The following is a 142,977-nucleotide window of genomic DNA, read 5'->3' as shown; positions in this document are numbered from 1 at the left end:
CCACAGTGGGTAGCTCCTGAGTTTTCCAATTCTTGGCAATTAATATTCTTGCTGCTGTTGTTGCGTACAAAAAGAATGTTCTGTCCTCTTTTAACACACTCTGGCCGACAATACCCAGGAGAAAGGCCTCTGATTTCTTAGTAAAGGTGTATTTAAACACCTTTTTTAATTCATTATATATCTTCTCCCAAAAGGCCTTCACTCTAGGGCAGGTCCACCAGAGATGAAAAAATGTTCCTTCATTTTCCTTACATTTCCAACATTTGCTATCAGACGAATGGTATATTTTAGCCAGTTTAACAGGGGTCATGTACCATCTATACATCATTTTCATCACATTTTCCTTCAACGCATTACATGCAGTGAAGTTCAGCCCAGAGGTCCACAACCTTTCCCAATCTTCAAACATAATATTATACCCAATATCCTGCGCCCATTTTATCATTGTTGATTTTACCATTTCGTCATGTGTGTTCCATTTCAGCAGCAAGTTATACATTCTTGAGAGTACCTTAGTCTTAGGTTCTAACAGTTCAGTTTCTAACTTTGACTTTTCCACTTGGAATCCTAGCTTTTTGTCATTTTTAAACACTTCTTTAATCTGAGCATAGTGTAACCAGTCTCGCACTTTGTCTCTCATCTTTTCTAAACTCTGCAATTTCCAGTTGTCACCATCCTTTTCTATTATCTCCCAATATTTTGGCCAGTTGGCCTCCATATTGGCTCTTTTCCGAGCCTTAGCCTCCAGGGGTGACAGCCACCTCGGAGTTTTATTCTCCAGTAAGTCTTTATATTTTGTCCAGACATTAAAAACTGATTTTCTGACAATATGGTTCTTGAAGGCCTTATTTATCTTAGCTTTATCATACCATAAATATGCATGCCATCCAAACGCATTATTAAAACCTTCCAAATCCAAGACATCCGTATCTTCAAGAAGTAACCAATCTTTTAACCAGCAGAAAGCTGCAGCTTCATAATACAACTTTAAATCTGGCAGGGCAAAGCCCCCTCTTTCTTTCGCATCTGTTAATATTTTAAATTTGATTCTGGGCTTTTTGCCCTGCCAGACAAATTTAGAAATATCTTTCTGCCACTTCCGGAAGCACTCTGTCTTGTCTACAATCTGCAATGTCTGAAACAGAAATAACATTTTTGGCAATACATTCATCTTGATGGCAGCTATTCGGCCTAACAAAGAAAGTTTTAATCTTGACCAACTATCCAAGTCTCTCTTAATCTCTGACCAACATTTTTCATAATTATCTTTAAATAAACTCAGATTTTTTGCTGTTATGTTTACCCCTAGGTATTTAACTTTTTTAACCACATTTAGTTCTGTCTCTTTCTGAAGCTGTTCCAACTCAATATCTGTCATGTTTTTCCCCAAAACTTTAGTTTTTTGCTTATTTAACTTAAATCCTGCCACTCGACCGAAGTTTTGAATCAGTTGTAGTACTCTTTTCAAACTAGACTCCGGCTCCTGTAATGTCAGAACTAGGTCATCTGCAAAAGCTTTAAGTTTATATTGTTTCGCTCCGACCTGAATCCCTTCCACCAACCGGTCCCCCCTAATCATATTCAGGAGCACTTCCAGAACCGAAATAAACAGTAATGGGGAAATCGGGCAGCCTTGTCGTGTACCTTTTTCAATTTTAAACTCTTCTGTAACCACATTGTTAACTATCAGTTTAGCCTTTTGTTCTGAATATATTGCCTCAATCCCGTTCTCAAACCCCCGTCCCACTCCCATTTCTTTTAAATTCCCCTTCATAAATTTCCAAGAAATGTTGTCAAAGGCTTTCTCCGCGTCTATAAAAATTAAAACTGCTTTAGTGTTTATGTTTGTTTGTAAAAGTTCCAATATGTCTATGATGTTCCTTGTGTTAGTAAACATATGTCTGCCCGGGAGAAAGCCTGCCTGGTCTTTATGGATTATCTCACTTAAAACTTTCTTAAATCTTCGTGCCAAAACATCTGCAAATATTTTGTAATCCACATTTAAAAGGGAGATGGGACGGTAATTCTTGAGTTGTGTCTTTTCAGTTTCTGACTTTGGAATCAATGTGATAAATGCTTCTTTCCACGATTCAGGCGCCTTCTTCCCCTCCATTATTTCATTACTGACCTCCAACAAAGGTTGTATCAAATAATCCTTCAATATCTTATAGTAGTTAGAGGTCAGTCCATCTGGCCCTGGTGATTTGCCCTGTTTCAGACTCAGGATGGCCTGTTCAATCTCTTGTCGTGTTATTTTGCCATTTAAAATTGTTCTATTTTCTTCTGACAGCTTTGCTAATCCATTTCTCTCCAAAAATTGTGTAATCTCTATTTCATCTTGTGGCCCTTGAGTATATAACTTTTTAAAATACCTCTGGAAGCACTTTCTAATCTCTCCCGGGTTCTGAATGTTCCTTCCTTCAACCTCTAAGTTTGTTACTGTATTTAATCTTTGTCTCCTTTTCAACTGCCAGAACGAAAAGTTATTGAAGCCAAATTGGCTCCAGTTGTAAAACTGCAACAAAGTCTAATGCCTGTCTACACTGCACATCCATATATATTGTTGTGAGGGTTATTTTAAGTTTTTTATGGGGGTATACTGTATGCCCGAGCCCCTTCTAATTCCTTAATCCAGAAAGGATTCAGTTGTTGGAATAGCCAGGCCAGCTTCTTAGTGAGTTAATGGCCCCTAAGTATGAGATGTCATGGTAACAAAGGTTTTGCGCCAGGGGGCAAAGGGCACATTTCCCTCAACTGGCTGGTATTGAGAAAGACAGAAGTCAGAGTTGATTGTCTATGAATGAGGCTAGAAGCAGGCAGAAGCCAGAGAGTGAGGGACACACTGTGACAAGGGGAAAAGCAAGAGCTTATGGGGTTTTTATGCCGCAAACCCCTCCATCCTAGGCTCAGATTGTATATATGTGTAAATAAACCATATATCATAAAGACACCCGAGTCCCCCATTCTGAGGAAACCACACTATGGTATCTCATACTGCTTAGAGGTTGGGATGGTGTGCAACAATATTACTTATTGTGAGGAAGTGTTAAAGTTTAGTAGTCCAACAATCCTGTTGATAATTAAAAAATAAACAAATCAGCATTGGAAATCAGTCCATTCCTCTTCTGGTGGCTCAGCACTGCAGAGCTGAGGGAATAATGAGAAATCCAAAGGCAATGGGTGCCACTCACACTGTCTTCTGCATGGCAGGTACCTCTTATTCTTGCACAAGAAAAATCAAACTGCATCCAAATAATCTTTTCCACACGTGCAAATTTGTTCCAGATAGTTAATAGTGCACACTGCTTGTGCAAGGCTTGAACATCTGCACACAGACCTGGGTGAGTAATATTTTACTTCTTCCATTTCTGCTTGTGTTTATAGCCCAAAGATAAGAAGCTTTTTGTAGTTTTAAGTAGTCACCCAGCTAGCCTGGCAAACCAATCCATTTGTAACATTGATGTGTTTTTAAAAAATGGCAGATTGACACTCGTAACTCTTTGGCACAGAAATACATTTAGAACTCTAATAAATTGCATGCAGCACATCCAAGTGCAAGGAGGTTTTTATTTTACTTTATATTTATCTTAGCATCTCAGTCTTATTGAGCTCTCTCAGGCAAGTTTCAACTCATTAGCAAAACTCATTTCTGTGAGGAACGCTTATATAACTTTAAAATAAATACACTAACACAAGAGTGTTTGATTAATCTGCTCTTCATTAATTTGTATGGAAATGAGCAGTGTCAAACCCAGCTGCATTTTCTAGAATTGAGAGTTCTGACAACATTTAATTATCCACTGACAAATGCTCCTTATTTGTTTACATTGAGTCTACTCCCGGCTAAACACGATAATTGCCGTAGATATACACAGTCCTCTGGAAATGGGCAATTTGAATAAAAGAACATGTCAGGCTAAGGCCAAGAGAAATAGTCATTGGGTGGTTATTAAAAGTTTGAACGACTTCACAGTGGATAAGGACGGAAACCATTTTTGGATGACTACTTCTCACAGTGGAGATTTGAAATGTCAGGAATAGATCTTCCAGAACCAATGAGAACTTTCATAGTGAAACTGAAGATGGTAAAGCTCTCCTGGTTTCTAACATCATTAAAAAACCTGAGACTGGCGATACATACTGAATAATTCACACTCGCTGTTGAACATGCACTGAGTATTTAAAAACAACAAACAAACAAGTGTCTGTTTTTAATGCTAAATTGTCCCTTTGATTTCTTTTTGAAAGAGAGAGAAAAAACTTTTGAGTTACAACTATGAATGGTCAGAGATGAGGTTTTTTTTTATTATGAACCAATGTGTTTAAAGTTATCTCTGAGGCTGGAATTTATGTGAATCTTTTGAATTGCTCTCTAACTAAAAGGTAGCTCCACTGCCATGTATGCAGGGAGCAAATTTGCCCCATTCTCCTATTTGCCCACCCTTACCAGAAAGGATTTAAAATGGAAATGGTATTAAAGGGTATTAATGATATAGCATGTGTACTCAATGCTTAAAAGATCTGTAATAACAGCTGGGGTAGCAAAGAAAACCACAAACCTAAAAATGTGGAGGTTTAGGAGTGCTTAGGCTGGTTCACCTGCTTTTTGGGAGAAAAACGATGACAAACCTAGACTGCATCTTAAAAAGCAGAGACATCACCTTGCCAACAAAGGTCCGTATAGTTAAAGCTATGGTTTTCCATAGTGATGTATGGAAGTGAAAGCTGGACTATAAAAGAAGGCTGATTGCAGAAGAATTGATGCTTTTGAATTATGGTGCTGGAGGAGACTCTTGAGAGTCCCATGGACTGCAAGAAGATCAAACCTCTCCATTCTTAAGGAAATCAGCCCTGAGTGCTCACTGGAAGGACAGATCCTGAAGCTGAGGCTCCAATACTTTGGCCACCTCATGAGAAGAGAAGACTCCCTGGAAAAGACCCTGATGTTGGGAAAGACTGAGGGCACAAGGGAAGGGGATGACAGAGGAAGAGATGGTTGGACAGTGTTCTCAAAGCTACTAAAATGTGTTTAACCAAACTATGGGAGGCAGTGAATTCAAGCACTCTCCTCTCCTGTGGTTTCCAGCAAGCAGTATTCAGAATTATTGCTGCCTCAAACTGTGAAGGCAGAGCATAGCCGTCATGACTAGTGGTCATTGATAGCATGTGCTTAATTTCCCCCAATGCAATCAATGGGATTTAACAGGGCCCAACTATGGGCTTAAGCGTGTTCCTATTTTTTCATCTGTGAGTTCTCATGAGCTGAATGTCGAAGCAGGTGTGTATGTATGTGTGCACTCACATTCCCATTTTCTGCTCTTTTAGTTGCTACGAGACCAGACTGTGCGGGTAGCTCCTCAAGACAGCATGACATTGCCTTTATGTGACGGTGACAATTTAAGAGAGTGACAGAAGCATTTGATCAAATTTACATACTTCTTTACACAAAGTACGATTCCAGCAGGCCGGCATTCAAACAGGTCGTCTTGTGTATCCCCCCGCCACTCGATTTACCTCAGAAGCATTGCACAGAGGAAGTGTTTCCATAGCAATGTCCTGTGGATGTTTGCACTTAGCTCCATTTGCTTCCCATTTTTCAATGCTAGCAATGCGGCAAAATCAGGACTTGAAAATGGCAGAGATCAAGTCTTGACACGTGATGTTATTAAGGTCATGTAATAAATTGCAGGAAAACTCAAATGAAATCACCTTAAGCCCTTGGGAGCATAGAAATACAATGCCATAAAAATGAATGGATTTTACTTAGCCAGCCATCTTTTGCATAGATGAGTGATTGGTTAATCCCAGATATATGAAGAGTAATTAACAGCCCAGTCTGTTAACAGCCATAAATAAGCGACTCACCAACTAGCCACTAGCATAGCTGTCAACGTTTCCCCTTTTTAAAGGGAAATTCCCTTATTCAGAATAGGATTCCTCGCAAGAAAAGGGAAAAGTTGACAGCTATGGCCAACAGTAACCCAGCAGTAAAAGTGGTTTTGGTATTACTGATTTAGGGGTGTCAGGCTGCGTGTCCTCCTGACTGTAGCAGAAATGGTGTAAGGAAATACATACGGTAAGTGCTGTATCTCCAACCTTGTTAAAAGTTGCCAAGAATGATACACATATGAAGGGTAAACTAAAACTCCCAGGATTCTTGGGGAGGGGGAAGCCATGTGCTTTAAATGCTTGATGTGAATGCAGCCTATGTGTTTCTTTTCTGTTTGTTACGTAGATATTCAAGGCCTCAGCACATCTGTCAAGGAAATCTAGCAACCCTAGATTATTCAGGCTGTGCTATCTGGCTCAGAATTCTCAATGATATACACCAGTTTATCTACTTAATATAGAGCGGGGCATGTCCTATGTTTATTTGATGAATAGAAATCAATAGATGTGTGTTAAGAAGAAGGTCCATAGTCCTCTCCTGGATCTCTTTAGTAGAGTAATGAGGGAGGCTGGCTGTTTGAAGATCCAGCCTAAAGGGAAAATTATACCCAAGGTGAATTCTGAAACAACTGTGTCAAACAGAAACTGATCCTTCAATGATCCTTATCTGCAAACTATGGGATATTTGTTCCATTGAACGTCACAAGGATAAAATCAGTCTAAAGTCTCAAGTTAGCAATCAGCAATGGCGTAAAGCCAATAAACCTGGGAAAACGTTTTATTGCTCCTAAAAAGTCAACAGAACTTTTGCGGCTACATATGCAGCAAAATCCTTTTACGTGAATGTTGTTAGAGGTTTTAAAGTCTACCTAATGTACAGTTTAGCTGTTTTCAGTATGGGCACCACTACTTACTCTCAGGTCCCTCCTTGTAAATTTTATACCAGCAACGTATCAAGGAAATTCAAATTCTACTATAGACGTGTGACAGCTGATTCATATATTTGAAAAGGGCAAACGGTACATACTTCATGGAATTCAGAATCTTTATGGGGCATCAGCTTAAGTTCATTAAACAGTTCTGTTTACTGATCTTCAGCAGTGGGTTCCCACAGAAAAAGCTGTCAGCTATTTTGAATGGCAGTGGCTTTGGCTAAACCTTGTCAATAAGAAAAATGCTTTGCTTTAACTAAGGGCTTCCGATGTTTTGTCATGTTCATGTGTCATTCACAGTGCTTTTCTTCTAGAAAAAAAGATGTCGGTGCTGCAAGCTCTTGAGTACCCTCAGAAAAAACCCACTGCTCAATCACATTTGCTCTACAACATGGGTTTGTTGGTTTTATTCTCATGTTATGGCATAGGATGTGGCACAAAAGTTTGAATTACAACAAGCATGTGGATGGTTCTAGTACCAAAGACTAAAATACATAAAGGGCATTCATGTATGCAGGAATTGTAAGTGAGCCTGTCAAAAACAAGGCAGATTTCAAATGTCTGCCAGATATTTGGATCAGGATTAAGAAACGAGGGAACCCGCTTAATAGCATTGAAAAATAAATAAATTTCAGCCTCTTAAATGCACAGAGCCTAGGGCTTGCCAATCAGAAGGTTGGCGGTTCGAATCCCCGCAACAGGGTGAGCTCCCGTTGCTCGGTCCAAGCTCCTGTCCACCTAGCAGTTCAAAAGCACATCAAGTGCAAGTAGATAAATAGGTACCGCTCTGGCGGGAAGGTAAATGGCGTTTCCGTGTGCTGCTCTGGTTCACCAGAAGCTGCTTAGTCATGCTGGCCACATGACCCATAAGCTGTATGCCGGCTCCCTCAGCCAGTAAAGCGAGATGAGCGCCGCAATCCCAGAGTCGTCCGCAACTGGACCTAATGGTCAGAGGTACCTTTACCTTTACCTTTTATGTGGTTGTCGTATGTTGCCAGGCAGGACTGGATATTACCGTGTTTATTTAACAGTATTTGGGGAGTGGGCTGAATGCCAACTGAAACAAAGAATCATCTGCACCCACTTGAGAGCACAACACCACAGTCACACAGTCTGGAAAAGGTTTCCTTCTGGAAACCCCATTTACTTTGAAGAGCCTTATTGTGACAGAGGAATGAAATGCGAGAGCAGGGCTGGGGAACCCGTGACCCTCCAAAAGATAAACTACAACTCCCAGCATCCCTCATCCCATGAGTTCCAGCCCATGAACCTCAACAAGAATATAGCTCATGGAATTCTCGAATTCACTCTCTTTACCAGTACTGAATTACTCCTTAGGTCAATTCTTTAGCCACTTGTCTGCGTTTATCAGAACACCCAGAGAGGTAGATATACAATTCACAGCACACTCATGCACATCTCTGTAAACTCTATTAAATGTAATGAAGGGCAGGAGTGTAGCCTTTATAGCAGTACTACTGGAGTACCATGTTTTGATTTGACCAAGTACTTCCTTGTCACTGCTAAAGGATGGGAATTAAAGCCATATTAAAGCCATATTAGAGATTCTGTCAATAGTCTGGTTCTTTTGTTTTTTCCATAATGCTAAATATAGAAATGCTACCCTAATTAAAACGTTAATTGCATTTATTAGTTCCGAATAAACTTTCATTTTAAAGAGGGAGCTTTTTCTCTCTTTAATTATAAGGAAGAACAAAGAGGAATCTCTGCCTGTTTGTGCTCAATACGTGTAACCACAAGGCCGACTCATACCTTACATAAAGCACATGACTGGGAAAGGACAAATTTAAACTTAATGTGGCTTAGCTTGGTTGCACACTGAGATTTTTTTACTACAATGTTCATTTCAGGCATTTTCTTTTAAAGAGCTGGGTCATCTTCAGTCTTTTAATTTCAAACACAGTGTTGTATCCTATTTACGGTAAGTTTTCTTAAACCATTGATTTGTAAACAATGGCTTTAAATCCTGCTTGTAGAATATGAGAGCATGGACAGGAGATCTTCCAGACTGCCAGCAGTTGGTGCTAAGAACGCATATATTTTTAACTATGAAGTACGAAACAAGTGAAAATGGAATAAAAGGCAAAATAAACCAAAAAACCCAAGGATTAGGTGCAATAGAGGCTCCTGCACAAGGGCTACAGAGACACAGCTCCCTCAGTGAGGATGTCAAGCAATTTTTCACAGCCCTCCAATCCCAGCCCCACCACACAAACTCTTTCCAATCCCACACATATTTCACTTCTTTGAATTTAGGGAGGCTAATGGAGGCATTTCTGTCCATCTCCCGTTCTCTGGCCAATCAGTTCTCTGCACTGCTTAGCCAATGCTAAAAGTATAGCTATGGCAAAGATTCACCACAAAATATAAACATAATATAACACATGCTAATCTCTTCATCGTACTGTGCAGACATAGAAAAAGTTCTTTTTGAGGAGATCTGTTGATAATTTTGCACAGTGGGGGAAAGCCCTTGCTCACCAAAAGAAGGAATGTATATTTAGGTTCCATTAATTCATGCTTGGTTAATCTGTGGGCAGCGGCCAAGAGAGCAACTGGTGTTAACCAGCCTGGTGGTGCATTGGCTGTAGCGCTGCTAACTTGTTAATCTGACCTTAAAAATAGATCTTGCATGATAAGTGAAGTTAACTATATCTGACCGGGCTAGTTTTTGCTGTTCATCTCGGCCTCTCTGTTTTTAGTAGAGGACAGCACAGGAGGCTGCAAACAGCCACAGTTTGATCAAGTGCCCATGGACTGATTCGCCATGAATCACAGTGTTGCAGACTCATTGATTTATTGTGGAGAATGTTGTGAAGTGGCCAGTAAGAGTGTGGCTCCCACTAAATCAGCAGAGCTGGTACCAAACATTTTGCCGCCTGAGGAGGAGGAGGAGGAGGAGATGGTGAAGTCAACTTCATGTATAGAAGCTGATTCAACTACCAGTTCAATCTTGTTTTGATGCTGAAGATGGACTTGTGTTCTTCATGAGGACAGCTTGGCTGGGGTGGGTGCAGGATAGGCTATTCCCCAACACCTCCTTGTTGCTCGCTGTCCTCTCCAGCACCTGAACCAATGAATTCAAAGCTGAGCCAATGAATTCAAATTACAAGAAAGTAGATTCCAGCTATATATCAGGAGGAACTTTCTGATGGGAAGAGTTTTTTTACAGTAGAACAGACTACCTCGGAAGGCGGTGGACTCTCCTTCACTGTAGGTTTTTAAACAGAGGTTGGATGGCCATCTGACAGGGATTCTTCAGCTGTGATTCCTGCATTGCAGGGGCTTGGACTATATGACCCATGGAGTCCTTTCTAACTGTATAATTCTATTATTCCATCTCCCTCACTCTGCCCAATAGTAAACCAACCTGTATAACGTGCTGAAAATATCAGCCATGCTCTGTAGGCCATCAGTTGTTTGATAATGCCTCTGCTTTTGCAGTCTTACCCCCCAAAAAACCTTGAGTTGAGTGAACCTTTGATGGGCTTTGTCTACACACGGCCAGTGGGCTATGTTGATCAAAAGTTGTGAACATGTGCATTCAACGGAGGATGTGTCATTGTATTTTAGACAGCTCATTCCTGAAATTTGCTGAGTCGAGTTAACTAGCTGTGTGGCTTTGCATATGGAAGATGTTGCTGTCTGCAAAACTGCGGAGCTTCACGCAGCTCAGCACATTGCGAGGAGGAACTGTCTCAGATATCATGACATTTCCGCAGTTTAGTGCAGGCTTGCAAAATTTCTGAAAATCCCAGCTAAAACTGGTGCTGGATAATATTCACATATGATCGCTACTCCACCAGAGATGTCCAGTGTCTTTTTATAGTCCGCAGATGGAGGCTGCCAACCCACACTATAAATGGCAGCCCTGGATGGCTGCCTGTTCACATTTGCAGAAATGCAGGTTTAGGACGAAAATGCATGTGATGTGGATCACATAGTTTGCCCTTGAATGCAGGATTTCTCTTGCAGAAATAGCCAGTATTTGGGGGAGGGCTAGTTCAAATTCAGATGAGCATGGGGCTAGGGGGCTTTAACCCTTTGTGCCCTACTGCAGTCCCATTCAGGATCAGTACTCCCTGCTCCCCAATGCTCTCAATTTTCACGGGAGGTGAAAGCATAGGAGTGAATGGGAGCTTTCACCCTAAGACCAGATGCCTCAGGACCAGTTGCTTGGGTTCCTGGCTGGTTCTCACAGCCACCACCTCCAGGGACACAGGAACAGAGGAGTCAGCCAGCAAGACACAGGAACTTCAAGGTACTTGTCTAATATCTATAGCATGGGTAGATGAACTAAGACCCATGGGCCAGATGCGGCCCAATCGCGTTCTCAATCTGGCCTGCAGACGGTCCGGGAATCAGTGTGTTTTTACATGAGTAGAATGTGTGCTTTTATTTAAAATGCACCTCTGGGTTATTTGTGGGACCTGCCTGGTGTTTTTACATGAGTAGAATGTGTGCTTTTATTTAAAATGCATCTCTGGGTTATTTGTGGGGCATAGGAATTCATTCACCCCCCCCCCAAAAAAAATATAGTCTGCCCCCGCCACCACAAGGTCTGAGGGACAGTGGACCGGCCCCCTGCTGAAAAAGTTTGCTGACCCCAGATCTATAGGCAAGGTGTCCCACAGAATAGGTGCTACCACACTAAAAGAACTGTTTCTTGCAAGTATGAAAGAAGTATTATGTGGCCCTTGTAGAAGTGCCAGTTGCACAGAATGAAGTGGTCCACTGGGCACATATGGAGTAAGGCTACACTTCAAGTAAACTAAACCATTAAGGGCTTTATATACTAAAGTAATGCCTTGAATTTGACCCGGTAACAATATGACAGGGAGCATGCACTTGTGCACAGATTCTCAGGCTAAATGTGAAAGATGCTACCATACCTTGCAGTAGTTCCTGGCTGGATTGGGGCGAGTGTGTGAGTGTGCATGCATAGGATCTGGTGCCCTGCATGAAATATTCCCATTAGCCATTGACAATACTGTAGCAATAAAATACACCACAGCGCAGTTAAATTTGTGATGCGATGGATGGTAGGGCCATTAGAAACAGCACTGCAGGAATAATATAGCAATCCAGATATAATAGGCAATAAAGATAAACTTCCCATGAGTATGAATACTGAATCTTTGGGACTGCACCAGTAGCCAGATAACACTTTGCCACTGTGCTAGAGCATTGACGGAACTTTCTCGTCACCTTCTGTTTGTTTAAACTTGCTACTTACATTTTCCATTCCAAGAATGTTGTAAAGGTCGCTCTTTTCCATTAGCACACAGGGCTGTGTCTTGATCCTTGCTCTCAAAGGATCCAGTTCTGCCACTACATGTGTACCTGTGACCTCTTCATTTCTTTCTTTCTCTCTCTTTAAAAAAACAACGTAAGTTTCTCTATATTTGGGGACATTTATCTGCTGCAGGAAAGACACAAAGTCATGAACTCCAGCATAGCTAAGGAAATGAAATCAGATTAAACATTCAACGGTTTCAGATTCGGAACAGGGGCGCCACCAGGATTGTGGGTGCCCACCGCCATAACGCGGCTGTGCACATGCACACTTCTGCACATAGTGTGTGTGATGTTGTGTTGTGTTTTGGGAGGGGGGAGATGGTTCTTCTTCCTCCTTCTCTCCACAGCCAGTGAGGCACCCTTTTCCATGGGGAGGGGCTCAGACTGGGCTTGGCCCCCCCAAAAAGGGTGACTTGCTGGCTGGCTGCAGAGGATGGTGCTGAACTGCCTCAGCGGAGACAGTGCCACAGAAGCTGGCTGGCTGCATCTCTCTGGCTTTGCTCGTTGACTTTGTGGTTGCCTGGCCCCACAATTATATTATTGTGGGTGCCAAGCACCCACGGCCAAGCACCCAGGAGTTGACTCCTGTGATTGGGAAACAAAATAAATCGAGCCTTTGCAACGCTTAGAGTGCAATCCTAATACCCCATGTTGATGGCTACCCAAGGTTTAGGATGGCTTGTAGTTGTCAAATTAAGTTAAAGTGTCTCTCACATCATGGATCATTTGCCTCCCGGAAGCGGTTCCAGTGGGTCTCAGTATGGCTAGGATAATGAGCAGAGCCGACTGCTGGACTTAGAACCTGCTCATTATCCCTGTCATACTGAGACCATCGGAAATGACATCTGTGGGGCAGCTGATCCAGGATGCGACACACACTTTATATAACTGATACCTGATTGACATTTTATGCACAAAGTGGCCTTTTCACTGAACCACAGGAAAAGTATAGGAAAGTTACATTGATAGAAATATATTTCCAGTTTATATCCATGTCTGTCACAGGCCAGGAGTTGGCTTCAGCTGCTGAGCAGCAGCCTGAAGGAACAGAAGGCGAGGTAACTCCACCTGCTGCTGATCAGCCTTCCTGCTCCTGATGAGAACCAACTGGCTCCAGCTTTCTTAAGCAGGGTTTCCAGTCTCAGTCAGTAGCTGGAAGCAACATTTGTTGTTCCTGGCCAGACTTTGCTGCTTCTTGCAACCATGGACACTTGGCGTTCTTGACCCCCGGATCATCTGACTATGTGAATTGAGACTTTAGGACTGGACTGAACCTTGTATATGAACTCTGCCTCCAGGCAAGTACCCCTCCTGAGACTCGACTGGTTCACTGGCTTCTCCCTCCACTGAGCTCTACTGCGGCTGGCAGCATAGGGCTACGACAATGACCCTGTGACCTACTATGGTTCCCTGTGAAAGGTATCAGCAAATATTCTGCACAGAAGATGCTTTGCTTTTTCTGCTCAGTTCCTGTTCACTCTGACTTGGTCTCTCTGAAATGGCCCACACTCACATCAACTTGCCCTCTTTTCATTGGATACTGGGACTGCACACCCACCATTGCTTCTGTTTTGAACAAAGGCAATTCTGATTTTAAACGCAGTATAAGGAGTCTCTATAGGAGTATATTGTATTTTAAAATGGGGTTTCAGAGTTTTTAGGGGGGGTTGAATGTCTTGTGTAGATTTTTCAATTTCATGGTTCTGTATGGGACATTGACAATAAAGATATCGTATTGTATTGTATCGAAGAGGTGCGAAGAGCTTTTCTCTGTGAGCTAGCATGGTAGTGGCTGATGTAGCTGCTCTCCACCATTGATGAGAGGGCAGATGAGGAGGTCATGTCTGTACCATTTCGTAGCTCTGCCCCCTTTCCCCATGCATTATCTACACCAGGGATCACAAATGCCTCTTCCTCCAGCTTTTGTTATAGTCCAACTTCCATCAGCCCTAGCTGATAGTCAATGGGTAGGGATGCTAGTCAGAAACTTGGTCTACGTGGACCGGCAGCAACTGTCCAATGGGATCTTTCCAGCCACATCTGGGGACTGAACCTTCTGCATAGAAACAGGAATGCAGCCAATGTTGGGAGCCTTTGGCCCAAAAGATGTTGCTGAAATACAACACCCACCAGCCTCAGCAAGCATGGCCAATGGCCAAAGATGATGGGAGCTGTAGTTCAGCAACACCTGGAGGACCAAAAGTTTCCTCACCTGAAGTATGGGAATACTTGCCCACCTAGACTAGCATTGCCAACACTGACTGGCAGCAGCTTTCCAGGCATTTCAGGCAGAAGTCTTTTCTAGCTTTACCTAGACATGCTTGGGAGTGCACCTGGGACCTTTGGCTTGCAAGGCAGTTGCTCTACCACTGAGATGGGGCCTTATCATTTCCAGCCAAGGTAGCCAATGCTCATAGATGATGGGAATTATAGTCCAGCAACTTATGGGGACTGAAAGTTTGGGAAGACAGCTTTAGAATGAGCTTACCCATAGAAAAAGACCCTAGTTTCTAGAAAAGGATTAAAACTGATACGTTAAATAGTGAAAAGTAAAGACTGAAAATGGTATATTACAGCTCTTGCCAGAAACCAGTGGCATACCATACATTTAAAGGACATGCCCCCCCCACAAAAAAAAGAATAATGGGAAATGGTTACTTATGGTGCTGGGAATTGTAGCTCTGTGGGGTAAACTGCAGTTCCCAGGATTGGGGGGGGGTGATCCATGTGCTTTAAATGTATGGGGTAGTATTCAACTCACAGACGTATTTCCACTTGTGCAATGGGTCTTTCTCCATCTCCTCCCCCCATGCTTGCCCCTTCCCCCCAGATCTGCTCCAGAAGGTTGGGGGAACCCCTAGAACACATTTTAGGCATGCACAGGGGGGAGAATGCCCCATTGTGCAAGCAGAAAACTTTGAGCTGCTGGACAATTCATGTACCACTATGCTGGATACAACCCAAAGAGGGCAAGCAGCCTTCAAGTCAAGTTCATAGTAGTAACACTCGGCATGGCAGCAGATAGCCACACTTCTCACAGCACACAGGGTTGTGGGACTTCACTTTCACACACACTGTCAGTGTCTTTGGTTTATGGATGGTGGGGAGGCGGTTGCAGTGGCAACCAGGAATAGCCATGTGCTTGAGTTCCCTCGTGTTTTAAAATGCAGGGACACAGAAGCTATGTTCTTGCAAATCTCAGCTGCTGAACCACGGGTGAAGCCATTTGATGACTTTAATAGCTGCACCTTGAAGCTGTCACACAAGTTTCCATCACTGCAAGCAACCCAGTTTGCTGGGAAGTAGCACTTTGAGTCTAAAGAGACTTTTATGATCGCTGGCAGCACTTAAGATATTGTGCTGAGTAAGTTGTAAGTTCAGCCGTGTTATGAGATGAACCTATTCACCCATGCAGACTGTTTGCCTTCATTATTGGTTTTTCCATATTATGCTTTACTGAGACTTTAGTCAGGCAATTCCACTCCTAAGTCACACAGGGTTGACCTGTAATAAAGGAATTTGGGGTGAGATAAACCACTTTCCCCTCCCCATTACATTTGGAGGGCTTGGAATATCTATTAAAATACAGTCTTGCTTTATAACAGTGCTTGAATGTGTGCTTTCCCAACCAATAATTATGTCCAACCTGATTCACACAGTGCAGGGATTGTCTAGGACTGTATCACACTGGTAAGAGTACCACATATATTCTTTGTTTGTAGCAATTTTTAAAAAGTGTATGGGTGAGAGCCAATAGTAGCCATACTTAAATTAAACCTGTTGAAATAAATTGACATTGGTCTATTGATTTCAGTGGGTTTACTCTGAGAATAAGTCCAAGACTCTGGCCAGGTATTGTCTTAGGGTAAACCCACAGTGAGAACCCAGTTCATAAATCTCACAGCGAACCCCCCATACCAATACAGTGGTACCTCGGGTTAAGAACTTAATTTGTTCTGGAGGTCTGTTCTTAACCTGAAACTGTTCTTAACCTGAGGCACCACTTTAGCTAATGGGGCCTCCCGCTTCTGCCGCACGATTTCTGTTCTCATCCTGAAGCAAAGTTCTTAACCCGAGATACTATTTCTGGGTTAGCGGAGTCTGTAACCTGAAGCATCTGTAACCTGAAGCGTCTGTAACCCAAGGTACCACTGTATGTACATAATATGGTCTTCCAAGGAGCTTAGGGTAGTATACAGGAAGTCCCTTCACTACATTTCACCATCACAACAACCCTGTAAGAAAGAACAGTGTTTGTTCTGTAGCCTGGTGTTATGAAAAAATCAATGGTACAGATGCACATGTTGGAATATAGCAAAAGTGGAAGTGTAAGCTCTGGTTATCCTCTATTTGCAGCCTTGGCTCACTTAGTTGCGTCTTAGTGGAAAGGGTGCAGGGAGAGAGCCTTGCATAATACGATGCATTTAAAAAGAGGAGCAGGATTCAGACAGCGATGTCAACATACAACTGATAGGCAGTTCTGCACCATCAGCTTTCTTTTTGACACTGACCATATTCCGTTAATACAACTGCAGAGTGCAATTAACTGCGCTCCATTCAAACTCCCTGCTCCCTGCTGATGCTCGTAGCCATGCTTTGTAATAAAAGATTCATTTCTCCAAATCCCTGGAAGGCAATTGGGTTATTCAGTCACCAAGGATACTCTTCCTGGCCTTGTGCTTGCAGTTCCATGTTCAGGCAGGCTGCTTTCTTTAGACTAATGCTGGTTATGCAGCATTTCTAGCTGGTTCATTCCTGGCTCTTCCTGTTGGCTGTATAAAACCTCAACAAAATTGGACCATATCTACTCAGTTTTTTGTTCTTAACAGCCAGATGCCTTCGGGATTCCCCACCCCAAATCTCAGTTTGACTCCAGGAGAGGGGTGAGGAAACTGTCTCCTCCCCAGGTGTTGCTGTACCATAATCCCTGACCATTGGACATGCTGGCTGGAGCCAGTGGTGTGTGTGGGAGAGGCCACGGGGGCAGTTGCACCAGGTGCAAAATTCTTAGGGGGTGCAAAATTTCAACACCTGGTGCTGCCTCAATACAGCTGCTCACTTCCATAGCTGGGCTCCGTTGAAGATGGCTTCGCCATGTGAACTAGGACACGACCTCTCCAGACAATGGAATGACTTGTCTTTTCTTATCTCTGCAACTGTGACCACCTGGGTGACACGGACACCGTTAGGCAGTTGAATGTGCATGTGTACTCTGTCCGTTTCTGTCCCTCTCACTCACCCCCTCTGTGTGGCCCCAGGTGCTGGCAATGTATGCTATACCACTGGCTGGATCCAATGAGAGCTGGTGTCCAACAACATTGGGGGGGGGGGGAGTAGGTTTCCTACCCCAGTCTAGGATTCGGATCACCACCATTTTCCCCCCAGCTGTTCATGTGCTGATCAATGAAGTTAGTGAACTAGGGAACTCAATGAAGTTAGCAGAAAGCGTTTATTGCTTGGAACATCTTGTGGATTTTCCTGATAGTAAGGTACCAGGCGAATGCTAAGCACATCTGGCTGTCCTCTGCCTCACCATCTGATAAGTGTCAACATGTCACCACTAAAAACCACTATAATTACTATATATATGGTAGGAGGTAGTAAGGTAAAGATAAAAAAGGTAAAGGACCCCTGGACGGTTAAGTCCAGTTAAAGGCGACTATGGGATTGCGGCGCTCATCTCGCTTTTAGGCCAAGGCAGCCAGCTTTTGCCCACAGACAGCTTTCTGGGTCTTGTGGCCAGCATGACTAAACCGCTTCTGGTGCAATGGGACACCGTGATGGAAGCCAGAGTGCACAGAAGCGCCATTTACCTTTCTGCCGCAGTGGTACCTATTTATCTACTTGCACTGGTGTGCTTTCAAACTACTAGGTTGGCAGGAGCTGGGACAGAGCAACGGGAGCTCACCCCATCATGGGGATTCGAACTGTCAACCTTCTGATTGGCAAGCCAAGAGGCTCAGTGGTTTTGACCACAACGCCACCCACGTCTCTTCCTAGGAGGTAGTAGAGAGTGGGAAATCTGAGGTGGAAAGAACTAATGACCCCTTTTCCTTTTAATGCATTTCTTACAGAGCTGCAAAAAGTCCATTTTTAAAAGTTGATTTATTGCACTTTAATTGCACATGCCTAAAGTTTCAGCATGCATTTGAAACCCTTCCACAAAATACTGACAGCCTGGAGATGCCCTTATACATTTTGTTGTTGTGCATTTTTATTTTTGTGGTGTCAGCTTTAAAGAGAAAGGCATGGTATACATTTGAGAGGAAAGCAAGTGTATCACTTTTTATCTCTGAAGCCATGTTGCTAGTACAATTTGAATTCAGTTTGCCCTGCTCATGCATCACTAGGAGAGGTAAGAGACATACTCTAGTTGCTTAGCAATCACAGGACACACTCCCTATTCACTCAGAAACTTTATTGGAAGTCTGTTCAAAAAACCCTCTACCATCATTTATTCTTTGTGCACAAGAAACTGCAAAAACCACAAAGAAAACAGCAAAAAGCACTCTTTTCCTTGTATCAATGCCACTGCAAAATTACCGGTACTTTGGACAGTTAAAACTGTGATAGAAAAAATGTATTTTATTATGAGTTTGTATTTAGTTAATTAAAAAGCATTTGTAAACTGCTTCGGTGCTTAGAATTTCTCAGCAGCGTGCATGAAAGCACAAACATAAAAACGGTAAAACAGTATCAGAAAAAGAGATAAAAAAACCCAAATCTAATAACAGGATCCAGTCTTACAGATCAAGGAAAGCCTGGAGGAAAAGATAAGTATTGTAATTAAGGCTGCAGTCCAATGATCCCTGGGCTGTAGGATTCTCAGGATTGCACTTTCCAAGGCTGCATACACACTATACCTTTAAATCACATCCCTGCCTCCCAAGCATCCTGGGAACATCAGTTTGGTAAGGGCGCTGGGAATTGTAGCTCTATGAAGTGTAAACTACGGTTCCCAAAATTCTTGGGGGGGTGTGTGTGTGTGTGCTTTAAATGTATGGCATGGGTGAAGTCCAATAGAGAGGCGCCCAGCCTTGGAGAGGCACAACCAGCTTCATACACTTCCTCTGTGAAGCTGAGTTGGTGCCCCTCCAACGCTATTGGGTTCTGATGTTGAGAGGGCAAAACAAAGCATGATGAATGATGGGAGAGAGGTTCTGAATCTGGCAGTTTCTTCCCCCTCCCATCAGCTACACAAACACCCCAAGATGCATCCCCTCACTTTCTGTCTTGCTAGTGTGAGCCTTCTGTTCTCTCCCCCACCACACTCTGCTCATAGATCACTCTGTAAGCGATTGTTAACCAAAGAATTAATGACAGAGGATAAATTTAGATGGAAACAGCTAATGCAGAGGATCCAAGTACAACTTTCTTAAGCATTCAGCCTTGAATTGGAAGCTATGTTGTACAACACAGTTATAGTTAAAGACTTTTTCAGAAGGGGACAATCTTTTACCAAGTCAGGTCATCCCGATATTATTCATTGCCTTTTTGAACTTCTTCTCTTACCTGAAAAGTAACGAGATTCATTCTAGAAACCGGTTTTCAAACTCAGCTCCAGTACTACAGATGTTTTATGTACACACTCAGCTTCAATAACATGAAGCCCACATGGAAATCCACCAGGTATTCAAAGAAAAGATAGGCTTTGATTAAAATTTAGGACTTTTCTCTTCATAACCTGATTTCTAGAGGTATGACAGATGTCACACAGCTCAGCTGTATAGTTGTTTACTCAGACATAAGTCTCGCTGTGCTCAGTGGGACTTACTCCCTAGTAAGTGGTTTGTTTGTTTGTTTTTTAGGACTGCAGCCTAAGTAACTTCTGAAATGTTTTCTATAGTCATTTGTATGCTATGAGTGGTACCCAACTAATTTATCCAACTAAGTCATATTCAGAGAAGACCCACTGAAACCAGTGGATTTACCTTAGTCAGGACTAACTTAAATCTATTGATTTCAGTGGGATTACTCTGAATATGATTTAGATGGATATCATCCTAGATTGTAACTTTCCAAATTTTGTAGGACTAACTCCCATCACCCCTTTCCATTTGCCATGATGACAGAGTTTGATGGGGGTGAGTCCAGCATCTAGAGAGTCAGAGGTTCTCCATCGCTGATCTATAGATAAGGTGAATCAAGGTCTTTTCATTTTCCTTAAAAGAAGGTCTGTATTGCCTTCATTGTTTTTGAGGTTGTGCTGTTGCCTTAAAATGATTATACTGCAGAGGCTTACACTTGCCTTTCACAGTGGAAAAAAGCAATTAGAACTAGCCCTGTTTGCTAAAGCAGGCAAGGTGCCAGGTATCTCAAAAAAGGTTAGAATTCAGTTTGCTAACAAACAAAGCAGCTTAAGTTATGACTTTCAACCTCCAATGATGTCATTTTGCAGAAAAGATAATGGCATATATAAATTTTGTAGATGCTCTAGAGACTCAGTTAATCTGCAGTTCTATACTTAGGGATAAGTCCCACTCAACGTGAGGATTTCTGATTAACAGGGTTGCACTATTAAGTGAGAAATAGTTGCCAGCACCCATTGACAATGAAGTTACAAACTTTATTGTGTTGTACAACGAAGGACTTTCTTCTGTGCCTGCTGATCCTACTACCCATCATTTTTTATAGGACGACACCTGAAGTTCTACTATTTTCAGACATAATAGCTGTGGAACATGTTTTGTGCCTTCAGTTGCATCCATACTATACATTTGATGATAAAACTACAGTTCCCAAAGAAGCATAGGAACTGTAGTTTACCCCTCACAGAGCTATAGTCCCAGCACCCTTAAACTACAGTTGTGGGATTCTTTGGTGGAAGTCATGTGCTTTTAAATGCATGGTGTTGATGTAAAATTCATTGTGTTCTTTGGTATAAGATTGGGTTTCTTTGTGATAGCATCATACACTATTGATTTCACATATGTGCAGATACTACCACAGCATCTTCCAGTATGTACCAAAAAGCAAACTACAGTCATACCTCAGGTTAAATGGACTTCAGGTTGAGCGTTTTCAGGTTACGCTCCATGGCGACCCGGAAGTAACGGAACGCATGCATGCGCGGAAGCGGTGAATCGCGACCCGCAGACGCAGGTTGCTTTCACTTCAGGATGCGAACGGGGCTCTGGAATGGATCCCGTTCGCATCCAGAGGTACCACTGTACTCTCATTTAGCCCTATAATGCCAACTCCCAAGAGACTGCAATCTACTTTCAGAATTAAAAACTGGCAGTGATCTACCAGCTCAAAGTTGTTGACCTTTTTTGGGGAAGGAAAGCCCCATTTTTGGGGGGTTCAGCTCAAACCCCCATTTTTAGGGGTTAAAGAAAAAGCGTTGGGGGGAGTTCCATTTTAAAGGCAAGGGACAAAGGGGTAAAGTTACTCACAAAAAGATCAATATGGATGAAAACAGCAGCACAGAGAAAGCTCCGCCTTCCCTTCCAGAGATCAAACAACATTGAAGGGCAGGGTGAGGGGGCGGGGCAGGAGTCAGTTTTACCGACGCTAAGGAAAGGGAGCCAGAGATCGACCGTGATCTACCAAAACCTCACGGGGATCTGATCTACCAGTAGATTACGATCGACCTGTTGAACATCCCTTACTTATAGGAACCTGCAGAGTGGTACAGTTTGCACTGAGTAATCTGCACCATCTCCTTTGTTGTGGTTCTAGTCCAAATTGGACCCATCCTGTGGTTGCTTTTAGCCACATACTCACAAAAGTTGGGCGATGCATTCATATATCTTTGGTGTCATATATAGCTTGCCCCTTAAGAATACTGCATTTGTTTCTTTAGAGCTGGGGCACTTGATTTGGACCCTTGGCACACTTGCAAACTGGAGAAACTGTTGTGAGCACCTGTCCCCCGACCAATTGTATTGGCTATACCAGAATTGGCCTAATTTCAAATGGGAGAGGGGACTCTGTGGGTACCAGGGGAGTTTTCACCATACACATCTGCATTTACAGGCCCTCATTCTGGCGACCGCTGCCTTGGAATGACAGAAGCTGGGAGTGAGGCATGAGGAAGATTTACTATATGTATTTTCTCATTTATATCTGTTTAGCAATCTTTCCAATGTTTGACCTCTACAAGCAGGGTTAACTTGCACTATATATGGAATGCACTTCAAAATTCATTAAGCATGAAAAAGATGTGGACCACAGCTTAGGTACAGAAGTGATTATTTTTCTAAGTGACTGTTTTTTATGCCTTCGTAAAAAAATAAGTAAGCTGGTGTCAGCCCAGCCCTAGTGAACTTGTTCACCTCTTTTTCTGGTTATACAAGGAACATGATTTCATTACACAGTAGAAAAGGCATAATGGCAATGTAAGACTTGCAATTTCCATTCTTAACCATTCTGGGGTAGATTTAAAGAGGAGGCCTGGAAAGATAAAGCGAAAAGAAGGTGTTGGAAGGTGAGGCAGGAGGGCAATAAAAGGTAGCATGAGAGCAGTGATAGGATGGTCCCGATTTTCCTTTACATTTAACAAGACAGTGATTCAACTCTGCCTCATTATAGGAACCTTTATTATCTCCCTGCCACAACAGTTTCGTTCCAGCACATTGTATGCAGGCAATGTGTCAGTTAATTGAGGATTTTTTGTTGTTGAATAATCTGCCTATTAAACCAAACGCAACTCTAGTTGCATTCCAAATTGCAACCAAAGCATATGTAAAATGGGATGCTTTCCTTCATTTCTTCAACCTTAAGAAAAAACCAAGCAACCCAGAATCAGCTAGAATGATCGCAGTTATTACCCATGACAGATAAAATACTCAGTTCAGTATAACTATTATTAGGAGTAATAGATTTGAAGTGACCCAGCTTTTCCTGTGTTACAAATCAGAGTTCAAGGGAAGACAACGCATTCACTGTTGTCATTTCAGAGCAGTGTGCCGCCAGTAGTTGTACCAATGTCAACAACAAGTAAGATGACAGTAGAAACTGGTTCAGTGCTGATTTTCCACTAGGACATGCTGCTAGAAGATGAAATTCTGCACTGTACTGGGAAATTCAATACACTTGGCTGATATAAAAGGTCACCTCACTGGAAGGGGCCTGTTTCATACAAAAATGATGGAAATGCCAACTCTGTCATTCTTTCTCACCTTCCAGTACCTTCTTTCACCCCTCTAACTTTTTGCTGTCTTTTAGGCACACTGATTGGTCCCAGAAAGCCTGCTGCCAAACTCAATTCCATTCTTGCATTGCCAGTGTCCTTCTCTTGGGCACTTGGAGCAGATGATTGTTATATTACCCTTCCTCCCCGCTCCTCTGTGAGACTTAACATACTTTTAAGCCAGTAAACATGTGGCGAGACATCCTTAAGCCAGCTATGGACTCAAACCCTTACCCACCAGCCTTTTCCTTATGGTTTTATTATCACATGCCTGAAAGTGGCCAGGAGAATTTCCTGTGCTGAGGGAACTTTGCAATTAATAGAAATATCCATTCCTTAGCACAGTGCAGTACCAGCATGAAATCTTAAAGGTTTCTGAGACATTGCTTTAGGCTTACAGTGAAGGAGATGGTGGAGAGCGTTGTGTTGATGTCAAACAAAATTACTTGCAGATTCTTTGTGACTGCAGCCAACAGTGAAGCTTCAGCTACTGCTTTTAACAATGTGCTATGTGCTTTATGGTACACAGAAGTACCAGCCTTGAGTTCTCCTTCAGAAATTAGACTTGAGGGTGCATACATGAGATCATGTGGAAGACAGAAGTGCCTGGAGTGCCTGGCGTGCTCTGGTCCATGGGGTCACGAAGAGTCAGACACAACTAAACAATAACAACAACACATGAGATCATGAACCTGGTTTTACATCAAGGGTCTCCAATATGACACCCATGGGCATTGCAGTGCCCTTGAGGCCTTACCTGGTGCCTGTTAAGTATCTGAGCCATGGCACATCTCCTTGGTCATGAAGTGGTGAGAGTCATTCACCTTTTATCTTTGAACAGTATATAGAGTCTGCAGGAGGAAGTTGAAAGAGTGACCTTCTTCTCTACACTCTCTTTCAGTTTTAGATTCTCAGATTACTGGATCTAATTTTCACCCAGATTCCCTGTAAAAATGAAGTATGTGTGCCCCTTTTCTCTTTCTGACTCAGGATGGGGGGGGAGTGTGACTCAAATGTACCCACAAGCCTTGCGGGGGGGGGGGAGGCAAACTCTGTTCTACATATACAACCAGTAACACCAGTTATAATCCCTTAACTGTTATCAATATTCATAGAAGAGTAGCAAGAAATCAAATCCACCTTTCATTGCTTTAATTATGAGTACCCCAAAGTGGTTTAAATGTGTTAAAAGGTAGTTAATATGCGCTCAGCTGTTTCAAGTAGGCACCCTAATTTTATACAGGCATTAGTCAGAACTGCTAAATATAATGGGAAATAAAAAAGCTCTGAGATGCAGGCATGCGATGCACAAAGCTCTGAGACAGAATTCAACAATCACTTATCAATTGTGCAGATGGGTTTCTCCACTATGTCAACATCCTAGCCACAAAACCCATCAAGGTGTTTTCCAAAACAAACTGCCCCTTTGAATTAATACTGCCTTCCCATATTCTCCAGAGCCCTTTTCATTAGCCAGTGCATGACAACTTCTAATTTCATCCATTTTTGTGATATCAGATGTTTGAAGGAAAACGGTGAGCAGCTATTATTATTATTATTATTATTATTATTATTTGCAACAGTTTGAACAGTTGGCTAAATCTACCAGAGAGATGAAAAAAATAGAGATTCTGCTTCACATGCTATCGGAAGTTGTCTAACAGGGTAACCTTCCTTTGAAAGGACTAATGGATATGTAAGTCATAAAAGATTTTTGAGGAGACAAAAAGCATGCACACCAGCGAAGACTGAACATGCCCACCAGTGAAGATGGTAGGCAAGAACACAATGTTTCTTTAGCTCACCTAATTATCAAGGTTTGGTGCGGCTAAAGGTTTGGTGCGGATAAACTTTTCATTCACCTTCATAACAGCTCTGCACTGTGGGCCACTGTTACTCCAGATTCACAGGTAAGTAGTTGAGGCGGACAGTTGGTCTCCCTAAGAATTTACAGAGTCCGCAAGTGTACATGATTTGGATGCCTTCAAAAGATGCCTTTGCAGAGAGGAAGTCTATCAACGGCTATTGGCAATAGCGGCTATACAGAACCTTCAAGTTCAGTGGCAGTATACCACAGGATTCCTCTTCCTGGGGTGCAGAATAGGAAGCCTGTTTTTCTATTATGCTGGTGGGCATCTCACTAGTTAACACAGCAAACAGGATGCTGGTCCAGATCAGAGGTAGCCAACACGGTGCCCTTCAGATACTAACCACAAGCCCCATCATCCTTGACCGGTGGCTGTGCTGGCTAAGATTGATGGAGTCAGAGTCCAACGACACCGGACAACACTGCATTGGCTACCCTGGTCTAGCTGGACCTTTGGCCTAGACCAGAACTGGTAAGCAAAGAGGAAGGAAAAAACTGAATTGGGCCATCCTTATCACTTTCCACCCAACACCTCCATGATGTCACCGGTGTAATTATTAACACTTTTGGGTCCCTAGTGGTGTGGGGGGGGAGGGGCAGGCTGCCTCCTCTCCTTTTGTGAACGGGGAAGAGCAACCGAGGTGGAACAATGCGAGGAGATAGCAGGGGGGAGGGAGCGCTCCGGAGGCGTGGCTCGGCGAGTGGAGCACTGGATAAATAGAGCGCGCTCAGCGGAGATCGCCCAGGAGTGACTAGCCCGGGCGGAGAGTCAGCACCGCGGACAGCGACATCTCCAGCAGCTGCAGCAGCACCGCCACCGCCAGTCGCCGCCTTTTCTCCTTCCTCCACCCAAAGGTGCACGCCATGGCCGCGGAGACTTACCTACAAGGCGTGGAGATCTCAGCAAGCCAGTTTTTCGAGATCTGGCGTCATTACGACGCTGATGGTGACTACAACCCCCCACCCCTTCTTCTCAACCCGTCCCACCTTGTCACCCAAGAGCGGGTGGAGAGGGGCTCCGAGGGCTCAGCTGGGCAGGGGAGACAGAGGCCCCCGGGGGGAAGAGGACTTTCCTCGCCACTCCTCTGCCGCGCGCAGGAAAACTTTGCCTCGCGCGCGTGCCAGAACTTTTGCCTGCGAGCTGCAACGACCGGGAAGCGTTTGCGAAGACTTAGCTGCACCGTTCGTCTCTCTCTCTCTCTGTCTCCCTCTCTCTCTATGTCTGTCTGTCTCTGGGTGCCTGGGGAGCGGACCCTCTTGGGAGCAGGGTTCCTCGTTTTCCTCTCTGGAGGCACCTCAAAAGTTCAAGCGCACCCACTCAATAAAGAATGCATAGCCTTAGAAGTTACCTGGCGATGTTGCTTTCCTTGGGGACAGAGAGAGATGAAAGTTCTGTAAACACGTTGAAAGGCACCGCTGTTTTTCAACGCGCAAATGCCCCCCTCCCCCCACCTTTTCCAGCTGGTAAGGGAGAGTGAGCTAAACCTCCGCAGCTGTAACGAGCGTTGCTCTCCCTTTTCTTTGTGTTGCAGGCAATGGGTACATGGATGGAAAGGAGCTGCAGTGTTTTATCCAGGAATTGCAGCAGGCGCGAAAGAAAGCAGGCTTGGTAGGTTAAGATTTCTTTCCCCCATTGCTTTATCTCATCTTCATTAAAGTAGAGGAACTATCCTCAGGTGAACTCCAGCAACGAGGCGGCACCCGTTCTGGGTGCATACCTCTGGTGTAAAGTGCAGGTGAATATGACCTAGCGATTATCAAAGGAAAAGTGACTTTGGGAAATCTGGGGGAGACAGAAACTAGATAAGAAAGTTTCTTGGGTCCTTCTACAAGAGCAAACCAGGTGATACTGGAGTTCTTAAAGTGATGTACAAAAATGTGCAAGGAAACGATTGTTCTGTTGCTTCCTCAGTTTTCCCCACCCCAGTGGTTAAGAAGAAATTCAAAATTAGCTGGATGCATTGTTAATATGTTGGCTGAAATACATTTCTGCCCCTTGGTGGCCAATAAACAGATCTGCAGATTAGTTGTAACTAGAACTAACTAGATATTAGATAATAGTTTGGTTTTAGGATAGTGGAATATTAGCACAAAACAGGGTTATCTGACTGTTGCAGGTGATGAACATGTTTACTGGGGAAAATGGGGGTGATTAAAATGGTAATCATTGATGTGTTATTTGGCGTTAAAGGTAGGAGATGTTTGGGAATTTTAAGCAAAAAGTTTTAAAATAATGCAAAACATATTAACTGCTATCCCTGTTTGAAATAAGAAACTATCTCCTATCAGAAAAGGAAATGGGAAAATAGGCTTGCTAGTTAATGAATATATCATTCAGAGAAATAAGAAAAATGAAGTATTGAGAGTCAGGCTTAAGATTATGTGCCAAATACAATGAAAATCCAATTAAGAGAGCTCAGCTCTGAAAGATAGTCAGTGTCCCTTGAAATAAAGCTGAAGTTATCCAGTGATATCTGACCAAGTCACACTTGGAATAGACTGACTGAAATCAATGAATTTGAGATCATTGAATTCAACTGATCAGTGTACTTCAAATTTGACTGATGTTGTATATTACCAAGGATGTGTATTTGTAAAATATTTACACAGTTCCTGTAAGATTATTCCAACATTAAAATACATTTGAGCTGTCCTTTAATGATTGCGAGTTGACTGCATAAGTGAAAGTTTGAGTCTATCTACAAGTTTACAATTTATGTGCGTACAGTTGAGGCTGCCTACAAAAATTGTAATCAAGCGTTATAAAATACATATTTATTATTGCTATCAAGGACCTGAAGATGTGATACAAAAATGGATTTGTAATAACTTCAATTATTTTTCAAATGAAGTGATGGCTGGTCCCTATCATATACTTTTTTATTTTTGAGGTTTCTGCACTGTTTTCACTTTTGGCTTTGCAATATGTGTCATAAGAGAAAAATAGATTCATAATTTATTTTTAGAAGCAATCACTATTAAATCTACTCTCTGTTTAATAAGTTCTTCATTCAACTGAAAAGATTGCATTTTTTATAAGGCATTCATCCCATTTTCCCCCAGGTTTGAAAATGGTGTCAGACTCCTATTAACAAATTCAAGTGCTCTCAAAGTGATATATAAAATCTCTGTAGGCACTTTCTTGTGTGCCACCCACAGTGTTATATTTCCCTTTTTATGCCTGCTTTGAAAGTGCTCAGGTGTTCTTGCCCAGTTTTCCATTGACATTGCTTCTGGACAAGACTATTTCTGGAATTTTCTGAAAAGAACAGCACCAAAAGTTCAGTTCTCTCATTGGATCATTCTTAGCTTCTTGATCCTTGAAGCTTTTCTCTTTTTCTGGACTAATGCATGTCAGACTATCAGTGGTTTCACATCTAAGCTGATTCTTGGATTTGAAAGGCTTGTTTTGCAGATATTTCTTTAGTTCACACATCTTGTTTCACTGGATACTATTTCAAGCAGCTTTTGAGTTTCGTGTCCCTTCTCAAAAGTGATGTGTGGCAAAATTAATGTATGTTCTAAGCAATTTTTGTGGTTTTACCATTCTTTTCGTACACACGCAACAAAAACTTCGATTTTGCTTGCATTTCAGAAAGCTATTGTTCCTTTCCCTTAACAACAGTACTTTATGCATTTTTTACAACTTAAATTTAAATCTTTTCACCTTGCATATCTTGTCTATATTTCCAGGTTTTTTTGTTTTGTTTAAAAAAGACTGCTTAATTTTCTTTCCTCCCAATATTCATGACTTGTAGTATATTTGTCTTAATTATGTTTTGGCATAGACTTGGTGGGTAGGATTAATGGGTGAAAATGAATACTCCCCTGTAGGATATGCAGCGTATATTCTGTAGGTCTGCCAAAGTCCCCCGCCCCCGCCCTGCCCCGTGGAGAACTTCTTTTCTTCTGCAATTCTTAACCCCTAATAAATTAAAGAAAATAAGGTTTCTACAATCCTATGTATGTTTGCTTATGAGTAAGTCTCACAGAGTTTGGTGAGTCTTAAGTATTTATATCAGTCATAGGACTGGACTGTATGCATAGTAAAGGAAGATGTTTCAGAAGCTCCAAAAATCTATATAGTTAATCTTCCATGCTTCAAATTTACCTCATCAATAAATTCTGAAAATGCATTGCTTTGGGAATTGTTTCTGGGCACAAAGACATCTGGGGAAGATTTGTCTTAAGATCTGCTTTCAGTTGTGCTTTATGCCTGACTGACAAGTGCCCAGTACAATGAAGTGTGAACACAGCTGCTTAGTAACAACTTGATGCTTAACCATTAACTAGCTGTAGCTTGGATATAATGTTCATTATGCTTCTCTTAAGCCCTGCTTGGGCATTCAAAGAATGTATGGAGGAATAAAGCATGGAGTATCGGGGTGGCAGATCCTCAGGGACTCCTCTTTAACCTCTCAACATTGAACAGGAAGGCCTGAAGGGAGGGATCTTCATGCATTCAACTGAACTCCCTTAGAATCCTCCCTGAAATCGTGGTTCTGATTGCTTAGAGTCCCTGATCTGGGAGACGATTCCACGCATGTTCAAATGTACACATGAAGAATCTTTCCTTCAGACATTTGGCCTCACTATGTGGATGTAAGGGAGGAGATGGAGATGGAGATGTTGGAGCTGACCCAATGGCCTTTCTGGGCTTTAATGCCTCTGCGGTATAGGTGCCTGAACTCCATGTGGAACACTCCATTCCTCCCAAATAATACAAAGAGTGGTAGAGGTCCCCTTGCTGAGTTACCCACCTTGCTGTACTTGCTTGACTTTTCAGTACAATGCATGCAAGGATACAAACACACCTTTCTTATGGGGGTGGGACACACACATTAAAAACTCAAACTGCTCACCACAGAATTGGGAAATAGACCATAGCGAAGTGTGCATTGTTCAGGGATCTATTATTCATGGCGAATAAGATCTAAGAAAATATTTCAGCGGCGCCTGTAGATGCCTTCCATAGTTGTGCTAATTTTATACCTGCCAGTAGCAATCTTTTTCACTTCAGTATCTTTGAGAATACAGTGTTATTTGTTTTCACTGCACATTTGAAATAACTAGTGTGGATTTCTGGGAGGAAAATGGAAGTGAATTCAGTGGTGCAGGGCACCTAGCAGCCTGACCCTATGCAAGTTTCTCAAGAGGAAGTGCCCCTGATTTCAGTGAGACTGACTTCCAAAAAAAGCATCCTTAGGCTCTGAGTCCAAAGGCTGCAGTCTCATGCACAGTTGCTTGGGAAGAGGTCCCTGTGAATTTAGTGGGACTCACTTTTGAGTCCATACACAGGCTCAGACTATACAGACATTGGCACCCAGCTGACAATGAACCACTGTCTCATATATGTGATTCATCTTAGATATGTGATTCATCTCACAGCCAGGTAGTGGAACTGTGGAAGGGAGGTTTTTGTTTATTAAACTGAAGAAAACACTGATGATGATTATTAACAAACTCCTTTTGAATGAAATCTGCAGTGATGATGAGAGACAGTGTATGCTACTGTGAGTGTCCACAATTTGATCAATGTTAACAGTGACAAGTGATTGTGGACAAGCCCAGACAAATTTCATAAACGTCAAAAGACTCAGAGATACATCTGTCAGAGTTGACAGTCGGTTCCATGTGATTGTCAACATTCACTGCTATATGTTCATAAAATGGCATTCTACATACATTTATTACATTTGTCTGAGATGGTCAGAATTCATGCATGAATGTAAAACCAGGTCAAATTTTGGACATTGACTGTAACATAAAATGAATTATACTGAGGTTGTTTTATGAATTAAGAAACTTAATGCTCTAGAAGCTTAATAGTTTTTATATATTTACTTGCTTGAAAATAGTTTTAACTATCTCTGTGTTAGCAGGGTGGAGAGAGAGAGAGCAATTGCATGTTTAAATTGGGCTGAATTTTTGTGAGGTTGAATTTTTGTAAGGAAAAACAGCTGTTCTAAGGCAAGTGAAACTGTGAGTGGAAAACCTCTACCTTTTCCTCTTTTGCACACTTTATCCAGCCTGTTTGTGTCCTTTGTGTTCTTCGTCAGCTAGTGCTGATTTTTGTTTTTACTGGAAAAGTCCTCTTCATTGCATGATTCTAGTTAATCGGATATACTGTCAAGAACATGATGGCATCTTGGGGCTATGTAGCCAATCAGATTTTACTGTGTGACAATATCACTGAGTGCAAATGGAACCTTCCTACTGCCCACACTCTCAATGGGGAAGGAAGGAGGGACTCTGCTCCCATTGCCCATCTGGGGTAGAATGAAGGATAGAGCTGCATATTCAGATAAGGATGTATCCTATACTGACTGCATCATTTCCAATGGAATATTCTTTTGGATGTGAATCCAAATGCACATGTCGGTCCATATCCTGTCCCAACGAGTCAAGTAGGAAGGACTGAAGGAGTGCTCACCTGGTTGGCTCAGCAACATGGGTGTGGCCCGTTTTTCGCAGCTTTTGCAAAGTGATGCAAATATCACTAAGAAAGGGGGAGAGACTTTAAATGGTGGGAAAGCACAATAGTCAATGTTTTTGCATTCATTGCTGGATAATATATATATATATATATATATATATATATATATATATATATATATATATATTAATTATATGCCACTGTGTATAACTTTACATTTAACAACATTCTGGAAAATCTGAAAGAAGAAATTCTGCAGCTTAGTGTTTAATTTTGGAGCAGTTAAAGCCCTTAAGGCACATGGTTTTAGGCTCAGGATATTACTAGACGTGGCAGAACCATCAGGGTAGGTTCTTAATTAATTATATGACTCCTTAGTTTTAAGAAACTGCATAGGGTACAACCTACTGGGAAGCTCCTTTAGCATCATTCATTTCTGTGGAAATTGTGCAGGAGACATTCCTGCAATGGATTGTGTCTTTGGCTTTCTTTTAAGTAATAATCATTGTATTGCACATTTATAGGACCTGACCCCAGAAATGAAAAAATTTGTGGACCAGTTTGCAAGTTCTGATGGAAAGATAGGAATTGTAGAGGTAAGCTAACTGGTTTACTTACTGCCATTTAATGAATTTGTTTATTCATGTTGGTCATAGCTCTGCAGTGATATAAGCATGTCTGCAAATATTTGTATTACTTGCTTTTGATGTTTCTTGGAAAATGGTTTTCTTCATTTTATTATCTTTTATTATGAAATTTATGAACTTATCATCATTTTAATACGAAAACATTTCAGTGTTTTCATTCTGAAGTTATCCATGTAAACAACAACAACCCAATTCTTGATGGCATTTAATCTTGAGACTGTTTTGCATAACAACAACAACAACATAAATGCAAAATCAAGCATAAACAAAATCATCAGAGAAAACAGGTTAGAAATATCAAAGCAGAGACAAAAAGGGGGCATCTCTTTTTAAGAAATTCAAATTGCCAAAAATGTTTAGCTGCTTGAATAATATTTTGTTTAGGCTGACATTTTCTAAAACTGCTTTTCAATGGAAACCTCACAGCAAAAACCTTTCTGGTCTGGACTTAATTTGAGTAAACAATGATATGAAGAATGATTTTGTTTCATTTTTGGAGTTTGCTGTATATTGTTCAGTGAGGCCTAAACATGCTTAGGTATGGTTAAATCATGCCCAGTGTGTTGGATATGGTTTTGTATAGCAGCTTCAGCCATTGACTGGTTATATAATGCCCTTTTTAAATGTTCATTGAAACTGAAGTATAGAAAACAGTAGATCTTGCTTTGCAAACCAGCTTAGCTTGATCTTGAAACTTACTCCTGTTGTTTAAAATAATTGTAAAAATACAATCTTCATTTGAGAAAGATGTCAGTCATTGTCATAATAGGCAAGAAATGAGAGTTCTTGTTTCTAATTCTTCTCCAATAACTTATCACTGGACACTAGTAAAACCATACAAGGTTGATTCTCGAACGATGTGATTATCGATGTGATTATCTCACTTGTGAATGCTCTCAATAGCCATTGCTGTCAGTAAGAAAGGTTAATAGGGACCAAGTATCTGATTGCTGATGTAAATCTGAATATTAGAATAGCCATTCATTGAGAACTAAGATGTAGACTGTAAATAAATGTGGACTTTTGTCCAAGCAGATGTGCATAGAATGAAGCTTCACAAGAGTTGTGCATGTGAAGTCCTATAAATACATTCATAGAGTGATGTATTTATTTTTATTGATTCAACAGTGAATTATGAATCCAAAAGTTCAAGGCAGATTCAATAGCTTATAGTACAGATATTTAAAAAGACAGCTCTAGTTGCAAAGCCTCGTCCTTTGAAAAAGGACGAAGGGAACTGGAGAGTCAAAGGGAAGATATCCTATGAAAGATGGAGGCAATGAATCTTCAGGCAACAAGAACTACCCCCTCAGAACTACTAAAAACAATGTCAGAAGAAGATTAATTTAAAGAAAACCATACAGCAGGATAAAAGCAGTAAATAGCATTAAGAATCACTTTTTTAGGAGTAAAACCAATTGAACTCACTGGGACTTACCTCAGTGGGACTCACCTCTGAGAAAAGATAATGATGTAGAATTATGTAATCTTTAGTACAACCATAATTCTTGATTAGTAAATAGAAAATGAGACTGGCATAATTTATTTCCTAGCATAAATCACTTAAATGCAGTTTTAGGAGGGTTATTTTTGGTGTGGGTTGTAGTTTGTTTTGTTTTGTTTTAATTTAAAGGAGCATTTAAGAATGCAGGCTAGCTCACCCCTTGCTTTCTGTGATTTTTTTCCTCCTCCAAGGTGGCCCAAGATACCTTCTGTTTCCAAAATATGTTTTCTTGTGAGACAATATTTAAGCTTGTTAAAAGGCAAGCTGAATAGTTTAAGGCATTTTCAGCACTGCTGCTGCTGCTCAAGTTAAAGGAAATTCTGGGAGCATCTTCAGGAGCCTGCATTAGTGTGGTTCCTCCCTGAGCTTTTATCCATTGCCCTCGGGCTAATGTGTAGAATTTGACAAGCCACTTGTTCTTCTAAAAGGCTCCCCCTCCCAGCACTCCAGCTTATTTGTTCAAGTCACTGCCTGCACCAAGATGAGGTTTCAAAAGCCCATCCTTTAACATTATCAGCCTGCAATCATTCCATGTTTGAATGATTCAATAGCTTTTTTCTGCTAGGGAAAGGTGGTTGGGTGGTAGGAGGAAGGGATGTAATGTTGGAAATACACCTTTTCCTTGTTTTGCTTTTCTTTTCTTTTCAAAAGCGTGTACACAAGCACTATTTATCTATCTAATCATTTAATGACAGAACAGAATGCAAACTAGAGGTTCATTTAGTAATCCACATAAGTAATTTTAAAAAACTGTTTCACTACAGAACAGAATTAATTCCTCTCTAGAAATAGCATTTTTTTCACAGCACTTTCACTCCTGAAGGCAGACCTGTATAATCTGTAGCCCATTAGTCATCCATGGTACCTATGTGGTGCTTGGAAACCCTGTCATTTTTCAGATACAGCCACACGGCAAAGCCATGAGATTTACTGATTCCCTACTAGGCTGCCATGTGGCTAGTTGATTGCGTATGGCTTGATGTGGGTCATAAGGCACTAATAATCAGTGTCCTGATTTTTTTCTGGGACTGCAGAAATGAGTGGTAATTTGTTGATCTGTAATACATGTGTTGGTGGAAGAACTGTTCTACCAAGTGTACCCTTCCATAATATAGGAAGTTGGGTTGTTGTTTTTGTTTTAAACCAGTTCTGTTTATCCATCTCGCGTAATATTCTGAGTGGCAGCATCTCTCCAGCTCTCAGATGCCTTTCCAGTTGCCAAAATACAGAATCCTATAGACTGGGTATACTGTAGCTCAGTATACCCTGTAGCTCAGTAGAATACCTGTTTTGCATGCAGAAATACCTATTTTGCAGCAGAATACCAGTAGAATACCAGTTTTGCATTGCATTCAATCCCTGGCATCTCCAGCAGGGCTGGGAAAAAATCCTGCCTGAAACTCTGGAGAGCTCCTGGCAATCAGCGTAGACAATATTGTGCTAGATGGGCCAATGGCCTGATTTGGTATGAGGCAGCTTACTAGGTTCCTATGTAATGAGGATTGAACCAGAAACCTCCTCCATGTGAAATACGTGCTATGATCCACGCCCAGTAATTGATTGGCCCAGTTCTCTGCATTAGAATCTTAATTCTGTCGTTCCCTCCATCTTTTCTTACTAGTCACCAGTTTGAATCTAGGCTGGGATGCAGCTATTTCTGGAGCAGATCCAGGACTCAACAAGTTTTGGAACTTTTGAGTAATAGCACAGTAACTGAGAATATAACACCCGGCGGCACAACAGGCAACAATATATTGGTGGTATTTTGGAGGCTTTGAAGGCATACTGTAGTTCCATTTGGTTCCCTATCTTCCCCAGTGCCATTTGGGCCAGTCTCAGTGCCAGCCCTACCATTAGACAGAGTGAGGCAGCTGGTGCTAAGGAGTGATGAGTGGACAGAGCTGGGAGCGCAACTCTGTGCTAGCCTGTTGCTCTCTGGTGCAGTGTAGGATGCTGCGCCATTGGCAATGTACAAATAAGATTCAAATGTACATCTTCTGTACATTGGATGTGCATGGATGTGCATGAGTGTGGCATTTTCCTGTATTTGACTTGGGCAACACACTGTCTTGAGCGGACCTAGCCAGCTTGTGTCCAGAGCGGCAAAGGGGTGTTGTTGTTACTCAGAAGACTCAGGCTGTACAAAGCGTTATTAACTTCCTGTCACACTGAAATCTGAGCCATGATGAATCCATTCTGGATTATATAATCCACTGCAGCATTTTGGCTCTACCAAAACTTCCCACAAGGACTCATTTCAATCTTTGAAACATACAAAAGTTAACATTCAGAGAGAGAAATTAAAATGCTGAAAGTAAGAGATACACAAGACTGCCTTGGCAGCAGTTTATTTCCAGTTATACTAAGGCAGATTCTCTGAATTATTGCTATTATATTTCAGCTGGAGTTTTGCACTGCAGCTTGGTAAATGGGGGTGGGCAGAATCCTGTAATCTCCAGTAAAAGGTAGAGACTGTTTCTTAAAAGTAATCTTGGCTGCTGGATCCATCTTTCTCAAGCAGAATTCCAAGAAAGACTGTATAAAGAGAATTTTTTAAAAGTCATATCCATACCGATTTCTAAAGCTGCTTCCTTACTGATGGCAAAATTGCTGCAGTTGCTGCATTTTCATATATAATCACTGTTGCAGGCTGAGAGAGACGTAAAGACAGGTGACTTAATTAGCATGGTTTGTCATCTGTATTCATATATTACTGAACTCTGTGCAGCTTCTGTGCAAGAACACATACACAGCAGTGGAGTGTTTGGACTAGGGTCACTTGCAGTAGCACAGAAGCCCCAATAAACTTTGCAATATGTCTGTCTCTCGATCTATTTCATAAACAATACTGAATAAGTCAACCCAGGAAGATTCATTTCTTTAAAACAGGTGTGGGGAACCTTTAGCCACCCCAAAATGCCATAACTCCCTTCATCCCCTCTTGGGCTGGTGGGAGTTGGAGTTCAGTAATATCTGGATGGCGAAAGGTTCCCCACACCTGATTTTAAACCTCCAGAACTGTAAGGGGTGGATGCATTTGGATGTTGTCTTGCGCTTCTGTGCTAGTTCCAGATTTTGTGGGACCTTTGCTTCGGGGAGCCGCCCTCCTCCTTTCCTGTGTTGCCACTGGCCATTTGCTTGCTTCTCCATGGGGGCCCAATGCGGGCCACCTCCCAGAGAGAGAACCATGTGTGCAGAGGTTGCTGCTCCTTCTCCTCGCTCCTTTCACTATTTGCTCAGAGAGGGCAGGTGAACATGAAGAAATCACAAGGTGGAGCAGCAACAGGGCCAAGAGGCTCCATGGGCTGGCAGCAGGGCAGCTGACTTCAGGGATGGAGTATGTGACAGACGCCCATCATCTTTGGTCATTGGCCAGGCTAGCTGGGATTGAAGTAGAACTGGAATTCCGAAACGTTGGAAGGTCCACGGATTCCCCATCCCTACTGGGTGAGGGGCTCAGCAGGTGCCCAATGATGCCAAGCTCTGATAGCTTTGGTGGGGATTCCTCTGTTCTCGTTAATTGAATAGAAGGAGAAAACAGGTCTTTTCAGTGACATCTCTCCAACTGTGAAATGCTCTCCCTGTGGAAGTTCAACCAGCACCAACAATGTCAACTTTTAATCACTAGGCAAAGACATTTCCTGTTCTCCCAGGTTTTTAAGATTGTTATATGAGATTATTTATGGCCTTTTTTGGTGCTCATCTTTTAGTAGGGTGGGGAATGATACTTCTCTACGTTGGTGGATGAGCACTTTTAGCATTTCTATGTTTTTATTGTTTTGTGTGTGTGTATGTGTGTACTTTGTTATTTTTGTATTTTAAATATTTTTGTCAATCCCCCCCCCCAAGAAAAAGGTGAAAAAAAGACTGCCATCTCATTGCCAAGCAGCATTCTTTAAAAATACAGATAGAAAGTTGGGCCTTGATATCAACTACTGAAAATGTTCTTAATATATATCAATATATTTGAAGGAAAATCATTAGATAAAGTGACATATTGATTTGGAAGTATCCCGAGTTAGCTTATGCATTGATTTTACTAAAACATTGGTTCACCAGTCTAATTTGAAGCAGAAAATTAAATAATTTGAATTCCAGTGTGGCATTAGAAGGTTGTCAGCTTCCAGAATGTTCGTTTGCCTGAGTGTTTAGTTCTCTCAAACCTCATGTGAAAAGTCAGCATCCATTTCAAGTATTCTTTTATGTGAAATAAAACCTTGAGTTTACTTTTTTAAAAAAATAATCTAAATACCAAACATTGCAATTCAATACTTGGCTTTCAGTGTTTCCCATTGGTCTGGGCAACTTGAATAGTTCCTTTCTGAAATACTTAGAAAAGCATGAGGATATTGAGGTTATGCTTTGAGAACTGTGCTTATAAGAAACCCTTTGCAAAGACAACCCTCCAGACAAAGGCATTCTATTTCTAGCTCATCTAAATGTGTTAAAGCAAGAGCCTGTGGATTAGGAGACGGGAGCTGGGGACAACTAAGGTCCCAGTGTACTGCAGCCATGAAGCTCAAGTAAAGGCAATAAGCGAGGAACTGAACTTGGGGTTGGGACAAGGGAGAAGGTCAAAAGTGACATAATTTTAAGTCCAAATCTCAGAAGTCACTGAAGGACAGTTTTGGACATGGCACTGATGTGAAGGAGGAAGGAACGGGAAGCACGGCGGTCTTGTACTTCCTGTTCCCTTTCATGTCCATCCTGTCTGAAATAGAACATTCACACCCTGCAGTCCTGGTGATGCAGAAAGGAGCTCTCGATTTAGGAACAGTTTGCTGGATGTGAAATGTGAATATTATGTTTATGAGACAGCAGTGGAAGAACTACAAGGTACTTCCTTTTCCTCCATATCTGTATCCCATCAAAAACTGTAATTTAAAGGGATTCTTGGAATGCAGTGAAGATTCCCCCAAATATCACTTTGATACGGATATCTGAAGCTGGTTGAAACCATTAGACCATTTCAAAAGAAAGTTTTTGATCAGGGCTGGCCCACTCCTGAGGCAAGGCAAGGCAACTGCCTCAGGCAGCAGGATCCATGGGGCAACAGATTCCAATGTAGATATTTATTTCTCCCCCCCCCCTTCCTGATATAGATCTTTATTCGCCCCTTCTTCCCTGGAGGAGAGAGGGAGGCACCAGTTTGCAGTTCTCCTCAAATGCAAAAATGTATTGAGCTGGCCTTGCTTTTGATTGTCCATCAAACACCATCCCTGCCCCTGCATAATTCAATGCAAACTATTTTTATGCCTTTTCAGTCATGAAAATTATATAGCTCTGAACAGAAGTTACAGGGGGTCAACAGCAGAAGGGGCTGATTGCATTCATGCCCTGCTTGTGGGTTTCTCCTAGATATTTGGCTGGTCACTGGGGGGGGGGAGCAAAATGTTGGACTAGATATATTCTTCATATACTCTTACATTATTTGAAAGGGGAAAAAATGAATATTGTGACAAAATTCAGGTTTATTAAAGGAAAACATGCAGCAGTTTTAAAGTTCTGCAGCAGCTTGGAGCCAAAAGTAGAACGGAAGAACGTCTTCCACTGAAGGCTCTGTCTGCAAATATTATAGATTGAACTTCTGCTTACTTCCTTTGGCAGCATAATTACATAGAATATTTCGAAGTTTCAGTTTATCGTGCAACAGTTTGTTTCAATGTGGTATGCACAGAAAATCCTGGTGGATTGTACTTGGTATTTGCAGATCATTGATAAATATGCAAGTTATTTGAATTTTTAAAACATTTTTTTTTCTCTCCTAAAGCCATAGTATGTATTACATTTATTTGACAAACAACTGATATAATTCAGTCTTAAATCTTTTACAGCTTGCTCAGATATTACCAACAGAAGAAAACTTCCTCTTATTCTTTAGGTGCCAGCAGCTGAAATCAAGTGAAGACTTCATGCAGGTAATCTATATAAATTTTTGCATTTTGTAAAATTAAATTGCCAGGTTGAAAGAAGTGTTTTTGGTTGTGCTTGATTTAGTTTTAATGGCTAACTTCTCAATTCCAGACATGGAGAAAATATGATAGTGACCACAGTGGCTATATTGATGCTGAAGAACTTAAGGTAAGAAGCTATCTATGTTTATTTATTAATATGCATTTCCTGCCCCTACTCCAAATGCTTTTTTCCTGGGGTGGCAGCAGAATAAATTGCAAGAACAGAAAGACATAGCAAAACATACAATATATTAAAGAAATTTGGTGTGGTTTTTTAAAAGCCCTTTCCTGACTTAACTGTTGAGCCCCTCAAAATGGCCCTGGCTGTTTTGCAGTGTTTCTTAAGGCGCTCAGGGTCTGGGGAATTCTGCAGAGAGTTCAAGTTCCCCTATTGTGGTGATTGTGGTGGGGACCCACAAAGCATGCATCTTTTTCTATCTTTGCTGTTGTAACGTGATGTATGGCTGGTGTCATTAATAAGAGGCACTTTCAGAGGATCTGAAAAATGCCTGGGAAGAAGCTGTCTCCAAGGCATTTTGGGTTGAAGCTATTCAAATTAGAGGGCAACACAACCCAATGCAGTCTTAATACTGTGCTCTTCGCATTCCAGTGATACAAAACTGTGAATGTTCAGGGTTGCAAAACAATAACTCACATACCTCTGTATCATTTTTTTTTAAAGCATTGGAGTTTTTGTCAATTTACTCCCTTCCTCCTGGTATCCAGAGCCGTCTTTTCCATTGGGTTTACTGGTGCATTGTGCCAGGGCGCCTGCCTCTCAGGGGCGCTCCAGTGAGTGGGGGAGCTGCGCCGCTTTGCCAGCAGCCTCCCTTTTCCCTCCTGCACGCCTGCCAGCTGCGCCCTGTCAACCATATGGCTGGTGGGCATGCAGCTTGCCTCCCAAGCCCCCGCGGGAGGAGAGCAATCCCCGCAGAGGCTTAGGACGGAAGCTGTGCCCCGCCAACTATATGGCTGGCCGATGTGCAGCTTCCTTCCCAAGCCCCCGCGGGAGGAGAGCAATCCCTGCAGAGGCTTGGGAAAAGGCTGACAACTCTGGGAAATGGGGGGGGTGGCTGGAGGGATTTTTCCACCACTGCGCCAGATATGCTTAAGACGGCCCTGCTGGTATCATCATCATTAACTGTTCTGGACTATCCCACTGCAGACAGATGGGGATTATATGATTGAGTAGTCACCACTGCAGAGGTGGATGGGTAGTATTTAACTAGGAAACTAAACACTGTTCCAGCCTTCTACTTGCCTGGCTAGTTTCTATGCATAGGGGAATCATTTAATCATGTCATATGACAAATTAGGGATGTGGGTGGCATCTAAACCACTGAGCCTCTTGGGCTTGCGGATCAGAAGGTCAGCGGTTTGAATCCGCACAACAGGGTGAGCTCCTGTTGCTCTGTCCCACCTCCTGCCTAACCTAACAGTTCAAAAGCACGCCAGTGCAAGTAGATAAATAGGTACCACTGCGGCGGGAAGGCATATGGCGTTTCCGTGCACTCTGGCTTCTGTCATGGTGTTCCATCGCACCAGAAGTGGTTTAGTCATGCTGGCCACATGACCCAGAAAGCTGTCTGTGGATAAACACCGGCTCCCTTGGCCTGAAAATGAGATGAGTGCTGCAACTCCATAGTCGCCTTTGACTGGACTTAACCATCCAGGGTTCCTTTGCCTTTACCTTACCTATAATGACAAATTGACAAAATGATTCCTCTAGCTAGCAGGACCATTGGCCAGGGATGATGGGAGTTGTAGTCCAAAAATGTCTGGGGACCCAAGGTTGAGAAAGGCTGATCTAGAGAGTCTTGAGCGACAAGCTGGCTGGCTGGCTGGCTGGCCAATATTTGGAAAGTTATTCACTGGTGGTCTAGGAAAATCCCTGTTGATTATCCCAGAGTTTTCTGGATATTTTGATACAAACCAAAGTGGATTGCATAGTTGTCAGAAGAAGGTGGCGAAGGCCTATAGCTCAGTATGAAGCACCTGCTTTGTGTGTGTACAAGGTCCCTGGCAACTCCAGTTGAAAGAATCTTGGGAAGCAGTGCCAAGGGCTTGAGATGCGGGAAGTGCTGCTGTAAGGCCAACAGTCATGGAATAATAGTCTAAGCTTGACCAAGGAAACTTCATATATCCACCGAGGTTGCCTACAGGCTGCTTGGAGCAGCTCAAGGCCTGGGAAACTACTCTGGCTTAATGCCAGTGTGGGATTAATACTTCCCCAACCAGCTACTCTCAAGATGTTTTGAGCTATAGCCACCCCTGTCCACTGTCTATGTCCCTGGGAGCTGACATCTAAACCATCTGGAAGACCCCAGGTTGGGGAATGCTGGCGCAAAATTTCGAATGGGCAGTTGCCAGAAGAGCACAGCTCAGCTGTCTGATGGGTAAATTCTGCACTCACTGAATGCTCTTAAAGATTTAAATCTGCCTGCCCCACCTCCACTGAGTGGCCTGGTTTTAAAACTGTTATTAGACTGGCTGCTCTTTTTCTCTTGTGGAGAAGAAAGCAGCTGGAACATGGCAGTGAAGCAAATCCACGCTGACAAGCCTTTCTTGAGGAACGGCTTTGTGGGAATCACTGCTTACTTGTTCCACCAGCTTCGTGCTACAGCTTGGGCCTTGTACCCCCCCCCCCCGCCAATCAATCTCTGCTCCATTTAGTGCAAGACTCTCCACCCCCAACTATCAGAACAAGCAGAAGATCTGGTCTGAAATAGGAAAAGTAGCAATACTCCAAAGACTAATATTAAGAGGTTAGAACAGGTGTGTGTGCTTGAGAGAGAGATGCTTCCAGGCAATAGGCATTTGCAATTCCCCAGCTCTCTAGACTTCTTGCTTAATAAGGATTTTAAATGTCATTATGAACTAGGACAATTGACTGGTCTCCTGGGAAAACAAGTGTCATTTCCTAGATGAAAAACAGTATTTTTTCAAAGGTCAGCAAAGCAACTTACTGCCTTCCTTCGGTTTTATTGTCTTTTTTTACACTTACCACTCGTGTTTGTTTTCTTTCAGAGTTTTTTGAAAGACCTATTGCAGAAAGCAAACAAGCAGATTGAGGACACAAAGCTGTCAGAATATACAGACATCATGGTAAGAGGAGGAAGCTATTTCGTTCAGGGAACTTAGCTCCCTGTCTACATATTAAGGTGTATCTGTTCCAGAAGCTAGGATCTTCTCTCATTACTGTATTTTCCCCATCCCTTATTTGAATTGTGAACTAGCTTGCTGCATAGGCTTCATAGATACCAAGTAGCAAAAGGAGACTCCGATAGAGATACCATAATTCAAAGGAACATAGCAGGTATGGCTGCAATGTAGCCTTAATTCATTTCAACGAAGTGTGTGCAAGTTCTCATACACAAAATCACAATACTTCTCTTGCTATGGAAAACCCGTGCATGTGAATGCCTGGCTGGTTTTGTTACAAGGACAAAAAAAAGGCAAATTTAATAGATTTATTAAATTGGCAAATTATTGTTTGACTGTGATATTTATGTTCTCCGTCCCTTCTTTGATTGCATATGAAATGTTTTGACATGTGCTTAAGGTGTCTCAGTTTTTAAAAAAATGGTAAGACAATGAAGATGGACTATTCCAAATCAAAATACGGTGGACCCTCCAGATGCGATCTTAATTTGTTCCAGGGGTCCATCTGCAACCTGAAAAGTCCGTATCTGGAGGTACTGCTTCTGCGTGCGGCGCAATAGAGCGCTTCTGCGAATGCGCATGTGGAGAAACCCGGAAGTATACACTTCCAGGTTTGCCGCATTCGCAACTCTAAGTTTATGTATCCAGAGGGATACATAAGTAGAGGTACAACTGTAATAGATTGCATCCAAAAGTGCCCTTCTGTGAACCAAATGGCTTTGGATGCAGCAGGCTTCCATTAATGGTGGAGGGGAAACATAGGAATCTGTTTGTATACCAAGTCAGATCACTGGTCCATCCAGCTCAGTATTGTCTACAATGATTGGTAGTGGCTCTCCAATGAGCTACAATCCTTCCCCAGATAGTAGATACCTGCCACTTCCTTTTGTTGCTCACTCCACCATCTTCCATGCTTTTCTGGAGGACTCGTCAACCTTTCAAAACAGATTTTCTGGGGACACAGGCAGAAGCCAAGAGCAGGGCTTTACTCAAAGAACTTTGGATCCAGCCCAATGAAAAGAGTTACAAAAGCAGCCATAGGGTGAAAGCACATTTGAGGAAACCTAACTGTAAAATGACCACAGAAACAAGGCCTTTTTTTAAATACCCACCTGTCTCACAGAGGCCAATTCACTTGCACTAAACAGGCATTAAGAGACAGGTGACGATGTGAACTGTTTTTGGTTGTTGTTTATTGCTGGTATTGGAGAAAAAAAATGTTCACACAACCCCTCCCTTTTCAGCTCAAGATGTTTGATGAAAACAATGATGGGAAACTGGAACTGACTGAAATGGCCAGGTATGTATTCTTCTAAGAGGGTGAGGGAATGAAATGAGCTCCAATCAGCAGATGAAACGAGAGGCAGAAATGGCCACATGTGGCTGAGAAACAGTTTCTATGTACTGCAAAAATTTAGGCTAGAAACCTCTCTTCTTCTCAGTGTTCAACCCTTTCATTACAAAGACGAATCCTGTACTGTAGAAAGAAAATGTGCTGAATATATATATATTTGTTGTATGTTGCTTATCAAAGCAGCTTACAAAGCATATTGCATCCCTTCCTAAAATACAATCCACAAGTGAATTAAATAAATAAAAATTAAGGAAAAGTTTGAATGGGACAAGCAGCCTACAAAGAAGGATTTTACATGAAAAAATGTACTGGGGTTTTGCAGGTCATTTTAGTAAACCATTTCCCAGTCAGCTGTCAAGGTCATCTCCTCTCTCGTTTCTTGAAAAGGTTTGCCTTTATACATTTTCCAGATATGCAATTCAAGTTCCTACTGTAACCACTCAGCAATTGTTCTGACTTCTGCTTGTGTTTTTCTCCAAAGATTACTCCCAGTACAGGAAAACTTTCTCCTTAAATTTCAGGTATGTAGCACGATACTCCTAAAAGTTTGAACATGCATAATATAAATTATATGTGTGAGTAGTGATCCAAACCACTACTGTTCTAATACCTGTTTTCTTTTTTAAAATTAGGGTGTCAAAATGTGTGGGAAGGAATTTAATAAAGCCTTTGATACATTTGATTCAGTAAGTAGACTACCTACAATATTTATAACTCATTTTTATTTTTAAAAGATCTCTGACCTTACGTGTTCTGCAAGACAAAAAAATGTAGCTGAAAGCAGCTGAAAGCAAAGTTATAATTGCTCATGCCTTTTGTTTTCAGGATGGGAACGGCTACATAGATGAACAAGAATTAGATGCTTTGCTGAAAGATCTCTGTGAAAAGAACAAAACGGTAATTCTAATTTTATTTCCATTAAAAGTGCACTTAAACTCTGCCCTCCCCCATCTAGTCAGTTAAGGTAGTTGCTCTGAATTCAATATATTTCAGTTTCTGGATACAACAGGAAGATAGGGTTGCCATATTTCAAAAGGATAAAACCAGGAAAACCCTAAGTCATTGAGAAATCAAGAAAACTTGATTTTTCAATTAGCTTGTCTAAAATTCAGGACAAAGCACCACCTTTCAGAGATTCCCTCGCCACCCCCCTGACATCAATTCCCCCTTTGAAATCCTGGTAATATCCTGGAAAATCCAGACGTCTGGCAGTCCTCCAGGAGGGTGTACAGATAACTCTAATTTCACGTACCTGCCATGTGCTCTGGAAAAAAATACACTTTCTGTTTTTTTGGCACAAGATCAAGGCAGCCATTTTGAGTGCCATGCAAGATCTCACCCTGAAAAAAGTGTTTTTTGGGGGTGAGAGCGAGGCGTGGGTCATGTGACTCGCCCAGGGTTTTAAAAGTTGGATGGTATATCATAGGAAGCTACTTTATGCTGAGTCAGGCCATTAGCTCAGCCTTGTATACACTGACTAGCCATGGCTTCCCAGGATCTCAGCCATACCTGGAGACACCAACAACTGGCTGGGACCTTATGGATGCAAAACAGATGCTCTATCTCTGAGTTACAGCCCTTTCTCCTATCAAACAGCAGTAGTTTTATGCCCAAGTTATTTCCCATTTCTGTATAGTTCATACTACCACTTCAATGGGCAAGTGTTGTCAATTCTCTGACCTTTGTCTGCAGGCGGAGTAGAAAAACACTACTTATATTATGCCTTTCTTTGTATTAAGTGGGCACTGATGATACTGCTTCAAAAAAAGGGACACTTTACTACCTGGTTTTGCTCAGAATTAGTCCCCCTTCTCCCAAACCACTAGCACCATCTCTTTCAAACAGCCCAGAGGATACAGCACATGAGCGTATTATAGCAACGAACAAGCTTACAGTTAAAATATTTTCAGGCAGAGTGATGCAGTCCTTAACGGCAGGACTCCAAGTTGACCTGCACGCTTACAGAGGAGCAGATTTTCCAGAGTGTGACTCCACAGTGCTGTGGAGTGATACCTCAGCCGTATGGATTGGGACTGCTGTATGGGATTCCCCCCCCCCCTTGATTGGCACTTTGCTGAAAGAAAGGACACCAGTCGGGGGAGGCGGGAAGGCAGATACCATTGGCCCTGCATAGGTGGTTGCATAAATTACTCATGTGTGCAGGCCACCCGTAGAACTGTCTAGCCAACACTCTCAAATCCATTTTTGTTCTCATCCATACTGAAAGTGCATGTGCTTGGGCTCGGCTGTCTTTTCTCGTGTAGCAATAACACTTTGTGTACCCACGTTAGTAACTGAACTGGGTTATAAAGCATTCTCTCTCTCTCTCTCTCTCTCTCTCTCTCTCTCAAAAACCCCTCACAGGAATTAGACATTAACCACATTGCAACATACAAGAAAAACATCATGGCCTTGTCCGACGGAGGAAAGCTTTACCGAACAGAACTTGCTCTCATTCTCTCTGCTGATGGGAATTAGAGCACTCTGATTACTTCCACTTAACTAGTGATATATTATATCTTTAAAAAACCGACAACACCAACCCAACAACAATAACTGTGCACTATAAGAGGGTAGGCTTTACTTTCTTTTATATCTTGTAAATTTAACACTGCATATAGATAATTAGCCAGGATATGTGGCGCATTCTTTTCAGCTTGTTTCTATACTGTTTGTAATGTACAGTTTTTTGTAACTACAAGGTTGATAAAGAGGATGTCTATGTTTGGGCCAGTCCGATTCGTTTAAAGTAATAATAATAATGACTCTTAAGATGGAGAAGAGTGGGAGATTTCAACACTCAGATTTCACGGAGACTGTTTTTGGCTTGTTATGTACTTTGACATTTGGGGCTGCAGCAGCAATAATGATCTCCATTAATGAAATGGTTCTTCTCACTATGATGGAGAGAAACTCTGGGGTGGGAAAGCTAAAAGTTGTCAGACTACAACTCCCACCACCCCCAGCCAGCATGACTAGGCATGATGGGAGTTGTAGTTCGAAAACATCTAGAGGACTACAGCTGCCCCACCTGTGGCTTATACTCCTATCCACCTCTCCAGAGCTGTCCTGCTGCCTGTCAGCTCAAGTCAGTGGACCATAGGGAAAACCACTCTTAAGACGTGGAAGGGCTACTTAATTATAAGCTGTCCTGGAGTGGCAATCATGCCCACTTCAGACTTGTCCCGTGGCACACTTGCTGAAAAGGTTGGCCCTGACTTTGGAGTTACTGGAAGCGTTAAAGAAATGATCAAGAAAGCAAGTCTGTTCCTTGCAAACGATGCTAGACGCAGTGTTTCAACTGGGGGAGGGGGAGATCTGAGGCTCCTGGCAAACAAGCATTGATATTAGAGAATGTAGCCGCGCTGTAGTTAATTGCGTTAATTCCCAACGAGTTATCAGTCCTACAGCTTTCCATTTTCCCCTGACTTCGGATCCCAAGGCCACAGGTACCTTGGGACACTGAGGAATTTAACTCCATGAGAAGCCTTTAAGCTACCTTGGTAGCCTAACAGGTACAATGATGTCTTACTGTATAAACTGCAAGCTTGGTAAGAAAAGTGTACAACAAAGGATAGGCAGGCAGAAAAGGTACCACAAGCCGGCCTCTTTATAACTTTTAACGTTTAATGATTGCTGCTGTGTCAGAGAATATAACAATCCATTTTCTAAAAACTATTTCCACTTGCAGAATATTATAATTCTAGCAAACTGCTGTTTTTACATCATTCTGTGTAATCTATTATTAAATTTAATATACTAAGACTGCTGGTGTCTAGTCTGTCTACTTCCTATGTTCTGTTACTTTGGCAGGTGATAAAGAAATAACTTGCACTTTTATACAGCTAGGATCCACAACACGGTTAAACTGGTTAAACTTGCATTTTGCTCAGGTTAATCTCAGTCGCCACAATCTAGCCCAAACTCTTGTTTCCATGAGAGAGATAATCAGGGATAGTCCTTTCATTTCGACAATGCATGGCACCATTCCACTGAAATTCATAGGACTGACTAAGTTATGAAAATCCTATGCATCTTTATATGAGCACAGCTTAATTTGGTTCATGAGCTGGGCATCCTATTCAGTTATCAGCACTGGAACTTAAACCACCTTTCATTTTTTTTTTCCTGGATTATGTCCATTGGCTGCAAAAGGAGATACAATGGCTGATATCCAAGTATTATCACCCTGAACGGTTTGAAAAAGTACATCCTGTAAGATTTCTGGACTACGTTAACAATTGTATGAGCATTTAAAATTGCATTACTTCTAGAACTCCCATGTATGCAATGCATTCAGTTCTTTGGTTTAAAACGTGGGCCCAATTTTAGAAAGTAAGTTAAAAAGGTGGTGGCTGTACATCCCAGTTAAATCTATGTAATTTCTCCAGAAATCTAGAAATGAGAGGGATATGAAATCATGCATATTTGTGTTAATTAAATGGCGTTCTCGCTGCTTAGGAACAGGTCTGGGCTAAATTTACTCCATTTAAAATGCTTACAAAAAGATTTATATAAATATATATATATATTTGAAGGGTGCTGATTTTATCCTTTCACCACCGGATAGCTCAGTTGATTAGAGCGTGGTGCTGATAACACCAAGGTTGCAGGTTTGATCCCTGAATGGGACAGCTGCATATTCCAGCATTGCTGGGGGGTTGGACTAGATGATCCTCAGGGTCCCTTCCGACTCTACGATTCTTTGAAAGCTAGAAGTCATTTCGCAAAGATACAAAATGGTCTCCAATGAGCAAGTGCCTTGTTTCATTTCTGAAAATATGTACTAAATTAGGAGTGTCTCTAGGTGGGAAAAAAAAGGCTTAACGCATTAAGAGGCTTAGTTAAGTTCGGTGGCCTATTTTGACAATTCCGCTACAAGCCGAGTGAGCTAATTCTTCACCTTCTCACTCACCTCTAACTTCTCTATGCAATGTAAAATATGACTGTATTCTGAAAGAGATACAATGATTTGAATATCTGCCTAGAGGCATGATTATGAATGGCAATATGATTAAACTTAGATTGACAATTAAACCATCGATTTGTCTTTTCATGCTCAACTGCAAAGGGGAAATCTCATGCTGTGAATGTGTATGATGCAAGACCGATCAGAGCAGTGCTGGGCTTAACTTTTTCCCAAATGAAAAGCATTGGAAATAGGATTCCATCTTTCTTTGAAAAGGGTATTTTGGACCCCACTGTCTCCCTGGGATATAAAAACTATTAAGGTGCTACCTTATTATGCAAAAAGCAAAGTATTGCAAATAGATGTCATCTTAAGAAAACACGAGAAGTCTGAACGTGGAAGGAAGTGTGCAAGACACCAACCTTATTTTCATTGATGACTCTGGCTCCTTTAAAGGATCATGTTCTATAAAGTTAGCCTAGGCTTCCAGAGGCTGACTCTTACTGTGACTGTATTAAGGCAGAAAGGTGTTGGTGGGGAAGGTCTGAATTATCACCCCAAGTAGTTGCCACAAAAATTAAGGGCTTCAGTCTTCAATTTGTTCTTTGCTGTCCTTCAAGCACTGACCAGTGGCGGTTAGCTCACTGGGTTGAAGTGTGGTGCTGAAAATGCCAAGTTTGTGGGTTCAATCCCAGTATGGGCCAGCTGCATATTCCTGCCATGCAGAGAGTTGGACTTGATTATCCTTGGGGTCCCTTCCAACTCTACAATTCTAATTCTTGGGCAGCAGAGCCTGCCAGCCAGAGCAGATAGTATTTGGCTTAATGAAACAATAGTCTGAAAGCAGCTGTGTGTTCACTCAACTGTTGAAGCTGCATAATGGGAGTAGACCAGGCTTCCTCAACCTCGGCCCTCCAGATGTTTTGAGACTACAATTCCTGTCATCCCTGACCACTGGTCCTGCTAGCTACAGATCATGGGAGTTGCAGGCCAAAAACATCTGGAGGGCTGAGGTTGAGGAAGCTTGGAGTAGACCAACATCTGGAGAGCCACAGGTCCCCCACTGCTGCAGATGGCCTGGTATCTTGACAGCCCCTGCTTAAATGCTTCCAGCAAACGTCCATCATATGTCTATGGTGAAACTTTTCTGCTGGCTGATAAATCACACGAAACGTCAGCAAGAAGACTGAAAAGCTGCATATGCAGATGTCATTGGGTGAAGCAAAATCTCGCTTCCATTTTCATCACCAGCGCTATTAAAAAATTATATATTACCATCTAACATTTAGCAATCACAACTGGCATCAATATTCATGCCGATCAGAACCATCAGTTCTAGATGAGCAACACGTTGCACAGCAATCCACAATTAAGCACCTAAATATAAGTGCCCCATTTTTCCCAGCTGCTGCGTGGCTGCAAATCCCACTGGCATCAAATGGGAGCAGCCAGTGCTGTGAATCTCTGTAAATCAGGCCAAGGCAGATCATTTACCATTTTCTTTTACTGCATTTTATGGCTCCAAGTTAAACTATAAGGATGCAAGTCACACTACGCTTAGTAGTTAAGTCCAACTTACATTCATACGAAAAAGTAGAAATTCCACAAGAACTCAGAAAGCCAAGTGGTAACGTCCCCTCTTCATTTAAAACATCAAATGAAGTTTTTCTTTTGTCCAGTCCAGGAAAATAGGGTTTCACTTACCCACACTGATGTGGTAGGTAGTTGCAAGCCCCATATAACCCAAGTGTGTCAATTGCCTCCAGTCAATTTCCTTCCATTTATATTGGCTCTTGGCAGCTCTCAACTATATCAAAAGTTTGCCCCTTCCTGTTAAAGCACACATTGGCTGCTGCAAGGTACGAATTGTGCCTCATTTCCCAGTTGCCAACCTAGAGGCAATAGGAGTGAATGGACATTGTGATGACAATGGGACTTACTGCCTGTTTGCTTTTCTAAGAGGGAGGTTTAGCTTTTCAAAGTGATCCTCCCATATATCTAACTGCCGGACAACACATTTAAGTGCCTGTTTTGTGTTTCTGCGAGGTTTTTTTTTTTTTTTTAAAAAATCTCATTTCAAATATTCTACACATTTTCAGTACCATGGAATTATGCTGGTGCCAGCTCAAGATGCCACCTGAATTTTACTGGGCTCATTTCCCTACAGCAATTCAGCTTGCATAGGTAGGGAGGCTGAAAATCGCACAGGTTGTGTAAGACCTTTATGAGTTTTCATAACCTGAAATGTGCTTCTGGAGGCTTTCCTTCCTGTCTTATGGTTCCACCTAGTGGCCACTTTTGACTCGGAAGACCAAGAACGAATCCTTAGCATCTCTGGTTCAAAAGGCTGTCTTAAGAAAAACAGAACTGGGAAAAGCTTGAGATTATGGGAAGCTACTTGTCAGAGCGGACAATCCTGGGTCTAGAATGACCAATGGCCTCAACCCTAAATAAAAGAAGTTTCATATGAATACAGCCGGTCCCAAAGGAGAACAATCCGTACCAGTCTCTAGGGCAGAAGTGGGAAACCTGTTTCAGCTGAAGGTGCATATTCCCTGTGGAAGACACATACCTGTGGCTAGGCATAGCCAAGGACAAAAGCAGGAACAGCAATGTATGTAAAATTTACCTTAGTGCAGTAGGCTAGTTTCTACAAAGGTACAGGTACCCCTGACCGTTAGGTCCAGTCGACTCTGGGGTTGCGGCCCTCATCTCGCTCTATAGGCTGAGGGAGCCGGTGTTTGTCCACAGACAACTTCCAGGTCATATGGCCAGCATGACTAAGCCGCATCTGGCGAAACCAGAGCAGCGCACGGAAACGCTGTTTACCTTCCCACTGGAGTGGTACCTATTTACCAACTTGCACTTGACGTGCTTTCGAACTGCTAGGTGGGCAGGAGCTGGGACCGAACAACAGGAGCTCACCCCGTCGTGGGGATTCGAACCGCCGACCTTCTGATCGGCAAGCCCTAGGCTCTGTGGTTTAACCCACAGTGCCACCCGTGTTCTACATACATCCCTCTATATCAGGCATAGGCAAACTCGGCCCTCCATGTTTTGGGACTACAACTCCCATCATCCCTAGCTAACAGGACCAGTGGTCAGGATGATGGGAATTGTAGTCTCAAAACATTTCGAGGGCAGAGTTTGCCTATGCTTGCTCTATATCCTCTCTCCAGGAAAGCAAGAGGCATTGTCACAGTTCAAACATACATTCTGCAATAAAGGTGCTAGGCACATTTACAAAGCTAAGCAGGGTCCAGTACGGTTTCATACTGGATGGGGGAACACGTATTGGGATTCCTGCATTGCAGGGGGGCTGGACTGGATGACCCTCAGGGACCCTTCCAATTCGACGATTCGAGAAGAGTGCAGAAGCAGGACTGGTGAGGGGTGTGACGCAGGAAGATTTCTGAAGGGCAGATATGGAGGTCTGGAGGGTTGTGTTTGGTTCCTGTCCATCTGTCAAATTTTGTGGAAAGATTAAGGATCTGGTCTGCCAACTAGAAAAGGTTCCACATCCTTGTTCTATTGGTAAAGCTGCTCCAGCTCTTGTGTGAGTTTTCCCCCAATCAAATTCACCTTAAACTTTTTTTCACAGAAGCTGTGTGGTTTCGTCAACATTTGATTACTGATGCAGTCACCTCAACAATCATTCCATGATATCACTGCATCTCAGGGTCACAGATCAGATGATGACCATATTCTCACAATATTGCCATATTGCCACAAATATAGGGAGTTGGGGGGGGGGGAATGAAGTGCTGTCTCTCTCCTACTCATATACGTAGTTGCCTGATAATAACTGAAGTTTCTCCTGAGATGCAGAACTGCTTGACATAAATGCTTGACTTCAAAATCTAAAACCAAAACTCAGGCAAGATACGAGGCCTCATTCTAAACTGGCATGCTAAACAAAGTTGTTGTTTTTTTAATATCACATACCAAACCAGCCCCCCAAGTGAAACCACACGTTATTGATCAATTTCTGTCATGATGCTTGTTTAAAAAGCATTTAATATTGTGCTGTATGTAAATTAAAATTGTTCAGCCTTGAAAATGTATAAAAGTCAGTCAATTAATACCAACATTAGTGCTTGAATTTCTATATAAAAATATAGTTTGAAATAAAGTTATGAGCCTTTTGTTTTCCTTATCATTTCTTCCATCTTATTCCATTCTTCACTGGTAACCTAGCATAGAAAATAAAACATTTTAGATGAGATACTAACTTCAGGTTTTTTCCGTCTTTGAGTTTCATGCAGACATCATGGGCACAATCAAACATCTTTCCCCATTGAAATGAATGTGATTAAAAGCTTACTGTTGGCGGGATTGAACCCTAAACATATAATTTTCTACATTTCTGATGTTCAAGTGTGAGTGCCAGTGCTTACATCGCCAAAGCAACATTATCCATGCACAAGAGGTAGGTATTAGAAGGGGGGGGCGCCTTACAAACTTCGTTAAAGGGGGGGGGGAATAGTGAAGACATAAACACCCTGAAAAAACTGCCCAATGAAAACTGAGCATTGTTTGGTGACATTGGAAGACAGAGTGACAATTTCAAAAAGGCACAGAGCTTGCTGCAACATTTTTTTTGCCGATCCGACTTGCAAATTATTACCTTGGTTAAGTGATTAAACTCTCCAGCCATAGAGACGTATTCACCACCATCCATTCTAATGACCTGCAAGATTAAAGCACATTTTCCCCCATTAAGCCACTCCCAACAATAATTTGAACTGGTTTCAGTTGAACCAATATGCTAAGGAAACCTAGTACAGCCAAATAAAGTACTTTTAAGTCATTAATGTTTTCTATTTAGTAAAAACATAATGGAAAGCATCATTCAACAGAACTAGTTATGCTAGAATATCCACAAACTGCTTTTTCCATCAACTAAAGCCGCAAATAATTTTAAAGAAGTCAAATTCCCAATGAATTTGCATGGAGCTTGTCTAGCCCCAAAGAAAGCATTTAGCCCCCTCTAATGGGACCAGGTGGAAATGGCTTCTGGATCACAATATTCTAGCATCAGTAGCAATGAGATTCGGGCACCCCTAGCATCTAGAATGATAACTTACTGCTCCGTTAATCCAACTTGCATAATCACTACAGAGGTAGGTGGCAAGATTGGCAATCTCTTCTATTGTTCCCAGACGCCCACAAGGAATTCTCTTGAGCATTTCTTTCTCAAACACACCTTCTGGGTCCAAACGGCTGAAAGCTCCCTGAAGAAAATTATCGAGAGAAACTATTGCTTTCGGAACTCTGCTAGAGACATCTGAAAAAGTTTTATACTTAACAATCATGGGTAAAAGTAAACTGACTGTGTAGCACAGATCAAGCAAGTGTCAACTGGGGAAATAATGTGGGTAACTCTAGTAGACTTGTATCTACTGAAACACTAAATGTCATACATTTCGCCCAGGCAACCATATCACGCAGAAAAATACTCCTTAATGAGCCAGAAAAACAACAACACAAAAAACCTATGTTAGATATGTATAACGTGTAAGTTAGATAATAACTGGGGTAAGTAGATAATAATTTATGCCATGAGATTATCTATGTTAGTAAGTATTTATTATTATAAATTGCATCTATAGGATAATTTTATTTTTTGAATTGTAAATATGTTATATTACTTATTGACATATATTGTTTATTATGGTCTATTTCGGGACGTGGGTGCCACTGTGGTCTAAACCACTGAGCCTCTTGGGCTTTCTGATCAAAAGGTTAGCGGTTCAAATCCCCGCGACGGGGTGAGCTCCCATTGCTTTGCACCAACTCCTGACAACTTAGCAGTTCAAAAGCACACCAGTGCAAGTAGATAAACAGGTACCACTGTGGTGGGAAGGTAAATGGCATTTCCGTGTACTCTGGTTTCCGTCATGGTGTTCTGTTGCGCCAGAGGCAGTTTAGTCATGCTGGCCACATGACCCAGAAAGCTGTCTGTGGACAAACGCTGGCTCCCTCGGCCTGAAAGCAAGATGAGCGCTGCAACCCCATAGTCACCTTTGACTGGACTTAACCGTCCAAGGGTCCTTTACCTTTTTTTTAACCTATTATGTTTTATTTATTATGCTACATTGTAAACTGTCCTGTGGCCTTTGATGAAGTGGTATATAATTTTACAAAGTTGTTTTTTTAAAGAGAGAATGAAGGTGGATAATGATTATATGTGCTTCCAAGTTCTATTTAAACCAGTATTTATTTGCACCTCTCCTTTTCACAAAATGGTGCTCAAGGCAGCTATGAGATCTGTCTCAAGTAGAATTTAAATTAGGCTCAGAGACCCAGTCACTAAAGTCAATCTGATGTCTCGGCCAATTCTTTAACGGCTACAAAACATGATCATGTACCTTAGTCTTTATTGGGCCTGGTTGAATCACATTGAATCTCATGCCATATTTACCCCATTCCGCTGCAAGAGACCTAGAAATTCATGAAGAGACTTTGTAAGTATTCGGCATATAAAGAGGATTAGAAGTAAAAATAAAAATGCATCTGGGCTTACACATTAGGTTTTCTGTTCATAGGCCCCTTCCCAATGGAGAAGAACTACACACAGAGGGAGAAAACACTTTCCCAAAAATCGGGGGGAAATAAGGAGGAAGTGAATTGGAAAGAAGGAACTTTGATGGGATAGACAAATGAAGCAGCTTCAGCAGGTGTTGGGGTAACATGAAGTGAGGTTGCCCCTAGGGCAAAGGTTGCCCTTCTGTGCTGTAACCCTACCCTGTTTGTGGGCTACGTCCACTGAGGATAATGCAGGAATTCCTGTAGGTTATGAATCACGTGGATCTGTTTTAATCATAGTTCAAGCAGAGGCAGATTTAGGACTGGTTCTGCTACTGGCTGCTGAGCCTAAGGGGCGCTGCTGGGCAACACAGCTATGGTCTGGTGAACTGAGCAGAACAGAAGGCAAGAGGCAGGGGGAACCGAATTTTGTTCTTGCACAGGGCACTGAAAGGCCCAAGTCCACCTCTGATTCAAGCACAGTTTGGGGAATGCATTCGACAGCTGGAATGCGCCTCTGGTCATTTGTCTGCTTTTGATACCTTTGCTCAAGTATCCTCTTGGACTGCCTAGGCAGAATGGGTATTGGGGTTAATATTTTATCCTACCCTACCTATGGGGCCATGTCCAGAAAGCAACACTGGGAGACTGTTTCAGCACAGTCCTTGTCTAGCACAGCATAGTCCACAGTACACGGTCCTTGTACTATGGTCTACAGCAGGGTACAATCTTGTCCACAATGCTGTTTAACATCTATATGAAGCCATTCGGATTTGAACTTCTGGCACCTACTGAATAATTTGTTTACTCCAGCAGGCATTTTAACTGAAGCCTGATTTTATAGTTCTAACCACTGTTAGCCTTTTTTGTATTGTATTCCTTGTAAAACATTTTGAGGTTACTGTGGTTAAACGGTATATGATTTGTTAAAATAAAATAAAAACCCAATGAAAATTAATTTGTTGACCCCACCACAATGGCAAACAGCCACTTCTCACTCCAATTCTGTCTCTTTTGGGTTGGTCTATTTCAGCCTTAAGAGGGAGTGGTTAAAAAAAAAAAAAATTAAGGGGACAGGGGCTAACAGATTGCTTACTTGCATAGGCCTTCAACGCCGGCTTTGGCAGAAGCACTTGGCGACACAAACCCTGACCCACTTTCTGCATAAATTGTGGTGATGGCTAGAAAGGCTGCTCCTGGAAGATGCAATATTTAAAAAAATTAATTATATGTATTGCTCTCCTTTCCAAATTATCAGTTTCCTAAAACAGGTCAAATCAATGAAGGAGAGAGACAGAGACAGTGGAGGTTGGACTCTACAATTTTATAATTCTGTGAAAATAAAGCTTGAGGTTTTCAGGGTTCTAAGAAGGCTCCAGCCCCCCAAAAATCTATTTCTTGTCCAAAATGGTATTCAGTAAGAAAAGGACAAGTTCTGTCAATCTCAATTTACCTTTTCGTGCTTTAATCAGTTCTTTTCCAATTCCCAGAGTTATATAGGCGGTACCATTAAGAACAATATCTGTGATTGTCCTCCATGCATTTGGAGAAAGACGTTCAGAAGGAGATACAAAATTTCCAGCTGCATTATTTATTATAACCTGAAAGGGAGAAAGAAAGCTTAAATATTTGCCAAAATCGGTCTTCTGCACATTTAAGATACTCGGTGGTGGTTTCAAAAATTCCAGAATTTTTACAGAAAAACAGAGTGGCCCAATTCACACATGGTTTTGCACAAATAACAAGAGTGCAGGTTCCTGGAGGGAAGATCAGAGCCATACTGCTCATTCCCTGGTCCTGCTGCCACCCCACTGCTTGGGGCTAAGGCATGGTTTGCCTCTGGCTAGAACTGAACCAGGGCTCGTGGTTTGTCTGGAGCAAGACAAACTACAAGCCTGGGTTCAGACGTAATGCTAATCCAAATTGTGGCTTAACATCAGCTAGGGAGGCAGCAGCAGGACTGGCGGTGCAGTGCTTCAGGTGACAACTTCAGTCCAGGAAACCACATCTTGGTTCTTGTGTGCTGAACCATAGTTTGGCTTAAAGGTACACACACTCCGAGTCAGTATAACCTACCAGCACCTTTTACAAAAGCAAAAGATCAGCAGTGCAGAGAAAAACCAAGTAACCATTATGGTTTTAAAAGCTTTTGCATCAATTCCAGTATGTGTTCCAACCAAGCAAGCAACGCCAGTCAACCACAGTTGTCCTCTTGAGTTTAACTCACAAGACACGAACAAAGAGATGGTGACTTTATCTAACTGCCCTTTGGCCAGTAAGAAGTATATTAGAGCAGCGGAACCCTCCATTAACGAAAAATAAATCTCCTATCCACCGCTTTCAAAACTTTTAACAAGCTAATTCCGACAGCTTTGTGATGCAAGTTGGAGCTGCAGCAAAATGTTGAAGCCGTGAGTGCTCTCATGTGGAGCTTCAGGCAACCAGCCACACCTTCTTCCAGGATAGTCCAATCTATTTGCCTTCACAACTGTCAGTAAGCACTGTGTGGCCACTGAGCATGCTCAGTCCTCACTGGGATGGGGGAGAGGCTGGGGGTTCATGTGTACACACTGGTGCCCATCCGAGTTACATCAAGGTCATGTCGATACCAGGCAGTTAAAGTACACAGCTTCATTAAAATACTGCTGTAACCTATTCCCATAGATTTTGTTCTATAGGTAAATTCAACTGAACATTACTTTTGAAAATATTAAAATCTTTCAGAATTCATTCAGAATTCATTAGCTTGTTTACATTTAGAAGGATTTTTTTTTTAATGCACACCGAGTTGGATTTTTCCAGTAATGATTAATTAAAGTTTTGAATTAGGATACTCACACTGGGGTGTCCAGCCACTTCAATTAATTGAGAAATTGCATTGCTAACAGATGCTGGATCTCTCACATCGCACTGAACTGCGTGGACCTGTGTAATAAACTATTATCAATATATCCACTACCAGCAGCAGAAGAGAAAAAGAAAGAATTAAATATATTCTTACATGCATAAAATCCCATGACTGAATGCACCATTAATACCATTTGTTATTTAACAATACCTTATTTCCCGTTTTAGAAGAAATTTCTTCTGCGGTTTGTTTCAATACATCAAGTTTCCTATAAATAATTACACATTACGGTTGAGTTTCCATTACAGCCATATACTGTACATCAAACTTTTGGGGTTTCTTTCTTAGCGTTTTGGTAAAAGCTTAGCAGTGATTCCATGTGTGATGTGGCAGACTGACAATGAAGAGCTTTGTCCAATGCTTGTCCCATTCACAGCAGACTGACTGAGATTAATGGATCTAAGTTATTAATGTTCATTAATTTCAGTGGGTTTACTCTGAGTAGGACTAGCATTGGACGCAACGCAGCAAGTTCTATTTCAGACTGAAGTTGCTGTTGTGGAAACATCTTATTAAATACAAACAGAGGTTTCTCATTGGGGAGGCAGATACACTTAGTGCTTGCTCATTTATTTCTGAGGCTCAAAATTCATGTCCCCCCTCCCTCTGCTCAATTTAAACCCCATAGGATGTGTTGCACTTTGGGCAGAATATTACCTGCACCCTTAAAGGAGTAAAAAGTTACTTATAGGTAAAGCTAAAGGGACCCCTGACCATTAGGTCCAGTCGTGGCCGACTCTGGGGTTGTGGCGCTCATCTCACTTTACTGGCCGAGGGAGCCGGCGTACAGTTTCTGGGTCATGTGGCCAGCATGACAAAGCCGCTTCTGGTGAACCAGAGCAGCACACGGAAATGCCGTTTATCTTCCCGCCAGAGCGGTACCTACTTATCTACTTTCACTTTGACGTGCTTTCGAACTGCGAGGTTGGCAGGAGCAGGGACCGAGCAACGGGAGCTCACCCCATCATGGGGATTTGAACCGCCGACCTTCTGATCGGCAAGTCCTAGGCTCTGTGGTTTAACCCACAGCACCACCCGTGTCCCCAAAAAAGTTACTTACATTCCACTATATCCCAGGAGCATTTAACATCAATGAAGATTTTACTATTTTTATAAAGAATTTTTATTTCTTTTTGTTCCTTCAAATAAAAGTTCATGTTTGGATGAAGTGTTTTGCCTCTCTCAATATTATACCATTAAACAGAAACAAAAAGTATTGTTTAATAATATTTTCCTATAAATATAACAATGTAATGATGTAATTGCACTGCCCTTATTGGAGGATTTGTATTGCCTAATGGATTTGTAGGAAGTTAGAGTGGGAGCCAAAGAGAAGGCAGGTTGCACAATCAAGAAGGGAAGGGCACTGAGAGGGGAGAAGTGGTAGTTTGAAACAATGGCATGAATTTGAATCAAGTAGGGTTGGAGATAACAGAGAGGAAAATGGTGGTTTCAAACAACAGCAGAGGCTTCAGCAAACTAGCTTCAAACAATGGAATATCTGAGGGCTTTGCATCCTTTATCTCTCTCGCATGAGGCAGCTGAGGAATGGAAGAGAGAGAGAAGTTTGACCAAAGCAAGAATGGAGAAACACTGAAAGCGGAAAAATGGATGTTTAAAAACAACAGCAGAAATTTGGGTAAAGCACACTGAGAGGGCAATTTTCAGTTTTGAACAGCATAAGAAGATGCAGGTCACCATGGGGTGGGGTGGGGTTGTAGCACAAAAAGAGAGGGAAGAAGGCGTTGACATGGGGGCGAAGGTTAAAACAGCGGTGCAAAGTGGAGCTAACTCATTATGAATTTAGGTCAGTCATGTTTTGGGGCACAGAATTTAGGTCAGTCATGTTTCTGGGCACAGTCACACTTATTTAGGTAAACAAACGCCCCCCCAAAGTGCCCCACAGAACCAAAATCCGCTACTGAGTCTTGGTGTGGTTGTCTGAATGGTCCTTCAGTGTCAGTTCACAACACACTGCTCAGTGAACTTGGATTTCTTAAATATTGCCTAACTGCTTAAAAAAACCAGAAGAATCCATTGCGCAATCCTAGGGTTGAATCCCACGAAGTTAAAATGCATGGGCCTAAGTTACCTTAGCGTCATTGAGTAGGACTAACATGTCTACCCTAAATGTGTTTGCTTCCTCCCTGTGCTCAACGGGTCTTACTGCCAAGTAAGTGTGCAGAGGACTCCATACTGAGAACTGTACTCTCCATTTTAAAAGACTACATCATGCAAAATGCAAAAGATGCTCTTACCGGCTTGCTATAACACACTCTGCTCCCAAAGCAGAAAGAGCAGCTGTCATCCCTTTCCCAATGCCAGTGCCACCTCCTGTGATAAAGGCCACTTTGCCATGAAAAGTATCTGATGGCAGCATCACTTTCTGAAGTGGTGCAAAGGCACGATCAGCTTGATACATTACTTTTGTTCCATGGCTTAAAAGCTGAAAAAGGGAAAGAAGATAATTTACTATGTTTTACAGGTTAATAAAACCTAGATAATTCTCAGCTATAAAGCTACTGTGGATATAGTTATTTTAAAAAAAACACACCATTGCTGTGAATACCAATAGCAATACTTAACATCTGTGTATAGCACTTGCAAGTTGAAAACTTTATGTCATGGGTAAGCAAACTAAGGCCCAGGGGCCGGATCTGGCCCAATCGCCTTCTAAATCAGGCCCGCGGACAGTCCGGGAATCAGTGTGTTTTTACATGAGTAGAATGTGTACTTTTATTTAAAATGCATCTCTGGGTTATTTGTGGGGCATGTACAGTGGGACCTAAGGTAAATACTTAATTCGTTCCGGAGGTCCGTACTTAACCTGAAACTGTTCTTAACCTGAAGCACCACTTTAGCTAATGGGGCCTCCTGCTGCTGCCGCGCCGCCAGAGCACGATTTCTGTTCTTATCCTGAAGCAAACTTCTTAACCTGAAGCACTATTTCTGGGTTAGCGGAGTCTGTAACCTGAAGTGTATGCAACCTGAAGCGTATGTAACTCGAGGTACCACTGTATAATATATATAATATAGTCCAGCCCACCACATGGTCTGAGGGACGGTGGACTGGCCCACGGCTGAAAAAGATTGCTGACCCCTGCTTTATGTGAATTATCTAATTGCAAACTTTACAGCATGAGTGAAGAATTGGCTCTGGCCAGCAGACCAGATCCTTAACTTTCCCCACTGTCACCCCACCCATGGGATAAGTTTGAAGTAAGGAAGCCTGGGGGGTTTAATTAGTGCTGTGGTGCAGAGATTCTCCACAACTATCAACTCTGTAAAGTAAATCTGATTTATTTATAAGAGCCCTTCTGAATCTGTTCTCACAGTGGTCAATCGGCCCATGGGAAGCTCACAAGCAGAACCTGAGCACAACAGCACTCGCCCTACCAGCAATTCCCCATACTGTGTGGGGAGAATTGACCTGAGAGTTGCTTGCCTAATGAGCTTCTCTCTTAACCATATACCAACTCTCTATGAACAAATACAAAAAATCTTACCCAGCCCATTTGAGTGAGTGCGGGACATTCATGCCATCCCACACTTGATAACAGCTTAAGAAAACAACTTTAAAGAAAACTGTCATTCTCAAACACCGGGTTCAAAGTTCATATTCCTGCAGCCTGATCTTATCTCCATTTAGAGCACAGGCTTCAAACAAATAGCTCTGGATTGGCCAACGAGCCTCTGAACTGAGCTCAGTAAACTGTTCAAATGCTGTGGACTTCAGTATTGATACAATTCCCACTGAAACCAATGGAGATCATTACAATGAGCTCCGGACTCTGGAAAAGTACTGAGCAAATGCCAGTTAAGCAACCTCCTATTTAGCCACAAGGGTGGGGGGTGGGGGTTCCAAAAAGCTGCTTCAGCCTGCATAAGGAGCTTTTTCTACTGTGGAATTTTGGAATGAAAATCTGAGCAGCAGATACCCTGTCCCATAAACACTGCAGAATGGCAGTGGTGGCGTTAGATTCTCTGCTGCTGGTACATCTGCTGATAAGTGGATTAATCTTGGCATGATCCTGCGAATGAACATATTTTTCAGCACCTTTAAAGGCTGTCCTATTTTATGCTGTCCTACCCGGGGGTTTTTTACATTTCACCTTTAGTTAAATAATTAAGATACAGATATATAGATATGCACACACACATAGGAGGCAATTCTTAGGGGCAGAAATTTGAGGGTAATTCCCATTTAAATAGGGTGTGTGTGTGTAATGTCATGTGATCGATTATGCGGGGTGGGGCTTACCTGCCCCCTCCCCCCCCCATTTTATTGAAGTTGGCACCCCTGCATATACACATACACACACACAACGCCTTGCAAGCAGAAAACTAGCAGAGCCAGGGAGAGGAGTGGTCTTGCTATGTACGGGGAAGATTTGCTCCTCCATCCAATGCGTAAACAAATTTAGACATACTGTATAGCTTAAAGGCAGATGTTTCGCAAATTTACACCACTTATTCCCGTCGGGAGGTGCGGCAAATTTCCAGCGTATGCATATCCAGGCGCAGCACAGAGCACCTTACCCGTACAGGTGAAGGAGGCAGCCGCGGGACTAGCCTGGCCCGCACTCCGCACGACACACGCAGCACCGCCGCCGACGCCATCTTCCCCCACTTCTGAGTCCTGTCCGAAGAGGGAGTTCCTCTAAGCCCCGCCCCTCCTGCCCCGCCCCCTCAAAGTCCAATCAGAGATGGAAGGAGAAGCTGAAGGGCGGGGCTCGATGGAACGCGCACGCTTCAGCCACGCCCCCTTCGGCAGAGAGGCCACGCCCCACCTCGCTTGGAAAACTTGAATGGCCACTGCGCCGATGTATTCATTGCCTGCAGATTTATCAATGAGTTTGAATTGCTCTAGAGCTGCTTCCCCTCCAGTCAGCAATCCAACCTTTTCAAGCAAGCAGGCGCATAAGTGGAGTCATATGGAGAGCAGGAGTGCCTTTCCTGGCCGCAGAGTGCCTTTCCTGGCCGCAGAGTAACCTTCATCCGCCTGCGTTGCCCCCTGTCCTGTATTCATCCAGGATTGTCCCGTATTTCAATGTAAAATGTTACATCCTGTAATGATACAGTTTTGTCTTGTATTTCAGGTCTTCTTCCCCCTCTCTCTCTCTCTCTCTCTCTCTCTCTCTCTCTCTGCCAAGTTAGGGATCCTCTCCAAATGTACGTGTTTGAAAGAGTGTGTGAAAGGTCATGTATTTAAGATAGCCAAGCACAGACACATTTACAAATTCATGTGTGCGCGGGTACGTGCGCGACAAATGTCAGATGGGCCATCCTGTTAGGCTGCAATAAATCGAAGTGGATTGCTTTGAAGTCACTTCACTACCAGATGGGGGGAAAAATCGTCCACCAACAGCCCTGCCCTTACCCCCCACCCCTTAGCTATCCCATATCTAGGGATAGACTTGTAATATTTCAGATTGAGACACAGGTCTGGTTTCAACATTCCGGGAAAACGAAGGGAATCGGGAAACCGCGTCTCAACTATTTTCCTACTTCTGCTCCCTTAAGAACTAGCCTACTACTAAACTTGCTTTAAAAAAAAAAATAGAGAAAAGGTCACGCATGCGCTCAATTGTCGGAGGGCTTCCCTCCGCTCTCTGTAGGAGGTGCTGTTCTGTTAGTCTGGACTCTCGCGATGTCGTCGCTGTGCCAGCCTCCTCGAAAGGCGCATGCGCGGTGTGGAGAGAAGATGCGTCGCGTCGGGCAGCTGCTCTGAGGCGGAGAAGAGGGGCTGGGGAAGCTGGTGAGGATACAAAGGCGAGGCGAGACGGGCCGGGGAACCACCGGCCGCTTCCTTCCGGCTCAGGATGTGGAAGCTGAGCCCAGCTGACGAGTCCGGGCCAGGTGAGGAGCGGAGCCTGAGGGGGAGGGGGCGTGTCCCGGGCAACTGGTCTCACTCCGCTTTGACGCCTGTTGGTTCTACCGTCTTCCGGCTTCTGCGTGTTGATTGGTTGGTTCAGCCTGTCCTGGCTCGCCGCGTTTGGGCGGATTGGAAAAGCGGCAGTTCGCCAATTAGCCGATGTTAACTTTGGAAAACTGGGGTGGGGTGGGGAGAGTCGGGCTTCGCATTGAGAGCAGGTGTGGGGAACTATTGCTGAAGCACGACTCCCATCAGCCCCAGCAAGCATCGCCAAGAGCAAGGAATGATGGGAGTTGTAGTCCAGCAAAATATGGGGGGGGGCGCAGATTTTCCACGTCCTTGGTGGAAGGGGTGGCTAAAGTCCTGTCTCCAACTCTCCATCCACATGAATAAAGATTAAAATCGGCGTTATACCATCAGAGGTTAATTAAAATTTGGTTGTGTTTTTCCCATTTCAGGACAGTCATACCACCTTTTAGTTGGTGTCGAGTATGTTGTCGGACGTAGAAATTGTGCCATTTTAATTCAAGCGGATCAGTCCATCAGCCGAAGCCATGCAGTCCTTTCAGTTAGTCACCCTCAAGTGAACCTTGTAAGTACCAAATGTACAGCATTATGAATAGGGGAGTGGTTTGGGGTCAATCACACCCATCTTGCAATTTTTATCGTACTTTATGCAGTTATAGAGCATACAGCACTGCCTCAGTCAAGTCACAGATAAATTTCTTACTGCTCCCAGATTTTTAGACCTCATCTAACAAGATTATGTTTTGAATGTGTTTTACTCAATATGTTTACCAAATGAAAAATGTGGCTACCAGATATAGGAGCCTTCATTAGCTTGGCATCCTCCTGGTATTTGGGGCTAAGACTCCTGTGCTGGCTGTCACTTAGGAGAACTATAGTCCAAAACACCTGTAGAGCACCAGGTTGAGGAAGGCTGAGATAGAGGGTTAATGCTAGAAACAAAAAACACAATGACCCAGTTTGCATATCACAATAAACTATAGATAATTGTTTGCCGTCAACCCCTCTGTCTGAGTGAAACATAGGGAAAACATTTGATCCCTTGCTTAGTATTACATCCAAATGAATAATTGTGTTTTCTTTTGCTTCAACAAACCACAATCAGTAAGCCAAGAGTAAATATTGCCTATAGATTGTTACACTCCCAACAAACCATGATGTGTGGTTTGGCTAAAATGAACTCAGTTGCTATTGTTGGTACCTGAAATGTTATTTTTATTTTTATTTTCAGAGTCGGTCTTCTACATTTCCTGTGTTAACTTTAAAAGACACTTCTAAATATGGTACCTTTGTTAATGAAGAAAAACTAGCAAATGGTACTACTAGAACTTTGAGGTCCGGTGACAGAGTCACTTTTGGAGTCTTTGGAAGCAAGTATAGGTAAGATCAATTTGTGCTCATCTTAAAATGTTCATGGCTATGCTTTTTTGAAAGTCATGGAATATGTCTGAGGGCTAATTAGAAATGGACAAAAATAGTCATTCTCAGCTGTGAATCTTACAAAGGGTGTGAGATCCCTTGCAAATGTCTCTACTCTTAGATCATGATACATTCCTGCCATAATCTTTGCTTCTGTAGCTCTGCCTCCCTCCACTGTCTGAAGGCCTCCTATTCCCTCAAATATTCCACCTTAGCTGTTCTGTACAGTTGGAACTGCCTCCTAGAACACTCCCATGGTGCCAACTCTTACTTCTTTCAAAATCCGCCTTTTCTATGAAACCTTTGCCACAGCCCCTTAGATGCTATGCTTCACTGTAGCTGAACCTGTAATTGAGCTTAAGTACATGCAACTGAGAGACGCGGGTGGTGCTTTGGGCTTGCTGATCAGAAGGTCGGTGGTTCGAATCCCCATGACAGGGTGAGCTCCTGTTGTTCGGTCCCAGCTCCTGCCCACCTAGCAGTTCGAAAGCATGTCAAAGTGCAAGTAGATAAATAGGTACCACTCCGGCGGGAAGGTAAACGGCATTTCCATGCGCTGCTCTGGTTTCACCAGAAGCGGCTTAGTCATGCTGGCCACATGACCCGAGAGCTGTCTGCGGACAAACGCCAGCTCCCTCGGCCTATAGAACGAGATGAGCGCCGCAACCCTAGAGTCATCCGCGACTGGACCTAACGGTCAGGGGTACCTTTACATGCAACTGAAACCACTATGTTACTTCCCATGTCAAATTTAGATTGATAAGCTCCTCAGGGCAGGGACTTCTCCCTGTAAATAATAATAATATAATAATAATAATAATAATAATAATAATAATAATAATAATAATAGTTTATTATTTGTACCCTGCCCATCTGGCTGGGTTTCCCCAGCCACTCTGGGCGGCTTCCATAGAAACCAAAAATACACTAAAATATCACACATTAAAAACTTCCCTGAACAGGGCTGCCTTAAGATGTCTTCTGAATGTCAGGTACTTATTTATCGCTTTGACATCTGATGGGAGGGCGTTCCACAGGGCGGGCGCCACTACCGAGAAGGCCCTCTGCCTGGTTCCCTGTAGCTTTGCTTCTCGCAATGAGGGAACCACCAGAAGGCCCTCAGCGCTGGACCTCAGCATCCGGGCAGAACGATGGGGGTGGAGACGCTTCTTCAGGTATACTGGGCCGAGGCCGTTTAGGGCTTTAAAGGTCAACACCAACACTTTGAATTGTGCTCGGAAACGTACTGGGAGCCAATGTAGGTCTTTCAAGACCGGTGTTATGTGGTCTCGGCGGCCGCCCCCAGTCACCAGTCTAGCTGCTGCATTCTGGATTAGTTGTAGTTTCCGAGTCACCTTCAAAGGTAGCCCCACGTAGAGCGCATTGCAGTAGTCCAAGCAGGAGATAACTAGAGCATGCACCACTCTGGCGAGACAGTCCACGGGCAGGTAGGGTCTCAGCCTGCGTACCAGGTGGAGTTGGTAGACAGCTGCCTTGGATACAGAATTGACCTGCGCCTCCATGGACAGCTGTGAGTCCAAAATGACTCCCAGGCTGCGCACCTGGTCCTTTAGGGGTACAGTTACCCTATTCAGGACCAGGGAGTCCTCCACACCAGCCCTGTCCCCCAAAAACAGTACTTCTGTCTTGTCAGGATTCAACTTCAATCCATTAGCCGCCATCCATCCCCCAACCGCCTCCAGGCACTCACACAGGACCTTCACCGCCTTCACTGGTTCTGATTTGAAAGAGAGGTAGAGCTGGGTATCATCTGCATATTGATGGACACCCAGTCCAAACCCCCTGATGATCTCTCCCAGCGGCTTCGTATAGATGTTAAAAAGCATGGGGGAGAGGACGGAACCCTGAGACACCCCACAAGTGAGGGCCCAGGGGTCTGAACACTCATCCCCCACCACCACTTTCTGAACATGGCCCAGGAGGAAGGAGCGAAACCACTGTATAACAGTGCCCCCAGCTCCCAGCCTCTCTAGACGGTCCAGAAGGATGTTATGGTCGATTGTATCAAAGGCCGCTGAGAGATCCAGCAGAACTAGGAAACAACTCTCACCTTTGTCCCTAGCTCGCCGGAGATCATCAACCAGCGCGACCAAGGCAGTTTCAGTCCCATGATGAGGCCTGAACCCCGATTGGAAGGGATCCAAATGGTCCGCATCGTCCAGGCGTGCCTGGAGTTGTTCAGCAACCACGCGCTCAATCACCTTGCCCAAAAATGGACCTCACACACAGTTGCTATTATTTAACTAAATGAAGTAATAATTTTGTGTGTTTCTTTTAACACTACTTTGCAGAATATTCTACGAGCCTTTGGTAGTGTGCTCTTCGTGCTTAGCTGTTTCACAGAAAAGTGCTTTAAGTAAAAATATTCTACAGCTGGGAGGCCATGCAGTGAATGAGTGGAAAGAAGGATGTACTCATCTTGTTATGGACTCAGTCAAACTTACAGTTAAGGTGAGTTGTGACTTTTCAAGTGCATCTGATATGCAAGCGTAATACTGATTTTTCTGAACTGTGCATTGCAGTAAAATATAGTCCTATATGCCGCAAACCGTTCTTTCGTATTCCCTTTCCTGTCAATTCACTTTAATATTTCATTGGAAAATTGAGACTTCCTGGCAGCAGGCACTGGAGTATTGTGACATTTTTTGTGAGGCATCTTTGTATATGAAAGATGCTTTAACAATGCAGTCATGCACATAATTACTTGGAAGTCCCAATATGTTCCATGGGGTTTACTCTTAGAGGTGTGTAGTGGATTACAAATAGCCATTATGGAGTCAAATAAGAGGGAGTGTATTTTTGGCATTCCAGAAGATCTGGAGCTGACACTGATGGCCATGCAATGAACAATTTAATAGAAAGATAATCACAATGAAGTTAGGATATAGGAGGGTGTGGATTTGGCATAAATCTTTGGATTTGAGTGCAGGAGTGAGAAGAGAAGTTGAATTGTAGAGAGTTAGCAAGAAAGCTTCTGTAAAGCATATGAGTAAAGGAGATGAGTGATTTAGAGGTACTTAGAAGTTGAGTGTAATTCAGGCTTCCTCAACCTCGGCCCTTCAGATGCTTTTTCAGACTACAGTTCCCATCATCCCTGACCACTGGTCCTGCTAGCTAGGGATCCTGGGAGTTGTAGGCCAAAAACATCTAAAGGACCGAGGTTGAGGAAGCCTGGTGTAATTTATGGAGCTCAGTTTGGTAGTGATGTGTTGGGGAGTGATGGGAAGGTAACTATCCTGACAGAGTTTGTTGTTATATGGGAAGCATTAAGGTGTGCTGCTGCTGGGAGTAATTGAGAAGGCAGTGAGAATGGTGTTCACAGACAATGGCAGCAAAAGGGTTGTAGTTTTCTGTTTTAGGAGGGTACCATTAACCAGAGGGTACCACTAACCAGTGGGTTGTGAGACTGGGGTGGAGAGATGTGAGTGAAAGGCTGGGAATGAGGACAGGCTAGAGAGAGCGTGTAGTGTTTTTGTACTATTGTAAATTATGGTAGTGATGATCTGCTTTATCTTTAGGCAATATGTGCCTTGATCTGTGGTCGACCGATTGTGAAGCCAGAGTATTTTGATGAATTAATCAAAGCAATTCAGGCGAAGCAGCAGTTACCAACACCTGAAAGGTAATAGGTTATAATACACGCCCTAGATTTAAAAAGGATTTGATAATTATAATTTGAACTATTATGTTCTACTATGTAGCACTTGGCTTTAAAAAGTCCTGGAGTATGCCCTGCTTAGATATAACCAGTGCTTTTTTCTGGGGGTACGCAGGGGTACGCATACCCCTAAACATTTTGTGAATCTAAGTTTGGCCTCATTGAGGGGCAGTATTCCAATACTGTATGAGTAGGAAAATGAGAGTACCCTTTAACATTTTTTTTAGAAAAAAAAGCACTGGATATAACCGTATTCAAGTCATGTATGCTCATGAATTGAATATGATGCATAACATACATGCTATAGTTATCTATGCCATAGTGTAATTTTATACGTCATCAGATTAAATCATATGTTTACACACATTCGAAATTATATGGAGCATTTATGTTCTTGAAGTATAGCAGAAACATTTCTGGCCCACTGTTGTCTACTGACTGGTAGCAATTCTTCATGCATCTGTACACGTCTTTAAGTAGAGAGTATCCAGAATAGACACTTTCACAACTTCTTAGACCCATGTAGAACTCCACAAGAAAGCTCCCATAACAAATAATAGCATAGACTTGTGTGGAACTCAATAAGGAAAAATATCTGTCTCCCAGCACCACCTTCTGTAATCTTCTAGTGGAGAAGTAGGGGATCATTGGCTTTCCACATGTTGCTGTACTCCAGGCATGGCCAAACCTGGCCCTCCAGCTGTTTTGGGACTACAACTCCCATCATCCCTAGCTAACAGATCAGTCATCAGGGATGATGGGAATTGTAGTCCCAAAACAGCTGGAGGGCCAAGTTTGGCCATGCCTGCTGTACTCCAACTCTCACCATGCTATTTCTGGTTATATGTGCAAATCATTTTGAAAGTGATTGTATTGTGCAAATCTTTTATATATGCCATTTTGAGAGCCTTTTGGTGGAATGCAAGTATTCTAATCAAATAAATAAAACACCACCCTGGGGTATCTGGAGCTGCTTAGGCAATTCCTATTTATTTGTCTAGGAAAGGAGGATTCTGTACTGGTTTGTAACTTCCCAATTCATGTCGATCCAGTGAAGACTTCCTCAGCTATGGTCTTTAACTATTTCCTCTTTCAGACTAGGTGAAACAAAGTCTTTCCACGGTGAGGAAGATTAAGTATAATTATATTTAATTGGCAAAGTGTTGTACTGCTGACTCGTTGCTATGAGCTCTTGGGGAAATGACAGGATATTTTTGGATGTTATGCGAGTTGATTCGTCTTCATTTTCACAGGTTGCTATAGAGATATCTTTGGTAATATCTTTTGAAGTGGTGCAAATACTCTTGGGAATATGAACATTAACAAAACATTGCTTTAAAAATAAATTATGTAGTTAATAATTGCTTTGGTAAAATATATCTCAGTTCACAATCTGAGATCAGGTTCATGTTAAATTATTTCTGCTGATGAATAAAATGAACAGTTTTGTGATGCTTTGAACTTCAATTAAAACTAAAATTTATATTGCCTCTAGAGAGGACCTACCGTCCATATAAACTGTATGGAACAGCTTTTATTTTTTTATGTAATTTGAATTCACAACTTTTATTTAAACCTTTGAACTTTTTTTGCAGACAGGTTATACACAGTGGGCATGTCATAAAAACGTGCCTGTGGAGTTTTCAGATTTTTGTTAATCAAATAGATAATCAAATAGGTAATCAAATATTAGGGTGCATGGTTGTGGTCTTTGTCTTTGTCCAAGACTGACTTCAAGATTGCGTTCAGCGGGGGAGTGGGGGGCTGGATAGAGAAAAAATGAACATGTGTTCAGTGATGCCTGGGCTCTAGGACTACATGCTACATGGGTGCAGAAGACCTTTATTGTTGAGCCTGTGTGCAAATGGATAATGCCTCAAGATTACTGTGTGCAACACTGCATACAACATAGTAAACCAGCTAGATGTTGGATAGAAAAACAGATGTACTCAAACTAGGTAAGCAATGTAGAAATGAATGACAGTTAATAGTAGTGTAAAATGTAAGCTACATTTTTACAATCATTTCTTCCATTCACAGTTTTTACCCTCCTATTGATGAGCTGAGTGTTAAGAATAACAAATTAGATCTGGCAACCTCTCCCCTAAGAAGAACAATATTCAAAGGAAAAACGTTTGTGTTTCTAACTGCTAAGCAGGTAACTGGCACTGTTCAAAGCTTGACAAAAGTAATTTAAAATACTTTGATCTGCAGAGATTATGTTAATAGCACAGGTTTTGTGTACTCATTAGCCCTCCTTAAATGTTGTACAATAATGCAATAATGAGAAGAAGGTTTGCACTGCTTGGCCTACTGATGGCCTTCTCAGTATTGGCTGTGGAACACTCTCCCTTCAGATGTCAAGGAAATAAACAACTCTTTGACTTTTAGAAGACACCTGAAGGCAGGTTTTAATGTTTGATGTTTTAGTATGTTCTGATATATGCTGTGAGCTGCCCAGAGTGGCTGGGGAAACCCAGCCAGATGGGTGGGGTATATATAATAAAATTATTATTATTATTCATGTCATCCATGGACATCAAGTGTGTGAATGCACACAGGGATCCCCATTCACATGGATTACATATGCATGTCCAGCTACTCTTTCATAGGTGCCTTTTTGCAGGTGTCCCCGCTCAGTGTGCAGATGTTGAGATTGGGTCCCTGGGGGTTGTGATGTAGCGATTGGAGCCACTGATGTGTCCATACTTCTTCTTATAAAAACCTGAGCCCCTACTATTTATTTGTCATTTTTTCTTCCACTCAAGTGCCTCAAAGCAACTTGAGCAGTGAAAAATAGAAGTAACAAAGACATTTAAATTAGATTATTTGATATATGAACATTTGTAACCCAAGTTAAGGGCTTTTGTACTCATTGGAGCTCAGAACTTGTCTTTTCAGTCAATTTTCTACTTGTCTTTATTCAGAGTCATCTGTTGAGCTGCATTCATGTTAACAAAAGGCACATTGAACATACAGGTTTTAAAAGTGAGCAGAGAACTGGCTGAAAGACCACCAAGGGCTTGTTCTCTGATTGGAAGAAGGTCTTGGGCTTGCCCACTTCCTCCCATGTCTCCCCCCATTGCATTGCATGCACCCACATGCATTACTGTGTGTACAATGTAGTGTCCAAAGTGGGTACTCTGGCATTTTTTAGAATGCAGAACCTGCCTGACTCTTTCCTATCTTGCTAAAGGAACTCAAGTTGTATGAAATAAATCAGGGATGGGGAACCTGTCACTCTCCAGATGTTGCTGAACTATATTTCCATCAACCCCAGCTAGCAATAGCCAGCAGCATTTGTAGTCCAGCGACATTTGGCGGATGACAGGTTCCATATTGCAGTTGATAGTCTTTGTAGACAAGGTAATATGATAAAATGGTAATAAAGAAGAAACCTTTGAAATAGCAATAAACACACCTGTAACATTCTCTGTATATACCATTGCATTTATTGTCACTTGTAGAGTCCTCATATTGGTTACATTACTTCTTAAGTTATGAAATGGTATGCTTATTATAGAAATGTGTCATATTAATGTGAGCTCTGTTCTTTGAACCTTTGGGCTTTGTATTTAATTTTAGTTTGCAAAACTGAGTGCAGCAATTAAACTTGGAGGAGGAGAAGCGAAACTGATAACGGAGGAAGCAGAGATTGTTTCTTCTTTGGTAGCACCTGATATTTGTGTCATTGAAGTAGGGTTGACAAACTCTCAAGGATCCATTTCTGACTTGGACAGGAAATGGATGGATAGAATCACAGCTGTGTTCCAAAGGTAGGATTGCTGAAATATTAGTAATTGAGTACTGAGGTTGTTTTTTTGTTGTTGGAGGGGCTTTAAAACCATAACGGATACAAATAGGGTCTGTAGAATATGTGTGCATATCTAATGTTAAAGTAAGTCCATAGATTTCTATCACATGCAAGAAACGATTGTAGCTGAATTAGAATTAAAAAAAAGCTCAACAACTTTGGTTGGCCCTTTGGTTGGCCCCCACGGCCCTTCACTTCATCAAATCTGGCCCTCTTTGAAAAAAGTTTGGACACCAATGGACGGTGGTCCTCCAGATGATGCGAATTACAGCTCCTATTACCACTAGCGCTTATGCTGGGGTTTGATGGCAAACTGGGTTCAGTCACCCTGAGATGCTTCAATAAAATGCAGTATATACATAGTGATTATAAATTAACAACATCTGGAGTGTCTTCCAGACTTGTTATACATGTGCAGTCTGAATATGAATGAATGTAGGCAGGAAACTGCAGGTTAATAGAATTAAATGTTTCACTGACAATTTCCCTTGGGCCATTTTATTTATTTAAAATATGGGGAGATAGCTCACCCTTCATTATAACCCAGCCAGAGTCTTGTTACAATGCCATTTATTTTTTAAACAAACACTGATATCCATCCCTTGCCAATTCACAGGTTGCGTCCTGCATGATAGTCTGTTCCTTTGCTGTAATGTTTTAGCATTATTTTCCAAGGATGTTATTTGGTGAATGACTTCCAGTTGTTTTTCTGACAGTGTGTTTTATTTCTAATAGGAAGCAATGGAGGACAATAGCTGAGGCAGAAATTGGTCTAGCAGTTATTTTTTCATCCACAAAAACATACTGTAATCCTCAAACTCCACTAGATGCAGGTAATTTTTAAAATCTATTTTTAAAAATCTGTTCAGCATTTTTTACTTTTAAGGAACTGAATTCAGCAGACAGCTTGAAAGAGGGAGCATATTATTTAAGAGTGCTTTGTTTTAGGACTACAGATAGCCTTATGTTACTGATGACCCTACATTTTTTTGCTTGCAGATTTAACAGATTTTAGATAGCTTTCAATTGGAAAAGTAAAAAGCACCAGTTTTAGTATCCAGTTTTGACAGCAAATAAGCTGAATCTCACTTTCATTCACTTCCATTTTTTTCTGCAGCATAACTCTGTAACTTCTTTTTCTAATTAATTTGCTTATATGGGAGAGGCCAGAGACTTGCTCCCAATTCATTAGGTATGGTTGAGCACTGGATAGTATTAGTTCTGGATTAGCCCTTAGTTTTAGGATGCTCAGACGCCTCATGCAATAGAATTTTAAGTAAGAGGATATACTAGATTTTAGGTTTTGGTATTAAATAGTCAGGTCAAGTTTTTAAATTATATGACTTGTTTAATGTCTTCAGTTTGAACTTTTTTTTTGGCATGGGATTTGATGAAAATATAACTTGATGCTGAATGTGTTCATGGTGATCTTAATGACAATATGCTTGTATTTTTTTTTTAGCAACAATAAAAAACCAGAACCTGCATAGCAAACCAAAGGTTTTTAAGTTGCGTTGTAAAAATACTAGTACGGTGGAACCTCAGTTGTTGAACGTAATCCATTCTGGAAGACCATTCATTGTCTGAAATGATCGACAACTGATGTGCAATGGGCGGTTGGAGAATTCAATTGAAAAAAATGAGAAATGCGCCTCGGAAGCTGTTTGACTTCTGAGGCATGTTTGAAAACAGAAGCAGTTACTTCTGGGTTTTTGGCGTTCAGGTTCCGAAATGTTCGGCTTCCGGGGCACTCGAAAACCGAGGTTCCACTGTATCGAAGAAGCAAGATGGGGAGATAAATGGACACTTCTTAATAGGAAGAGTTGCACAAAAATATATTTTTGAATAATATTTGTCTGAAATGGCATGATTTATATAGTTTTAAAATGTTAATATTTATTCTTCTTTGCTGCTTTTAAACTGCAGGTGTAAAACCCACATCAGCACCACTTGTTACAGGACCAAACCTTTCTCAAAGTGAAGTAGTAGATGAAACAGTAATGCCCACCATTGCAGCATACGTAGCTGACACAGAAATGGACCGACTGATGGACACATGGTAATGTACCAGCAGGAGCTCTTTTGATCTGCTATTTCTAAATATGGCTTCATGGTCAAGCCACACTTAGTCTGACTGTGATGCCTTTATTTTCACATGAAAATTTTCATCATGTGCCAAAAACTGCATGGGTAGATTCTTGAGTTTCTAATCTTCTGAAGTTACAAAAGATAGGGACTCCTAGTTTATGGAGAGTAACTTTCAGTACTGCATCTGTCTTGTCTTTTGTAAAATAATAAAAAAAAAGCCTGGTGGGTTTTTAAGGCAGGAAAAAAAATGCAACATTTCATGTAAACACACTTCAGTCATTTTATTTGTATACTGCTTTTCTGTGTACATGCACTCAAGAAACCAGTGTTATTTATTTCATTCATATTCCACCTTCTTCCAAACAGTTCAGAGGAGTGTAGCCCACACTCTAGCCACTGTCCAAGGCCAGCCCAGGGTCTTGTCCAGTCAAGTGTTAGTGGAACCCTTGACATATAACTTCAGGGTATATTATGTACACACAATTGGGAAATAGAGCAAGACTATCACTAGCCACATGGTGCAAAATGTGGTATGTTTATTACACATTAAATGTGGGGGAGGGGAGAATTGCAGATGGTGGGAAAATCAGAACCAAGGGTAGCTATTACTCGGCACTACAGAATTAAAACAATCCTACATGTTTGCTCAGAAATGCATTCTGTTGTGTTTACTTGCTGCTACATAAATACAGTGGTATCTCGGTTCTTGAACGTAATCAGTTCCGGAAGACCATTCGAGTTCCAAAATGTTCGAAAACCGAGGCGAAAGGGCTGTTGGCAAATTCAATTGAGAAAATTGAAAAATACACAGCGGAAGCCGTTTGACTTCTGAGGTGTGTTCGAAAACAGAAGCTTTACTTCTGGGCTTTTGGCGTTTGGGTTCCAAAATGTTTGTCAACAGAGACGTTCGAGAACCAAGGTACCACTGTATGCATATTTAGTGATTGTGGCGTGTATCTGCTGAAATCCTTGACATCAGTGAGAATGCATGCTAAAATAATATTAACAGTATAATCTTATGCATGTTTACTCAGAAGTCACATTTAGGGCTGCATTTTAGATTTAGAATATTTAGGCTGCATTCCTACATACACTTGTCTAGGAGTAACCTCTATTGAACTCAATGAGGCTTCACTCTGAGTAAGCATTTATAGCATTGCACTATAAATCCAGGAAGATTTACAAGTGATATGGAAGCTGCTTTGGTGACAGAACTGTTTGCATCTTCCAAACAATGAACAAAGGAATGTTTTTGATGACTGAAGAGTGGCATTTTAGGATTTTATTTCTGCTCTTAAAAAAAAGTCAGCCAAAGTCGCAACAAACTTACAGGAGGCATCTTGATAGGGATCAACATGCAGAGGCAGTGTTGAACTCTGTGTAGTCTGCTGTAGCTTTGGAATCTTGCCTCTGCACCATTTAGGAACTAATGGCTTGCTGATCAGAAGGTGGAATTTGCTGATGCATTTGAGCCCTGATACCTCTCTCTTACCTCCCAAAATTAAGCAGGGTGTTCTGTACAGACTGTTATTGGGGAGGTCCTCAGGTGCTCAAGCTGCAGTCCTAATTCCACTTACCGGGGAGCGCTGCTGTGTTGACATGGTTGGGACCGCAGCTTTAGTCACAGTGATAGTAGCATTTCATAGACCACATAGGATTTACTGAGTTCCAGTTATTATTGACACAGTCAGCTGTTTTCAAAAAAGAAGAGTCATTTTTGAAGCTGCTGCTGGAGGGGAGCATAGGAAGCTCGAGAGAGGAGAAAGGTGGGCAGAGGGACAGGTGGAGAAAAGCAAGAAAGTGCAAATAGGATAGAAAGGAATCAATCAATCAATCAGAAGGAAAGCAAACTAGTTGGTATGTACCAGATGGAAGAAAAAAATAGTGTCTGGAAGCATTACTAGAGTGTGTGCAGGTGTGTGCTGCTGCGCTTTTGAATTTTTTCCAGCAATCCCTACTGATACTGGTAGGTAACATCTACTTTGCAAAGGAGCAGATTTTTCTTCCTCAGGCCCTGCCCTTCTCCTGCAGTTTTGCCTTGCCACTGCGATTTCGGTGGGCAAGTTGAGGAAGAGGGTGGACGAAAGCAAGCAAACAATGGAAAGGGGAGAAATGGTTTTCCTTTTCCTTTCACTTGCTAAGTGTGTAACCCACCCAGGATTAGCAGAGCAAAGTCATAGACATGCAGCACCAGTGGCCATGCCCTTTGTTTGCAAGCATACTTAATAGTGCTTTGTACCCAAGTCCCTTTAAGGAACTAACAAAGATGCATGCATGTAGGGGAGCTCAGCAGCTGCCATTCTAAAATGCAGTTACTACTATGCCTCCATTTCAGGGTACTGGTAGGGAGGTGGGTGGCCAAGTGAGGATGAGATTAATGAGGGGCCCATCTGAGCTCATGGACCCTCAGCCAATGCCTGATTATATCAATCGCTGCCATCACGCCTGTTACTACACCTATAGCAGATGATGATAGAGAAATTTCAAATTCCTCGTAGCTGGCAAAAAGAGAAAGAAAAGAAATTCATTTGCTTCAATCTAGCAAGAAATTCTCATCTTTAGGTGCAACCCATGCATGGACCTTACAGATACCTCACATTTCTAGGGATCAGCAGAATAACCAGAAATTTGAGAAACGGATTATAGATCATGTAATGTATGGTACAGGCTTTGGTCATTGACTTAGTATTTCCTGCTCTGACCTATTACTTTTCTCCTTGTTTACACAGCATGGAAGTGTCAGGAGAGAACAGAAAGAGAGCAACAACTCCTATCAAGGAACAAAGGAAAAAAACTTACCCACTGGATACAACTACTGTTAATGAGACTCCAGCAGGAACTGGCACTGTGAATGTTGGGGCTACATTACCCAGGTTGAATGCAAGGCCCGAGACTAACCAGAGTAGCCTTTCGCCCTCTCCCTCTAAAATGTCAGGGAATAGGAGAAACAAAGAGGGCGATTCACAGCAACAATTGAATTCAATTAAAAACTACTTCCAGACAGTTAACAAAAAAAGGTATGTTCACATAAATCTCTTGCAGTCAGGCTAGTTCTAATATTTATTCCCTAATTTTTGGTCTTTACTTAGCTTTCAAAGATCTCAGATGTTTCAGTTCCATAGTTAACTGAAAATATGTGAAATCCTCACAAAGAATGCATATTGATAACATGCTGGCTCCAAGAAGCTGCCTGAATAATGCTAATCAGTGCTACATTTTAATTAAATAAGTTTGCTTATGAGTAAGCTACCTTTTGCTGATTGCTCCTAAGGATGCCATCACGATGAATCCCATTTGAAATTAGTGACACTACAGTGCACAGTTAAATGCTTGCTATAATTATTACAAGTGCCATCTGAGTTGTACTTGATTGGATTCAGTCTGTCTAGGTTCATAGCTATTCATCATAAAGATGAGTAGTGAACAAGTGTGTGTTTGTGATCTTTCTGTGTATATCCATTTGTGATGTTCTGCTTGTGCAAATAGGAACTAAGTGTCCCTTTCCTCCCTCCTTTGCACCAGCAACATTTGCTCTAGAGGGTTGGGAGACCAATCATGTTCACTGGCACGATGTTAGGTTCTCCCTCAATCTGAAGAGAAAGTCTAAAATGCTTTTTTTTTTCTATTCAAGGGAAAGGGATGAGGTTGAAGAAACATCACAGTCTAAATATGCAAAGATAGAGAAGTCATCACTGGCTTCTAGTCATACTCAGCCTGTAACTTCTTGGCTGTGGGAAAGCAAGGCAGGAGGATCTCAAAAAGGGTCATGTACCTTGGACCAGAACACAGTCAAGTCCTGTATAGGTGGAAGTAGAAAGTCTATTGCGGAGACTAGCCAGTTAGAAAATAATAATAATGAAAGCATTGTTGCATCAAAAAAGAGAAAAGAATTGGAAGACTCAATAGAAGACGAAGCATCGTTAGAACTTGTCTTTGCAAGCCAAGAACTGGATTGGGAAGACGATATAGGAAATCATGGTGAAGGCAGTACTCAAGGTGCAAAGAAGAAAAGGAAATTGGAAATGAAAGAAGAGAATTCAGATATGGAGACTGGGAGACTTCAGGTAGTGACATTTTTTTTCTGTCTCATACACACACACACACACACACACACACACACACACACACACACAGAGATGCAATAAACCTCAATTTTAGACTATTAGCATAAAGATAAAATTATTTTGAATTTGTATCAATAAAAGAAGGAAGAATATAAATGCTTTATATTATTTTACAGGAGGGATAACAAGGTGGGTATATATTGTACTCAGACTTCTGGAATTTTAGAGGGTGGGCTTCATAGAACTACTCTTCAGATCTGCCAAAGTGGGGGGACATTTAGAACAGGGCCAAGCCACTGATGGATTAAAAATATATTTGGTAAAGTGATTAGCTAAATATTCTGTAACATGGTAAAATATTTAAATCATTGATTTAGAGCATCGGGCAGTATCAGTAAATATCCCCTTCAGGTTGAGATTCCTTTTTGTTGCTTTCACCATTTTTTGTGTAGTTCTCATTTCTTCCTCCCCAGCCCCCAAATGTGTGCATTTCCATTCTAGCATACTCAGATTTCCCCATGTGCTTCACTTGAGGGGCAGCTTCATGTACTTCATGTTTTTGCACACGCTTTCTTGTCGTAAGGATGGAAGCCACTGGGCACAGAGTCATAGAATCATAGAGTTGGAAGAGACCACAAGGGCCATCGAGTCCAACCCCCTGCCAAGCAGGAAACACCATCAGAGCACTCCTGACATATGGTTGTCAAGCCTCTGCTTAAAGACCTCCAAAGAAGGAGACTCCACCACACTCCTTGGCAGCAAATTCCACTGTCGAACAGCTCTTACTGTCAGGAAGTTCTTCCTAATGTTTAGGTGGAATCTTCTTTCTTGTAGTTTGGATCCATTGCTCCGTGTCCGCTTCTCTGGAGCAGCAGAAAACAATCTTTCTCCCTCCTCTATGTGACATCCTTTTATATATTTGAAACTCCATGTGCTCATTGAACATGAAACAGATTTTGCGATGCAATGTGCCTGTTTCTGCTAGTGTTGGCATTTGGTATACTCACACTCACAGTGGAGAGAGAGGTTTGTTTTCCTTTAAAGCTTTTGTTTTCCTTTACAACTTCTACATGGAAGAACTGTGGTCGCCTAGTACACCTAAGGTTCACAAACAAAACTAGTCACAATCCACTGCACAATTAAAAGCATTTATGTCCCATTGAAACCACAGGTTTATGTATGTTGAAGTCTATATTGAATTATGCTGGAAATCACAAGTGTGGAGAATGCAGTTGCGTTCAAGTCCTGCTTGCAGGACCTCCCATAGGAATCTAGTTGATCACTGTGATAACTGGATGCTGGACTGCATGAGCCCCTGGCATGATCCAGCTGGGTTTTTCTTACATTACTATGTAAAATAGCTTTTATCCATTTTTTTTTAATGACCTCTCGTGAAAACCTACTTTTGTTGGGTCGGAATTGTTTTCCTGAATAACTTCACACTATTCTCCTAGAGATTTTTTGTGAGTATGTACTGACTCTTCTACATCCTTCTTTTATTGTGCTGCCACAGTAAATCAGCCACACTGCTCTGCACAACAGCAGTATTAAAGTTGCTCATTAATGAAAGTGATTATTTCTTCTTTTATACTTTAAAGCTGTGAAATTATTTCACTTTGAAAACCAAGAACTAGGTAACAAGTCAAGTTCTGTTTTTGCAAGCTGTGACCATAAATAAATTCTGCTGAATAGAAGGCTTCTTTAGCTTGGGAGAAACCAAGCTGAAGAACTCTTTCATTCAGAGTAATTTATTTCAGCTCTCTCGTGTGGGAGCTACCACACACTTTGACAGAAGAACCATTTGTTATTTCCTCTATTTGAGGAGTAGTCAGAAACAGACGAGTTCAGCATTTGCTAGCTAGAGTTCAAACAAGTAGCTTTCAGCCTACAGTTTTCAGCCTAATTCTACTGTAGTGGTATAGAGTATATGTTAGACACTTACCAATACCTTTTGTTAAACAGCAAGAAAAGAAGCAGTCGCTTCCAGTTTTAAACCAGAAACAAGAAAGAGAAGAATCACCAGGCTCTGCAAAGAATGACTCCAATGTAAGGAATATCTTCATGTTAATGTTTCGTGTATTTAATTTTTGCAATAAGTAATGTGGTAGGAAATGCATTCTTTTAAATTAAAAAGATACTCCAATATTACGGCTAGTGACATTTAGTTTTTTGAAAATATATCTAAAAAAATAGCATGTCTTTAAACTATTTTGTTAGCATTCTATTTGTTCGCTTTCCTCCCAATTATTAATTAAAACTATCAAACTTTCATTGTTTGCTAGAGAACTAGGAAATAGACCCATTTTCCTGTCCTACATTGTAGGAGGAACAGGCAAGTTTGTTGTCATGTAGAAAACGAGTGAAAGGTGTGAAGATAGTGAATGTATAAATTGATGCAGATATTTCATAGTTCATTAAATGGCTAAAGGGAGATTTTGGTTTTCCTTGAAGAAACTGATTTAGTTAGAAAAAGTTTGGAAATGTTTTCAAATACCATCTCAGAAAATAGATGACTAAGTACTGTACCTACAATCTTATGATGAAGAATAAATGTTTATTGTAATAAACAAGCTTGATTAGAATAACCTCAGTAATTCCTCTAATTCTTTCCCCCCTCCTAAATAAGAATCCTGATAGATGTGCGAATGACTCTAGCAATCTGCCCAGCAGGCTCCTGCTGACTGAATTTAGATCATTGGTTGTTAGTCAGCCAAGGAAAGATGGTCGTTGCTCTGCAAAAATAGATTATGGACATCTGAACAACTTTAAAAAGTTTAAAAAGGTTGGTACATGCTTTTAAACTCACAAGAGGGTATTAACTTAGAACATACAGAAAAGGTGTAAAAATACAGTCGTACCTCGGCTCCTGAATGCCTTGGGAATCGAATGTTCGGTTTTCGAACATATTTTTGGAAGTGGAATGTCCAACGCGGCTTCTGCTATTGTTTCCGGCAAGCCTGTGCAATCGGGAACCAATCGGAAGTCGCGCCTTCTTTTCCAAACTTTTTGGAAGTCAAATGGACTTCTGGAACGGATTCCGTTCGACTTTCGAAGTATGTCTGTATTAGCTAAATCTGACCATCTTCTGGTTTTGGTTGGTTGGGTGTGTCTTTTAATCTAGAGGTTTGCAGTACAGTGTTGGGGAATAGAGGACTGAATTAAATGTAGTCCTAAAAGCTATTGCAAGGGTATCTTGAAGCAGAATGCTTCTATGTTTAAATTATATTGCACTCTTTGGGAATGATCAGAAATTGGTATTGTAAAAGGACAAACTTAGAGCAGATCGGTCAGAATCCATTTGTAATGTTGTTAAGCTTGAATAGAAACATTAAGATATACACTTTTAAGTGGATAATTGTATTTATAACTGTATTATATCATTCCTGTAATGTATCTGAAACTTGCATAGTTTGTATAATGCCTCCTGCTCTACAGCCCAAACCTAGAATTAAAGAATATTACTCAACAACTGTATTTAATGTATTCTGAGTTTTCTTCAAACGATAGAATGCAATAATGACAAAGGGCACCCTTGTCTGCTTCTTTGCAGCTGAATTGAGTAAGTAGCTGTTTCGGATTCCATCTTTGCATAGTGAGACTTGTAAACGCATTGAAGCCCCAGTTTGAAACCTGAGTTAAATAGAGTTGAGATTAATACATCTTTCCATTTGACAGGTAGCTTATCCTGGAGCAGGACAACTTCCATACATTATTGGGGGATCGGATCTGATAGCTCATCATGCTAGAAAGAATTCTGAGATGGAAGAATGGTTGAGGCAAGAAATGGAGGTGAGGAGCATGAAGTAGTTAAAAGCAAATAACCTGCAACCTTGGCACTATCAGCACCATGCTCTAACCCAACTGAGCTATCACAGTCATTATCATGAGCTGTAGGTCAGTGTTTCATACACTGGCTTGGTGAGAGGCTGCATTGGAAGTGGAAGATCATGGAAAATTGGATGGAGACCACTTGCAAGTGGCCTCTTCCCACTTTCCCCACTCCCACTGCAGCCCCACTGTCCTCACATCCCTGGCCTTTTTGTAGGATCTTCAGAAGAGACCTTTTGGCACGGGCAGGCAGTATGCAGTGGGGCAGAGATGGAAGGGAATATCCCTTGTTTCCTTGAGCTCATGCAGTATTGGATATCACCCATTGTATTTATGTGTAAATGCCTGACTGCACCCAAATCATGCTGGTTCAGAGCAGTTCATATTTGGCAGAAGTTCTCAAAGAATCATTTATTTTTCTAGGAACAGAGTCGCCAAGCAAAAGAAGATTCGCTTGCAGATGACCTCTTCAGGTGAGGGTTCCCCCCTCCCCATAACAGACTCAAGGGTGGAATCTACACACATATAAAAACATTCTGAAAATGCTTTTTTAAAAAGTGTTTTAAAAAACACATTGAATTTTCCATAAGGCTCTCCATTGCCATCTAGTGTCACATTGTGCTGTATATTGCACTTAAAACGTTTTATTTGCAGCTATATAGCTGAGTCCAAGGACTCATTGTATGTTTGCTCAAACCGCATGTGACTGTCTGTTCTTCCCTCCAAACAAATAACAAACTATAGAATGGACATAGCTAGCTTTTAAATATATAAATAAATACACCAAATTAATACCTGGTTCTTCAGAGCAGACCAAAATCAGAATTAAGAAGCAAGGACAACGTTCTGCCTCATTTTTGCTTCTGGAAGGAAAACCCAAAGATGAGAATTTTTAATTAACATTTTTTTTATTGACAAATTTGATGAGTGACAATAATTTTTGCTGTCAGTTGCAAACTGCTCTTGCTGTTGGGTGATAATAGGCAGGAAGCCTCTGATCATATGGTGGAAACTTCTACACTCAGTCTATTGGAAATCTGAAGAAGCAGTGTGCGTGATAATGCATGGCTCACTGTGCAGCAATAGACTGCCCAGAAAGTATCGAAGTAAAGTAAAATGTTAATTCACCCTGGATTAGTCTGTTTCCTTTTATGTGTTCCTTTGCAAAGACCACTCAGCTTGGGGAATATGCCATATCATAAGTATTTGGAGACCCTTGGTTCAGGCAGTCCCAAATTCCTGCTGGGCATGTCGGCACCCTTTTTGGGTCTGAGACTTAATGGCAGAAGAAATGTCTCCGATACAATCTGCACATGTGCTCACATCACCATCAGAGACCCTGTTCTGTGTTCTGCCATCAGAGGTATGACATGTGGGCCTTTTCAGTCACTCTGATACCCACACTGGCCCCATGTGGCCTCAGCACTGCTTAATATTCAACACGCAATAAAGATACGACTGTTTCAGCAGTGGGTTGCATTGTTGCTAATGGATTTGAGATTCAACTGCTCCTTAATGGTTTTATTTATTTATGTTCCAGCTTCCTTCCAAGCTCAGGTTGTTGTGACTGCAACAACCCTATGAGGCAGGTTGGGCCAAGAAGCAATAACTGGTCTATGGTCACTCAGTCCGCTACATAGACATTTTGCAGGTCATGTGACTATGTTTTCAGTTTTACTGGATTTCAGAACCAGGCATTTATACATTGTTTTGTTCCATTCAGATATGATCCCCATGTAAAAAGAAGATAAGGTGTGCCTTGAATCAGACCTACAGCAGAAGAAAAGCTTGCCTGGCCCGCTGGCAATAAATTGCAACATCAGAGTCAATTTTACGCTGATCATACCTCCGGAAAACCTGCTTTTCATATTGAAGAAAGGATGCAAGACTTTGAACGGTTCTTCAAACATGCTACAGCTAGTGATGGATCCATCTGCCCACAGCGTGAAAGACTGGTCTAGGCCGACTTTGTAATGCTCAATACAAAGATAGCATTAAAATTCAAACTAGAGTAGAACTGAAGCCATTTAACCCCCCTCCTAGGTTTTGCTGCTCTGGCAGTGAATAAAAGAAGTATCTCTTCCATACCTGACACTACGGTGGCTTCATGCTTTAATGGCTATTGACTCATGTTAGCAACCCTTGGGAAATGACATTATTCAACAGTACTTCTGGCATCCAGCCTTAGCAGCATGCTAGATATTAGGAGACCTCCCTCACTTGTCCTGCCATAACTGCCCCTTTTGGAGCAGCAACAAAGACAAGTGTAGGGGACAGAAACATGGGAGGACACAGAAAGGTGGTTGAAGGAGCATTAGATATCATTGGGAAAGTTGCAGGAAGGCTCAAACCTTGTTGTACTACCAATAAAATCAAGACCAAATAGGCTCAGAACTGGATTTGAAAGGGCCCACGTTATTTTCAGAGTTTGAGAAGGAGGGTGCAGAGACTTACTAAGGGGAGTTTGCCCATCGATAGTTATAGCACACAAAGGCTTTGAAATTCTTTTTCAACTTGCATTCTCTATCCAAAATTTTGTTTTTATCAAAGCAAATAGGTTTCTTTTTTAAAAAAAACAACCACACATTTGTTTTAACCTATTTTTTGTATGGTATGATGACTATCAGAATTGTCAAATGGCAACACGGGATTTGTAACATGAGTATTGCTCACTTCTGTACCGTTTTGCATCTCTCAAACTGGCTTTGATCCTTTTAGTAAATTATTAGTCTCCGTATTGATGGGAAATCTTTTCTTTGCTTCTCAGAATTTTGATGCTTACAAAGACTTGTGCCTATTGCAGATAGGAATAAGAGCAGCTGTCTTCAAATTAGTTTATTTTGCCTAAGTGGTGTTACATCTGTTTGGTGCCTTACATGAGACAGGGTGCTATAGGCCCAAATCTGCCATACTTCTGTTAAATCAGAGGAAAGTAAAACGGATACTTCTCCTCAGATGTGTCCCATAAACTCCTTAGATTTAGAAAAGTTTAGTATCAGTTTGACCATCTCTAGCATATACCGCATGTTTGCTCCCATGCATGGCTTAGCCAAGCTGGTTGAAACAGGTAATGCCTTTTAAGAGTCTAAAGCAGGCATCTCTCCACCCAATGCTGTCCAGATGTTTTGGACTACTATACCTACCTGCCTCAGCCAGCATGGCCAATGGTCTGGAATGATGGAAGTTGAAGTCTGAAGCATCTAGCAGGCAGCAGGTTGGGGAAGGCTCTTCTAAAGAATGCTTATGAAGACTAAACATTTGCTCCATGCTTCCAGTCAGTCCATGAGTGCAGTCTAAGCAGTAAGCCTTTTCTGGGGATAATTTTTGTGCTTAAGTACCCATACAGAGCACTTTCCCTTGGATCGAAGGGTGGGGGCGGGGGGAGAGAAATCTATTTGGGTTGCAGCTGCTTGGTGATTTCCCTTAAGAATAACTCTTCCCAGAAACACAGGTAAGAATGCCTGGTAAATGCTAATAAAGTATTCTGTACACACATAATTGCTTGGTTTGCAGACTATATACCAACCCGTAGAAAAAGATATACGGCTGCTAATGATGTCAAATATTGATTAGTCAATTTCTTTCATAATCATGAACTTCGAGCCCCCCCTTCTGATTGGCAAGCCCTAGGGCTCTGTGGTTTAGACTGTGGTTTAGACCACAGTGCCACCTGCATCCGGGTAACTCTTAGCAGCACCCTTAAAGTGGCTACCAAGTTTTGTACAAGTAGATCAAGTCTGTAGCCATAGACACATTTGAAAAGAACTGGGTTTATCAATCTATATTTTCTAGCCTTAAAGTAATAACTGATAAGTTTCCCAGATCCTGTGCATGCAAATTTTTGTATGTAGTAAAATCTATTAAAAATAAATACAGTGGTACCTCTGGATACGAACGGCATCCGTTCTGTTACTTCCGGGTCGCTGCAGAGCGCAACCCGAAAACGCTCAACCTGAAGCAACTTCAACCTGAGGCATGACTGTAGATAAATTTCAACGTCTAGCCCTTGTTTTGGAGATAACCTGAAATACACACACAGTATAGGCACTGGCAATAACAATTATAGTTGCTAAGCACTGGAGTTCAATGTTTACCACCCCCTCCCTATTGCCTTTAGAAATATTACACCACCCCAATTTCTACCACACCCCTTGGCAGCCATTATCTTGCTTGCCACCATTGTACAAAACAAGGGAGATTAGTTTAATGAGTTGCATATTTTATTAGCACAGCATTCCTTGCAGGTGTGGCTAAATCACTTCCATTTGACCAACACTGAATTGTGGCCAGCACAGTGTGCAAGTTGCTAGCCTCAATAACCCAAGTGTAGAAAGGCTACATTTGCCAGTTTAAATGACTAAGCCATTTCCAAAATATTGTGGCAGCCAGCACATTTTAAACATTTGGAAAATAAATTATTAAAAGCAGATCTCAGCAACAGAAGTATATGACAGTCCTCTCTGCAACTGTGTACACTTCCTGTATGCTGGACTTGGTTCTTGCTAGCTCAAATGCTTACACATTTACCTACTCCATTTTAGTAAGTCCCCTCAAATTACTGAGTAAGTCCCTGTAATTGATTGGTGAAAGCAAAGTACTATTGTGTGTACTGACACATTAGAATTTTCCACTAAGCATGTTATGTCTAGATTTTGTGTTTTGCAAGATGTCTAAATTTATTAACCTGTAACTAAAATGCGTGTTTTTTTCTGCTTTAGCAACAAGTCTATTTTGAAATAAGTTGATCTAAAGTTCTGTCATCATGCCTCTTATATTTGAATTAGAACTGCCACTAATAGCTGGAAAGAGGATTCCATCTTTTTAATCAGATCAAACCATTATAGTGAAATTACTGTATTTTTCGCTCTATAGGACGCACTTTTTCCCCTTCAAAAATGAAGGGGAAATGTGTGTGCGTCCTATGGTGCGAAAAATACAGTACTTCCGCCACCTCTACACAAAATCTGTATAACAGTGAACTAGAAAATTAGAACAGTATTGAGGATGCTGTTCTTGGTGTTGAGCCTAACTCAAACTGACACTTAAGCAGGTGCAAAAGAAAGTCTTCCCTTATTCCTGGGTGAAAATAGGCCATTTATACTGTGTGGGAGAAAGTGCTGATCATTGCCTCAGTTCTGAGAGACCTGTATGTCCAATTTCAGAAACTGTTCCTACACTAATGTGGGGGATTCTTGAACTAGTACACACATGGATGGGAAATACTATGTTCTGTAAAAAAAGAAGCAAATTACATACAACCATGACACATTTTGAGTTAGATATCCTTTAAATGCTCTGTTAAAAGAAGTGGAATAACCTTCATTACCAGAGACATGTAGCTTTCCGTTCACAATTCTCTGACCTAGGGAGTTTAAAGATGTCATGTCCTTCTACATTAATTGGGTCTTGAGTCACACATGTGACTCCCATTATTACAATTTTTCAATTAATTATAAATTATTGCCTCCAAGGATTTAAAATAAGGACTGTCAATTTACAAAACCAAATCCTTCTAAAAATATCAGCAACTGACAGCTTTTCCTGCCCTATGTTAATTTTCACTTACATAAAAGCACTTGCATAATTTCTTGGTATCACTTCAGTCAATAAAAAAAATTCACAATCTAAAGGCTTATTTTGAAAATTACCACCAATTTAACAACCTGCAATCCGTATTTAATTTCATAACAAAGCACCTTTGCAAAGAGAAGCTTAACATTAGTATCTGGGTGGTTGAGAACTATCGACTTAAGAGGCTAACGAGACTCATGCAACTTATTCAGCTGTGTCATGTGTTGCAAAACAGCACATGCTTGGTTGTTTATATTGCTTTCATTAGTGAATCTTACCCTTTTCATTCCACTTGTGGTTTTATCAAAGAGCCCTGCTCTTCCTGGCAATAATAAACTGAGAACACTACAGTGTGAGTGCAACAACACAGACAATATTACACCAATATTATAGGGAGATTGTCATGGGCACAGCCAGGATTTATTGGGGGGGGCAGGCTTTATTCCAGGGGGCAGAACCTCATTTAAGTATTTTTATTGGTTTATTTGATTTAGAAACATTTGCAAGATCCTAAAACTTTCTGTACTACCAAAGGCTTGGAAAAGGGAATATTAACCTGTATAATGCTGTATTCTGGCAGAACAGCGAGCAGATAAAAGTACTCCAATGAATTAGCTTTGGGTCGTCCTTATTCTTTTGCATTTATTGAATTATTTCACAATTCTTTTCAAAGGTAGTTTGTAACAAAATACACAGCAGCTATCATTCAGATGCATAAATGCATTTGGGCTTATTGGCCCATTTTTCCTTGAACGTAAGACAAAAAACTACCAAATCTCCAATCTGCTTTTTAAACTGCCCAGGCTTAAAAAGTGATTTGCTGTTCAGAAAGGGATCTCTACAGAAAACAAAATGCCCCCAATTTATCCCAGTATAATCACAAGCTCTATCAAGAACAGTGTGTGTTGCCTCTTTGGCTTACAATAACTTAACTTGTATGTGCCTCTGAGGCCTCAAAGCCTGGGTTCCAAGTCCAAGTGCTAGTAGGCTTTGCGTGTGTAAGAGAGAAAAGGCAGCTTAGTTTTAAAACAAAAACCCTGAAGTTCTCCATATGCATTTGGATTTTAGTTTACTGTTCAACTCCCAAAATGGTAAACTGGCAGATTTGCAAAAAAAGAAAAGGAAATTTGAACTTAATTTTGTACAACCGTTTAGGCTCCTCGTGCAACATGAACCCAGAAATACTATCGTATACTGCAGAGCACATAAGAGAATAATCTGAATTACCGCAAATATTTTCCCTTGCTAGGAGTGATTGATAACCTTCATAGTGGTAGAGCAATCCTAGTCCCCAAAATTAAACACATTACTGTTAAATTATATTTTGATCACATTTTTTCATGTTTCCTCCACTGTGAGCAAACATAGGTTTAAAAGTTCTCTTTAATGAATCAAACCCCAACAGTTAAACAGTATGCATGGGGAAGCTGACTAAGGAAACTACTGAAGGCAGGCAGGTGTGATTTGTGTGTTGAAGGTGAGGGAAAACTGCTTACATGCAGAACTGACACATATACACAGGGAATGCAGCTAACAGGCAAATCCAAAGAAAGTATGCTTAATACCCTTTGAAATCAAAGTTTTAGAACTTAAGGTATTCATAATTCACATCATTTAGTAGTGTGTAAGGAACCACATCCTTTTTCTTGTGATTTTTATTGCTGCAATTCTTTTAATCAAGCTACTTTTATTTCATCATTGTTGATCTGCAGTAATGAAAACTACAGGTGTTTCCCTGTCTTTACATACGACATTGGAACATGATGTGCATGGTAAAAAGCAATTTCAAAGGGACCTAAAGACGAGTTTAGTCATCTCTGGACTGGGCTGTGTGTCCAATCAACACCAGTTCTGTTTGAGACCAGAGAGATCAGGCACATCTTGAATGTTGAGAATCCTGTGATGCTCAAACTGAACAAGACTTCCATGCTGACCTGTTCTGAAAATACCTTTTACAAATAAAATTCCTTTGACAGAGCAGGTTATTCATATAAAACACTTTGTTTCCAAGGCATTAATGTTTTTACTACAGCAGTAAATCCATTACGTGATCCCTCATAACGACGTTACATAAGCAGTACTTCATTTTACACCACTGTAGAAGAGGCTAGTGTGCTACATTTCATATGGCATGCCTGCATACTTATGACAACTGCTTCCAACTACCAACTATGCTGGAATATCAATCTGGAGTATCATTTAACTGTTTCCTTTCGCAACTATCTTTATTTTACAGGCCATTTTATAAGTTATAAATACTTCCCACAACAACCAAGGGTAAAATAAAGTACTTGCTGCAAATCAACTGCTGAATATTTTTTTACTTTGTCTTAAAGAAAAGCTTCTATATTTCAACCATGGTCTAGTTTTATATAGCAAAACTATTAGTTCATGAGTAGAAACCATTTTTCTCTAGAGTGGTAAATATTTTCTCATCAGCGTACAAAACCAAATAAAATCTGCATGACTTATAATCATTTACTGTTTCTTTTAACTGGAAGCAATTCCAGTAAAAACAATTTTTGTACAGGCTGGAATACTGTAGTCTCATTCTCTACAAGGCAATGAAAGTATGAAGAACACTTATGGATAACAAAAACAAGGCTGCCAATGACTAGATGTTATGGGTCAGTTATTAGCATATGCCTGTAGTTCCTTAGATGATGTCTATGGCTGTTTGGTTTAGGGAACTCCATCTCCTTCTCTTTCAGCTATGAGTTGATGCTTCTGCTTCGTGACCAAATGCCGTGTAATGCCCAGTGCCCCCCCTTTTAAAAAACGTACAAAATTGTCTCCAATCAGTGGACCTACTGCAAAAAGATTGGGTTCCTTTGTGCACTCATATGTATATGGATCAATTTCAATAGGGTTACCCTTGCACGTAATTGGTTCATTTGGGTTATGGCCTATACCCTGGCCTTGGCCCTTCAGGAAGCATAGGTTAGGATGAGAACCTATTAACACTAAGGCTACAGAGAACTTTAAGATCTTCTTCAATCCAGAGGCACTCTGCAGGACACATTTCATATCTGGCTGAAATGAAAGGACCCGATGTTCTGGAAAACTGGTATAAGCATGGTGCAAATTATAGTCTGTAGTGACTGACTGAGTGCACATCATATGGTAGACCTTATGGTATTCGGGGTAAAGCTTTTTAGGCAACTGTTTGAAAATCAAACCTGGATCAGTAACCCTCCTACGGAATGCATGAATTACAGGGATGTTGTTGTTATAAGCACACAGAACTGCATCAGCCGCTGTAAGTCCACCACCTATGATCAAGACTGGATCTGCTTTCCCACATAATATTCCTTTGTCGACAGCAGCACCAAACTCAGATATGGAATGCAGAACGAAAGGAAAGTCTTCACCTTCTACTTGGAGTCTGCCAGGAGAATCAAAAGTTCCAGTGGCAAGAACAACATTCTCAGCAAACAAACAGAATGGCACATGAGAGCCATCCGCTGCTCTCTGATAACCTCTGATTTCCCAGTTTCTCTTGATCAGTATAGTCTGTCCACCTTGCTCTTCCAGTTGCAAATGTTGTGGTAAAACATCTTCACTCACTTCACTTTCATCTTCGTGGTCCTGTTCTCGGTAAAGCCTTGAGACAGACGTTATGTACGTGTTTTCCCTGAAGTTTTTTTGAAGGCCCATGACTTTAACATAGTGCTTGTAATAGCTAGCAATTTGCTCTGGCAGAACTCTGTCACACTTTATATTTCTGAAAAAGATAAAGATCAAATCTGATTATTCACATTTAGTTTACTGTTCACATTCACCATAGGGACACCTCCTTAAACTTGTAATGTGACTGTACGGCCATATTCAGGTCACATTGCTACAGAAAGAATTTTCAGCTTTTGTATTAGATCAGTACATTTGTTCTTTCTTTTTGGCATGATTTATTTTTTGAAATGTTTTCACTGCTTATACTGGATTTGTTTTGCCCCAACAAGCCAGGATGGTTAACCAGCATTAATGTATGCTTTGTTGTTGAGATATGAATCCTGGCTTTTTAGGGCAAAATAAACCTATGAACATGAGTTTGGACATAATGCTAAGCTATAATCTTCCTGGTTTGTTTCCCTGCTCACACAGGGGAGGAGTGAAGCAGGAGAAATGGTGGTCCTGCATTCGTGTTCAGTTCAGTATAGTATGGGTTGTTAAGCAAAGACTCTTGGCTTTCTGTTATGTGCAGATGCGGACAGTGGCTCTCAAAGCATGACATTCCAAGCAAGGCACAGACATTTGTGAGTGATGGCTCAAACTCTTTTCTGATTTTTGCATATGCACCTGTCAATCAACCCCATATTGCAATTAAATAAAATAGTATTTACATTTCCAGCCCCTGTATTGAATGGAAGGGCTGTAGATCATATGGAATATATATAACAATGTGAGGCCATATACCTGGGGTCCTACCCCAGGAACCCCAAAAAGCTAGTTTATTATTTTTACTTAGCTCTTTAAACATACAAGTCTGAAAACCACTTTCAGTACAATCAATCTAGCTATGTATGCAAGCATGAAACATATTTAAAGAATTATGTAGTAACAGAAGATTTGGTCTCAGGGAAAATATGATATACCAGAAAAAACAACAAATGAAAGTCTATAGAATGTACAACAAGGAGGGGGGGAATCCTAAATTTACTGCCCACGAGGAAATTTTTAAATCATGAGCAGCTAAGTTCAACTTTAAATTCTGAAATCATGGATTTTTACCACATTCAGCGGTTTACCCACTGAATTACCCACTGGCACTCCTTTGCTCACAATTGTGAGAAGTACTTAAACTGAGCCAAAACATGCTAGGCTAAGTTGATCACTGAATTCTCAAAAACACAGAGGTCAATGACGAGACTATGTGAGCTTTTAAAAAATAGGGGAGGTAGAAAATTTGGCAGTCGGTTCTTCTGTGTCCCATCTCATCCAGCAGCCCTGGTTATCTAATCTATGAATTAAATTAAATTAAATGTCTTAAGCTCAAGTGTCAGGATGGTAGCCCATTGTTTACAAGCTGTTAGCATTATTAAATTACATGTACAAGAGCTTCTTGTACTTTTGAAAAATAGATCACAGAAACATTGAAACTTTCGATTCTCCATCCACTGACAGAAGCAATTTCCCCTCCATCAGTCATTACAAGAATGTTACAGTTCTCACCTTCGCTTGGTAGCAGTCCAGTCTTTAAATGTGTATCCAGGTAATTCCATCCAATCTCCAAAACTGATAGTCAGCATGGAACCTTCCATATTCTATGGAAAAGAAAACAATACCAGGACAAAATATTTAAAATATTGCTTAAGGTCATCTCATTCCACCTTCATTTCATAACAATCAGAAAAAAAGATCCCATGAATCATGTTCTAAAGGACCAGCCTATGTGCTATATTATCTGCTTTGCAGAAAGCTTCAACTTGGCAACTCTTCTTATTCCAGTTGTAATGTTTGGGACAGCTTGCCATGCACATCTTCAGGACAGAATGGTGTTTCAACTCCCAACATCTGTGGCTGGAATGAGAACTCCCTGAGTGATCCAGAGGATCCCAACAGCAAATTACACTAGACATTACAGCTAAGGAAATAAAGTCAGGAGGAAATCTCCTATAGCAGGTAGCCTACAACCTTTGGCCTCATTTCTAGCCTTCCATGATCTATTTTGCCATCTATACAGCCCCACAATATTCGCAAAAGAAATTACCGCATTTTTCGCCCCATAGGACGCACCTAGTTTTTTTGGGGGGGAAATAAAGAAACAAAAATTTATTTCCCCCCCAGGTGTGGTGCTGGGGTGGGGGAAGCCCGAGCTTCCCCCGACCCCAGCCCCCAGAACAGGCTGCTATCCGCAAGCCATGGGAGAGCTGCGCAACTTCCCACGGCTAGTGGAGAGCTGCACGAAGCCCGAAGCCTGGGGCGTGCTGAGCTCAGCGCACCCCAAGCTTCTGGGTGCAGGCAAGCTCTCTGCTATCCGCGGGAGAGCTGCGCGACTTCACGCAGCTCTCCCACGGCTAGCGGATAGCTTCCTGAAACCTGGAAGCAAAAGCATAAAGAATAAAACATAGGACGCACAGACATTTCCCCTTCCTTTTTGGAGGGGAAAAAGTGTGTCCCATAGGGCGAAAAATACGGTACTAAAAATGTCCTCAGTTAATTGTGCAGGATAGTTCTTGGGGGGTGGGAAGGTGATAAATGGTCTGTGCTATATTATCATTGTATTGGCCCAAATAATCAAGTGATGTAACTTCACTCTTCGGGTGTAACTAAGTGTTGATCCTTTCAGAAACATATATACCTCCATAAAATCTAATACAAGGAGTGTAACGCATACCTGGTTTTCTACAAAAGGCAAGCACAAAAATGTAAGCCTTTGGAAGTGAGAACAAAGATCATTTACAAAATAGGTATGTAGTATGTGAAGCTTTTGGGAATTCTTTACACATTGGTTTATTCATTTAAAATATTAAGACACTCCCCATGATGCAGCGCCAAAACATGAACCTCTTGAAATGGGTACATGCCACAGGACTTACAACCAATCAGGAACAATGTGTGGTAGGTACCCATTGTTCCCATAGCCAACATGTAAGCTGAAGTTCTCTGATCAAGTGTGGTTCCAACAGCAAAATGGAAAAAGTTCTCACATGCCAAGCACCACCAGGTGGTCCTTTGCCAAGCACCATATGAGGGATATAGTGCTCTGGTTCCAGTTTCCAGTCAAGAACAGGTGGATAGTTAAATCCAAAGTCAGCATCAGGATGAAGCAGTGTGTCAAAGAGAACTGCAACAGGATTCGAAGAGCGTCCTTCTAGACCTTCCGCCAAGTACTCCAACTCCTAATGTGAGAAGACAGTTTTAAATGGCAATGTAACTTTCCCTTAGAATATAAAATAATGGGCAGTAAAAGAGCTTTAACTCTCTACACCATGTTTCTCAGGCCTGGCTAAATATAGATATCAGATCTACCAAACTTGTACTAGTTGTTTGCTTTTATCCCTTGGTTTCCTGATCACAATGAGTGCAAACAAGCTTCATTATGTCATCTGGCTTCTCCCCACGGATTACACACTTAAACCCTTGGGAATGATTTTAATGGAATCAAGTTTGAGCTGCAATTGATACAAGGAATTGATAGAATGTTTTCTGTATGTCATATGATTAGTCTCTTTTTAGCTGATGAAAAGAGACTAATCATTTGGGGAAGTCCAAGTGGGCTTCATGATGCCTAAAACCATTTTCAGCAATAGCTCATCTCTGTCATATCACTCATTAGAGTGATGTATACTGAACCCCATCAGCTAAGTTCACAACCTGTGGCCTTGCAGGTGTTATTGGACTCTTGTCAGAGTTCAATTGGCATGGCCAATTGTCAGGGATGATGGGAGTTGTAGTCCAGCAACACCTGGAGGGTCACAGATCTCCCTTTTCTGGGACCCTGCAAAAATAAACCTGTTAGTCTTTAAGGTGATAAAAGTCTGTTGTTCATGGAACACAGGTATATTAATAATAATAATAATAATAATAATAATAATAATAATAATAATAATAATTTATTTATATCCCGCCCTCCCCAGCCGAAGCCGGGCTCAGGGCGGCTAACAACAATAAAACAGTACAACAGTACAACACAACCCAACACTCTAAAATCATTCATTATAAAATTAATTCAAATCAAGCCACTGGCAACCATTGGGCCAGAGCTCTGCGAAGATTGCCAAGGGAGGGAGTCAGGCTGTGCCCTGACCAAAGGCCTGGTGGAACAGTTCTGTCTTGCAGGCCCTGCGGAAAGATGTCAGAGTGCCAAACAAGATATATTTTGGAGGCAGCTCTTATATTTTAAATACACAGGATTGTCATAAAAAAATAATTGGCATTTTGGATCCCCAAGTCCTATTTGACACTGAAAAACCTGAGAAAAGCAGAATACTTTGCTTCTACCACGATGCACAACAGAAATATGAACTAATTTTTCTAAGCCAAGAGTATGTAATTGTATATTATATATGTAATGTACTTTTCTTCCAGTCCTGATATGCAATTAAATGTGTAATTTCATAATTGGTAGCTTACCTGATCAACAATAGAAAGATGACTAGAGTCTTTTAATTTATTATGCAAAATAGGATTTGGATGTTCTGTTGCAGGAGACAAATATGGCCTGTATCCAGACAGCATGTATGAGAGGCAAATTCCCGATGGTCCATTACCTAATGGTATTTTAAAAATGATATAAGATTTACTAAAGTTTAAAATTATATCTTGTAATCTGGACCAAGATAATGACCAAGATAAAGACTTTAAGGCATGAAAGTCAAAGACATCCTTATCTCCCCCTCATTGCAATCAAGGAATTTAAAAGAGCTCAGCTTTTGCTATAGGATGCCTAGTATTTTTGCAGATATAGTCTAGAATATTATTTGCCAAGTTTATTACCTCAATTCTGATCAATGAATTTCTGACTCTACCAACACTGATCTGCTTATGGGTTGCTAACTTTCTGAATAGTGGCAGAAGAGCTAAAAGTCCCTTGTGTCCACACATATTTAGCTAGATAATCAGACATGTAAAATAAAATTTTACTTTTACTGTTAAAGTGGAGCCAGATTACTTTTTCATTTAATGTGAAGTTTCTTGGCTTTTTGACAGCTTTTTGGGCTGATATACAAATTTATTTCGCAATATAATATAGTTTTAATTAGTTTATAGGTAATTAGTTGTTGATAATGTAATTGCTTTGAACCTGTATTTGATTACAAATCTGTGTTACTATTTATTTTGTTACTTTTTACAAAACAAGTTTGTTGCTATTGTAAATTGAAGGAGTGTTATGGGTGGGTAGGGAAGACTCTTTTCCTAGCAACGAGATGCCTTGTGTTGTGAAAAGGCAGAAAAACCATCTGCAGCACTTTGGAACAATATTTGCATAGCATCATGTCACCGAAACTGATCCTAGGGCAGCATAGAGCCTCAGATATCGTAAAATAATAGTACTTCCTCCTTCAACAGTATAATCCAAACCACTTTCACTTCTAGGTTAACATCTAATATAAAACATCCAACATCTTTGCAGGCTACATATTTTATTCCAATTACTGTATAACAAAAAATTTGTTTCATTGTTTCATGATTTTAATAAGTCCCAATTACAGATATTCTCCCAGTCACCAAATATGGAGACAAAGCTATTTTGCCATTCAAAAACTGGCCTCCCAAGTTGTTTCCTCCCCGACCCGAAGTAGGAGGGGCGGCCAACTGGAAACAGCAAAACAGCTAAGGATGAAACACTCTACTCTCCCTAAAAAGTGGAGGTGCTTGAGTCCTCTCATTTTGATTACATGAGTTTCTATGTTCTTGTTGTTAGATACTTTAAAAAAAAGTGCTTAATTTTTGTTGAAGTGCTGTTCAGATACAAAAAGATAAAGCACAGGTAAAGGTAAAGGACCCCTGGACAGTTAAGTCCAGTCAAAGGCGACTATGAAGTTGTGGTGCTCATCTCGCTTTGAGGCCAGGGGAGCTGGCATTTGTCCGCAGACAGCTTTCCGGATCATGTGGCCAGCATGACTAAACCGCTTCTGGCACAACGGAACACTGTGACAGAAACCAGAGCACACGGAAACACCGTTTATCTTCCTGCCACAGGAGTACCTATTTATCTACTTGCACTGGCATGCATTTGAACTGCTAGACTCAAAATCAAATAGACATGATGCAAAAGGAAAAAGAAATGGGGAGGGGAAAACGAGCATTAGAGCAGCTGCTCCTTCACAGACATGACCAGGTTGCATGTAACGGGTATATAGGGCCCCAAAGGGCTAGATTCAGTGACAAGGAGGTACACTTTGGCAATTCCTATTCTACTATACAACATTATCTTTTTCCCAGTTATGGAGGAAACCATTATAGCTCAAATATTTTTCCAACAGCATCAAATCACAATATACCTGTATAATAGGATAACTAGAACTCTCAATTATATCACAACTTAATAAGCAGTCCGTGATAAGGCAAGGTTGTTAAGTTATAATTAATAAATTTCAAACACATTCAATTTTTTAGATTCTTATTCATATACTGAAATTCTGAGAATAACTCACCTATTACTACCACTGGCAAACTCAGTGGTGGGTCCACAGGTAGAGTAGCTTCTTCTAGTAAGGGCATTGTTTTAACATTTGTCCCAAAGCTGTCACCAAAATACTGCACTAAGGAATTCAAAAAGTGTCCTTCGGTTTCAGGGCTACAGTAGTTTCTATTTAAAAGGAAATAAATCAGTTAATTACTACAACACACTCTTAATAAAATAAACTTAAGTTAATATAAAGTCATTGGCCTGATGATATATAAGCAAAAGAAAGTCTGTCAGCATTTAGGAAAATTTCAGAGTTGCAAATCCACTTTGCCTTTTCCTAAACTGATACTGCTATTTTGGAATCCTACAGGGAAAAAGTAGGGGGTTTTACCCATATATGTTTACAAAAGGACAGACGAGTGTGCATGTTGAGTGACACAGATTTCTTTTACAATAAATTGTCTGATACAATTTCTATAACTAATAATCAGAGGTAACTGGTCACACGACGCTATATTAATTTTTTGATATATTAACTAATGTTTGTGACTTGGATCCTTACTTTCTCTTCTACAGAAGGCTCCTTCTATTTGTGTTTTGAACCCAGAGGACACACCCACTGGTAGAAGGGAGGAGGTGTTTTTTGTTGACTTCCCCTCCCCCCCCCCACCTTCCAGATGGTTCCTGAATCCTCCAGGGCACATTTTGGTGGGGCACCTGCAAGGGGAATCAGCAAAAAATTGCCTTCTCCCTTCCACCACAGAGAGTATCCCATGAACTGAGTGCCACTCAAAGGATCTTTGGATCAAAACCAAAATATTTATTAAGAAGAATGTATGAATTGGTTCCAAAATAGCTTCTAAGAATAAGTCATTGCATAATCTAAGTGCAATGCAAGCGCTTCCTCAAGAATTTGAATGGAAATGTAGAGTTCTGCAGTTGGTTCCCTCCCTCCTCCTACAATCCAGGCATCTGCCAACTCTGACACTAATTGTATTTCCCATCAAATCCACCTCTAAGCTAATATTTAAGTAGGCACTGCTGGCTCTAGGGCTGCTTTTGCACAGTCCTACAGTCGGTACATGTCAGCCTCAAGCATTTTCCTCTCCTTGGAGCTCATGTAACCTCATCCAGAATACTGTTGTCTGCCTCCCTGCAACCAAAAATCACACAGAACATTCATGCATGCAAACATACTTATATGCAGCTAAAGATACAGATTAAGCTTAGGACAAACCCTGCTGTGCCATACATGTGGCAAATTCATGGTTAAAATAATAGAAACCATGGATAATTGGAACCAATTCTATGCTTGCTGTCAACCATCAGGTCATTTAAATGGCTTAAATATAGGCACCTACGGTACTCTACTGCAGAATATATCTCAATAAAGCTTAATAGGTTCCCCACATCTCTGTTGTGGCTACAAAGTAAAGGAAGTTATGTTGTTTTGCAAAACCACAATGTCTGCACGCTGACAAGTGTACCTTTTTCTGCTGTCCTCCCTTGTAATCTATGGAGTTTTACATTAAAGGCTAAAGGAAAAAAGTATTTATGGGCTTTTTACAGGCATCTGTGGACAAAAGGATGCACAACTAGATGGGCCCCAGGTCTGCTCCAGCAGGACTCTCATTCTGTTCTTACACCAGTAAAAACCAGCATCAATAACACCTTTTCTACACTATACCAGTCTATTACAGTTACACATTCATCTTCACAGGAAATATCTTCAGATATTTAAAATACAGGACATGACATAACACAACATCTGTTTAAAAGAGTTTGTTAAATATATGGCAGTTAAGTTATGCTTGCTTATGCCAAGACAATTTTGCTCCATTCTATATCCATAAATTTAGCCTGCAACTGTAATATTTAATTAAAATCCAAGAACAGAAAGGAATTTTTCTCTTCTCTTCCACCCAACATTAAAGACATGCCTACAGAAATTCCCAGTCCATATACTGTTTCATGGAATGGTCTCAAGAACTAAAAGACTAAAGTGAAGCAGCAATGGGGATGATCAGGGCCTAAACAATGGTAGACCTGCAAAGAATCTTACCTACAACTAGTTTCATCATGGAAGAATCTCCAGAAGTGAAGCGTACCTTCGTCTCTAAAAGCTTACACCATACTGAACGTGTTAAGTCTTTTAAAGTGCCCAAAGCCTCTTTTGCTGTTTTATTCATGGAAGAAAGATAGAATACAAATATACTGTATACACAAACAAGTGAGGTGGCATGTGAGTGTTTATATAAAGGACCCCTGGACGCTTAAGTCCAGTCAAAGGCGACTATGGGGTTGCGGCGCTCATCTTGCTTTCAGGCCGAGGGAGCCAGTGTTTGCCCACAGACAGCTTTGTGGGTCATGTGGCCAGCATGACTAAACCGCTTCTAGCGCAACGGGACACCATGACGAGTGCCAGAGCGCACGAAAACACCGTTTACCTTCCCACCGCTGCGCTACTTATTTATCTACTTGAAATGGTGTGCTTTTGAACTGCTAGTTTGGCAGGAGCTGGGACAGATAAACAGGAGCTCGCCCCATTGTGTGGATTCGAACCACCGGCCTTCCGAATGGCAAGCCCAAGAGGCTCAGTGGTTTAGACCACAGTGCCACCCACATCCCCCTATGTGTACACACACACAAACAAAACCACGTGTGCACATAAATGTCATGTGTGCTGCAGAGAGGCGATTTCCAAGCCTACCTGCTTGTCACGCAACAACATTTCAAATCACGACCCATCTTGGCCATTCAGAAATCTGCCGCGGCCGCCATCATCATCTACAGAAAGGCGATGTTCCTTTTTGTGTGGCTCGTCTGGGTGGGCCTTTGCTTTGCTTCCTCCCTTCCCTCTGTCCTTAGGAGCATCAGCCAGCAACACACCTTACCATGCACCTTCCCTTCTAACTCCCTCCTCAGCACCACCACCCAAGTCGCGCCTCCAGGATGCTCTTCAAAGCACCTCACCTTCTCCCTTCTTCCTCCGCTTACAGAGTGCGCGCGCGCGCGCCCCCGCCCGACCCCGTGACCTTCCTCCTTCGCTCCTCCATCTCCTCCTCAGTAAAGTGCAGGCCAGCCGGCCGGCCGGCTGAGGAGGAGCAGCAGCAGCGGGCAGGAAGGCATCCCGCGCGGACTCCCACATCGCGTCAACCGCCGGCTCTGAGAGGAGAGGGAGGAGCCGGAAGAGAAAGGGGAGGATGGAAGGAGCCTTTTCTCTCTCTCTCTCTCCCCCCCACCCGCCGTTCTCGTCCCCCCCCCCTTCCTTGACCCACAAACCTATTTCCCTCGGCCGGCCTGGCGAATAAGCGTTACCTGAAGTGACCGGCCAGGGAACACCGGCAGCACCAAACCGTCATGAGGGATTAACGGGGGTGGGGAGGGGGAGGGGGAAGAGAAGAAGCGTCGAGGCGGCAGATGGGGGATGTGGCCGTTGCTGCTGCTCTTCCTCCGCCGCCTCTTGTTCTCCCTCCCGCCGCCGCCGCACTGGGGGCCGTTGTCGGCCGGGCGCCTCTCCTCCTCCTCCCTCCCGCCTTCTTGCCTCACATGCGGCACTAGGCCAGTCACACGGGAGCGAGGGAGGAGCCTCCGCCTGGCACCGGCGGAGGAAGGGGAGGGAGGCGCCTCAGCCCCCCGCCAACGCCTTCCTCGCGGTCCTCGGCGGAGGAGCCGCTACTCCGAGGCGGGCGGGGAAAGGAGCACCGCTCTCCCCAACAACGGCCGCTGCTGCTGCTGCTGCTTGACGGCGACACCATGTGATAAGAGATGAAAGTCGGCTGCGATCGGGAAATGAGGGGGGTTGCGCAGTAGATACGCCGCGCACATAACGAGGTCGCGAGGGAGTCGAAAGTTGGGGGGGGGGGGGCGAAATGCATCGGGGTTTATCGACGCCTCGTTGGTTGCCATAAGTGGCACCGTTTCCTTAGCTTCTGTCCCTCCCAAAATAAACTCGACCGGATGTCACCGTCTCTCTACACGCTTCTTCTTTTCAACATCCTCTTCCCCATTTCCGAACAACATTCTCACGTGTAGCCACGCGGAGCCTGAGGGAGCCGGTGCAAATACTGCTGCTGCTATAGTTTTACAGCTGAAATGGTGGTCCTTATTATTTATGATTTTCAGTTTTATACATGTCAATAATTTTACAGTCATTTTGACATTTCAAAACTCGACTACCTTCCCCCTCTTTCTGCGGTTTCTTAATTCCCCCCCCCCCGCATATTCCAAATTAACATTTCCTCATTTATCCATTTGCTTTAAATGTATACTCTTATAAAAACTGCAGGTTATTGCAGTAATCCTGCCAGTGTTATTTTCTGTTTACAATTTATTTGTAAACATTCAATAAACCATTTCCATTCTTCTATAAAAAGTTTGTTATCTTGATTTCTAATTTTTCCGGTAAGTTTCGTCATTTCTGCATATTCCATAAGCTTTTTGTATCCGTTCTTCTTTCACTGGGACTTCTTTGCATTTTGGGGCAAGTAAAATTCTTGCTGCTGTAGTCACATACGTGAATAAATTTATATACCGTTTGAGTAGTGCTGTCCCTATACTGTAATTCCCAAAAGGATCTTTTTAAGCACCTTTCTCTCTTACCCATTTTCCTCCTGGGCAGGTGGATGCCTCCATGAGAGAGCACCTGGGCTTCTGGGTCCTGGATGTCCCCTGCCTGACATCTTGTGCCTCATTCCCAGCTATTAAGTGCTGGGGTGGGGGGTGGACATCAGCTGAAGTATCATTAACAGATAACAGTCAGTGCTTTTCCACTAAGTAATTTGGGTTGTCAGTGGGGCTTCATCCCACATGTGTCAGATGATACTTAGTGGAACCTTTGAGAGAGGAAACAGCATTTAAGGTGAAGGTTGTGTTCCCCACCAACTCTCACCATTTCTGACTCCACCACTTCCTGCAGGATGTGTGGGTCAAAGACACTGGGCTGCTGCGAGTTCCTCAGCTGTCTTGCACGTATTAGTGCAGAGATAATCACAAAAGTATACCCATTACAGAAGCTTTAACTATTCTGCCAAGTGTCAAACCAATGATCAGAGAACTTCTAGAACATCCCATTGCTGATAATGGCTCCCCCCCCCCCCCATTTTAATCCTGATCTCCCTAACTTTTCCTTCTCGGAGCGATGCAATCACCCAATCACAAGGTGGTTGTGTAAAATTTAGCATTGATTGTGAGCTTTTTAAATAAATCGTATCCTAGTGGGGAAAAAATCTGTTAGATGCACAGTTATTTAGGAACCAGCACCAGTCCTTGACCAAAACTATTAGCACCACCGAAGAATATCACATTTGCATCTTCCCTGGATCATCTGGATATCAGTGACAAAATAACGAACCAATTATACTAGCATTTTACAAGCAAGAGGGTAGCCCTGTCTGACAAAGCATCTCAGGTGTCATGGACTGGTTGGATGCAGAGGAATGGTGGGAGGAACCAGCTGAGGAACCTTCAAGGGAAGAAGGCTCAAAGCCTAGGGAGTGGTGGTGGGATGGCAATGAGTGGTCATAGGGAGAAGACTGCGGGGAGATGGTGTCGGAAGCTGAAGAGGTAACTGAGCTGGGAAAGTCTTGTGTCAGAGAGAAGTCCAGAAGAAGCAGGGGAGGAGGGAGGCCAAGAGGCAGAGATAAGTAGAAGCACACATGTCTCCCCCTCCTGTAACAAGCTCCCCTCCTCCCCCAGTCTCCCAGGACCAAGAGAGGCATGAAGTGAAAGGAGCAAAGGCACACAGGTGCAGTCTCAGATTGCTTGGGGAAAACCCTGGAGAGGAGGAGACTTAGGCAGAGTTGCTGTGCTCATTAGGCCTGGCACCCCTGTGAAGATCCTGGTTTTTTTCTCTCATAAAGAGCTGACTTCACTTATTCTGATTACTGCTTGCTCACTCCTGACATCAGTTGAAGTGGCAAATAAGGTAAAAAGCAAGTTAGGTAGTTGTGTGATTTTGGCAGCAGGGCAAGGAGGCCAAGGTAACCAAAATGTGTATGTTTTAGTGACCAGCATAGGAGGGTAGCTGACTGAACCACAGCTACACAGTGGAAATGGTCATAACCTGTTTTATTTTAAAAAAATAAATATTGATGGAATTAAAAGTGTTTTTACAAACCTATATTCAGGAAGATTAAATGCAAATAAGTCATGGGAATATAAATGCTTCCCTGGTGAAGAATAATTCCATTATTCTACTATCCCTTGTAGTACAGTTTATCCTTTTTTCTAAAATTCTCTGTGTATTTGATTTCCTGGCACATGTACTGGGGGATTATTAGATTCAATGTCTAATTGTTCCTTTCCCAATGCTGTAAACAGAACAGCAGTGTTTTAGTCTGCCATGCAAGTTCCTGAGGGATATGCTGTGTTCAGTGAATTCCTCTGCATTTGTTCATCTTTATATCACACGGAATATAAGCGACAAAGCGATGGGACTTAAAAGTATTAAGATTAGGGCATTAAAAAAAAACCCTTAAAGGGCTATGAACGTTATCCATTACTGTTTTTCAGTAAAATTTGTAGCCTACTCTTTAAACACAAATGCTAGCACAAATAGTCAAATACTATGGTTGATCAGTCCTAAAAAACCAGAACCTTTAACACATTTTCTTGTAAGTTTTGTTTCAAGATAATAATTTGGATTGAATGAATCCTAATGGCATCTTAACTGAGCAATTTATGAAAAATAAGGACTTACTAGTTTGCTCTTACAGCTTCCTGTTCAAATCTAAGGGTTAATAGGGTCATCTTCACATATATTTTAGATTGGCGAATAGGGTTCAACAAGTTGGACCTGTAATAAAATGTTGACACAGTGGAGAGCGTCTGTGTTCAAGCCATGCCATTTTCCAGGGCATTCTATTCTATCCCCTATTTCCCGGCCTCTTCCTTCTCTCCAATAGTGAGCCAACATTCTGTTTTGGCTACCAATGTTTTGGCTCTGGGAGAATACATTTGATAGCCAGCATAGAGGACTTGTCAGCGTCAGGACTGGCTCTTTGCACTGGACTTTTGGATCAGGCTGATGTTTAAATAACTTGGCTTCAAGGCTCCCTCCTCCCAAGTGGGAAGCCAGAAGTGATGCAGAGGTTGTATTACATTAAATAATGTAAAAGGTGACTGATAACAATGTGAAAAGTAAATTAAGTAGTCCAGGCTCTTCTGCAATAGATTGGTTTGTTGAGTAGAGATTGTACAATAACATAGTATTGTAGATTCGCTGCTAAGGAAAGGTGTTAATACTTGTATCTTGCACTAACAAAGCAGATTTGTTGTGTAAATAATATGGTTGTGTGGCAAGGATTCATGTTTAATTAAAAATAAATTAATAAATAACCCCCAAAGCAATTGCAGGAATTGGCCCTTTAGTTACATAAAAACAAGCAGCCTGGTTAAAAATAGAAATGAACACTGTCTGTCATTCCATAAACAAATCCCTTCCACTACAGACGAGACATTTTTCTAGCTCCAACAATAGATGCCTTTATTTACCATTCAATAACAGTAGAAAGGTCAAAACCATTGCTTTCTTTCCATAGACACTATTTTTAATTGGTAAGCACTTTTGATTTTTTTCCTAAAGGATCACTTTCTATTAAATTGATTAACACAATATAAATGGCTGAATAATTGCATCTTCCTAAGGATCAAAGGTCTGTTCATTGAAAACCACCATGAGCGAAAACCTATGCAGCTAAGCCTGCAGTCCCAAACACATTTACTTAGGGAGTAAGCTTCACTGAACATGGTGGGTTCAGCTTCTAGTATTATTGTGTGTTGGTTTTGTGTTTGCGTTGCTCTAAGCCAGACAAGGATTCAGCGACTCTTGCATAAATCACTGCCACTTTCTTTCCTTCAATTTTCCTTTTCCCAACGATGGAAGGAAACCTCTAATATACCAATAGAGGCTTGGGTTAATAATATCTGGAGTATTGCTCTGTCAGAATGCCACACATACCATTGGTGACTAATCAAGCGCCTCTCCAAAAAAGATAGCTTTGATACTATCTGGTCTCCCCTTTTCTCTTTTAGTGAAGAACAACAGGATATTTTAATACCGTCATCATCACAGAGGTGTCTGTGGAGGGGATATATTCATTGAAAATTTTAGCTGTGCCCCCTTTTCTTTTTCAAAAAAGGAACCTACCTGTTTGTTAAGTCTGGCACCAGAGGTCATTCTCTATATATCCTTGCCACTCTGTAGGCTTTCTTAATAATAATTACTATTATTTACAAGCTGCTATGTGACTGGGTTGCCCGGAGAGCCACGTTTTAGACATTAAAAAAAAATGCCCATGATTTTTTTTTTTTAATTATAAATTTTTATTCATATTTGCACATATATCCAGAAAAAACATAAACAAAAAATCCACCACATACCTTATACAAATTATATCCACTTCACAAATCATAAATAAAATACATAACTGAACTAGTCTCAACTGAGCCTTGGACTTCCCTCCACTCCTTTGGTAAGTATTGAATAAATTATATAGTCGCGTACTTTTTAACTCTTTTACATAGGCCTTTCCCGCTGTTAGAGTTATTTCAACCCCGCCAGTGTCACCTGAGATTTAGATTCCATATACATTAAATATTTCTTCCAATTATCATGAAATTTCTGTTCGTCTTGGTCCCTTACTCTTCCTGATATTCTGTCGAGCTCAGCATAATTTATCATTTTAACCTGCCAATCACTTATGTTAGGTATTACTTCTAATTTCCAATTTTGTGCTAACATAATTCTTGCAGCTGTCGTAGCATATAGAAACAAGGTCTTGTCTTCTTTTTTAATTTCTTTACCGACCATTCCTAACAAAAAAGCTTCTGGCTTTTTGGGAAATGTATATTTCAAGATTTTTTTAAGTTCATTATAAACCAATTCCCAAAAGCCTCTCACTTTGCAACACGACCACCACATATGGTAGAGGTCACCTTCTACCTCTCTACATTTCCAGCATCTTTTATCCTTCAACTTATAAATCTTCGCTAATTTCACTGGTGTATGATACCACCTGTAGATCATTTTCCACAGGTTTTCCTTTAGTGCCGTGCATGCCGTAAATCTCATATTCTTGTTCCATAGTTCCAACCACCTCTCAAAGTCGATGTTATATCCAATATCTATCGCCCACTTAGTCATAGCCTCCTTCACCTCCTCATCTTTTGTATACCACTCCAGCAAAATATCATACATCCTTGACAGTGTTTTGTTCTTACCTTCTATAACTTCTACATTAAATTTAGATTTTTTATCTTCAAATCCTACTTTCTTTTTGTCTTCTTTTAGCAGATCATTTACTTGGTGGTATTGCAACCACCCTGTAAATAAATTTTTGATCTCTTCATATGGTCTAAGTTTAATCCCTTTATCTGTCTTCCAAGTTAGTTCTTCATAGGTGGCATTCTTCCCTTCCATGTTTATTTTTTTTATAGTTAACACCTCTATTGGTGAAATCCACCAAGGTGTCTTCCTTTCCAATATATTTTTATTTCTTTCCCATACTTGGAATAGTGGTCCCCTAAAAATATGATTTAGAAAGCCTCTATGAACTTTCACCTTTTCGTACCACAGGTACGAGTGCCACCCGTACCTGTTATCGAAACCTTCCAAGTCCAAGATGTCCCTATTTTCCAATCTTATCCAATCCTTCAGCCACAATAAACACGCCGCTTCATAATATAAACTTAGATCCGGTAGAGAGAATCCCCCTCTTTCTTTTTTGTCCACCAATATTTTCATTTTTATTCGTGGTCTTTTGCCTTGCCAGATGTATCTCGCTAAGGCTCTTTGCCACTCTTTACACTGCTTTAGACCTTTTAGTACCGGAATGGTTTGGAACAAAAATAACATTCTGGGGAGAACGTTCATTTTGATAACTGCTATCCTCCCCAGAAAAGATAACCTCAATCTCTCCCAGATTTCAAGATCTTTCTTAATATTCTTCCAAGTGACTTCATAGTTATCCTTATATAGGTTAATATTTTTCGCTGATATCCACACTCCAAGATATTTCACTTTCTTTGCTATCATAATTCCCATCTTTTGTTCTAGTTCTACAATATCTTCCTTAGTTAGATTTTTAGTCAACATTTTAGTCTTATTTTTATTAATCTTGAGGCCTGATACCGCTCCAAACTCTTCAAATTTTTGCAAGGCTTCTTTCATACTATTTTTTGGGTCTTCTAGAGTTAATACAATATCATCCGCGAAAGCTTTTATCTTATGTTCTTTAATCCCTACCTTAATCCCTTTCACTTCCACTGCCTCTCTCAGTCTCTTAGTAAGTACTTCAAGTACTGTTATAAATAACAGAGGAGACAGGGGGCAGCCTTGTCTAGTCCCTTTAGATATGTCAAAAAATTCTGATGTTGAGTTATTTATTATTAGCTTAGCTTTTTGTTCATTATAGATAGCTTCTATACCTTTTCTAAACCTTTCACCCAGCCCCATCGTTTTTAGATTTTCTGTCAGGAAGCACCAAGAAACGTTATCAAAGGCCTTTTCGGCATCAATGAAAATCAAAGCGGCTTGTTTGTCTATTCTAGTTTCCAAATATTCAATGATATCTATCACATTTCTTACGTTGTCCTTCAATTGTCTCCCTGGAAGGAAGCCCGTTTGATCTTTATGGATTCTGTTATTTAATACTTTTTTTAATCTTTCTGCCATTACATCCGCAAACAGTTTATAGTCGTTATTTAATAATGAAATTGGCCTATAGTTTTTCACCTCTAAGGCATCCACATCTTTTTTAGGAATTAATGTAATATAGGCTTCCTTCCAGGTATTCGGGGTCTTCCCTTCTTTTAAAGTATTGTTCATCACTTCACATAGGGTTGGGCTTATTTGATCACTTAGTACTTTATAATATTTGGCTGACAGACCATCTGGCCCCGGCGCTTTACCGATTTTCATCTTTGATATTGCCTTCCTTACCTCCTCCTCTGTAATCAGCTGATTTAATAATTCTTTTTCTTCGGTTGATATCTGTTGTAAATGATGTTCTTTCAGATAGCGTTCTATATCATAGCCTGTCTCCTTACCTCTTTTATATAAATCCTTATAGTATTTCTGAAACAACCTTTTTATTTCATTTGGGTCTTCCACTATCTTATCTCCATCCCTTATCCTACAGATCATATTTTGTTTTTTCCTTTCTCTTAGTTGCCAGGCCAAGTATTTCCCTATTTTATTAGCGGATTCAAAACTCTTCTGTTTCAACATTTTGACTTTCCACTCAATCTCCTGGTTTACTATCATAGAAAATTGGGCTTGTAATAACTTTATATTTTGTTTTATAGTCTCATCACCTGGCTTAATAGTTAATTGTCTTTCATTCTCCATTAACTGTACTAAAATCTCCTCCTTCTTTTTCTCTTTTTCTTTTCTTTGATGGCTGTTTTTCTGAATTAGAAAGCCCCTCATGACGGCTTTCCCTGCGTCCCAAACCGTTTCTAAAGCTGTCCCTTTATTTAAATTCCACTTGAAGTACTCTTCAATTGTTTCTTTTGCCTTAATCACTATCTTTTGATCATTAAATAGAGATTCGTTCATTCTCCATCTAAGTACTCTAGCCTCTTTACCCTTTAACTCTAAATATACTGGGTTATGATCAGATATAGTCTGTGGGAGAATTTCAGATTTGATTAAGTTCTGTATCAATTCCTTAGTGATCCAAATACCATCTATTCTCCCCCAACTCTGGTTAGGATTTGAGAAAAAAGTATATTGTTTTACAGTAGGGTTTTTGAATCTCCACGTGTCAATTAGTCCCATATTATCAACCAAATCAAAAAAAGTCTGTGGTAGCTTGCCTTCCTTAATCTCTTGTTTTCTTGTTGATCTATCCAGATTTGGTAACACCACCCCATTAAAGTCACCCATCACTATCATTTTTTGATCCATCCACTCTGTTAACTTAATACCTAATTCAGAGAAAAAGACTGCTTTTCTGTCATTAGGTGCGTATAGTCCGACGACAATAATCTTTACTCCTTGAAACATAATCTGTACTACAATCATTCTCCCTTGTTCATCTTTATACAGTAATTTTGGATCAAGTTTTTCCTTTATATATAGAACCACTCCTCGTTTCTTAACTCTATCTGAAGCCACAAAATCCAATCCTAATCTCTTATTGCTTAAAATTCTCTCATGCTTTCTTATTACGTGAGTCTCTTGTAGGCAGATTAAGTCGAGGTTCTTTTTTAGTAAAATATGCGCAATCTGGTTCCTTTTATTTTTATTGTTGAGTCCATTCACGTTCCAGGTCAGAACTTTTAGAGCCATCACTTATATGCAAATAATAAGATAACAAGTCTAAATTAAATCTACTGTTTTTTATCGTCTATCTCTTCTCCTTCCCTCTCTTGTCCTGAATTTGTCTCCCTCTCTCCTTCTCCACTCTCTCCGCCTCCGTCCCCACTCCCCGATCGTTCACCCTCCTCCTCCCCCCCCACCATCTTTCCGAGTTCTTTCTCATATCTTCTTGCAAATTTTTCTAATTCTGAAGGGTTGGACAGTTTGAATCTTTTTTCCTTAAAATAGAATGAAATTCCTTCCGGAAATTCCCATCTATATAGGATCCCATTTTTCTTCAGTTGGTTAGTTAATTTTTTGTAGGCATCCCTCCTTCGAAGAAATCTCGAAGGAATTTCTTTGTATATGATAATTGGATTTCCTCCAATATATAACCTTTTGTTATAATTCTGTTTCAGTATTTCATTTCTCATATCCATCGAATTGAACATAACTAATACATCTCCTGGCAATCTTTTCCCCCTGGCTTTAGCTGATTTTGTTTTTATCCGAAAAATATTTGCCAACGAGTAGCTTATCTCTTCTTCCTTTCTATCTAACCAGCTTGCCAGCTCTTTCACCATTTTAAATCTTATGTTCTCATTTGTCTCCTCTGGGAACCCTCTAAATTTCAGGTTTGCTTGATTCTGTCTCAACTGGGTCATTGCCATACTATCCAACAATTCTTCCTGTACTTTACCTATCTCCTTAACTTCTACTTTAATCCTGTCCAAATCCCTCTTATTATCCTTCGTGTCTTTTTGCACCCTTTTCATTGAGTCCTCAAGCACCTTGGCTCTTACCGATAGATCTTTAACTTTTCCTGTTAATTCTCCCACCACCCCCTCCAATCTTTTGTCCAACGTATCTTGTACTTCCAGTAGTTTTCTTTCAATATATTGCTCATTATGTTTAAATTCTTTCCTTATCTCAACCATTAAACTGTCATAGTCCTTGATTTCCCTCCCCTCCTTCCCATCTTCTTGTCTAGATGGCCTCCTTTCTGATGGCGTTCCCACCCCCTTTTTCATATTGAAAACTCTCCCTCCCCTGGCAGTCACTGAAACCCCCTGCTGGCTTTCTCTGTTCTTCCCGTAGATTCCTTCCGAAGTAGTCCCCTCCGCTCTCACACGGTGGCGCCTTGTAGACTTTCCAAGTCCTAGATCTATTATCTTCCGTAGGGTCTCACGGCCAGTTGTCTCTCTCCCCACGCCACACGACAACTGTTCTCCTAAGTTACTGATTATCCGCCATTGGGGGGGGCTAAGAATAAGGAGGTGCCGTACCAAAGAAAAAGAAGAAACCTATTGGGAGGATAGGAAAAAGCGATCAAGATAAAGAAAATAATCAAACAATGGATAGAGGAAGAGGGTGGCCAAAATATCAACAAGTGGCACAGAGCAAAAAAAAAAAAAAGAACTTGCAAAGTTCATAGAAGGGTTATATAAGAGACACAAAAGTAACCGCCAAAATTGCTGAGACCATTGGCTTGATTCCCAGCGACCAATAGTCCCCTGGAACTTAAGCAGAGTGTGGGGTGAGTCTTAATCCAAAAGCAGGCATATGGGTGTGGGGCAGGACCAAATTAAGACGTCTCCTGAGGGGAGAAACTTTTATATATAGCAAAAAGACCTGACCCACCGTCCTGATTACGCTTTCCACCTTTCCAAAAGTTCTCAGTCTCTTTCCGCTGTAGCAGTGGATTAATCTAGAAAGTAAACCCCCTCTTCTCCAGCCAGAATATTAGGTTATATCTCTTTATGTCGGGGAGAAGAACAAGAAATGAGGTGTTGGTACGGAAGCTTGCTGCTTTCTCCAGACAAACAAATCTCTTTTTCCTCCCAAACGTCACTGGAAGGGCGCTGCCTCTCCGCGTCTTCCCTCCTCCTGCTGCCGATCTGTTTTTCACTCTTTTAACTGGCCCGTGTAAAATAGCAGTTTCTATCCTTTGTTCCAATATGAGAGGTGTGAATAACAAAGAGGTGTAAGTAATAAAGAGGAGTAAGTAATAAAAATCTCTAAGCATATGCTGCTTGACTCAGACCGTGTTCACAAACGGCATGCAAAGGGGTTAATTGCCAAGAAACCGCCCCTGCAATCTCCTCCCGGTCGTTAGCTCGTTAGTGCTGCTATCTCGCCAAGTTGAACAGAAAAATTCCTTTCACTTCTTTCTAGTCCCTTAAGATATTTTCGTTTGTTACTTTGCCTCAGAGTCCTTATACTTTGTATCTGAGGTCTCTCTTCTACAACCACTTAGCGGCAGCTTTTTTTATTTTTCCCTCTCTCCCAGCCTTACGTTGTACTCCATTTTCTCTTACCGCCGGTAGTGGATTCCTTCGCCTTTTACCTCTTGTAATCCTTTTACGCTGGGTTCTTTAGTTAATCTTTCTATCAGCTTAGTTGGTTTGCTTTTTCCCAGTTTTATGACTGTTGTCGGAGGTTCACCGCTTTCACACGGAGCCTGAGGCTTCACAACACGGAGTCTGTTACATCCCCTTCATGCTGCAGCTCAAACCCTGCTAAACACCGACAATACAGGGGAGCTTGAGCAGCGTCGCTGGGTACCTTGACCCTCAGGATACTCCTCCTGGGGTTACGAGGTTCACGGAGCCTTCGTGACCCCTCTAGACCTCCGTGTTGCTCGAGACTCCCCCGAAGGGCAGGCTCGCGCTCCTTCCCGTGGCTGCGGCGTTCCGGAAGCCCCGAGTGATGATCAAAAATGCCCATGATTTTAACTGATTTTCTATCTACTGCTTTTTGTATTTTTACTGTTGCTATGATAATTGCCATTGTTTCTGATGTTTTTGATCTGTTTCATATTTGTTTTATGGTTCTCTTTTGCAGGCTATCTTGAAAATCTAGATTAATAAAATTCCAGAAGAAGAAGAAGAAGAAGAAGAAGAAGAAGAAGAGGAATAGGAAGAAGAATTTCTCCACGTAGCAATTACTACTGCTGCTGAGGAGGTTTCCCCAAACTCAGAATACTCCTTTGTTGCTAGGTGGCTGGCATGACACATTTTTTATAAGCAATATGAAAGCTTTCTGCAAGAGATAAGGGACAGCTCATAAAAGCATAATATGCATTTCGCCCTAATGAAAGTTATTTCATTCCAGTGGTGGCAGGTTTTATTCCAATAGCAGTTTGAACTTGTATGCCCTGTTGCTAGGTTTTCATCCACCGACACCATTAGAAGAAGCAAATTGGTGATCTGGCCCCCTAAAAATAGCAAAGAACATTTATGGGCATCAAAGGGTGTTTAATAGGTTACAATAAAAAGAAATTCAACCTTGATTGGTTTTTTTAACTGCTATTTTCTGTCTGCAGCTACCCAACTAGAATAGTAGATAGCTGTCTTTTGCAAATGGACTTTTTATTACAAGGGGGAAATGGGTGGTAATGGATAATAAGACATTTTCATACCTCTCCTGTCCTGGACCTGTTGTTGTTCAAGGTTTTTACAAATGACTTGGATGAAGGAACTGAGAGGATGCTCATCAAATCTGCAAACTAGGAGGGGTAGCTAATGCTGCAGAAGACAGAATTGGGATTCAATATGACCTTAACAGTTTGGAGAACTGGGCCCAAACTAATTTCAATAGGGACAAATGTCAGGTTCTGCACTTAGGTAGGAAGAACAAGCTGCACAAATATAAGATGGGGGACACCTGGCTTGCTGATAGTATATGTGAAAAGGATCTAGGGGTCTTAGTAGATCATAAGCTTACCATGAGTCAATAGTGTGATGCAGCACCCAAAAAAAGCTAGTGCTATTCTAGGCTGCATCCACAGAAGTATAGTGCCCTGATCAAGGGAAGTAATAGTACCAGTCTATTCTGCCTTGGTCAGACTACACCTGGTATACTGTGTCCAGTTCTGGGCACCACAATTTAAGGATATTGACAAGCTGGAACATGTGCAGAGGAGGGTGACCAAGATGATCAAGGGTCTGGAAATCAAGCCCTGTGAGGAATGGTTGAGTGAGCTGGGTTTGTTTAACCTGGTAAAGAGAATAGCCGTCTTCAAATACTGTATCTAAAAGGCTGTCACGTGGAAGATGGAGCAAGCTTGATTTCTCCTGCTGTAAAAGATTGGACCCAAACCAATGGCTTCCTTCAAGTTAAAAGAAAGGAGATTCCGACTAAACATCAGCAAGAGCTGTTTGACAGTGGAACTGATTCCCTTGGAAGGTGGTGGACTCTCCTTTTAAGTGCATATTGCACATTTGAAGTAAATAAATAAATAAATAAATAAATAAATAAATGCATATTTATTAGAATGCTAACTATCTTTCGTGTAAGTACTAATATATAATTGTTTACCAGTCAGTCACCATTGGATGCAAGCCATTTCTGAACCCTCTTTTTTGCAACAAAATGAGCTCCCAGTTCTACTCCACAGTGTCACTAATCTGAACTTGTGCCGCTCTGCATTTGATTCTGCCACTGTCTTGGCTGCCACTGTCAGTTATTACCCTGCCAACATTTGCCTTTCATCTTTTCCCAAAAGTCAACTTAACTTCTTTTACAAAGGAAATGAAATGTTCTCCATGCTTGCCAACATTCTGAGAGAACGCTTTCTCTAAGAATGACTCAAAGTTCCCTATTCCCACACCCTGGTGTTACTCTGAGAACAACTAAAGTAAACTTTTCAGCAGCGGTTATTTGTTTTAACACCTTCCCCCATTGTAAAATGTTTGGCACTAGGTAAAGAACAACAGTGCTAATTTTATCTAGATTTCACATATCCCCTGGCCACATAAGCAGGGCCTATTTGTTCTTTAAAACCTGAGGACAAAAAAACAAATGATGCTCTCCCTCATCCTCTGCCAGAGGAAAAAGTGGAGTTAAGTAGCTTCAGGGCATTCAGGCAGTAGAAGAATAATGGGGTGGGGTGGGGGGCTAAAGCAGCTTCAGGGGGGGGGTTGGGGGGGAGCAGTGAGCTTTCTTAAGAAGTCAGTCAAATATGCTATTACAGTAGATGAGGACTAATCCGGAGTCCAGTCTATATTGTTCCCACAAAGACTGACACTATATCTAGTAGTGATTGTTTTAAGTAGGTTCCTGCTGGGACTGGTTTAGTTACTGTGGGACTCCATATTCTACTGATTTATTTTAGCCTCTGGTTGGGAGACACAGAAGCAATTGGCTTGGAAGGATTGCACCATTCATTATGAACCCGAGGCACTGAAATTCTCTATGATCTAACCTGATCTATGAACTGCAGGTACCAAAGTACCCTTCTGAAGCAGGGTTAGTGGACGAGCTAGGATTACATACATATCAAATATGACTGGATGTCATACTGATGTCAAATAGCAAATATTCTCTGAACATGCAGATATTCAAGGAACATAGCTGTCAACTTTCAGATTTGAAAACAAGGGATTGGCAGCCTCAAAAATAAGGGATCAGCAGCCTCACCTGTCCCGGGGACAGTCTACGGGATATCTAACAATCAGCGGGATAGCAGCGGGAAGCAGCGGGAAACGGCACTGGAATAAGGGAATTTCCCCCCCCAAAAAAGGGAAGGTTGACAGCTGTTTCAAGGAACATTCATCAACATAGTTATAAATTTGAAGTGAGTTGGGGTTGTTGTGTTTTTGGTGGGATGGGGGAAAGAAATTACTTTTAGTTACAATTTTTGATTCTTTAAGAAAAAAAGATACAACACAAAGATTGCACGTGCTTTGGCACAACTATTTCTGACATCTCTAGACAAAGCTGGTGGATGAACATTCACATCATTTTTTAACCCAAGTTTATTCAAAACAGAAGCATATTTAACAGGCAGTCACCCTCTGCTGCAAATACCACATGCGTTGCTTGTAATATAAAATGCTTTGGCTGGAAGGGGGGGAAAGTTGATCAGTTTATGCTTTGTGTTCATTCTATTCAGTCAATTGCATATTCAGAAGGAAAAAGCGGTAGTTGTTCGGCACTGATAATTATCACTGGCCGCACAATTTGCTCCTTTAGCTGTGGTAGTATAGAGACATCTAGCAAAAGAAGAATCCTAAGCATGGCATGTGGGATAAAGACATCAAGCTCAGCTCAGCCACACTTGGAATAAACAAAATGTCAAGGAGGATTATAAATCCTGAGTACAGAATTGTATCCATAACAGAACACCTGTGCTTCTCCAACAATGCTTTGCATTCTGCTGAAGACACTGCACTCCTTAAAGAAATCCTAGCACTTATTGCTTGTTCCTATATAATGTACCTTCTATTTTTCAAATAGTGTATAATTACCAGCTATTGAATCAGCATGGAGACATCCTCATGAACTGGTAATCAGACAAAGGAAAGACTAAGAGTGCAGCACAGATTAAGGAACATCAAAATGATGCACAATACAGTTGTGCATGGCTTGGCATGGCCCAGGAAGACAAAGGGAACATGTCCCAGTGACGCCGGAGTCTTCAGGTGGAGAAAACAGTCCAATTTGTTCTACTTGGCTTTGGTTTCTGATGTCTCCGTTTCAATATCCAGGTCAGTCAGACAGCAACAAAACAGCATCTGGGCATACTTAGTGGCTGTAGCTACAAGATAAAACAATTATATGAAATTATGAAATTAAGAACTTCACTGATGTAGGGTGTTTCTGCCTAATATCAAAAACCTAGTGAGCATGGCAGTCCTTCCCGTCATTAGGCCATTGCAAAGGGGGCTGCGATATTGCAGGGATAGCCAATGTAGTGCACTCCAGATACTGTTGAACTACAACTCCCATCATTCTTGACCATTGACCATGTTGGCTGGATCATATGGGAACTGCAGTCCAAATGCATCAGGAGAAAACCAGGTCTGCTACCCCTGGGATAATGAGTGATATGACTATTAGATAACAGTTGACATAAATACTTTAAAATCCACTAAAAGCCATAATGTACTGCTGCCTAAATAGCAGTTCAGCATGCATTGAAGTACTTCCAGACAGAAATTACATAACAAAACCGCCATTTTAAATACAATAAACATTTCTTACCTGAAAGCCTTCGCAGGTACCAAGGTCTCTTTTCTATGGGTAAATAGACTCCCAAAAAGTAAGCGGGAATTCCAGAGAGTGCTATACCAATTCCAATAATGGAATTGATTGTGTCGCTGAAGAGTGGGACTATGACTAGGAAAAGGGTGCACAGGCAATACACAATGGGGAAGAAGAGGCTGAGCTGCAGGTACAAAAAAGGAATGCAAGTTATAGGAAAGGCTGTGGGGCAATTGCAGCATGACACCACATCATATAATAACATCACCTAGTTCAGCCTCCTGTTCTCACAGTGGCCAACCAGATGCCTGTAATCCTGCAAACTGGATGACTGCAACAGCAATCTCTCCGCCAGTGATTGCCAGCAACAACCCCGCCATTTTATGTAAGCATTTCTATAGCTGCTAACATTGCAATATACTAGGTGTTAGAATTCCTGCTGCATGACTGCAGTCATAGGATTGTTGTCTTTCACATGACAGTATATGCTTTGACTCCACAGAGTGGGAAGTGACGGAGACAGGATGTTTGTGTTACTGTGTTCCGTGAAATGGAGCTATTGTCCTTTGTCCTTTTTCTCTTTGCTGTCTGATGCTAGAGAGAGAGGGAGCCACGTTGCAGTGCTCCATGTGTGTTTATATGTAAATAAAGTAGATTAGCCAAAATGCTGAGTTCTGTCACGTGAAATGCGCAAACTCTGCGGATCCCTAAGTGTGCTGGTGTCAGTTGACATCGGTCGCTGTGTGATGTTTGGGCTGAAGAAAGCTTATGAAGCTCCCGAACGATTGACCAGGAGGGAGGGAACATGCCAGTCGTGCATGTGTCTCTGCCAGAGTCTCTGCCAGAGTCCTACTCGAGGGTAGGCTGAACTCCTGACACTAAGTTCTAGTATACACATGAAATACTGTTAAGTTAAGGATACAGCTGTCTAGAGCGACCTTCCTCAGCCTGATGTTTGGGACTATGGCTTCCATCAGCTTCCCCCAGTACATAGGGAACCAGGTTGAGGGAGGCTGTCCTGGGGTATGAATATTCAGGCAGGATAACTCAGGAGAGTAGCCATGATAACTAAAAATGGAATCTCCATAGCATGCCTGATCACAACTGTGTCACTGCTGAACATAAGAAGAGCCCGCTGGATCAGGCCAATGGTCCTTCTTGCCCAGCATCCTGTTTTCACAATAGCCAACCAGATGCCAGAGGGAATCCTGCAAGCAGAAGAGCGAAAGAGCATTCTCCCCTCCTACCATTTCTTGTCACTGGTATTCAGAAGCACTTTTGCCTCTAATAGTGGAAGTAGACTGTAGCCATCATGCCTAGAAGCCACCAATAGCCTTTTCCTCCATGAGGTGCCGGCAGCACTAGGTCATGGTCTGACCAGGAAATTTTTCTCTCACCTCAATGCTATCAGGAGAAGATGGGTATCAAGGACCAATTTAGTTTGCACTACAGTTTAAAGGGGTTTTAAGCAGGAGAAAATGTGACTCTACACGTTCTTGATAGCAAAGCTGCAACGCACTCACACCTATGCGCACATTTTGAAGCTTCTGCTCTGCTATTTACTTACTTTAATGGGTCTTGGCCTGTCTGGCTGGGTATATCTTAAGTATATTAACCCTGCAATGGATAACCCAACAAAGAACCAATAGCTGAAGCAATAGTAATTAATCAGCAGAAAGACATCTTCCACAAGGAGATAAATCAAAGTCATTAAACCCTACAAAGAGATAACAAAAAGAAAAGAGAGATATATATAATTTCCTAAACACCACATTCTAAACACAGACTTGATAGCACACTACACACAATGTTCTTTACTTAAAGCCTGACAAAAACATTTTGCATCCTTTTTGAGATTTTGGGAATCTTCTGCAAAAGCACATGCAGTTTCTTAAATCCTTCCAAGGGTTTGTCCTTGATTATTATTTTTTTTAATCCTTTGACAGTTTGTTTTCTTTTTCTATGGTTGCATGATATTTTGTGATGTGGGCAGTGCTTTTTTCTGGGGGGACGCATACCACTAAACAATTTGTGAATCTTTGTACTTTTGTCCATTTACTGTATTTATTTTCCCCGATTTGAACTATAAAATGGTGATTTTCTTGAGTCAAAATGAGAGTACCTCTAAACATTTTTTTTAGAAAACGAGCACTGGAAATGGTCACAGGTGCCCCTGATCCAACAAGAAAGCAGATCAGAGTCCTCCTGCACATCTGATCACTGCATAAACAGATCCCTTGCATCCAGCAATCAAGACTGCATGCAGAGTGATCAGGATCTGCATATACAACTGATGATGTGGTCCCCTTTGGAATTGTATAATAGGGATGGGAATATCCAAAAGTCACTGTACTTAGCTATTACCATGAGTGTGTTCTTAGTTGTGAGGATGACAACAAGGGACTGGCCTGGTAAGAACAGAGTGAATTTGCTTGGCTGAGTTCATGCAGTACCGGTAGGATTGAGAATGCATTGAATGTAGATTTCAGAACAAAACAAATATAGAGTGGTATCTTGGTTTTCAAACATAATCCACTCCAGAAGACCATTCGACTTCCAGAATGTTCCTAAAACTGAGGTGCAAAGGGCGGTCTGCAAATTTCATTGAGAAAATTGAGAAACACACAACGGAAGCCATTTGACTTCTGAGGCGCATTCAAAAACCGAAATGTTCGGCAACGGAGATGTCCGAAAACTGAGGTACCACTGTAAATGAAAATGTGTTAAAAGTCCTAGAGCTTTTCTTTCTTACACTTTGTAATCACTTACATTAAAAACGAGGGCAGGAACAGGTGTGAAACATTTTATATGAATCAAGCTCAGGCTATCTGGGAGTTGTCCTTCTCTGGCTCCAACGTAGAAAAGCCTGCCGCAAGGTTTAAAAAAGTCTTATCAGTGCACAGTCCTATTATATTCTAAGGGGACACGTGACATGGCTCTCTAAAGAAACATTAAAAAACAGTATTACACAATATTAGGAACAGTTCAAAATAAAATATACAGAAGTGAGGTGGGTCCTAAAAATATACAACTCGATAAAGAGGCGCATCTTCAGCATTTGCCAAAAGCCGTGTGATGAAGGGGCCAGCTGTGGCAGACTTTGGGCTCTCAAATTTCAGCAGCGCCCTGCTTGACGCTAAAATCTGTCCCCCCACCTCTCATGCTCCGGTCTATAGCATTGTTGTGGTGTCCCCTGCAGCATGGGCACCCAGTGTCACCACACCGGCTGTGCCACCCTAAAACCACCTCTGGTGCCAGACACTTTCCTCTGTTGGAAAGTGGTTACTCCACAATTGCTGTGCTAAGGTGAGAGATCCCATGTCATCCGTTCCATGTAATTCCTGTTACTGGACCCGGTCATAGGGAAATGACAACTTCACCAGACTCACAACTTCTGAATCAGCTCATAGCCACTGCTATCTGTAAGGAATGGCTAAATGCGCCCTCAAAATCAGCGTAGGATCTCATTGCACCAGTGTAACATGGGCAGGGTAAAGGAATAAGGGTACATGTTCATGTGTCTCAGTCCAGGACGGCCCTGCTGTTAGACTGTAGGAGGCGGAAAATGCAGAGGGCAGGAATTGGTGGCAAGGTGTTGGATGGAAGAGTTCTGTGTGTGCCATGCATGGCCTGTCCTACTCCCCCCCCCACTAAGCTGTTGCCCTCAGATGCGGCAGAGGGTGTTGCCCTGTTGACAGTGTTGAAGGGAGATTCAGTTGCCAGTCCCCTGGTGGAACTGGAAGTGCCATCTTTTCCTTTGCCTCAGGCGGCAAAATGCCTTGCACCAGCCCTGGTATCAGTATTACAAGGCAGCTGTGAGGAACCCTTGGGCCTCCAGATGATGCTGGACTTCAGCTCCTGTGAGCTGCAGCAAGCATGGTCAATGGCCAGGGATGATGGGAATTGTAGTTCAGCAAAGGGCCAAAGGTTCTCCATACCTGCTGCCAGGTGACAAGGGGGACTCGCATCCCACAGCTTGTTATGACAGCAGAACTCTTTGCAGAACTCCTGAATTATTTGTCACAGAGAGTGATGAAAAGGCAAGAGTTTATACGGCTTATGAGAGAATATTTGCTTGGTGCTGTATGCTTGGCCTAAGTGGAATTAGGCATGGCAATACAGTGGTACCTCGGGTTAAGTACTTAATTCGTTCCAGAGGTCCGTTTATAACCTGAAACTGTTCTTAACCTGAAGCACCACTTTAGCTCATGGGGCCTCCCGCTGCTGCCGCACTGCCGGAGCATGATTTCTGTTCTTATCCTGAAGCAAAGGTCTTAACCTGAAGCACTATTTCTGGGTTAGCGGAGTCTGTAACCTGAAGTGTATGTAACCCAAGGTACCACTGTAAAAGGTTTCTGCATGCCTAAAGTAGACCACCAGGTGGCAGTGTGCTTTTGAGGTCCTTTTCAGTCTCATGTCATTTCCATGCTGCTGAGTTACCAGTGTATGCAGAATTACCATTAATTTGTATTTTTTTAAAAAATGCAACGAACAGTATTCTAAGCTCTTCAGCTTTCAGTGGAATGAGGATCTGGAGTTCTGAACAGTTTTTTTTTAAAATTCACATAGGAAATTCAAAAAGATAAACAGAATACATGCTGCTATGTATCCTCTTATAATTTATTATTGTGCAATTGAATTAAACCCAATTAATCCTTGTTATTAAATGCCTAAAACTGACTAGCTCTGCACAGCAGAATCTCAGATGCAAGAGCTGACTCTGTTAACTGACATTCAATTGTATTTTACAGCCGTTTTACTGCTGGATTTTTCTTGGGGCGGGAGCACAATCCATTTAGTTCATAAGAGAAAAAGTGACAAAAGCTTCGCTAAGTTGTAGCAGTATGATACTCTATTCAGTAAAATCATTTCTGGCAGAATGCTACTGGCTCCATCTGCACAGTCCTAGTTTCTGAATTCCACATACCTGGAAGCTGCAATAATTGATGAGTTTAATCCTCCATAACAAGACATCGCCACTGCAATAGGGATGATCCACTTAGCATGGCTAAGAGTCTCATTACCAAAAGTCTGCAAAAGAAAAAGAAAGAAAGAAAAGAAAATAGGCTCACTCAGCTAGTTTCACAATGCCAACCAACTGTCATGGAAATTTACAGCTGAAGCACAAAGTCGGGAGAGCTCATTTTTGACAACAATGCCCCACTATAATCTTGGAACAGCTTTTTAAAAGCCACATTAATAATATTTTAGTTATCTGTCACGCACAGCTAAATTGCCAGTGAGTGGATGGTTAAACAACATGAGAAAGTAAAACTAATATGTATTTAAAAGATTGATCACAACCCAGTGGTGGGATTTAATCACCACTGTGGGATTTTGTGAACTCCTAAATTGTGTACAAGGGAGCAGAGGAGATTATTACATAAACTGTACATTCTGCAGTATGCTCTGCAATATATTTATAAGATGCAAAGAAGGGTTCCTTCTTCACCCCTCTGGAAACAGACAACAGGGAAAATCAGCTACACGTGCATTCAGTCAACAAGTACAGATGTATGGGCCCAGATTTATTATTCTGCAACAGCCTTGCATATTAGGCTTGCTTGCAACCAAATCTTCATGTACCATACTTTCCATGTATAATTGCCTGAACGTTTTGAAGTCTCCCACTATTTCGAGAACCGGATATGAGCTGGTCGCACAATCTAGGATATTAGGTAACAGACTGGATCTGATGGATCAACAGTTATGGGTTTCAGACAATGGCTGAACACAAAAATATTGTTGAGTTGGCCCCCCATTGACTCCTTAAATCCTATAATAGTTTTAAGAAGTGGGCATAAAATGTACAGTAATCTAATTTGGTTAAGAGATGCTTTCCTAAAGCCTAGTACACTTGGAATGACAGTTTAATGCATATGCCAATGCATGCTTTCAAGATATGTAATTTGTGATTATAATTTTCAACTAAAATTGCCAGTTTGCACTAATGGAGTCAGTTATGCTAATAAGACTTTTTTTCCTGGCTGCTGAAGTTTGAGTGCAAATGAGAGAGAAAGATAGATAGATGATAGATAGATAGATAGATAGATAGATAGATAGATAGATAGATGATAGATGATAGATGATAGATGATAGATGATAGATGATAGATAGATATAGATAGATAGACAGATATATAGAAGAAAGAAAGAAAGAAAGAAAGAAAGAAAGAAAGAAAGAAAGAAAGAAAAAGAAAGAAAGAAAGAAAGAAAGAAAGAAAGTAAGTAAGTTTGGGCAGAATTTGACATTTTTGTCAGGTACTGGTGGGCAGTGTGTCAGTTTGCATTTCTTAGTACAGAAAGTATTGATCTGATGAGTAGAGATCTTTCCCATTCTAATTAATTCAAGAGGATTCTGGAAGCTTCTGTGTGTGAAAGAAACAGGCAGAAGGTTTACGGATGTTTGGGTTATTCCTTCAGAGAAGCTGAGTACAGCTGGCTTAAATTGGTTCTGTTATCTATTTCTGTCATATTCATGCTGACTATAATAATAGGCAAGGAGGAGTCTTGAATTCATTTTCTCTTTTCCTTCTGGTGTGGTGTTCTGTATATAGTATGCTTAGTGTTAAGGTTTAGACTTATAAGTTATTGTAAGTTTAAGTTGGGAAACGCAGGTGGCGCAGTGGTGTAAACCACTGAGCCTTGGGCTTGCTGATCAGAAGTTCGGCGGTTCGAATCCCTGTGATGGGGTGAGCTCCCGTTGCTCGGTCCCAGCTCCTGCCAACCTAACAGTTCAAAAGCATGTCAAAGTGCAAGTAGATAAATAGGTACCGCTCCAGCAGGAAGGTAAACAGCATTTCCGTGCACTGCTCTGGTTTCACCAGAAGTGGCTTAGTCATGCTGGCCACATGACCCGGAAAAACTGTCTGCGGACAAATGTCAGCTCCCTCAGCCAGTAAAGTGAGATGAGCGCTGCAATCCCAGAGTCGTCCGCGACTGGACATAACTGTCAGGGGTCCTTTACCTTTTTAAAGTTTAAGTTTAGTCTGCTGCAACTGGATTTCTTATGGACAGTGCCAGTCCTGAATGTATTGGATTTGTGACCATTATGCTCATTTGCCTTCAGTAGCAGTAAAGCTCTGCTGGATGGAACATTAAATGCCTCTGGTCTATTTTTTGGGAATCCTGCAACGTCTTTAAGTTTTTACTCTGCTAACTATACGTTGGAATCTGCCCTGGATTAATATTGAGTAGAATTACATGACACAGTGGAAGGCAAGAACCAGCCTTCCACAACCTGGACCCTGCAGATGATGTAAACTACAACTTCTGTGAGCCTTGAGCCCATGTTGAGCCCATGGTGGACTTTCTTTCGTTAGAGGTTTTAAAGGAGAGGCTGGATGGCCACCTATCAAAGATGCTATAGCAGTGAATCTCCCGTATTGGCAGGGGCTGAACAAGATGTCCTTTGAGATCCCTTCCCACTCTGTGATTCTACAAACCCATGATTTGCGACGTACCACGGCCACAGCATCACTCCCTAACAGGGCAGGCATGTCCAGCACAACATAGTAGGCCACATTTGTCAGCAGGTAAATGATAGTCACGATGGGCATTGAGATTGCAATGGAGAGGGGCAAGTTCCTGCAAAAGGAAACGAAACAGTTATTTGCAACCAACTGAAGGGTAAACCAAAGGGGAGGCACATTAGAAAAACAATAACAATGACCTGCTTGAAATAGGCATAAAACTTCAGCACCTAATGCAAGAATGGTATGACCCAAGACAGGCATGTATACCTTTCTGGGTTTTTCATTTCTTCCGTGACGAAATTCAGTGTATCCCATCCAGAGTAGGAGAAAAGAGCTGAGTAAAGGGCAAGTGCAATGAATCCTGCATCTGCTGTGGAGCCTTCAAATGGCTCCTTGAGGTTATCAGTTTCTCCTGTGGAAAGATCAGAAGCCTGTGGTTATTTACATCTACATGCCTACACACAACCAATATGTAGCTTATAGGAAACAGGGGCAGAATCAGAATGTTCCCTACATGAAAATGCTAAATGAAAGTAGCTTCATATCGCCTTTACCATGTGTCATGGCATCCACAAACCTGCCAGCATTGACTATAGGGTATGTCTGTGAATATTCCTGCTTCACGTAACAACTTCTCACTTGATACTTGAAGAAGAAGAAGAAGAGTTTGGATTTGATATCCCGCTTTATCACTACCCGAAGGAGTCTCAAAGCGGCTAACATTCTCCTTTCCCTTCCTCCCCCACAACAAACACTCTGTGAGGTGAGTGAGGCTGAGAGACTTCAGAGAAGTGTGACTAGCCCAAGGTCACCCAGCAGCTGCATGTGGAGGAGCGGAGACGCGAACCCAGTTCCCCAGATTACGAGTCCATCGCTCTTAACCACCATACCACACTGGCTTTACTCGGGATACTTGGTTCATGTGTGAAGAACATAATAAAAATAATAATAATGGCCCAGAATTAAAGTATGAGCTAGCCCAGAGTCTATATGCTGTTCAGTTTTGCTATCATATTTACACACAGAAAGTAAGTTCTTACCTTGGGTGATTTTATAAAGACCCACAGCTATTACCACAATAAGGGCCATGACTTTGGCATATGTGAAAAGGTCTTGCACTCTGGTTCCCCACTTCACATTGACACAGTTAATAAAGGTCAGGGAGCCTAATAAGAGACCAGGATACAAATTAGATAAACCCAGTTAGCTGTACTTCATTAGAATACTGATGACTTGGACATTTTTCACTTAACATAACCTATTTTTTTTGGAATGGCAGAAGAAATCAACTGGCTAGGATAAGGACTTAAATGGGGGCGGGGGGACCCAAAACAAACAGTCATTTGAATCAGGATCTGACCATGAGCTATGCTGGCAGCGCCAGATAGGAGTTAATAATACTTGGAGAGCCACCTATAAATCACTGTAGCCTCCCAGATGGAAGGCAGGATTGGAGAGACATTGGAATGAAGTCAGTTTTTCAGTAAGGAAACAATGGATCTGCATATTATCTGTTTTATAGTGTTGCATTTTCTAAGCATGCCTCAACAGACTCAACAAGAATAGGGAGAAAAGAAAAATTAAAGAAAAGAAAAATAATAGAATCATAGAATTGTAGCACTGGAAGGGACCCTGAGGTTCATCTAGGGTAACTAATGCAGGAATCTCAACTAGATAATACATGACATATGGCTATCCAACTTCTGCTTAAAAACTTTCAAGGACGGAAAGTCCACCACCTCTTCTGGGAGTCGGTTCCACTGCTGAACAGCTCTTACTGTCAGAAAGTTTTTCCTGATGTTTAGTCAGAATCTCCTTTCTTGTAACTTGAATCCATTGGTTTGGGTCCTACCCTCTGGAGAAGGAGAAAACAAGCTTGCTCCATCTTCCATGTGACAGCCCTTTAGATATTTGAAGATGGGCATCATATCTCCTCTTAGCCTCCTCTTTTCCAGGCTAAACATACCCAGCTCCTTCAACTGTTCCTCATAGGGCTTGTTTTCCAGAACCTTGATCATCCTGGATTCCCTCCTGTGCCAGGATGTCAATGCACAGATACCCAGTACAGCTCCAGCTGATAGAACAGTGAGCATAGTGGAATTTTTTTGGGAATAAACATGAATAGGATTGTGCTTGCTGGGTTTAAGTCCTACCTGTGACACTGACTTGGTTTTGGTCAAGTCACTCAGCCTCAGTTCCCAATCTTTAAAATAGACATAATAAATGACCTACCTTAAAAGACTGTTATGAAGATGAACAAAGGGTTTATTCACATTTTTTTAAAAAATGTATGCCTAAAAATATAAATTAAGGGTACAACAAACAGGCATCTGAAAACCCCACATATTTTGTAGGTATACTCTTCAGAAAGCTAAGATTGATGCATGGTCAGTTTTTGGTTGGCAATCCAAGTAAAATCTTAAAACATCAAACAGTGCTGTCAATATGAGTGCAAAACAAATAACCCAAAACTGTTTTCAGGAGGGGGAGGGTGTTATTTTTACAACTCCAACTATTTCACTAACAAGATACTGTAAGAGCACGGTGAGAACATTCTTTTAGTGCCCTCTAGCATTCAGAGACAAAGTTGCAGTTTGCTATGAAAAATATACTGTATTGGCTTCTGGGGATATGCAGCTAGGGTTGCCCTGTTTCAAACAGTGAAAATCCAGACAGAAAAGTTGTTGAGCTTTTTAGAGATTTCTGCCTGGACCCTGCTAGAGACAGCAGTATTCCGGATATGTCTGGGAAATTCCGGCCTCAGATTATGAGGGGGCTCTTAAAAAGCTTTTGAGAACAAAAGTTCAAGTTTTTCATAACTGGTAAAAGAATAAAAGGAACAAAGAAAACATTCCAAAACTGTCAAACCTGATGACAAAAAATATACCCTTCCAAATAGCATTTTTGGGCTAATGCTATGAGAACTCTTCAACCTGAGTGCCTTAGCATGTCTTAGGGCCACATTCACATCATATATTTAAAGAACTGTGATACCATTTTAAGCAGCATGGCTTCTTCCAATGAATTCTGGGAGCTGTAGTTTTTTTAGGGTGCTGAGCTTTTTTTTAAGGAGATCTTTATTCTCCTCCCAAAGCTGTAGTTCCCAGAGTAAACAGTCAGACTACACACACAGTATGAGAATATCATCCTCCCACCATCACCTCAAAATGATGTCTTGCTGGATCACACTGCTGTCTGTCTCAGGGATGGGGAAACAGATGGTTTTGCTCCAGATGTCCTCAGCCCCAGCTAGCCTGGTCAGTGGGGTCAAGGATGATGGGAGTTGTGGTCCACTAACATCTTGAGGGCCATAGGCTCCCCATTCCTGACTTCTCTATTCCAGCATTCTGTTATTAACAATAGATGTTCATTCCTCAGAAAAAGGTGGTGAATACAGTGGTACCTCGGGTTAAGTACTTAATTCGTTCTGGAGGTCTGTTCTTAACCTGAAGCACCACTTTAGCTAATGGGGCCTCCCGCTGCCACCGCACCGCCGTTGTGTGATTTCTGTTCTCAACCTGAAGCAAAGTTCTTAACCCGAGGTACTATTTCTGGGTTAGCGGAGTCTGTAACCTGAAGCGTATGTAACCCGAGGCACCACTGTACTGTTGTTTAGCTCTAATATCGGAGAAGCACAAGAAAAACCCTGGAAAACTAGGAGCTTTCTGATCCATGCTCCCTACAATGTATGACTCTCCAGGGTCTTGGGCAAAAATCTTTGTTTCTTTCATAGCCCTGTAATTAACAGATGGCCACTAAACTGCCTTAATATTTAACACACACACACATACACCCCCCCCCCATTTTCCTATCAAGTCTGTTGGAATCCAGACTTTTCCCTCTGATTCAGTGGCAGGAGCCTAGGCGTTTTGTGCGCAACCTTCCCTCAGAAGACACATGAAACTGTCAGTTCGTGGCCTGAACTTGCATAATCAAAATAAATTGTTGCATTGACGGACTAGAATTTTACTTACAGATGCAGGCAGCTGCAATCAACCTAACTGCTCCATAGGGTGGCTCACAGAAGGGAAATATCGGCTGAACAATATAATTCGCAAAAGTGATGGCAATGACGGCCTGAGTTGTTGGCTCAATAATGAGCAAGGAAGACCATAGTCTGATAAAGGCTATAAAACCTCCGAAAGCTTCTAGAATGTAGGCATAGCTTGCTCCTGATTTAATAATGGATGTCCCCAGTTCAGCATAACACAGTGCTCCAAACAAGGAAAAGATCCCACCAAGGGCCCAGATGAGGAGCGAGAGTCCATACGAGCCACTGTACATCAAAACACCCTTGGGAGCCACAAAAATCCCCGAGCCGATCATGTTCCCTACTATCAAAGAAATGCCATTAAGCAAGGTGATCTCTTGCTTCATCTGCATTTTTTCCTTCTTGTTCTCTGCCACTGAATCCAATTCATGCAATCCATTCTTGGGTATGCTCTTTTTATTGCAACACGTGGTCCAGGAGCCTGTCATGATCTTCAGTTAATCATTACCTGGAAGCGAGGAGAAGAAGAGAATGTTTTGTCTGCAAAGCTGGCAGGACAGAGAGAACCAGGAAGTGTATTGTAGCCGTTTTAACTGCATAGTGGTGTAAGGGGAAATTTGATTTGAGTCGCATTTTAACGCGAACCGAAATACAAGTGTTCTATCCAGATTTTGCGACGCAGTTCCCAACTCATATCATGCACATAAAAATGCATATATTAGGGGAAAGTTTGCATGAAAACATATATAATATTAGTGAAATTAGCATACAGAAATGCTGTTGGTTGAAAAAGGCGGGCAGCCCTGATCTAAAGAGTGCTTGGGCCAATGGGGCAGTGAGCCACCTACCTCAGTCTGCCCTCAAGCAGACCCCAAATGCCTTGCCTTCTTACTCACCACCAGTTCAGAAGTCATACTGCCTGTCAGCTTCCTCCTTCAGCTCAGTGTTGTCCTTGTCAAACAGAGCTGGAATGGGGATGGGAGCAATGCCAGAACTACTTGGCTCTGCCTCTCATTGGCTATGGTTCCTTCTGCTGTTTGAACTCCCTGCCTTCTGCCCCACCACTCCCAATGGCCACCAGCTACTACTGTTGACTTCATTGAATCCAGGGGTGAGAAAACTGTTCGCAGTCTGAGGGCCACATTCCCACCTGAACAGCCTTCTGAGGGCCACATGCACGTGGTGGATGGGGCCACAGGCAAATGTGGGCAAATCAACTAATGAAAAATTTACCATTGTACCATAAACTTAAGGGACGTGGGTGGCACTGTGGGTTAAACCACAGAGCCTAGGACTTGCCGATCAGAAGGTTGGCAGTTCAAATCCCCGCGACAGGGTGAGCTCCCGTTGCTCGGTCCCTGCTCCTGCCAACCTAGCAGTTTGAAAGCACGTCAAAGTGCAAGTAGATAAATAGGTACCGCTCCAGCGGGAAGGTAAACGACATTTCCGTGCGCTGCTCTGGTTCGCCAGAAGCGGCTTAGTCATGCTGGCCACATGACCCAGAAGCTGTACGCCGGTTCCCTCAGCCAATAAAGCAAGATGAGCGCCGCAACCCCAGAGTCGGTCATGACTGGACCTAATGGTCAGGGGTCCCTTTACCTTACCATAAACTAGTTTCTACACACATAACACTCCATCCTTGCTCCATGTGAACAAGAGGCATTATCGGAGCTCAAGGATAAATTTCCTGTAAGGCAAAGCCACTCAAGGCAGGAAGCAGGACCAGTGAAGGGTGTGGTCTGGGGAGAGTTCTGAGGGCCAGGTATGGAGGCCTAGAGGGCCGCATACAGTCCCTGTGCTCGAGGTTGCTCACCATAGCTGTCAATTTTTCCCTTTTCTTGCGAGGAATCCTATTCGGAATAAGGGAATTTCCCTTAAAGAAGGGAAACGTTGACAGCTATGTTGCTCACCCCTAATCGAACACCTCCTCTTGGTGTTGCCTGCAACAGTGGGCTCTGCCTGGATAACATTTTAGCCATTGCAGAACCATATCAGCTAGATTTGTTCACTTACTATCTCACCCTCCCCTTTCTCCAGCAAAATCCTCCATTACTCCAGTTGGCGTGAATGTAACTGGAAAGTTGTGCAGCTGCCATCAACCACGTCATAATTTAACACAGCCACATGGAGCAAGGAAAAAGACTATCCCCGTTCCCAGAGTTTGTTTATAGCCTTGTAAACTTAGGGGTGTTGTAGAGGAATGGCTCACTGACCAATCTGGTTACTGATCACTGTTCTATCTTGCATCAAAATATAATTTTGAAAGAAACTCAGTAGCACAATATTACATAGGGCTTGTTCACACAATCAGAGGTGATCCCAGGTTGTTTCCAGATGGTTGCCCCCGAGGTTGTTCATGTGAATCAGACTTGTTATTTCAACTGAACTGTCATGGATTGAACAGGGAGCAGTTTTCTGCTGCCACAAATGTCTGCCAGACATGCTGTGTGCTTTCCGCAAATTGGCAGTGCCAAGCTTTAGTTCATCCGAGGTAACTGCTGCTTTTTCCACTTATAGCACATCCCTTACTTTAAGATCAAGGGAAGTTGAATCATCAACTAGGGATTCTTTCCACCTCATTCATGCCAATGACTGTGCATCCAAAGCAGAAGAAAGTACTCTAGATTAACTTACCTTGGGTTTCTGGTTTTTGTTTTGCTTTCAATGCCCCTAATCATTGATGCAATGCAGTAGTTGATTGGTAAATGTTTGTTAAAAGCAGGTGTTGTGAGCCAGGCATGGCGTCAGCCCTCGTGCTGGAAAGCCAGTTGGGCTTGCTTGTATCAAACTTCAAAACACAGCTATTGAGCATGTCCAAATGCAAGCTGGGAACAGTAATGTTTCTTGTATGGACACAGGCCAAGCTGGGAAGAAGCCAAGTGTGCAAAACAAGGCTTGGTGTCATAAAGAGATAACCCCCCCTCCCAAAGACATATCATAAGCCACCCGTCCAAAAAGCACATTGCAGTCTGGACTTATGTTTATTATCCAGTGTAAAAAGCTGAACACCCCCCTCCACGACTGGAAAATAAAAAGACCTGGTTTTCCAGCTTGTCTACAATTTTTAGAAGTAAACTCTAAATCGACACATGCTCTACCCTTCGAACACCCCATCTCTCATATCTGATCTATTGTTCTGATCTACAGCTGGTAAATAAATATCAGAGGAAGGTTAATGCTTACCCATGAATCACTGATGTCCTGCCCTGTTTAACAAGAAGATGGCTGTAACTTCAGGAACTCAAGAGTGAGCTAAGGCTGAAAGTAAGCAAGCAGCTGCCTGGCAGGAAGGGTAAGTGATATGAATATGAATGCCCCCTTCTCTGTGTGCTGCTATTTGTATCCCCACAGCAGGGTAACCAAAATCAGCAGCGGCAGCAGCAGCAGCAGCAGTGTATCAAGGAAACTGCTTTCCCCCAAGCAGCTCAAGTTCGCTAATGAACAACAACTGCCAGGGCTGCAGCCAAGTCCTTTCCCCCCAGAATTTCTAGGAAATTCACTGATGTTTGCTGAAGACAAAGGAAACTGCCAAGTCGATTATGTTTCCCCTCCTCTACATTCTTAGAATCTTTTTTCATGACCACCTTTGATGGTACTGTGGCTCATTGTATTTTGCAGAGAGTGCTGGTGTAAACATCAATTTCCAGAGCAAGTGGAAGTAAGACTATGTGTGGGCAGGAGGCAGAAAAGCATTTGTGTGTCCTTACTTCAGACTCAAATCAGCAGAACTAGGTGGAGAGGGCAGGAATTGGCTACTTTTGTGGCACGGTAAACCAGGTTACAATGGAAGTGTGACACTAATTCAAAATATATCACATGGAAAACCCCATTTAAATCAATGGGATTCAGTTCCGTGAACAGAATCATGATCCACTTTCAGAGCCAATTTCACATTCAAGTATACTTTCCAGCTGCTTTATTGATCTACAGGTGTCTATTCCATCACAAAGGAACATCCTGAAACTTCCTAAGGACAGCACACAGCCTAGGGAAAACAAAACAACCTGAGATATATTGTGATGTCTTTGGGGGGTGATCACAGACACAGCTGCAGGCAAATTCAGGAGAAAAGAACTACATGACTTAAATCAGGGACAAGATTCAAGCAAAATAAAGGAGAGGTCTAAAAAGAATGGGTCAAAACGAGTCGCTTGAGAGATGATGAATAAAGAAAAGGATCTCACACCAAGCCTGAAGAACATGTGTGAGAATGTCCCGACATGCTCATAACAACTTGCTCAGCAAAAGGGTATATGCTTCTTTTACTGTGTACATTTTATATATTTAAGTCCGGCTGTACCAGGTTGGTTAAGGCTGGCAGAAGTTGGCACATCCCAGAGTAAACTTGGAGCACTCCTGTGGACTCCAGGGAGATTACACTAAAGTCTGCTTCCCACTTAATTGTTTATAGTCAGCTACAAGACGAGCAGCCCCATCAATTGTGAATATGGTGCACTGGTTCAAGTGTCCATGTTTCCTTGCAATAAAAATAGAAATGGCAATGGGCAAAATCTCTATCCCCTCCACTTCAGTTCTTATTGCAGGGAAATCCAGCCATTGAAATGTGCACAGGTACTTGGATATTTTCTTTCTAAGTCAGAGATCATAGAGTAAGGTTGTTATGGGGGTAAAACGTTCCAATTCCAGTGGAATTGCATGGGAATTCATATATATTTGGGTACTTTTTATCCCCGAGTCCAAAAAAAAGACACACAAGACTTGGCCCTAGGGTGGGTTAAATTGGTTGCTAGGTTGCTGGCAGCTGCATTGCTGAAAATGTTGTTCCCAGGAGGGAATCTAGGTTCAAATACCTGCTCAAGTATGAAGCTTGCTCAGTAACCTTGGGAAAGTCAGTTTCACTCAGACTAATCTCCTTTACAGGTTGAAAACATGGGGTTCCACAAGAGAGGGGCACAAAAGAAATTTAGGAAGCAGTGACAAATGGGGAAGCCCGCTCAATGTGCCTAAATTAAGCTGGTGGAACCTCCCTCTTCTCTTGAGTCAATTTGATCCGCAAGATGCAGACCCTCAAATATGGTGTGGAACAGTGGTGGAATGGTCACTGCACCCCCGTCCCAATGTTCACCGTGTCCTCTTCTGAAGACAAGCAGATGGGAGGAAAAAGCTGGGGCATTGGGAGAAGATCTCTATCCCCAGTTGGTCCATATTGATGACATAAGCATGCAAGAAGAGCCTGTCGATCACGCCAATGGCTCATCTGCTCCAGCATCTTGTTCTCACAGTGTCCAGCCAGAGGCCACTGAGAAACAGCAAGCAGGATTCAAGCACAAGAGTACTTTTTCCTGTTGTGGCTTCCAGCAACTGGTATTCAGAAGCATCACTGCCCCCAAAAGTGGAGGCAGAACATAGCCATTGCAAAGCCTTCTCCATGAATTTGTCCAGTCCTCTTTTAAGGCCACCCAAGCTGGTGGCCATCGCTGCCTCTTGTGTGAGTGGGCTCTACAGTTTAGTTATGCACTTTGTGAATTAGTACTTAATTTTATCTTTCCTGAATCCATCAATATTCTGCTTTGTTGGATGCCCACAAACTCTTGCGTTATGAGAGAGGAAGGGGGAAAAATTTCTCTATCTGCTTTCTCCACACAACACATCATTTTATAAGCATCTATCATGTCATCTCCTACTCTTCTTTTCTCTAAACTAAGAGGTCCCAAATGCCACAACTTTTCCTTATGGGCTGTTGCTCCAGGACAAAATTCCCATGCAAACTTTGCAGTACTGAAAGCTTACTTTTCTCTGCCTTTTGTTGGAACACTTCCAGGTGCATGTTACATTTCAGCACTGGTGTCTGAGCACAGGAACACAGAAAGCTGCAGATCAATGGTCTATCTTGCTCAGTATTGTCTACACTGAATGACAGTGACTTTCCAGGGTTTCAGGCAGGGGATACTCCAAGGACCAGCTCTGAGACCTTCTGTCTACAAAACAGATGCTCCACCAGAGAAATCCTACAATTTTCTTTTTAATGCTCTATGATTTTTTAAAACACACACATGCACACAAAGGAAAGAGAGACTTACCAAGGTTTCCTGACCTGTTGTCCTCCAAAATGATAAAGGCTCCTCTTTGGAACTGATGTGATGGAAGCCAAGGCCCAGAATGAAGCAAAGTGCAATGCAGTCAAAGAAACTGAACAGAAAAACAGCCCTGGCCAGTGTCTTGTGAGCAGCAGCTTAGGAAGTTAATGAGTGTAGGAGAGCTATGAGGCAGTCAAAACAAAGGGGCCAGGGTCAAGGAATGCATTTGTGTTCCTAAAGTCAAAGAGCAGCTGGAAGGAGCTTACTGAGCAGCCTGTAGCCATGGGGATATGACCCAGGCCAGTCAGGCCCTGCCTTGGTTATTTTTTCCACAAGCGTCTGTTGGTTATTTTCCCAGCGCTTTTTGCTCTCCCTCCCCAACTTCCACCTTCTCCTTCATGCATACTGGCTGCCAGGATTTATCATCAACCCAGCAGTAACCAAGGACAGAGCAGACAGCTCGGATCTGGGATATAAAGCCATGCTTTGTGGGTGCTGCTAATTCCCACTAGGTACCACATCCCAGGCTGCTCTCCTCCCACCCCTGCTGGTCCCCAGAGGTAACAGCTGTCAGCCACGGCTCTCTAGTTTGGTGTGCATGGCCCCAATTCAGTGGCAGAGTTAGGGAGGGGCTAGCCTGTGTGTGCAACCTGGAGAGTTGCTTCCAGTCAGGGCAGACAGTACTGAACTAGATGGACCAATGATCTGTCTCAGTTTAAGGCGGCTTCCTCTGTGCCCTTGCTGGTGTGTTTTTACTGAGATGATTTCAGCTATTGTCTAGCCAACTCTTGCATCACGCCCAACTTTTAATAGCCTATGAGTCAAGAGAGAAATTGAGCCACTCCAGGCACAATGGAAAATGCCAACCCTGCCTCCTCTTTCTCTGCAGTCACTGGGAGGTGGCCTTGCGGGAAAAGAAAGGAGGCCAGGGATGGGCGTGAGGGTATGCAAAAATGTGGCGCCAATGCCTGCCATCACCCCTCTCACCTGTCCAGAGTCTGTGGTCCTGAGACAACAGCTTCATCATGCCTCAGGGGTGCACTGGACCTGCTGTGTATATGGTGCAATTTGCAAAAATAAATAAACCAACCAACCAACATAGCCCAGCCATTTAAAGCAGAGTTTCCCAGCTGTTTTTGGACTACAACTCCCATCACCCCTAGCTAGCAGGACCAGTGCTCAGGGATGATGGGAACTGTAGTCCAAAAGCAACTGGCAACCCAAGATTGGGAAACATTGATTTAGAATAAATGCTGAAAATCGCAGAGTCATGATAAACATCCTGAAAGTTCCAAAAACTCCATGTTGGAGGAAACCTGCCATATTGGAAAATCACAAATATCTATTTGTTTAGCTAAACTAAGGGCTCACTTACACTTCTGCTTGTCCCATGCCTAGAAGGCACAGGTTCAAGCAGTTTTCCACTTGTCCCATGCTTTCTAGGCATGGGTCCGAGTGGTTTTGCCTCTGCCCTGCTTTCCCCCAGAAAACCTGCTCTTTAGCGCTTGATTGGAACAAATGGCAGTCTGCGAAAAACCCAGTTGCTGCTTGTTCTGATTCAGCACTAAACCTCAGGTTTTCCCCAGGGGAAAGTGGCAGAGGTCTGAATAAGCCCCGAAGGTAGTCATATCTCAGAAATTTACATGAAATATCTGAATCTAACAACTGAAGGGAATGTTCTTGCATTCAAAATGGCCTCAAGTTCTCAGAGAAGAATTTGGGATATGAGTTTGGTGGACTTTCCAAATGTTTATTATCACACATGCCTTTTTATTTTAAATACCTGGGTCACATACTAGTTTCAATGGACTGCAAAGCTTCAGCGACAAAATTACAAGAGAATATATATATGTGTGTGTGTGTGTGTGTGTGTGTGTGTGTGTGTGTGTGGAGAGAGAGAGAGAGAGAGAGAGAGCCACAATAATGTGGAATACTTAGAAAAAATTAAAAGGAAAAAGAAGGCAATTGCAAAATAGTAATTTGAGAGGGCTCATTGCTGTAAACCTATTTCTAGGCCTGAGAAATTCTATTCCTCCTGTATCACCATAATGGCTGTCCTATTTTAAGCAAGAAGGGGGAGGGGGAAAGAATGAAAGTAAAACGATACCATGTATTGCACCTGCTTCTGTTGGCAAATGTGTGCTAGGATTCAAGTTTCAGAAAGCTTTTCCCACCCAAAAAACAGGGTGTCCCCCATCTACACAGACATGTATTGAGCAGGAAAAGAATCTGAATCCTGCTTTCCTGTGGGGGCACTACTTGCTAAGTGTGAGCTGCAAAACACCTCACATATGATGCTGCTGGCCCAGCAGAAAGCAGTGATGATCTTCTCCTCTTCAAGCATTGCAGGGGAGAGTTACTCTAGCTATGTTTCTCTCTACAGTGAATGATCAGCAGATGGTTGTTTGATCACCGTCCTTCCCTGCATATAACAAGGAAGCAGGGTGGGTTTTTTTGCTGAAGTCTGTGAACTTGGGTGACCCACTTATTATACAATTCATCTTGATTTGCTGCACAAAGCTTACCTGGAGGTTAGAGGACGCTTAGTCTTTATAGAGCGCTCATTCTCAGGAGTGCCAACTTGAATAAAATATTGATGGGGCAGGTAAGCCCCACCCTGCATAATCAATCATATGATGTGGTGTGCACACTCCATCTGAATGGCAATGTTCATCAACTTGGGGGGGAGGCCCCATCAAATATTTTATTGGGGGGGCTGAAGACACCTTGGTCCCTAGGTGTTGGCTCCTATGCTCATTCTGATTTGTCTGTGGGACTGTCACATGACAGGGAGCATCCAACCTGATTCCACCTTGATTTGCTTTCACACTGGTTCACACTTCCTGTTAATTAAATGTTTATCCCACACATTGTAGTGCATTTCCCCATTGCTTTCTTAACCACAAAAGTCATTTTGTAAAAAAAAAAAGGGGGGGGGATTTGTTGTGTCAGAACAACAGATCACTTTAGTCGACTTTATTTGCTTGGAGCAAAATTTACAGTTTGTGACTGAATTCTGTAGGTCTGGAGGTGACTTAGATATATCTAAGACCCGGACATAGGTGGGTGCAAAAAGCAAAAAAGCAAAAAAGCAAAAAAAAAAAAGCTCAACAACTTTTGTGTCCGGATTTTCACTTTCTGAAATATGGTAACCCTGGTTTACTAAGCATAATACATGTGCACTTTTTCGACTTACTCAAGATGGCCACCGATCTGTGAGGCAGGGTGAGGCAGCTGCTCTCACCATTTTATAGTTTTATTGTCCTTTTATTGTTTTATTTTATTGTTTTACTGCCCTATTTTATCATTTCATGGTTTTACTTCCTTGTTATCTCGGATGCTTTCCTACTGAGCTAGGAGGGCGACATGGCAAAGGAGCTCAGCAAATTGGTCTTAATTACTTGCCTACCTTGGAAGTAGTCTCGCGGAGAACCCTGCTGCAACACCCGACGGAGTTAGTGAACCGAGGTGAGATTTTTACCAACTTGGCCTTTACAAGATAAATAATGGTGACGATCAGGAGTGGCTGTGGAGCACTGGGCTTTTGTCGGAGTGAGATGGGAGACACATGTGAAAACGATCTAGGAGTCTTAGTTGTTGTTTAGTTGTGTCCGACTCTTCGTGACCCCTTGAACCAGAGCACGCCAGGGACTCCTGTCTTCCACTGCCTCCCACAGTTTGGTCAGACTCATGCTGGTAGCTTCGAGAACACTGTCCAATCATCTTGTCCTCTGTCGTCCCCTTCTCCTTTTGCCCTCAATCTTTCGCAGCATCAGGGTCTTTTCCAGGGAGTCTTCTCTTCTCATGATGTGGCCAAAGTATTGGAGCCTCAGCTTCAGGATCTCCTTCATGGATCACTACCTTGTCGTGGCAAAGGGGCTTGAATAACTCAGAGAAGCTATGAGCTATGCTGTGCAGGGCCACCCAAGATGGACAGGTCATAGTGGAGAGTTTTGACTAAATGTGATCCACCTGGAGCAGGAACCGGCAAGCCGCTCCAGTATCCCTGCCAAGAAAACCCCATGGACAAAGACAACAGGCATATAAAAGGAGTCTTAGTAGACCACCAGCTTAACATAAGTCAACAATGTGATGCAGGAAACAAAAAATGCTAATGCTATTCTAGGCTGCAACAACCGAAGTATAGTGTCCCAATCAAGGGAATGAATAGCATTGCTACTTTCTTCCTTGGTCAGACCACATCTGGAGTACTGTGTCCAGCTCTGGGCTCCACCACTTAAGAATGATATGGACAAGAATGTTTGCAGGGGAGAGCGAACAAGATTACCAGGGTCTGGAAACCAAGTCTTATGAGGAACAATTGAGAGAGTTGGGTATGTTTAGCCTGGTAAAGAGAAGAGAAGGACTGTCAGGTGGAAGATGGACGGCTGCGCCCCCCCCCCAAGGCTCGCCCCTCCCCCTGGGACATTCATTCCACCCCCTGGGACACTAGCCCCGCCCCTTGGGACACTAGCCCCATCCCCAGGTGCACGCTGCTCTGGGTGCCGGAGCAGTTAACTCCATCTCTGCTGCTTTGCGTATGTACTGATCTGATTTATGCATTAAAGTCTTGGGCAGAAACCAAGCTTGGAGTTTGAGTTCTTCATCTAGCAGTGAGTTCCAGGATACACTGTATCATGGGAACCACACTTTGGTGACCCCATAATTGAGCCAAAGCCTCACTTCACTCAGCCAAACTCTGTATTCCATTTACGTCACAAGAGACTGCTGTTGTCAAAACCTTTGCCCTCTACAGCTTCCTGCATTCTTGCACTGTACGTCAGGCCTACCACGCTTGTGACTCACCAAACCTTCCAAAACTCCTTATAAATCCTGCTACTGCTGCTGTTGCTGCTGCTAGATTTGTTCTGTTACATTATTTCAAGGAATAGAGAACACAAATGAAAGCAATAAAGAATACTAATGGAAAAAGGAAAAGTGATGAAGCATATGGTCATGTAAAAATTGGGGTTTGGCTTTTGCTGCTCAACTCCCCATGGGACTCTAGTTCCCTAAGTCCATGATGGGTCAGAGCAGAATGGATGGAGGCAGGATCCAGTGGAAAGCAAGGCAGATCTCTATTTCTCTGTTCAGAGTTCCCTCCCCTCATTGCAAGGAGGTAAGAGAGACCCAGAACAATGGTGTGCAAGCCCCTATAAAGACTTTTTAAATTGCACACTCCTTAGCCCAAGACCACCCCAAAAGCATCATATATACATCACAGGAGGCAGTGTCCCACAGAAATTTGAGCATGACGCTTCTCTCCTGTCTGCCAGGATATCTGATATTGCATTTCCTGGGCAGCCAGGGCATTGCTTTTAGTTTCTAAATTCTTTATTTACAAACTAATATCTATTGACAGCTTAACAGAAACTTGCCAGACTGGGTTTGCAGGGAGGGGTAAGGCCCTGCATCCCTGGCAGTTTTATTAACAGGATTTGAACAGGATTTGCAAGTGAAAAGACAAGGGGGAAGCTGTCCCCATTTCCTTCCCCCAACCGCAGAGGAATATTTGAGGTCATTTTGGGAGATTGTTCTGTGTGCTAAAATAAAGTGTCATTTCTCTCAAGGAATTTTCCTACATGTGCACCCTAAATTTTACAGCAATGGAATGGGGGAGAATGGAGAAACAAAATGGTGAGGAAATCAAACTAGCTTTCCATACCTTGATTCCCCCCCTGCCCCACAACTATAACTGTTCATTTCAGAATTCTCTCAGAGCAGACAGGCAATTGTGAAGGCAGACAACTTCCCTGACTTTTAGGCATGCAAAAACATCAACAACTCAGGACACTCACTGAGCTGTGCTTCACAATTCTCTTCATTCCTTCAGGAAGCACTGCAGTCTACCATCTTCTAATGAAGCAGGCCAAAACCTTACTTCTCTATAACTCAAAAGATCATTCACTCCTTGTTCGTAACATAGAGGTCCCGGGAAGATTTCCAGAGCCAAGTACACTATATGAGGATAGGGCCCTCTGCCCCATTCACAAAAGGGGAGTCAATGGCCTTAGCTTTAGATCTGATTGGGCATTCTGGTACATTCTCTCCCTTCAAAATAGCTCAACAGTAAAAAACGCTAACAGTAAATACATTTTCATCTGACTTCATGCTGGCACTTGTCATGACCCAAAGCAGTTGACATTGACACTGAATCTGCTACTGTTGCTCGTTTTGGCCTCTTCATCGTGACCTGGTCCTGTAATAAATCTATCCTTAAATTAGCCAGACCAAATGTTGGCAGGCTTACCAAGTACATAACAAGAGCCAGCTGGCCCATCTAGTCTTAGAATTAGAGAATTACAGAATTGTAGAGTTGGAAGAGACCCTGAGGATCATCTAATCCAACCCTCTGCATTGCAGGAATATTCAGCTGTCCCATACAGGGATCGAACCTGCAACCTGGGCGTTATCAGCACCATGCTCTAACCAACTGAGCTATCCAGGGCCAGCATCCTGTTCTCATAAGGACCATCTGGATGCTTTGGGAAACCCTCAAGCACCTGAGCACCAACGCCATTTTGAAACTGCTCATGCCTCTTCTTGTTTCCCCATCCCCAGAGTGTGGCTCCCTAAACTGAGCCAGCTGCTGAAAGAATTGTAAATTTCTACTCCACTTGCCAATGATGCCTGTGGCTATCCAAGATGACTCAGGATAAGGGAGCTCCTTATGTTCCTATCATGGATGTGGAATTACATTAATATGTTTCATTTGCAGCCTAGATGTGGAAATCTAGGCAGTCACTGTAATGTGCATGTTCAGTATGCTCATGCAAAAGCTTTTCTGTTCCTTTAATGGGAAAAAAAGCTTCCCATGGGAAAATAAATTTTATGTGCATGTACGCACACAGGGCATGGAAGAGAACAGGAAGCTCCTGAATTTAGAAGTTTTGGATCATGACCCTGTTGTCTTAGGGGGGGGAAAGCACTATGGCTTATTTAATTTTTACATATTTACAATCAGTTGAAAATATGTAATAAGAAGTCCTGTATTATTTATATACCATCGCCACAGTCGAAAGACACCAGAAAGAACCAAAATCTAATTTAGAAAAGAATGTAACTGGAGGTTGTGATCAAGGGAAAATATCCCAGAACTTTAGGAGGAAAGTACACAAACTGGATAAACCAGATTTCTGAGATTCATGCACTTTGGTTTCACTGACATCTAGGAGATCAAGATGACTAAAAAAATCAAGCACT

The 142,977-nt window shown here is 41.9% G+C and overlaps 5 protein-coding genes and 2 long non-coding RNA genes across 15 annotated transcripts; 3 read left to right on the top strand and 4 right to left on the bottom strand.

The window, feature by feature from the left end:
• The first annotated feature begins 25,875 nt into the window (after positions 1-25,875).
• Positions 25,876-51,164, top strand: CALB1 (calbindin 1). The gene is made up of 11 exons (XM_083623448.1): positions 25,876-26,087; positions 26,674-26,750; positions 32,102-32,173; positions 39,563-39,646; positions 39,753-39,809; positions 42,710-42,787; positions 44,089-44,144; positions 44,680-44,719; positions 44,831-44,884; positions 45,024-45,095; positions 46,563-51,164. Exons 1-11 carry the CDS (start codon positions 26,006-26,008, stop codon positions 46,674-46,676), a joined length of 786 nt encoding a protein of 261 aa, XP_083479574.1. The 5' UTR covers positions 25,876-26,005; the 3' UTR covers positions 46,677-51,164.
• Positions 44,152-52,207, bottom strand: LOC310766853. Its single transcript, XR_014550462.1, has 5 exons — positions 52,108-52,207; positions 49,530-51,750; positions 45,451-45,538; positions 44,942-45,076; positions 44,152-44,316 (listed from the first exon to the last, which is right to left on the bottom strand). It is a non-coding gene; the product is annotated as an uncharacterized lncRNA (long non-coding RNA).
• Positions 52,208-53,092: 885 nt separating this feature from the next.
• DECR1 (2,4-dienoyl-CoA reductase 1) lies at positions 53,093-63,206 on the bottom strand. 2 transcript variants are annotated; one of them, XM_083623408.1, is made up of 10 exons: positions 63,083-63,206; positions 60,802-60,989; positions 58,694-58,751; positions 58,474-58,560; positions 57,089-57,236; positions 56,732-56,831; positions 55,479-55,551; positions 54,195-54,341; positions 53,735-53,797; positions 53,093-53,300 (listed from the first exon to the last, which is right to left on the bottom strand). In XM_083623408.1, exons 1-10 carry the CDS (start codon positions 63,161-63,163, stop codon positions 53,241-53,243), a joined length of 1,005 nt encoding a protein of 334 aa, XP_083479534.1. In that variant the 5' UTR covers positions 63,164-63,206; the 3' UTR covers positions 53,093-53,240. The 2 variants fall into 2 exon arrangements, with proteins under 2 accessions (XP_083479534.1, XP_083479535.1); XM_083623409.1 differs by having other exon boundaries at positions 62,974-63,092.
• A 960-nt stretch (positions 63,207-64,166) lies between these two features.
• On the top strand, positions 64,167-86,835 carry NBN (nibrin). Of its 2 annotated transcripts, none has more exons than XM_083623280.1 (16): positions 64,167-64,402; positions 64,877-65,010; positions 65,677-65,825; positions 68,177-68,336; positions 69,404-69,507; positions 71,584-71,701; positions 73,129-73,319; positions 74,093-74,190; positions 75,284-75,416; positions 78,175-78,462; positions 79,077-79,509; positions 81,472-81,555; positions 82,136-82,295; positions 83,189-83,298; positions 83,761-83,810; positions 85,061-86,835. In XM_083623280.1, exons 1-16 carry the CDS (start codon positions 64,366-64,368, stop codon positions 85,086-85,088), a joined length of 2,277 nt encoding a protein of 758 aa, XP_083479406.1. In that variant the 5' UTR covers positions 64,167-64,365; the 3' UTR covers positions 85,089-86,835. The 2 variants fall into 2 exon arrangements, with proteins under 2 accessions (XP_083479406.1, XP_083479405.1); XM_083623279.1 differs by having other exon boundaries at positions 64,221-64,402; positions 82,136-82,291; positions 83,185-83,298.
• Positions 86,836-89,524: 2,689 nt separating this feature from the next.
• On the bottom strand, positions 89,525-102,760 carry OSGIN2 (oxidative stress induced growth inhibitor family member 2). 3 transcript variants are annotated; one of them, XM_083623345.1, is made up of 7 exons: positions 102,299-102,404; positions 101,691-102,145; positions 99,006-99,160; positions 96,982-97,118; positions 95,556-95,747; positions 94,078-94,169; positions 89,525-92,632 (listed from the first exon to the last, which is right to left on the bottom strand). In XM_083623345.1, the coding sequence occupies exons 2-7, from the start codon at positions 101,735-101,737 to the stop codon at positions 91,591-91,593; spliced, it is 1,665 nt and encodes a 554-aa protein (XP_083479471.1). In that variant the 5' UTR covers positions 101,738-102,145; positions 102,299-102,404; the 3' UTR covers positions 89,525-91,590. The 3 variants fall into 3 exon arrangements, with proteins under 3 accessions (XP_083479471.1, XP_083479472.1, XP_083479473.1); XM_083623346.1 differs by lacking the exon at positions 101,691-102,145 and having other exon boundaries at positions 102,299-102,760; XM_083623347.1 differs by lacking the exons at positions 101,691-102,145; positions 102,299-102,404 and adding an exon at positions 101,043-101,579.
• A 183-nt stretch (positions 102,761-102,943) lies between these two features.
• Positions 102,944-114,576, top strand: LOC310766857. The gene is made up of 2 exons (XR_014550466.1): positions 102,944-104,906; positions 114,129-114,576. It is a non-coding gene; the product is annotated as an uncharacterized lncRNA (long non-coding RNA).
• A 2,882-nt stretch (positions 114,577-117,458) lies between these two features.
• On the bottom strand, positions 117,459-135,915 carry LOC310766752 (Y+L amino acid transporter 2-like). Of its 5 annotated transcripts, none has more exons than XM_083623360.1 (10): positions 135,778-135,915; positions 129,720-130,244; positions 126,786-126,911; positions 126,013-126,157; positions 125,734-125,857; positions 123,199-123,302; positions 121,041-121,137; positions 119,839-119,988; positions 118,272-118,455; positions 117,459-117,825 (listed from the first exon to the last, which is right to left on the bottom strand). In XM_083623360.1, the coding sequence occupies exons 2-10, from the start codon at positions 130,222-130,224 to the stop codon at positions 117,734-117,736; spliced, it is 1,527 nt and encodes a 508-aa protein (XP_083479486.1). In that variant the 5' UTR covers positions 130,225-130,244; positions 135,778-135,915; the 3' UTR covers positions 117,459-117,733. The 5 variants fall into 5 exon arrangements, with proteins under 5 accessions (XP_083479486.1, XP_083479482.1, XP_083479484.1 ...); XM_083623356.1 differs by lacking the exon at positions 135,778-135,915 and adding an exon at positions 132,920-133,118; XM_083623358.1 differs by lacking the exon at positions 135,778-135,915 and adding an exon at positions 132,371-132,537.
• Between the last annotated feature and the right edge of the window lie 7,062 nt (positions 135,916-142,977).

The sequence above is a fragment of the Podarcis filfolensis genome (genome assembly GCF_964270895.1).
Source record: "Podarcis filfolensis genome assembly, chromosome: 7".
NCBI classification, from domain to species: domain Eukaryota; kingdom Metazoa; phylum Chordata; class Lepidosauria; order Squamata; family Lacertidae; genus Podarcis; species Podarcis filfolensis.
The sequence above is the reverse complement of the archived record's forward strand: the minus strand, read 5'-3'. Positions and strand labels throughout refer to the sequence as shown.

Excerpts from the sequence above, each read along its gene's own strand:
- CALB1 (XM_083623448.1), top strand. The coding sequence starts at position 26,006 with ATGGCCGCGGAGACTTACCTACAAGGCGTGGAGATCTCAGCAAGCCAG. Across the intron at positions 26,088-26,673 it reads GCGTCATTACGACGCTGATG|GCAATGGGTACATGGATGGA; the intron begins GTGACTACAACC and ends TTTGTGTTGCAG. Across the intron at positions 32,174-39,562 it reads GAAAGATAGGAATTGTAGAG|CTTGCTCAGATATTACCAAC; the intron begins GTAAGCTAACTG and ends AATCTTTTACAG.
- DECR1 (XM_083623408.1), bottom strand. The coding sequence starts at position 63,163 with ATGGCGTCGGCGGCGGTGCTGCGTGTGTCGTGCGGAGTGCGGGCCAGG. Across the intron at positions 54,342-55,478 it reads CAGGCCCAATAAAGACTAAG|GGAGCTTTCAGCCGTTTGGA; the intron begins GTACATGATCAT and ends AATTTTCTTCAG. Across the intron at positions 53,798-54,194 it reads CAAGTTGGATTAACGGAGCA|GTCATTAGAATGGATGGTGG; the intron begins GTAAGTTATCAT and ends TTAATCTTGCAG.
- NBN (XM_083623280.1), top strand. The coding sequence starts at position 64,366 with ATGTGGAAGCTGAGCCCAGCTGACGAGTCCGGGCCAG. Across the intron at positions 69,508-71,583 it reads CAGTTACCAACACCTGAAAG|TTTTTACCCTCCTATTGATG; the intron begins GTAATAGGTTAT and ends TTCCATTCACAG. Across the intron at positions 81,556-82,135 it reads CTGCAAAGAATGACTCCAAT|AATCCTGATAGATGTGCGAA; the intron begins GTAAGGAATATC and ends CTCCTAAATAAG.
- OSGIN2 (XM_083623345.1), bottom strand. The coding sequence starts at position 101,737 with ATGGCCAAGATGGGTCGTGATTTGAAATGTTGTTGCGTGACAAGCAG. Across the intron at positions 99,161-101,690 it reads TGTTGTTGCGTGACAAGCAG|AAACTACTGTAGCCCTGAAA; the intron begins GTAGGCTTGGAA and ends CCTTTTAAATAG. Across the intron at positions 97,119-99,005 it reads TTTGCCAGTGGTAGTAATAG|GTAATGGACCATCGGGAATT; the intron begins GTGAGTTATTCT and ends AAATACCATTAG.
- LOC310766752 (XM_083623360.1), bottom strand. The coding sequence starts at position 130,224 with ATGACAGGCTCCTGGACCACGTGTTGCAATAAAAAGAGCATACCCAAG. Across the intron at positions 126,912-129,719 it reads GATTGCAGCTGCCTGCATCT|GCTCCCTGACCTTTATTAAC; the intron begins GTAAGTAAAATT and ends GTCTCTTATTAG. Across the intron at positions 125,858-126,012 it reads GAAATGAAAAACCCAGAAAG|GAACTTGCCCCTCTCCATTG; the intron begins GTATACATGCCT and ends TTCCTTTTGCAG.